The sequence below is a fragment of the Mytilus trossulus genome, chromosome 4, assembly GCF_036588685.1.
Source record: "Mytilus trossulus isolate FHL-02 chromosome 4, PNRI_Mtr1.1.1.hap1, whole genome shotgun sequence".
In the NCBI taxonomy this organism is placed as follows: domain Eukaryota; kingdom Metazoa; phylum Mollusca; class Bivalvia; order Mytilida; family Mytilidae; genus Mytilus; species Mytilus trossulus.
The window spans coordinates 45,091,451-45,222,870 of record NC_086376.1 but is presented as its reverse complement, the minus strand read 5'-3'; the positions used below and the strand labels follow the sequence as shown (position 1 = coordinate 45,222,870).

General features: G+C 31.8%; 6 protein-coding genes and 1 long non-coding RNA gene across 9 annotated transcripts; 3 read left to right on the top strand and 4 right to left on the bottom strand.

Moving 5' to 3' along the window:
- Positions 1-6,370: 6,370 nt before the first annotated feature.
- On the top strand, positions 6,371-24,460 carry LOC134715365 (uncharacterized). 2 transcript variants are annotated; one of them, XM_063577504.1, is made up of 4 exons: positions 6,371-6,503; positions 13,855-16,515; positions 20,286-20,835; positions 22,905-24,460. In XM_063577504.1, exons 2-4 carry the CDS (start codon positions 13,890-13,892, stop codon positions 24,037-24,039), a joined length of 4,311 nt encoding a protein of 1,436 aa, XP_063433574.1. In that variant the 5' UTR covers positions 6,371-6,503; positions 13,855-13,889; the 3' UTR covers positions 24,040-24,460. The 2 variants fall into 2 exon arrangements, with proteins under 2 accessions (XP_063433574.1, XP_063433575.1); XM_063577505.1 differs by lacking the exon at positions 6,371-6,503 and adding an exon at positions 12,419-12,553.
- A 35,391-nt stretch (positions 24,461-59,851) lies between these two features.
- Positions 59,852-68,831, top strand: LOC134713973 (leucine-rich repeat-containing protein 1-like). Of its 2 annotated transcripts, none has more exons than XM_063575236.1 (3): positions 59,852-59,942; positions 66,116-66,883; positions 68,674-68,831. In XM_063575236.1, exons 1-3 carry the CDS (start codon positions 59,886-59,888, stop codon positions 68,815-68,817), a joined length of 969 nt encoding a protein of 322 aa, XP_063431306.1. In that variant the 5' UTR covers positions 59,852-59,885; the 3' UTR covers positions 68,818-68,831. The 2 variants fall into 2 exon arrangements, with proteins under 2 accessions (XP_063431306.1, XP_063431307.1); XM_063575237.1 differs by having other exon boundaries at positions 59,854-59,881.
- Positions 68,832-72,067: 3,236 nt separating this feature from the next.
- LOC134715364 (PC-esterase domain-containing protein 1A-like) lies at positions 72,068-82,357 on the top strand. The gene is made up of 5 exons (XM_063577503.1): positions 72,068-72,177; positions 74,737-74,840; positions 75,717-75,796; positions 76,588-76,820; positions 80,037-82,357. Exons 2-5 carry the CDS (start codon positions 74,750-74,752, stop codon positions 80,764-80,766), a joined length of 1,134 nt encoding a protein of 377 aa, XP_063433573.1. The 5' UTR covers positions 72,068-72,177; positions 74,737-74,749; the 3' UTR covers positions 80,767-82,357.
- Positions 82,358-86,181: 3,824 nt separating this feature from the next.
- LOC134713972 (uncharacterized) lies at positions 86,182-87,632 on the bottom strand. The gene is made up of 3 exons (XM_063575235.1): positions 87,296-87,632; positions 86,855-86,932; positions 86,182-86,367 (listed from the first exon to the last, which is right to left on the bottom strand). Exons 1-3 carry the CDS (start codon positions 87,588-87,590, stop codon positions 86,297-86,299), a joined length of 444 nt encoding a protein of 147 aa, XP_063431305.1. The 5' UTR covers positions 87,591-87,632; the 3' UTR covers positions 86,182-86,296.
- Positions 87,633-91,685: 4,053 nt separating this feature from the next.
- Positions 91,686-97,524, bottom strand: LOC134713971 (uncharacterized). Its single transcript, XM_063575234.1, has 3 exons — positions 97,389-97,524; positions 94,756-95,637; positions 91,686-93,480 (listed from the first exon to the last, which is right to left on the bottom strand). The coding sequence occupies exons 2-3, from the start codon at positions 95,628-95,630 to the stop codon at positions 93,360-93,362; spliced, it is 996 nt and encodes a 331-aa protein (XP_063431304.1). The 5' UTR covers positions 95,631-95,637; positions 97,389-97,524; the 3' UTR covers positions 91,686-93,359.
- A 1,488-nt stretch (positions 97,525-99,012) lies between these two features.
- Positions 99,013-110,216, bottom strand: LOC134713970 (uncharacterized). Its single transcript, XR_010106449.1, has 3 exons — positions 110,008-110,216; positions 100,884-101,044; positions 99,013-99,136 (listed from the first exon to the last, which is right to left on the bottom strand). It is a non-coding gene; the product is annotated as an uncharacterized LOC134713970 (long non-coding RNA).
- Positions 110,217-123,736: 13,520 nt separating this feature from the next.
- LOC134715363 (proline-rich protein PRCC-like) lies at positions 123,737-129,688 on the bottom strand. The gene is made up of 7 exons (XM_063577502.1): positions 129,341-129,688; positions 128,642-128,799; positions 127,949-128,005; positions 126,649-127,353; positions 125,814-125,867; positions 124,993-125,193; positions 123,737-123,948 (listed from the first exon to the last, which is right to left on the bottom strand). Exons 1-7 carry the CDS (start codon positions 129,567-129,569, stop codon positions 123,862-123,864), a joined length of 1,491 nt encoding a protein of 496 aa, XP_063433572.1. The 5' UTR covers positions 129,570-129,688; the 3' UTR covers positions 123,737-123,861.
- Positions 129,689-131,420: the final 1,732 nt, after the last annotated feature.

Here is a 131,420-nt window from a genome sequence, read left to right as displayed (position 1 = left end):
GTGAGACAAAATTGACTTATGTGAGACAAAATTTGACAATATTGAATTTTGTCTCAATTTTGTGAGATATAATTCAATTTGGTCTCAGAAAGTCAATTTTGTTACTTTTGTCAAAATTGACAAAATTGAATTTTGTCTCAATTTTGTGAGACAAAATTGAATTTTGTCAATTTTGCCTCACAAAAGTCAATTTTGTGTAACAATTGTCGATTTTGTAGGCAAATTAGTTCACAGAATCCAAACTTAACTAATTTGCATATAAAATTGACTTTTGTCGCCCAAATTTCAAATTAGGTAACAAAAGTCAAGTCTGTGTAACAAAAATGAATTTTGTCATGAAGAAAGTGACTTTTGTCCACTGAAAGACAATTTTGTATGACAAAATTTTTAATTTGTAGTATGTTACAAAATTTGTTAAACTGAACTCATTTTTGTTGAACAAAAGTCACTTTTGTCCGTACAAAATTCAATTTCGAGTACAAAACCACAAGAGTCCCATTCGGCGCCCCGTAATAGCTGTTATACTTGACTACTTTCGGATGATTAGACCACTGAATATAAACAAAATTTTGAAATGCAAATATGATCACCGATGAGTCTTTTGTAGACGAAATGCGCGTCTGGCGCAACTTATGGTATAAGATTTCAATCTTGGTATCTATGATGAGTTTATTTATGCATTGCACCAGTTTTAATTATTGTCTCATATGTCTCTTTTTTTTGCTCTAGCTTGTTATTTTGCATCTTAGCTACAAACATGGTGGGTAAGTACTAAGCAGCCACTGTTCCTCTATAGCCACACCCTCGATCAGACGATCTTAGCTACAAACATGGTGTGTAAGCAGTCACTGTTCCTCTATAGTCACATCCTCGACCAGACGATCTTAGCTACAAACATGGTGTGTAAACAGTCACTGTTCCTCTATAGTCACATCCTCGATCAGACGATGTTAGCTACAAACATGGTGTGTAAGCAGTCACTGTTCCTCTATAGTCACACCCTCGATCAGACGATGTTAGCTACAAACATGGTGTGTTATAAGCAGTCACTGTTCCTCTATAGTCACACCCTCGATCAGACGATGTTAGCTACAAACATGCATGGTGTGTAAGCAGTCACTGTTCCTCTATAGTCACATCCTCGATCAGACGATCTTAGCTACAAACATGGTGTGTAAGCAGTCACTGTTCCTCTATAGTCACATCCTCGATCAGACGATGTTAGCTACAAACATGGTGTGTAAGCAGTCACTGTTCCTCTATAGTCACACCCTCGATCAGACGATGTTAGCTATAAACATGGTGTGTAAGCAGTCACTGTTCCTCTATAGTCACACCCTCGATCAGACGATGTTAGCTACAAACATGGTGTGTAAGCAGTCACTGTTCTTCTATAGCCACATCCTCGATCAGACGATGTTAGCTACAAACATGGTGTGTAAGCAGTCACTGTTCCTCTATAGTCACATCCTCGATCAGACGATGTTAGCTACAAACATGGTGTGTAAGCAGTCACTGTTCCTCTATAGTCACATCCTCGATCAGACGATGTTAGCTACAAACATGGTGTGTAAGCAGTAACTGTTCCTCTATAGTCACATCCTCGATCAGACGATCTTAGCTACAAACATGGTGTGTAAGCAGTCACTGTTCCTCTATAGTCACACCCTCGATCAGACGATGTTAGCTACAAACATGGTGTGTAAGCAGTCACTGTTCCTCTATAGTCACACCCTCGATCAGACGATGTTAGCTACAAACATGGTGTTTAAGCTGATCCTCTATAGTCACATCCTCGATCAGACGATGTTAGCTACAAACATGGTGTGTAAGCAGTCACTGTTCCTCTTAGTCACACCCGTCGACTTGCTTATTCCGAATCTTGAGTCAAATTTGATGACTTTTGATGTCATGAACGGTCAAATAGGCCGAGGACCGGACATGATATATGGTGGCCACATACTAAAATTAGATATTTATGGAATGTTTTGGCTTTTTTTTTTTTAAAGCTGAGGCATTATCGAAAATGTGGTTTTCATTTTAAGGTTCGAAGTGTGATTCCTTTTTTTGGCAATTTAATTTTACATGCCTTCGGTTATTGGCACTTCTTGGGGAAAACAAATCCCCTTTTCACACAAAAAGATCTCTGGAAATTGAGCTTTTCGCAAATACTCATTAAACCATATATATAGTGATTAGTCTTTATTTTGTTGCTCTTTGCTCAGTCTGCAGCACAAATGGAAGAGCTCAGTCAATTGTTAAAAAGAATAAAATGCTCAATATAACCACACATGTAGAGACGTTTTTCAATAACATAAATATATTCCGGAAAGGAATATTGACCCATCTATAAAGCGGAACGTGAAGTATAAGAATAAAACAAATGTTTATTTTTATTATCAGTCTCAATTGTCTCGTCAGCGTGTCCAACTATAGAGTGTTAAAAATTGTCGTATATGTTGGAGACTCTACTCAGATGTATATATACTTACGATTTTTTTCAAGACATTTCTAACAATTGTTATAATTTTATAAATTTATAAATAAATCTTCTAAATTTTTATGGCTTTTGACCCAAGAAAATGTTACTCTTATGGAAAAACTGGGCTGCTATATTTGTGACTGTTTTGAACTAAGAAGATCAGGTATGAACACTGACACTAAGTCAAGTAAAAAAATTGAGAATAAATACATATACATGTATAATGTAATTTTATTATTCTTTTATTCACAATATATATGTGTTTTTTAGCTTGATTCTGACCAATGCTTATATTCCAAATATATATGTATATGCCTCTATTACTGTTGTTGTTACCAATTATGTAAATCAATTGTATCTGATTTTATGCCCTTTATGGGCCCTGCAATTTGGGAAATAAAAATATTCTATTCTATTCTATTCTATTCTATTCTATTCTATTCTATTCTATTCTATTCTATAGTATCGGCAGTTAATATTCATGATATATCGATGATAAATGTATGCACCTATATGTCATTAACAAATGGCGATATCGGGTGCTGTCTTCTCAACATCGGTCGATATATATCGATGTAGAATTTAATCAGATAATGACAAGTTCAGAATTACTGTCACCATGAGAGTATTGTGATGTATATCCATTTTACTTCCATGGTGACACAAAATGTTATACCACAATTTAAGGTGGTGAGATGATAGGTGAATTATCATCAAATTGTCCATTATCTGTATGCAGTATTTATAAAAATGAAGATGTGGTATGATTGCCAATGAGACAACTGTCCACAAGAGACCAAAATGACACAGACATTAACAACTATAGGTCACCGTACGACCTTTAACAATGAGCAAAGCCCCGAAACCACATAGTAAGCTATAAAATGCCCCGATAAGACAATGTAAATCATTTGCTTGTTTCAGAAGACCAAAAACAGACTGGTATGGCCGTTTCGTTTTCATGTTCGATTCTGTGTAAAAACAGAGAACTCGAGTTCAGTCCAGTTTGTTATAGGAACCGATTAAGATCAAGTTACTTAGTAGTTACTGTCTAAACCTATATAGTGTTAATGTCGGATATCATATCGTTTATGCTATCAGTTTTCCAGACTTGTTTCACTCAATTTGCAAACTGATTAAAAGGAAAAAGGATTAATGATCATTAATCTGAGAATGATATATTTAATTATGACTCTCATTACACAATGAATAATCCCTATTATATTGCCATAGATCATTTAATCCGATATTGATATCATTCGGTCTAAAATTTGTATTTTTTTATGCATATATTTGAAACGATGTAAATTAAAAAAATAAGATCAACTATTGCAGCTTTTTCTGTTTATATCTTTTCAAAACGATACCACTCTGTGTCTATTAGACAGCGTATTTATTACCCAGACATTCCAGGGCGGACTTCCTTAATTGTTCCTGATTTCCCACAATATTTTTGGTACTTATTCTATTCAAACATTTATCTGCTCCCATTTATTGACATGGTATATATGGCAAATATCCGCTGTAAATGGGTTTTGGTAAGTGTCCGCAATCAATAGTTATACCCGGAAGCTGAAAATGGGAAATGCATTGCTTGTAATTTTATACCGAGATGTACAATAATAGGATGAGGTGACTTTAAAGGTAAAATCAAACAAGGAAATAAGTATTCCAGTTAGGATTTTATAAATTATTTCAAAACATTAAGTCTTCTTAATTTGTCATGATTTTGGTATTTTTCAGTAAACTTCGAAGAGCTAAAATATGAAAGTTTCCCGCGAGACACAATAAATTGGCTTACAAATACTTTTTTATACACGTAAGTTATTAAAATCAATTTGTCGTTCATCACGGTTACCATTAAGAAATTACTTATCATCAAAGAGTTATATTTACAATACATCCCAGAAGTCATGTTTTCTGAAGCTTTATAACAAATTTAGTAATAAATAAACACAATTTGGATGACTGTCCGAGTCCATGCATGTGTCCGTACGCGCGTCATCATGTTTTGTCGTTTGAGTTGTTGTCCTTTTGACATTTATATATGCCTCATCTCATGCATGATTTTGCACATAGACGATGGACTACATGTATATACTATCATATATGCCTATAAAGAGAACACACCATCGGTAAATAAAATAAAAACAAACGTAAAAGATAACTACTACAAGAAACAATCAGTATTATGAAGTCTATGAATACTGACAGATATCCTACATCATCAGGCATATAAAAAGAACCAACATGACTAAATGATTATTCAAAACAAGTCAAACGAGGAAACCCTTGGTGTTATTTACTGTACAATACATCAAATACAAACAAAATATCATAAGTGATCATGACCAACGGTAACCACTGGCACTAAATGATCACAGGCTCCAAACTTGGGCGGGACAGATAGCCCGCTCGCGGGTATAAAACATCTTTTTTTTTTTCATCATAAATTTTATTTAATACTTTATAAGTTGTAACTTTATCATATGGTTAAAAAATAATTCAAATAAATCAATTCGTGTTGGCCCCAGTCTTGATGACTTTTGAAATTTATGTATCACTAAAAAAGCTCCAAATTATCTCCCTTTGGCGAAATATGCCAATTTTTTTGCATTAAAATTCAAATATCATTTTTTAACTCATCGGTGACCTATATTTTTTATTATTGTTTTCATTTAAGCTGTACTTAAACTAAACTATAGTAAAATTTTAGCGATTTCTGTAATTTAGTTCTTTTTTTATTTCGATATTACCTCTCAAGTTTTTCTCCTATCAGTTCGACAGAAAAAAATAATCTTTTACAAAAATGTATGTTTCTTTCGAAGGCATATTTTGTGCGGTGACCCCATTTTTTATTTTATTTTTCTATTAAGCAAAAGATAAAGTATATTTGAGGGTGGTTAAGGGGGTGCTTGCACGAAAAAAACGTGAAATAAGACATAATTTCACGTTGAACATGAACTAATTTCTGTACTGAACACGGGGGGGGGGGGGGGGGGGGGTATCTTCCTATTATTGGGTAAACGGGGATGTGCAAAAAATATCGGTCATAATTTTGCGATATTTTATATAAAAATGACCCTGACCTCCTTTTTAATGTTAACCTATATTAAAATGCATTTACGTTTGATAACTGTTTATTGATTTGGGGTATGATGTACACACCAATATAACAATCCATGCGTATATATAACGATGTAATATATGTGCACCAAACGATGTCAATTCATACATAAAAACTTATGGGTAGCTGGTATATTTATGAATTATGAGTGATGATGAGTTAGCGCTTATATAAGCATGGGTCATACTTTTAAATATTGTATATAAGTATATATATAGGCCATTCTTTCTTAAATTTACATTTATATAACTATAGGTACTGAATTTCAGTGAATGTTATATTAAAATGGGTACATTTTTTTTAGGCAAAAATGGCACACCCGGCCTACCAAAAAAATATCGAAGCTTCTGGTATATATTAACCGTTTGTTTTACTTGATATTCCCGATTTAGTATACACATTTATGATATAATTAGTTTACGGCTTTTAAAAATTATTTCTTTACGACCCCTGCCAAGTGTTTGAATTTCATTTGAAAAATACCGAGCACGCGGCAAAATAAGACTTTGAAAACCACGATGCACGTAAAATTAAATAAGCAGAACACGTTGAACGAGACACCCGTCTTGCACGACAGAAAGTCAAATAAAAAAGTAAAAACACGTTGAACGTGAAATAAAAAACGGCGATCACGTTGCACGAAAATAACCCTTTACCTTTAAGTATTTGGTCATTGCACCTTCGCATAAATATTGTCGCCGAAAACTCTGTTAAATTCGTTTCGCTATAATCTTTTCGGTAAACTCAAATCTTATGACGAAGGTCAAACATTCACATTCTTTGTTGAAACGGAGTGTGACACACATTACTGTACGACTGTGTACTGTAAACAATCAAAAATAATGAATTCCTAGTAAAAGATTTATGGAAAATTAATCCTAAAGTGATGCTGCAGTAAGTGTAGTCCACTTAAAATACAGAAATATATTCTCTGTAATTGTTTAAAATAAAATTCGTCTGCCAATCGACCCAAGCCAATGGCGCGTTGGGAAGTTTAAGAATAAATTATTTGTTAGAAATGCTTACTGATAAAGAAGTTATTTCTTGTTCAAAGCTATTTTATATTTCTAAAGCAATTTTAATATTTTCTTTTCTTGCTATGTTGTAATTCTTGCATGTGAATATTTATGTACAAGACCACGGTTGAACAGGAAAATATTGACATGGCCATGGCCTGACCTCAAAAGCGTGTTCTATAAATAGATATTACTGCAATATATGAATAAGATACCCATTTAACTTGCATGATTTTTCTAAGTTTTAAAACAATTTGAAAAATGTGTATATTATAAATAATATTAAAGATACAACTTTTGTGTATTAAACTTTCAATTTTGCATCTACACCATGCTGTTGTTGGGGAGTTAATCTATGTACATTTTGTACATGTATATGTGCCTGCACTATGTAACAGTATTTATTACATGAACAGATGTATCTGCAAATGCATGCATTCATACAGAGACATATACATGTCTGATTTAAACATTGCTTGTTAACTGCTGAATGAATTCAGAAGACTGGTTAGGTTTTAAGGTTTACCAAATTGAAGCTATATACTTGTACATTTGTACATGTATTTGATGGATCATAACTAATATGTTTGTTAAAACTGATTGTATTTTTGTAATAAAAAACAAATGTTTCTGTATCTGTATCTGTATCTGTATAGTACTGGAAATGAACTCAAAATACTGAGTAAAACTTATCCAGGAAATGTGTGTGCGCCACTGATGTTATACCTGTAAACAACTAATTATCTTTCAGGAAAGGTGTTTTATTGTTGTCCTTATTAAACAATTAGTCAGACAACAACAATCTGCAAGCTTATATAATTATGGGTTGTACATGTAGTTGTAATCAATATATTTTTTTCATTCTTTGATTTTTTTTCATGCACTGCTGTTATTTAGAAATATGAAAGCTAAAAGTTAATTTAAAAAGCAACTCTGGACTTTATTATATTTTAGTAAGTAACTGAAACATGGTTTATACAAATGTAATTATTACTTGTTTCTTTGGCATCAAGTTTTCAGATCAAGATTTGGTATAATTTAGTTAGGTTAAAAAAAGATTACCAGGTCAGAAATGTGATGAATATATTTTGTATTTCCTATGAAGTTGCTTACTTGGCAATTATTTGAATCTCTCTGACAAACCTTTGAGTTAAACTATTTTCCACCATTGGAATAGATTACTGTTGCTATTTCATTCTTTGTTTAGCTGGGTTTTTTATTTTTCATTTGAACATGACATCACTACTGAGTATTGTGCAAATGTAGCTAAAATGTGTGTCTGGTGTACATGTATCTATCAGATAAGTGTTGTTTTTTTTAGATTGTAAACATTTACAGTTGGTAGGAAGATAAAGGATTAAAATTTCATAGGGAAATATATAGTGCTTACTTCAAAAGAGTAAACATATACAATTTAAATGAAAAACTTGAGTGAAACTTTCAAATCACAAAAAAAGGCTACATAGGGAATTTGAAACAAAATTTACAGACTTTTGCATAGATGCACAATATGTAGATCTCACTTAAACCTTAATATATATATAAATTTTTATAAACCATAATTATTTTTCTCAAAAGTTTAAAATTCTACCATTGGATTGGTAAGATCCTGCATGAACAATAAACAAGGAAATCATCAAATCAAAAGCACTTGAATATTGATTTTATTGCATTTTTATGCCCCACCTACGATAGTAGAGGGGCATTATGTTTTCTGGTCTGTCCGTTCGTCCGTCTGTCTCGCTTCAGGTTAAAGTTTTTGGTCAAGGTAATTTTTGATGAAGTTGAAGTCCAATCAACTTCAAACTTAGTACACATGTTCCCTATGATATGATCTTTCTAATTTTAATGCAAATTAGAGTTTTTATCCCAATGTCACGGTCCACTGAACATAGAAAATGATAGTGCGAGTGAGGCATTCATGTACTGAGGACACATTCTTGTTTTTAACTATTTAAATGAAAAGGGGTAATTATGTTTAGACTTTTCTCTCTGTTTACACAAACTGGCCTCAGATTTCAAACTCATTCAATAATATCTTGAGACCATACCCTGAAATCATGGAGTCCTACTTTAGATGATTGATTTGTAAAATAAAGGGTGGTAATTTTACATAAATTTTCATTGTGTTTATCACAAGAAAGGGGTTTCATTATATCTTTCAAGTTTACTGGTGCACTCTTTCTAGGGCATGTAAGTGATACTTTTCATCTGAATCCAGGCAGTACTATGAGTTATCAGTAACATTTGATAACAGGGTAAAAGTATTGGTTACTTACTGCCAATTGCGATCATTGTAATTTATTTAATTGTAAAATTTTGGAGCTGGAACAGGAACATTTTTTTATGAAATCAAACCAAATTCAAGTCTTTCTTTGTATCTGCCATTAATATCAAAATAAATGCAGAGTCAATTTGTATATATTTATGTGAGTTTTAAGCTTTCATTTTTTCCACTTTTTTTCAAAACAAGTGAAAATTATGAATCTTTTGGGTTTTCTAAAAAAACCAGTGAAAATCTGCAGTCTTGCATGAATAATTTTATAGTTTTTAGGCGCCTTCTTTTGGATGCCCTGCTTGAATATTGAAGTTGTTTATTCTAATACACCAACTTTTAGATGCCCTGCATGAGTAAGTTTATAATTCCGAGGCGTAATATTTAATAAACATGAGGTGAACTTGTCATCCTGTTTACTAAGATAACTCAATTTAAATCCCTTTCACACCTTTCACTTAATGCAATATATTGTTATTAACAGGAACTGTCTATTAATTCTTCACCTGGATGTCATGCCCACGTATTTACATTTGTATAATAATTATTTTTATATACTATAGTTAGTCATTTTAATATCATGATTGATTTTCATACTTTCTTTCATACATAATGCAGTGAAAATTGATGAACAGCAATGCAAGGTTAAAACATTTACAGGTGTATTAGATCAAAGAATTGAAAACTATAGATATCATATACATACATTTGATGTATTAACATTTTTAGTATGATCAACAAAGTAAATCTCCTGACCCCTAGATTCAAATAAATGCTCTATATTATATGTACATGTATATATAATTCGTCTAAACATCAGCCCAACAATGTTAGATCTGTAAATTTGCTTTCAAATTATACATGTATATATATATTTATTTACATATTTTAATGAGATATGTGAAATGATAGAATCTGTGGTTATTCAGTGAGCTTAGTTCATAAGAGTTTGAAAAGGAAATTTAATCAAGATTCAAGGCAATATTTATTTTCTACTTTCAATAGAGCATAATGACTTCAGTTGAAAAATGATACATAATGTCACTAAAAGATTGGAAAACTTTATTTGATTTTTTTAAATGCTTCATGTTGATAAATAAAAACTTTAGACTGTATTGAGAAACTCAGAGTGAAATAAGGAATTGGCAATTATTTGGAGGAAATATTTTTCAAATTCACTGCAGTGCATGTGCAGAAATGTACATATTTACATACATGTAACATCAAAACAAACAAACAATAGACCCTTAAGCTAGATAAGGTCAGTCTTCAAGCTAAACCACAGGCCCAGCCTTTCACGCCTGTAAAAACCAACAGGCCAACAGAATCATACTAAAATTTTCCATAAGTTCAGTTTCCGGCCTGTTGATTAAAAGTTTATCTTGAAGATTTGATAATGTAAGGATTCTTTATACTGTAAATAAAATTGAGAATGGAAATGGGGAATTTTTCAAAAAGACAACATCCTGACCAATGAGCATATATATATACATTGTAACAGCCGAAAGGTCATCAGTGCATTTTCGACAGGATGAGAAAATCCTGCACCCGTGAGAAAGTACCATTGGCATAACATTACTGCATAGACTTCTCAGATGTTATAAATTACCCAAGAGTTGAGGTTAAGTAACATCTTTGTGGCAAATAAGAAGAAATCAATATTGTTTTCATCATAGACAGTTTATTGCTGACTGATTCCTTCTTTAATCAGGTTGATACGACTTTGAGGAATAGTAAAGAGTGCAATAAATCTATATATTGTGTACTTTTGGTTTAATTTTTCTGTTTACCTGATGTTTCTTGGAACAACAAACTCCGGAAAACAGATCAATTTCAAAATACTTAGAAATCAATGTTTTAGAGATAAGAAAAAATAACTGAAGTAAATTAGTCACTGCAGAGGTTTGCTGTTTACATCTTTTTTAATTTTACTTATCTTGTATTCAGAAAATTAATTTCACTGAAAAAATAAATAAATTTAAAAATAAAAAAAAATAACACCAAAGGGAAAAATTAATTTTATTGAATAATTCGTAAATGATGTACATGTATGATCTTTTGGTAAATGTTCAAATGTATTTGGGGTTTCATTAGTCCTTGTCTGTTCATTGTCGGCCAAAGAATGGTTATGTATCATAAGCTGGAAGAATGTAGATTTATAACTTGAATTGGTTTACTGACAAGCCTGTTGGGCAAATGTAGTAAATGTGCAGTCATAAATAAAATTTATAAGGCCTGCATAAGAGTAAGACTTCTTGATCACAAGGAAATCTTCAACTGTCATTGGACTCTTACCATATGCAAAGTAATGTCTTATTTCTTTCCTTGTTTCCAGTTGTCATAAATGTTATATCTGTTTATCATGTTTATCATGTAGTGAGATCATTATATAGTTAAAGTCATTATTTTAAGATCACATGTAGAGATTGTTTGATTGATGTATGCTCGTTCAGTGACAAATATTACATGCATATAGGATTATAACATTAGTTTGATATATATATACATGTATACATGATCTATGAACATCTATCCAGTTTTGTTCTCAATAGAATGAAGTGTCGGCTCATAAGGTCTGCAGGAGCAGTTAGATGTAGCATCATTCCTTGACATATTATTCTGACTCAAAGCTGAACAGTCTTTTCTTTTCCTAGAGCTTAGCGGACAACTAAGCATCAGAATCTGATTTTAAAGTATGAGGTATCAAACCCATGACCTTCATCAGCACTCTGGACAAAAGCAAGACCATGAAAATGGTTGTAGAATTTAATTTCTTGTTTTACCAGTATTGACTATTGTGTACTATTTATAGATCTAAGGGCTTGATTTAAGAAGTTAATCATTTTTAGTTGCTGGTCATTCTTTTAGAGGTACACTCTGCTATACATATTTGGTATAGGGGAGCTAAGTTACCCCTGGCCTTTTGGGTGTAGTTATCTTTCTTGATGATGAGTGACTTGTATCCCCCTTTTTCTCTGTACTCCTTCATGCATGTATCAATAAGATTAAGAAGATTTTGTTGTAAAGGGGAAACACTAGTGTTATAATCAGGATCTTGTGTAAATAGACTTTTAGGTTTAAAGTGGATATTGAAAAGATTATGGTCACTCACACGAGGGAAAATAATTAATCTATTTACAACCTGTATTATGACCTGTCTCATGCTATAAATATATATACAGTGTAACCTGTATTATCCGACACACTTGGGGACTAGAAAAAAATGTTGGAATAAGCAGGGTGTCGGAATACTCATGTTTTTTTCTGCAAGGATAGTCATATTTTCAATTTTATGGCCCAAAAAAAGTGTCAGTTAATGGAGGATGTTGGAAACTCAGTTGTCAGTTTAGGCAGGTTGCACTGTATTTGTTAATATTTGGATATGTATGACTCAGCTTGTGTTCATGTAACCCTGGTGGAATATTACGAAATTCAATGTGACTTTTATAATTGTGCGTTATCCCTTTAAATTTATAATATTTCACATACAACTGTGGCTTTGACTTTTGTCTTTCGCATTCAGTGATTATTTATGGTAAAAGTAAGAAAGGGTAAATGTATTCATATAAATGCAGTATATATTATACTTCAAGTGAACTTTAGAGTCACAGTAGGATGTTATAGATTATATGCCTTAGGACTTCTATGTCTGGGTTAGTTCTACTTCTGATAGGTATTGATATTTTCCTGTAGCAAATATTAGCTTCAACTATGCAAAGATAGAATTCTATTTTTTTGACATTTGATATTGTACTAAATTTAATATCATTTAGACAGTGTATACGTATATGACTTTATCATAAGATTTTATTTCATATAACTACAGCAAAGCCTGAGCTCAACCTTGTAAATTTTGAGTATTTTTTTTTTCTCTTTTCAATTCCTTTCAATCGGAAACTGTTTCAATAAAAAAGAATTTAAACTGAATAATTTATTGTATATGGCCTAAATAACATGTTTAATACATTTCCATATTACCTTGAAGCCAGATAATATTGATCGTTTCATGCCAAGGATCACAGGTAAACAAATCATATACATGTATATTTCAAATATATTGACAATATACTGTTGAGTAATACATTCAATGGTCTATTGGTTTTAATTGTGAGAATATGGGTTTTAACTTCTCTTAAATGAAAAAAATGTTTATTTTTGGAATCGATCTTTTTGTATTGAAATAAAGAGGAATTGAAAAAATTAAAAACTGTTGTATGTTTGTTAAAAATGAAGGTAGTTTCTTTATTGATACCAAAAATAAATAGGTAAAATCCATAATAATTCATCTATTGATAAGACTGCAAACTGTTTTATGGTGACAGCATTAATAACTGATCAAGTTGTTTAGAATTAGTATTGATTTTGATGAATATAGTTTCAGTTTTTATCTGGGTAGACTTTTTCATATTTTAATAGCAGGATGAAACTTGTGTGTGGTGCAGTTTTTATTATAACTACATTATATCATGTTTTCAAACCTATTGTACATGTAAATGCATGTTTACAGTTACATGTTAACGTTGTATCAACAAAGTAATTAGCTATTAATACAACAGGAAATCAGATGATTTATTTCCCAATCGAACGATTAAGTATAAAGTGTATACATTTTAGTATTAGCTGAAACTTAATCTTATATTAGGTGAAAGTGGTATAGGATAGTATTTGTATATCATTTCTCAACCTTAACAACCAAATATTTATTAATCGCCAAAAAAATTTAGAACATTTATTATGAAATAATTATGTGATTATACCTGTATAAATAAAATTCACCACTACTTTCAATTTATTCTTTATATACATGTAGATATCCATACTTGAAACTAAATTATCTCAAATTCTGAAGATAATGATTTAAAAAAAAGTAATGATTTGTAATGTCAGTAACTGATTAAAATTACAAGAAGACATATGTACTTGTATGGCTTTAACAGATAACGTTTCTTTATAGGGATAGTATGCGGAGATGTCAGCTGATCACCCAGCATGCAGCATTGTAAACAGAGTGATTTTAATCCATTAGACATCTTAGCCACAGCTGCTGCATTGAAACAGACTGATAAACCTGAAACGAAACAAAAAATTGTTATTGTTAAACCAAAAGAAGGAGTCAAAATCATAAACCCTAAAGATCATGCAACGTCTTCATGTTCGACTAATGAGAAAAAGACCAATACAAAACCTATTGGATTGATTCGAACTACAAACTTCATTGAAGATGGTGTGAAAAAAGTCAAACTAACTATAAGTTCGGAGTTAGAGAAAATGCTCAATGAGCATAATTATGGAAGTATACAAAAAGTCAACTCAGGAAATAAAACTGTTCTAAAATTGCCAGATGTTTTGTCCTTAGGGAATGATAAGAAAGTTATTGTAAAACTTGTTGACAAATCAGGTGATCATGTGAACCGTGACCAGTTATTGGCAGGTGTAAATAGTACTGATAAAGATAGCCCCAAGGAAACTACTACATCAAATCAAGAGAGTGGGAATGATGGGCACAAAGAGAATAAATCTGACCAAGTATGTGATGGTCAAAATACACAGACATTGTCCGAAGATTTAGATACGAAATTGCAGTCTTTAGAAGAAAGTAATTTGCCAGTTGAAGATCTAAAAAGAGATTTAATCTTAGATCATGTAAATGGTGAATTAAAACATGTAGATTCAGTGGAGAGTTTGACTGAGAGCACTGGGAGAAAGGAATCCTGCTCCAGTTATACGGTACCAGACTGTAAACCAGTTCAAATTGAGGATTTTGATGTTTGTAATGAGAGGATAGACTCTGATATCAGGTCACCTGTTTATGAGGATATTGATTTTAATGAATCACATAAAACTCCACCCAATGATCAAACTACATTGGAATCTAATACAAACAGTGTTCAGATTCTAAATATAAAACAGGCGATTGAAGAAGAAGAAGAAAATCATGATCAAGACGAAGCATTATTGACGAATACAAAATATTCAATATCTACATGGTCAGATAAAGAGAATAAAGTATTGGAGAAAGATGGAAAAAATCAATATGGTGATAATGAGATACTACTACCTGGTAAAGTAGACACAGGTGCTAATAACATAGACAGATGTGACATGGGCAAGTCACAAGTTCTGGAGAAAGTTGAAACATATGCTGCTGTTCATGAAAAACAGACTAATATTGATGATACTTTAGAAGAAAGTCCATCCTTGGATAGTTATTCAAGCAGAGCCACATTTTCAATGCAAGATCATGAGTATGCTGAGAAATATTGTGATGACTCATCAGAAAAAAGAAATGACAAACTCCATGATTTACATCTAGTTAATGAATTTTCACAAGACAGTGGCTTTAGTGATTCAGGATTATCACCTGACGGTTTAGAATCAAGAACATATAGACGTGATAGTCCATCATTAATACCTGTCAAAACAGACATGTTACCTTCGTTTGATTTGAACGATGTCAATAAGGCAAGAGACGCAATTGTTGCTTTGGTAAATTCTAATGCGCTACCAGTTGTACCTCATGGGACTAATTCTCAATCTAGTTCAACTAAAACATCACCAAAAGTTGGTAAATTTTCTATCGGAACATTTGCTTCTGTTTGTAACTCCACTCTCGGTCTTCAATCACCAGAAAAGAGTCAAATCGCATTCGGGCAAAGGATTGCCACCTCTCTTCTATCAAACAATATTTGTCAACAGAACAAAAGTGAAAGTGCTGTAACGTGTGTTCAGAATAATTCAACTGAACATATTGAGCATGATCATGACTATAGTCTTCCATATCATGCCAGACCAAGTAACATACCATTCTCAGTTCAAAAGGTCAACAAGGAAATAGCTGGCAAGGGAAAAACAAAGGAGAAAAAGAGTGATGGAAATGAAAAAAGATCAAAGCGCTCTGTTAGTTCAGAGTCAAAAGAAGACAAATCATTTGATTTGATTACTGGGGAAAGTGAGAAAAAGAGCAACAAAAGTGAAAAACTGGCAGAATTCCTTAAGAATAGTACATCAGATTCTAAATTAAAAATTCAAGGAAGTTACAAAGATGATTTTGTTTATTTTCTTAATACAAATTTCCGTAGTCGAAGGAGAGCTAGTCAAGACATTCCACCGGCAGTACCATCAGATAAAATTATTGTGCCACTTCCTAAACCAGGGGATATCATTGTACCCCACTTGACAAATGAGGATTTAGAAGCCATAAGATTGGGTAAACATAGCACATTGTCAAATGGTCCCCACACTAATGGAAGTCTGTCATCAACAGTAACACAGCCGTCATTACCAGCCACTGTTTCTACCGCGCTGAGAAACCAAACTAATGGTGTTATGACAGATATTGAAAGTGGGATCATTAATACGATATTAAGTATGGAAACGGAACCATGTGCCGATACCACTGACCCTGTATTGTTTGGAAACGGAAATGAAAATTTTAATATCAATTTCTCCGATCAGTTGACACCTGAACAAATGGAAATTTTATATAGTGCTGTGGATCAAGTCCAGAGCATTGATGGCACATCAAGTGATAAAGAGAACGTTGGTGACACAATACAGGGCAAAGGCGTGACGTCTGACCTCAATGGGGAACCAGCTTGTGTGGAAATCAAAACAGGTATGTACAAGGCTAAAATTATAAATTCAATGAACCCATTCAACTATTAAAAGCTTTTAAGTATGTTTATGATAACCAGAAAAGGTTTGTACTATGGTTCACTGATAATAAATACCTTGGCCTTGGGGAAATTTATCTTGAAATTCAAATAATATATTATACAACAGAAACAACCTAATGAAAATACAACATCCTGTACATTTATCAGAAATTAATCATCTTGTCAGATTCAGTTCATTAAAAAGTGGAATAAAATTTTCAGAATTATAACAGTAACTTTAATCTGTTATATTCGTCTGGGACTTTAACTTAGTTTAAACTGAAGTGTTACTCTAGATCAGCAGTATATATATTCTGTAATTTAAAAATTCCTCAAAAATGTTTGGACAATATTGACAAAGTTAAATTAAATGGCTGGTTGAGCTAGTTTATTAAAAGCTATTTGGTGCACACTGCTTTAAGTACTAATAAAAATCAATTTACAAGTTTAATTGTAACAGGATCAGGATATTGGTCTTCATTAAAATATCCAATGTTCATGAAAATTGGCCCAGGTAGCACAAAAATGTTTAAACTACATGTATGTTTAATTTGCTTAAATTATATAGTCAGAAGATTTTTTTCTTTCAACTTTTAAAAATATAACTCCTATTCACCTGATTCACTGCATGGTTTAAAACAAAGTAAAATTTCCCTAAGCACATGTGTTGTTCCTTTATTTAATCAGTGTCTGAAATTAAAAGGGTAATTATATATTGATTTTAGGCCTTTAGCCAAACACAAAGTACATTGTTTTCTATGCTTTGGTTTTAATATTTTATATCACAGTTATGTAATACATTTACTAGAATCTATACATTTATTGTTCTGAATAGGCTCACATGTAATACTACTAAACTAACTACTAAACAGTGTCTGATCCAAAAGAGTGGGATTCCGGGGTCGAAACCCCCTTTTATTTTTGATGATCAATGCATTTGAATGGGGACATATGGTAATAGTTGGAACCCCCCCTTTTATATTGGGTTGGGACCCCCTTTTAAAAATGGCTAGATCTGCCCCTGCTAAATGACTTAGCTTTATACAAGTTCAACTGATTCACCTGAATGTAGTTATACATGTATATATTCATACACGAAAAATTAAATGTTTAGTATAAAATATATTTGTGATTATTAAAAAGTTAGGAATGAACTACCAATGGCTGAAGATATATGATATAAAAAAGTGTTTTCTTGCAGTAATTTTGGTAGCATTGTGCTTTAAACGTAACACATCTACACAAAGGATATTGTTGATTTTAATTACCATGTACTGTACATGTAGATGCTTAGGGGAAAGACTAACATAAAAGATTAATCGTGTGCTTCCTGTACATTCATATAAGTATATTCATACTGAATAAATGATTTTCTGTATTGCATGTTACATGGTGTATGTTCAATGAACTAATTGTTCTAAATGTCACATGGGATGTTATAGAATTACCCATGGAATGTGAAACGGTTTTCAGATACACTTCTTTTATCAAATGAATACAGTAACTAAATAAAGTCATCTAATTCAAAGTCAAATGTTAAATCTCAATGATTTAAAGTCATATTAAATGAATTGATATACATAATGTAAGCCTTTGACTTCAAATAGACCACTTTTTGTACGTAATCTAGGTCTTGGCACTTGGGACTTCTAGAGGTTTGGATGATTTTTAAGGCAGTTTGTGTTATCAAAGAAAAAAATTGAAGGAGTTATAATCTCTGGTGCAGATAAAACGTTGGAGGTTCAAATATAATCAGCTATATTTTGATATAACTACATTAATCTCAAGGTCTTGGTTTTTGTTCTGATGGGTACAGTTTGATTTTAAGGTTTTGGCATTCATTTATCCAGGAGTTTTTTCTGGGGAAGTATATTAATAAAGGTCCCTGCGATCACTAGATCTGCTCACCTTGTTCCAGTTTAAATGTTTGATGTTATTTTTTAAACATTATATAGTCCAAATAATTATGAATATGATAGACTTTCAAGATCTGAAAAGAATATTGTTTTTCTATTTTCTTTTTCAAAATTTTGTGGTGAATTATCTAGTGTTTCTAGCAATCTAGGTATTTTTAGATGTAAAGGCCAGCTGTCACATGATGTACAGTGTGTGTTGTACATGTGTATGCAACGTTTTTTCCTGATATTAAAGCCATGTATACAGTATATATAATTTTAACTTTTATCAACATGAATAGTCAATAGTTTTGGTTGGAAACATGATATTTTTAATGGGAAACTAGCAATTCATTGATATTTTAATAGGTTTCAAGTATGTTTTTGTTAACCACATATTTTGAACGTGATTTAGAATACATGTATAAGAGAACACCTTTAATTTTGCTGCTTCCCCAACTACTAGATTTAATTTATAAACTATGTGTCATGAACATGATGAAGATAGCATGTGCAGTATACAGTAGTTTGTTATCCTCAAGTTTGGATTATCTTATTTGAGAGCGTGGTGGTTTCTAGATTATCTTTATGAAAATAAATCGATTTCCAAATCCTCTGCATTTAAATAAATAAAAATAAAATCTACCCTGTACTCATAATTATGCCAAGTCATGTATTTCCATTTCCTATGTTAATACATGGTCAATAAAGAAATGAGTAAATGAACCAACACCATACCCACACAACAAGACACACAAGACACTAAAATCTAAATGAAACATGTACACGATTTAAAAAAAAAACCACTTGAACCAAAAACAACAACGTAAGAGAAGGTTCTAAATGAAATTAACATTGTTTGATACCACATGAATTCTAGCCAAAATTGATTTCATTACAAACTGAATGTAGCTATTGAACCTGACAAAAATAGATATAACTAGCTTCAAGCATTAAGTATAACTGTATGCTAATTTACATAAATTTATCAGTTGACAATTGTGAATTGTAATCATAAATATGATGATTTGCATGCCCAGAATTAAGAATTTCTTCTCTAAGTATTAATTTATTAAAGGTTTAATATCCTCTTCTATTAATCTGATATTGATTATACTAATATAATGAATTTTAAAGCACATAAGAAATGTAACATAGTTATCAGTTATATAATGTAGTTAACTGGACTACATCTGATGTTTGTCAGGTAAAAACATATACATTGTAAGTGCATGCATTTCACAACAAAGGTAAGAAAACAACAATCCTACAAAAACAAACATCCTTCTCACACATTCTCACAAGTCATATAATTGACAGGTGTGACTTTAAGATTAACACCCAAACATTTTAAAAACACTTATGGTTATTAGGTGCTCATTATATGACAGTCTTGTCCATGGAATTATAACTTTCTTGTATATATATATATATATATATATATTCAGTATCATGAAAAGATTAGGAAATATGTTAATAAGTTAGGAAAGACCATGCAGATAAATTTTACATAGTCATCAGAGAGGGCCCCACCTCACCATGAAATCCCAGTCCGTATGACCAGTATATATACATACAATGTTAGAAAGTATATAGGTTTCAACAATATAAAGCATAATCTAAACAGCATAGCAAGCTATATAAGGGGAAATGATAATTATTTGCAAGATTTGTAACTGTTGCTTCAGTAAGACTCAAATAAGGGTTTTAAATACAGTTTGGCAAGAACTAATTATGACCCAGGCTTGAAGACAACATTTTGTATTTCCTGTGATATTTTAAGAAAAATTCCATGGCAGATTTAATGTAGTAGCTCTTTATTTGATATTTTTCAGGGTCCCCAGAAACACCTACTCCAAAAGAGACGGCTGCAACAAGTGACAAAAGTTTACCAGGAAACTCAGATTCTTCTGAACAACTGGATTTGTTAAACGATGACTTGAAATTGTTTCCATCAACTCCAGATGTGTCCAAAAATAAATCTGAAGAGACTGATGCACCTTGGATTGTGACCGTCAGCATGTTTTGGAACGACTTGCCTGCAATTATGTTGGAAAAGTTACCCTATTTACGTTTAGTTGACATTCATAAACAAATCCTTCCTGCCAAAGACACGGGTATTTTGAAAAAACGATGCCAGCTTTTGGGAATTGTTGTTAAAAATTGTTCAGAAATGCAAAGATATTTCCTTGTTCAGTATGGAAGGGCATTTAGTTCCAAAAGTAATTTAATAATAAGTAAAGTAAATGCCGAGTTTTTAATTGGATATTATGTGAATCCAGTGACTAAATTACCAAGGTCATCATCAGAAGACCATCCACAGCCAAAAGTTAAGCCAACTAAAGTCTCCAGACCGAGGTCAAGGCCACCAAGTAGAACTGACAGGTAAACAGACAATATTCATATAAAAAAAGAAGATGTGGTATGATTGCCAATGAGACAAATCTCCACAAGAGACCAAAATGACACAGAAATTAACAACTATAGGTAGCACTTCACAGTTAGGTGTGTAGTTTCGCATTTGGCCCTTGTGGATTTTTCAAATATGAGAGCTAGTGTGCAATAAAATTCATTTTTGGATAGCTGAGTATTAAAATAGCCTTTGTATTGGGTTTATATGAACATCAAGGTTATGTAATGTATGTAATATAGGCTGTTTTCTGTATGACAGTCTGTATTTGCATGTCCCTTCCATACATTGGTCAGGCAATTATTGTAATGTTTTTTTTCCAACTTTTTATCGCACGAACTTTGTGATTGGATTTGACGAAAAAATGAGGCGAAAGACACCCATTTTTTATTTGATCATTAGGAAGATTTAGGAAAACAGTTTCTGAAAAGGTATCACTCAAAGGCATTGAAATTCTAGTTTGATCCAAATTTTGTGGGTAAATGTGACATGTTCACCCCCCTTTTTGCAATATTTAATGGGAAATAAATGCAGAATGTTGCCATGGATACACATAAAAGGAATTAATTTTCACCCTTTTAACTTTTGAAAATCCAATCTATGGAAGATACTGATTACATACATATGCACATGTACAACACAAACAGTTAGGTTAATGTATTAGAAATCCAGGAATAGGAGAGGATAAAACATTTTGTGGCTCATTTTTAATTTTATTTTCTAACTGTGGAGTGCTACCATAGGTCACTGTGTGGCCTTCCAACAATGAGCAAAGCCCATACAGCTTAGTAAGCTTTAAAAGGCCTGAAATGACAATGCAAAACCATTCAAACGAGAAAACTACCTTATTTATAAATGTAAAAAAATTGATTGAATTACTGAATTAGGACATGTTTTTTAATCTCCAATCATCATGATCATTATATATATTGGAAGGAGGAAGAAAAGATGCTTTATAATAACCATCAATTACTTATGAAAGTAACTCCTTTTGATTTGATGATTTTTTAACGCCTATCAACAAACTGATTTGCTTTGATATTTATTTGAATAAGTTATTCATGTTATAAATTAAAGGTAGGTCACAGACAAACCAGAGTATAGTAAGGTTAATATACTTGAAAAAAATCACACTAGTTTTGAGATTGATAGAAGTAGAATACTACCTATATATGTTTTTAAAAAGTTTTTAACATGAACCTACGATGTATCAATCCAGAGTTATGGTATTTTAACCATCAGGTTTGAGTCAATCTTTTATACTTGTCACAGGCAAACTCAAGTACATGTATAAAATATATACAGTTTTGCACAAAGTTAGTAGAACTAATATTTGGTTCTCCTGTACTTACATTAATAGAATTAATCATCATACAAATAAATATGTATTAGTCTATAATCTCCTGTCACCTTTACTTACACCTGGTTGTATATCATGTTTATATCTAATAGGAATACCAAGATGAATAACATTGATTGTCAATTTACTTATTATATAATAAATTGTAATTATATAATGAATTTTACGTCGTCTACGATTGGTTAATAAGAAGAATGGTTAAATTTATTTGCTTACAAACAAAAATTTTCTTATACATGGCAAAAGATTTATACCCATTAACAAAGCACATTTTGTAACTACATTTTTAAATTAGAATTATTAAATTTTGTGTGAAAAAAATTTAAAATGAAGGAAAAAAACATTGAAGTCCAATATCATTTCTAATGTTTTCAGGCTTGAGAGACGACTCAGACACATTCTGTTGTACATGTCTCAGTCTGCTTTATAAAAATAAGAAGATGTGGTATAATAGATTCCAATAGTGCCTTCCAAAGTGAGCTAAACCTATAACAAATAGTCAGCTGTAAAAAAAAAACTCCAATAAATATGACAAATGTAAAACAAGAAAACTAACAGCCTAATTTATGTACAAAATATCAATAATGAATGAAAAAAAAATAAGATACACAGAAATAAACAATAACCACTGAATTTACTTGTTTCTATCAACATTTATCTAGATCTTTTGGGGGTTTTTTTCAGTGAGAAGACAAAGACAGTTATTCCTCAGAAAAAACCTCCAGTTATAGCGGAGCCACCTCCTCCAGCCCCACTTGGCCGAACACGTCATAAGAAGATCAATTTTCTGGAATTACTAAAGGGGGATTCAAACAGCAACTCCACAGAAAATTCTGTAACAGAACATGTTGAAGAAAAGAAATCAGAAGGAAGCATATCTGTCGTAGTGGTACAACCCCCAGTTGGTTGGAAAAAATCTGATTCGACAGTTAAAAAAATTGAAGTAGGAAAGAAAACTGTTAAACGATTGCATTCGGGAAGTGAAATAAACAAAAAGAAATCAGAAGAATGTCAGACAATTGATTCTATGGGTGATGATGATATTGAGAATAGAAATTTAACATGGCTCTGTAAAAAAAGGCAAAAGATTCCATTGAAAGTGAATAATAAAAAGGTCAAGAAACCAGGTTCTCTTAAAGTAAAATGGACAATTTTTAACAAAGCAAGTAGGAAAAACTTGATTAAGAAAAAGAAACAGAGGGAGGTATTATCTGTTGTGCATAAAGATATTTTACCTAATAACAGTCAATTAAACAATATACAGCCAGGCAATGTGTTCATGGATTTATATAACAATGAAAAATCTTCGTGTGTTCGCTGTTGCACATGTAACAAGATATTTTCAATAGATGCTTTCCTCTCACATCAGCATGATAATGGGGGTGATGGAAAACTGATTTCCGTGGTTAATCCACAAAGTTTAAGTCTCAGGGATGCATCAGATTCACAAAAGAAAATATGGCGCAACTTTCAGCTTAAAAGGAAACGATTCAATAACAATAAAATAACAACAGTTCAAAATGGGTTACCAAAAATACAAATTGTAGAAAGACAAAATGATTTGGAGAAAAGAACTCTGATTGTTAAACCTCCGTCAAACAAATCATTGCGTATCAGTTCTAGGAAGCGTAAACAAAAACAATTGTATCCCATCGAAAACTATTCTTATAGTTCTGTTGTTAAACACGAAGGACAGGATACATCATCACCTTCACCCAACAAAATCATCAAAGTTTCCAATGCTCTAGCTGATAATGTCGTCACAGAGTCAAATGGACCAATATTAACAAGTTTCACTGCCTTAGAACATGATGTGTGATTGTGTACATGTACAGAATGTATGGATATTTAGATGTTTGTTATGAGTGATTTTTTTGTTCTGTTATGTCAGTTTTGTTTGTTTGTTTGTTAGAACCATCATGCCATAGATGGTCTTATTATATGTATATGTAGCAAAGAGTACACCAAAGCTAGATATTGAACATGTTCATGAAGTTTATGATTTAGAATATTGCAATCAAAATATTTGAAACTGACAGATACCATGCTAAATTCCTGATCTTTTTAAACATTATTAAATTTAAAGGTCAATTGATCTATAGTGTGAAGATATTCTGAAAGGTCTACTATCTTCAAACAGTGGAATTTTTCTTGTGCATTTTTATAAATGGAGATCATGTACTTTTATCATGTTTATCATTTTGTTAATTGTAAAATTAAAAGTATGTAACTTTTTTCTTTTTAAAGTCATAAGAAACCTCAAATCAAAAAAAATAATGCATATGTTTTTTATAACTCAATGGATAGTTTTCATTATAAAACTTATGTACATATACTTTTTTCTGAAGAAAATTCTTTAACTTATTCATATTTAGAAGAAGTTTACTTTATTTTAATAGCTTGCTTCCAGCAAACAATTCCCCCGACATATTTTCCGTATGCAAAGTGACCTCAGTGTGACCCATCTCGTAAAAATCCGGTGATCACAATACGCATGGATGTCCTTAAAATAAACTATTATCTGAATTTACATGTTGACCACGTGCTCTCTTTCCATGCTTTTTTGTTTATTTTTTGTCGATTGTTGACAAACAGGTGACCATCGTTAAACTTCGGCTTCAAAACACGGACTTTAATTACCTGCCATATTTTCACAACAACACTGACTGATTGAGAAAAAAAATTGACGATTATACGAAATTTACACGAAAAAAATGATAAATTCGTGCACAGAAGACTAAGTTTATGATGTTTGTATGCATTGGTTCAAGATTTGGAAGAACATAATTTTTCACCGGTCACTCGTTTCTTATGACTTTAATATAAACGGAAAACCAATAAAATTTTGTGTAAATATGATTGCTTGAAGTTGAAAAAAAAAAAATGTTATTATTTTTAAATGAATTCCAAGTTTAAAAGATTGAGCACAGTAAAATTCATGTGAATCGTGTGATAGGAAACACATTTTTTCTTGGTGTAAAACTGGTATAAAGGGGAAAAAAATTAAAATTTGATCAAATGCAAAAAGGTAAAATGAATATTCTAGAATAGATAACAGACTACATTTTGTAACACGTTAAAGATACTTGTACAAACATGAAACACATGTATTTAACAAAATCAATGATTCATCATTAAAATTTGAAACCTAGCTGACTTAGCATGTGATCACTGATGGCAAATCAATGATATTGATTATGAAAAGTTTATTAGTCTCAATATTGCTATTTCTTGGGATTAAGTACATACTCATACTGTTATGATATGAATTTATATTGATAACTAATGTTACTATGAAATTTATGGCTACATATATATATATATATATATGAATTTAGTCATTATCTTGGTTTGCAAGATTAGATGTACGTATTAAGATCACAGTAGAATTATTAACTACATGTATCAGCAAAAAATTATCAGTGAATAATGTTTTCTATAAATAGGATTGTTGCTTGAATACATACATGTACATGCATTGATTACTGTTCACAATATTTTTTTCCATGCTATGATTACAAGCTGTTTCAATAGTATTATGAAACATTCAATAATCGTTGAATTCAGTGTAAAAATTACCATTAGTTATATCAACATATAAGATATTAAAAAAATCACATATCTATTTAAAATCCTACATTTTTAGATCCGTGTTTTAAAAAAAATAAAAATAAAAAATCTTAAAAAGTTTTGCTTGTTGAGTTTCACATGGTTATGAGTGTAATAATAAGTGACTAAGGATTAAACATTTCTTTGTGTTCATTGTAAAAGATTGCTTGCTAATTAAACAAAACAGAGACATCAAACAGTCATATTGATCAATTGTGTGCACAAGTAGTACATGTACTGCTATTTTGCCCTTTGTCAGTCCACATGCAAGTTTATTAATAAATCAATGCTTTAATTTATTTAATTTTCTGACAATTTCAGTTAGCTTTTCATTTTATATGTATCTATTCTTTATTAGATTTTTAATTTGGGACATATTATTATAACATACAAGAAGTAGCTTAATTTACAAGAAATGCCATCTTTATGGGGTTTGATTAACACAAAATTAGCAAGAGTTACTTCCCTTTTGCCATCATGCTGCAAGTGTACCAACAGCCAAATTCAACTTTTTATACTGATGACACTGATGTCTTGACAACTATTGATTCTTTAAGCTTAATTCATCACTACCATTTATTAAGGATCTAATATCCAACTTAAAAGTGCATCCCATGTTTTAATTTGGTTAGTCAAATAGGAAAGTAAACATTCATTCCTTCAAATTACTGTCAAAGGGAAATAACTCAATTTATTTTGTGTACATCATTCAAAACTTATCTCTCGGGATCTATCAAAACAGATTACAGTGTCTTATCAAATTAATTGTTACCGGTAGTATTGATAAAAACTTATAGTTAGTATATATTGATACAGATGCCAGGTCAAAAATGACAAAATTCATCCCCAATCCAAAATGTATTGTAGAACTACAGATTCAATTGGCTAATGATGTACTGTTGCTCTATAAAATTGTGTTATATTTACATGATTAGTAAATTCTATGAGTAGATAATGTTGACTTATTGTCACCTGTCATCCTTTGTGTAGCTGTATATTTAACAACAACAATTAATAAACACAGAATAAGTCCAACTGAGAGTTATAGGTTAATACATGTGTATGCTGCAAAATTGTTGTTTATTTTGATATTAGTTAATCATAGAGGAAACATACTTGTAATGAATTATGTGACATATATTGGAATGAGTGGTCATTAATTTATGGTACCACAACAAACAGTTTACTTTAGTAATATTTTTGAAAGATCTAACTTATAATGGTTTGAGTTTTATCATGTTATTAAGCATTTAATATGAAGTATTTTGGAATTATACTGTCAATTTTTGCTTGGAATTATTGTAACTAAAAACATAATAGTTTTTAATGATTTTTTTTTAAATTTTAAAACACTTTGATGAATAGTAAAATTTGTTATTATAATTAATTAATTTGTGTTATTAACATTTGGTTTAGTTATGGAAAGCATTTAAATGTTGTTTATTTTCTTTTGTGCATCAGGAGTAATTAAAGTATGATATATATCAGAACATATAGAGTGAGTAAAAGGGAGATAACTTGTAAATAGTGTTATAATTGTGTATCATATTGTAATTAGAACCTGTCAAATACTTGTGTTGTATTGGATTAGTGCTGAATCATGTTCTTATTGTTTCTTTTTTTCTGTGAAAAAGTGGTAACATTTCAAATGGAATAAAGTTTTTTTCAACCAATATTTGATTTTATTATTGTTGAGCTTGCGACTTTTGTTGCAGAAAGCTCAACATAGGGATAGTGATCCTCCTGCAGTCACATTGTTAGCTTACTTCTTAAAAGCTTTATATTTTAGAAGGTGGAAGACTTGGATGCTTCATATTTTGTATATAGATGCCTCATGTGAAGAGGTTTCCGTCAGTCACTTGTCCAATGTCTTTGACCTCATTTTCATGGTTCACAGACTTCTTGAAAAAAAAGTTAAGATTTTTTTTCAATGTTAAATTCTCTCTTATTGTAAGTAACAGAATACCTATATTTGGTATGTGCTTACCTTTCAAGGTTCTCATGCCTGTTAGACAGTTTTCACTTGACCACGACCTCATTTCATGGAACAGTGAACAAGGTTTAGTTTTGATGGTAAAGTCCATATCTCAGAAACTATAAGAAATCTAGGTCTCCTATATTTGGTGTATGGAAGGAATGTAAGATGTACATGTCGAACTGGCAGGTGTCATAGTTATGTTTTGTGTTTTTGTCTGTTTTTATACGACCGCAAATTTTGAAAAAATTTTCGTCGTATATTGCTATCACGTTGGCGTCGTCGTCGTCCAAATACTTTTAGTTTTCGCACTCTAACTTTAGTAAAAGTGAATAGAAATCTATGAAATTTTAACACAAGGTTTATGACCATAAAAGGAAGGCTGGTATTGATTTTGGGAGTTTTGGTCCCAACATTTTAGGAATTAGGGGCCAAAAAGGGCCCAAATAAGCATTTTCTTGGTTTTCGCACTATAACTTTAGTTTAAGTTAATAGAAATCTATGAAATTTTGACACAAGGTTTATGACCACAAAAGAAAGGTTGGGATTGATTTTGGGAGTTTTGGTTTCAACAGTTTAGGAATTAGGGGCCAAAAAAGGGCCCAAATAAGCATTATTCTTGGTTTTCGCACAATAACTTTAGTTAAAGTAAATAGAAATCAATGAAATTTAAACATAATGTTTATGACCACAAAAGAAAGGTTGGTATTGATTTTGGAAGTTTCGGTCCGAACAGTTTAGGAATAAGGGGCCAAAAAGGGACCCAAATAAGCATTTTTCTTGGTTTTCGCACCATAGCGTTAGTATAAGTAAATAGAAATCTATGAAATTTAAACACAAGGTTTATGACTATAAAAGGAAGGTTGGTATTGATTTTGGGAGTTTTGGTCCCAACAGTTAAGGAAAAAGGGGCCCAAAGGGTCCAAAATTAAACTTTGTTTGATTTCATCAAAATTGAATAATTGGGGTTCTTTAATATGCCGAATCTAACTGTGTATGTTGATTCTTAATTTTTGGTCCCGTTTTCAAATTGGTCTACATTAAGGTCCAAAGGGTCCAAAATTAAACTTAGTTTGATTTTAACAAAAATTGAAACCTTGGGGTTCTTTGATATGCTGAATCTAACTGTGTATGTAAATTCTTAATTTTTGGTCCAGTTTTAAAATTGGTCTAAATTAAAGTGCAAAGGGTCCAAAATTAAACTAAGTTTGATTTTAACAAAAATTAAATTCTTGGGCCTCTTTGATATGCTGAATCTAAACATGTACTTAGATTTTTGATTATGGGCCCAGTTTTCAAGTTGGTCCAAATCAGGATCTAAAATTATTATATTAAGTATTGTGCAATAGCAAGTCTTTTCAATTGCAAAGTATTGTGCAATGGCAAGAAATATCTAATTTCACAATATTGTGAAATAGCAAATTTTTTTTTAATTAAGAGTTATCTTTCTTTGTCCAGTATAGTAAGCAAGAAATATCTGCATGAATTTTTTTTAATTGGAGTTATCTTTCTTTGTCCAGAATCAACTTAAATCTTTGTTATATACAATATACAATGTATATTCACTTTTTACTACCAACTGATAAATTTAAATAATCTTTACCATTCAGTGATAACAAGCAGTTTTTTTTACATCTTAATATTTTATGGTGTATTTAAATGAGTAGTAATTGTTGCAAACTCCATTAGAATATTTTAATTGAAATTAGTTTTGGAATAAGGGAAAGGGGGATGTGAATAAAAAATTGGGTTCAATTTTTCTCATTTGAAATTTCATAAATAAAAAGAAAATTTCTTCAAACATTTTTTGAGAGGATTAATATTCAACAGCATAGTGAATTGCTCTAAGAGAAAACAAAAATTTAAGTTCATTTGAATACATTCATTCTGTGTCAGAAACCTATGCTGTGTCAACTATTTAATCACAATCCAAATTTAGAGCAGAATCCAGCTTGAATGTTGTGTCCATACTTGCCCCAACCGTTCAGGGTTCAACCTCTGCGGTCGTATAAAGCTACGCCCTGCGGAGCATCTGGTTGTTATACTGCATGCAATAGGTCTACTTTATTTGGTGTAGGGAATGATTATAAGGTGTACATGTTTATCAAGTAGGTGTCGTCTGACCTTGACCCCATTATCATGGTTCAGTGGTTATAGTTATGTTTTTGTCTGTGTTATACTGCATGCAATAGGTCTACTTTATTTGGTGTAGGGAATGATTATAAGGTGTACATGTTTATCTAGTAGGTGTCGTCTGACCTTGACCTCATTTTCATGCTGCAGTGGTCAAAAGTTAATTTTTTTAGATTTAGTTTTTTTTCTAATACTATATACAATTGGTCAACTATATTTGGTGTATTGAAATATCTATATGTCAGTCGCACAGGTTTTATTTGACCTTGACCTCATTTTCACAATGAATCAGTTATTTTTTTGTGTTTTGGTCTGTTTTTCTTAAACTATAAGCAATAGGTCAACTATATTTGTTGTACATGTGTGGAAGAATTGTTAGCTGTACATGTCTGCCTGGCATGGTTCATCGGACCTTGACCTCATTTTCATGGTTAATCGGTCTAGTTTTCTTGGTTAATGTTAATTTTAGGTGACAGTTGTAATAAAGCTTTATATTAAGGACTATCAAAACATAATATCAATGATTAGTAAAGAAGGCGAGACATTTCAGTGTGTGCACTTTTGTGTTTTGGTCTTTTTTTTCTTGTACTGTGTACTATAGGTCTACTATATTTGGTGTATGGAATGATTGTTAGGTGTACATGTCTAGCTGGTAGGTGTCCTCTGACCTTGACCTCATTTTCACGGTTCATTGCTCAGTGTTCTGTTTTGTGTTTTGGTCTGTTTGTCCTAAACTTAAGCAATAAGTCAAATATACTTGTAGTATTGAAGAATTGTTTGCTATAAATGCCTGCCTGGCATGGTTCATCTGACCTTGACAACAGACATGGTTCATTAGTCAATGTTTTTGACACAAGGGTTTTGTCTTGCCTTTGACAGAAGTTGTAGTATGTGAGACATACAGATTTCATTATTAGGAAAGTATTGACAGCCTTAACAATTTATATAAATCTTTTTATCTCACAAGGTAGAAGACCTGGATGCTTCATTCCCTTTATTCAGATACCTCATTATCTTATAAAGTTTTAATTATTTGAAAATTAAGAAATGTGGTATGTAGTATGTTTGCTAATGAGACAACTCCACCAAAGTTCAAATGAAGTGGATGTAAGCAATTAAAGGCAATTGTAAAGCCTTCAACAATGAAAAAATACAGAATGTATAGTCTACTACTTGAGCTATAAAAGACCCCAATCTAATGGCCTAATTTGGTTCGACAAACCAACAACAGCTGTGTTCAGTATGACGTGAACTTTTTAACATTTGGTTTTGACCCAGATTTAGCTGTTATCCCAAAATGGTAATGTGACAGTAAGAGTGGAGCATCATGGTGTCCTATATACCATAGTACATATTCTTGGTATCAAATGTGTGGCACTCAAGCAAATCTAGTGTGTCTTACCAAAAGGGCCATGCCAGCAATTGCCTACACTTAATGCATTTAATTATCTGTCATTTCATAGTCCTTCATCCCTTAACTTTTCTTTAAAAAAATAACAATTTCCATTGAACTCAAATATTCTTATTGCATTATTATTGTATCTATACATGTGTAATGCAAAGCTGTCAGGTGTGCAATACAGGTTCATTGAAGCCTAGTTGGCAGTGATTGGCTTTTGTTTCTAAACTGCAAAAGCTAGGGTAAATGTGTTATTTGAAAAAATAACAACATGTCAAGTTTTATCTTCTATTGGCTATTGTTTCAACAAGTATATCTCAGCTAGGTGAAAATTTTAGGCTTTGTATCAATCAGCACTGAATTTTTTCTATTAAATCTTATGTATTTTTATACAACTGCAAACAAAAAATTGGGTTAGTATAATGGTATGATGTTGTTGTCTGCATCGTAATTCAAAGACATGTTTGGTTTCTGGACAATAACTTTAGTTTACATGAATGGATATCTTAGAAATTAAATAAGGTTTAATACCACAAAATGAATTTTGGGATGATGGTCCCAACTGCTTAGGAATTAATTAGAAGCCAAAAAGGGGATCAAAAGACACATTTTTCTACTTTCATGATAATAACTTGTATTAAGTCTTTTAATTGCTCTGAAATTGTACCACAATGTTAAATGCCACAAGCAGAAGGTTTTGATCCATCTTAGGGGTTATGGTGCCAACAGTGTAGTAATTCAGGGCCAAAAAGGGGCCAACAAAATAATTTTGTACTTTCTGGATAATAACTTGTGTGTAAGTAAATTTAGGAAGATGTTAGTGGGAATGAGACAACTCTCCATCCAAATAACAATTAATAAACGTAAACCATTATAGGTCAATAAGGAACCTTGGCTCACCTCAAACAACAAGCTATAAAGGGCCCCAAAATTACTAGTGTAAAACCATTCAAATGGGAAAACCAACAGTCTAATCTATATAAAATACGAGGAACGAGAAACATGTATAAATTACATAAACAAACGACAACTACTGTTGTGTATGTGTGTGGATCTCTATGACATTGTATTGCAAAGTTCAAAATCACGAAAGGAAAGCTTGGATTGAGTTAGGGGTTTGGTGTTGCAATCATGTGAGAATTAGGGGCCAAAACAAGCATTTTTTCTTATTTCCAGACAATCACTTGTGCTTAAGTGTATGGATCTCTCTGAAATTGTACTCATGACAAGGTTTCATACTACAAGGGAAATAATGAGTTCATAGTGTCAAGTGGCAAATATTTCATGTAGTTTCAGGGCGAGAAGAAATTAACAACAGGTACAACGGGTAGATTCTGTTATATATAGCCTTCCGCCTTGAGAGAGGTTGGGGGATTTGGAATTTGAACTGCCACGGGAAAATGAGGATATTTTGCATAGGGACAGAAATTAATTAACGTCCCCATTCTGACCACAGGAACTCGGTAAGCAGATTCAAATTTTGTTCATCAATGTTTTTTAATCTTTTTTCGTGTTTCCTGTCTATATTTGGTTTGCATTATTAACGTTTTCCAGATTTTACCAATATTTCTTTGTTTTCTAGTAATGTGCAGTTTTATAATATTAGCATTTTTTAGTCTACAAAACTAAGAATTAGTGATCATAATTTAAATATAGAAATAGGAAGACATTCTAATATTCCTAGAGAGCAGAGATTATGTTTTAAATGTAACATATTGGAAGATGAAAACATGTTTTATTAGATTGTATATTCAATAAGGAACTTAGAAACAATTTTTTTGAAAATTTGAAACTGAAGACTTGTCTGATAAAAAAGGTGATTTATATACGCAATCTCACTGCGAAACACTGAAAAATTTATAATTACTTGTAAACTGTATTTAAAATGAGATTAAATGAACATGTCTTAAAAAAATGTTGGAAACCTACTTAATACTTGCTTGGAAGAACTGTTTCAGGAGGCATACTTTGGTCTATGTGAATATTAAACAAAGGACGCAGACGGATTTATCACAAAATTGCGTTTTGATGATGGTGATGTGTTTGTACATCTTACTTTACTGAACCTTCTTGCTGCTTACAATTATCTCTATCTTTAATGAACTTGGCCCAGTAGTTTCAGTGGAAAATTGTTAAAAATTGACTGTAAAGGATAATAACTCCTTAGGGGGTCAATTGACCATTTCAGTCATTTGACTTATTTGTAGATCTTACTTTGCTGAACATTATTGCTGTTTACAGTTTATCTCTATCTATAATAATATTCTAGATAATAACCAAAAATAGCAAAATTTCCTTAAAATTAACAATTCAGGGGCAGCGACCCAACAACGGGTTGTCCGATTCATCTGAAAATTTCAAGGCAGATAGATTTTGACCTGATAAACAATTTTACCCCTGTCAAATTTGCTCTTAATGCTTAGGTTTTTGAGTTATAAGCCAAAAACTGCATTTTACCCCTATGTTCTATTTTTAGCCATGGCTAAATTGTAGACAGACGAACAAAGTGAAAACTGTAGGGCTCCCACATCCTCACAGGGGAGCCCTTATGATGTCAGTTTTGAGATATTGAATTTGTGATGATTTCTGTTTCTATCAAAGTAAAAGAGTATTTTATATCCAAACAAGTATGGACACACGCAAATTGTCAGTGGGGTTAAAGGTTGTTACTAATGCATTGAAAGCTAGACTGGAAATGTGTATTAACAAACTGAGTTGATGTGTACATGTCTTCATTCAAATGCATTGACTGATAAAAAAGGGGGCTTCAACTTCCAACCCCCTCTATGAATTAGTTGATTGAGTGTTTGAATATGGAGTTTGTTAATATATAGCTGTACTGTAAGCGCATGCTACGTCTTGATTCCTTTTAAGCTTGCTTAAAGGTTGAACTATTTTTATGTACATTTATTAGGCTATTTGTTTTCTCATTTCATTTGTTTTATATTTGTCATTTTAAGGTCTTTTATAGCTGACTGTGCTGTATGAGCTTTTGTCATTGTTGAAGGATATTTGGGGACCTGTAGTTGTTAATCTTGTTTTAATTTTTGAAATGTAGCTGAAGTCAACAGACATAGACAATTCACCAAAGTTTCATTAAATTTTGTGGAAGTGTTTATGTGAATAATTGAGATAGGAAATGAGGAAAGTGTCAAAGCTACAACAACCCAACCATAGAGCAGACAACAGGTGAAGGCCACCAATGGGTTATCAATGTAGCGAGAAACTCCTGCAACTATAGATGTCCAAAATCTATAAAATCCCTTCTTTTTTTTAGCATATATAAAAATTCATAACACAGAAATGTATAATCTGGAATTAATTACAATCAAAAGGGACCTTAGGTCACTAGTGTAAACAATTCACCAAAGTTTAATTAAAAATGATGGATGCATTTTTGTGTTATTGTCCAAAATTGGAAAATTCTCCCTTTTTTAAGGATAAAATCTGTCTTCATAACATGAAAATGAAAATTCTAAAATTTATAAAATCAATGTGGAGCTAATGTCAATAGATATAAACATTTCAACAAAGTTTCATGAAAGTAGGGGGAAGTGTTTTCTAGTAATTGTCTGAAGTGTGGATGATGGACGGATGGACAACAGTATACTATAATAAATTCAAATTCAAATATATTTTATTAATAAATTGCTAATCAAAGCACCCACAAGGAGCAGAACAATCAACATTAATTACATACAAATGATTACAAGTGATTCAATATGATTATAAAGACACAATGTTATAATTTTTTTTTTACAAAAATACAAAAACCAAAATATATTTATTAAGACAAGTACAAGAATACAACAAGCAGTGTTAAACAATATAAGGGGGGTCACTGGGCATTTCTATATCTATATATTATTTAAGGAAACTTTCCTATATGAGGATAAATTTTCCAATAATTCTCCGAGTTTCTGGAGTATGAAAGTATCTTCAGAGGACATTAGCCAAATAAATTGTGATTTAATATCTATGAAACCACTAAAATTTTTAAACCGTTGTTTTATTTCATTTAAAAAGTTGAAACGAATATTATAATATAATATGTTGTGTATGAGACAGTAGTATAATAAAATGGTTTTGAATGAATAATGATTAGAAACTGTTAATGCAGTTATTGATATAATACGTGTTTAAGGGCATTCATTAAACTATAGCTCAGACTATAGGTACTGTTTTATTATGCACTTTTAATGGGAAAATTATTGCAAGATGTAAATTATGTAGGTAGTAGTAAGGTTGTAAAAGATCAAAATCTGGAATGAATAGAAATTGGTAACAAATTATTGTAATATGGATGTGTGAATAGGACTCATCAGTAGGTGTTTCACACGTCAATATTATTAACAACAAAAAATTAAAACTCAATTGGTTGAAATCCAGAGAATGAGTTTCTGGCGACTGTGCAAATAAAAAAGATAAAAATTTGATCTCGAACTTTGAAAAGTGAGTACTGCCTATACCCCCAAGGCCAGGTTGACTTAAGTCTAAAATGTAGAAAAGTCTAAATAGTGAAAAATTGTTTTAGAGATAATTTTGAATATGTGATAAACATAAATTTTATTTATGAAATAATGAACAAAATATTTTAATGGAAAAATCAATTTAATGTGTCAGTTTGGCCTTGTGAGTTTCGTCCCTTTAGTACATCTTTTCAATTTACATTTGAATACTTTTATAGATTAGACATGTATTGATGGCTCATTCATTTAAATTTTTAGTTTCCCAAAACGTGTGTTTTTTTTACATAAAATATGGTTGAATAGTGGATTGTAGCTGTACTTATGGATGATTTAATAAGAGTTTATGTGAAACAAAATGAATGAATTATATGATTAGAAGAATTAATATTTTCTTTGAAGGAATAATACTGATAACTGATCAAAAGATAATAGACTCTATAAATATAATAAAGTTTCTGATTTTGTATGGTTAGTTTGTAATGTTTGATATAATAAGTTTGTTCCTAAGTACAATGTATTTCTAAGTATTAATTGATAGGATTGCCATAAGTTTTAGATTGTTGGTAGTTGGTTTTTTTTATATAAAATAAGCACAATTTTTTATACAGGGGATTTTTTTTTAATAATGACCATTCTTCTTTATTTCATTGAAAGGCATAGTTTTATCTTAACTGATTTTTATTGATTAAAACAATTTCTGAAAGATGCAAGTTACTTTAATTTTGGCATGGTTAACTATAATTTTTTTAGGGGAAGTGGTTATCATTTTTATTAATGCTGAAATGATGGAAAAAATAGAGATAAAATTTCAAAGAAGTTCTGTAGAAACTGAAACTTGATGGTACAAACTGTATATGATTTAATGTGTGATTATTGAGGTCAATGTGGGAGTTTGATAGTGGACTGGCATTTGTGTTGGTATGCATTCAGGGAAATTTATTTCCTTGGTTTTTCTTTCTCCAATATATGGATTGAATTATATAAATCTGCAAAATTGTTAACAATTAAAGTCTGAATATGTTGAATAATTTTAAACAAATGAAAGCAATTGGTGTTTGCTTTAAAGCAACAATAAAAAGATATTGTGAGAAATAATTTGATAAAATTATATTAAATCAATAAGAGAAAAGATGCTAGTTTGTTTACTTGCAAATAAAGGGACGAATTAAAAAAAAAAGGTACAAAATAAACATATGTACAGTAACATGTGTAATAAAATGACAAACATATCTTGTATTATGCATAAAAAAAACAAAATGTAATATGTCTATTGTAAAATTTAAAGCTATAATAGAAAATTTAGGAATGTTTTGAATATGATATGTTGAGGCTATATTGAAAAAAAACCCACTATAAATAAAAAATATTATCTTGTATATCCAAACAATAACTGAAATAGCAAATCTTTTCGAGTTGCTAGTAAACACACTACTTTTAATTGGCATAGAAAACTAGTGTATCTGTTTGGTTAAGGTTCAATAGTGTAAAGAAAAGAAATTCAAGCCTCAAAAGCCAACTTTCAGGAAATCCATTTTTAAATAAATAACCCGAAGACTGAAAATTTTTGTTTAAAAAGATAAACACAAGTGGGGTTTTGTAAAAGAAACAAAACTGGAATATCATCTCTACATATTTAGAGTATTTTGAGTTAAATGTGTGTAACAATTCTTTTGAATTATAATTCATTTTTATCTGTTTTCATTATTTTAGTAAAATAAAAACATCATTTTTTTATGTTTATATTATCTTATTTATAATATATCATTGGTGATTTCTTCAAATTGGCATCTTAATAACAGATTTTATACCGGATTTTAGTAAAAGAAAAAACATATCATCTTTGGCTGTGTATTCATCTTATTTAAAAACTTTCCATTGGTGATTTATTTAAATTGGCACAAATAATCTTGATACATTTTCAAACCTAATGTCATTTTTAAAAAAGGGGTCCATAAACTCATTTTCATGTTAAATCAGTCTGAATGATAAAAATTAGTCAAAAAATTAATCTTTTCCTAATATGTAACTATTTGAAATGGCCAAAAGTAACATTTGACATTAAAGACATCATTACCTCCCCTGTTACTGTATTATATGCCCTTGATAGCAAACTTATATCAGCCTCCCTATAGATCTTAATTAACCTTTGCTGTCAAAAAGTTACAGTAAGATGAATTATCATTTGAAGATGCATAAACTAAAATTATGCACCTTAATAATTGACTTTAAAAAATTTGGCCCTCAATTATAACAATACTAGTACTTGAGGATGTGCTGTAGTAAATTAAAAATTATCTACATGTTTCTGTTTCTAGTGCATCTTCATCAGGATATAAACCACAGGCAAGTACAAAATGGTGAAGTGATAATTTGCAGGTCACAATATCAACAAGGGGAGTAATTACAAATAGAAAATGAGAGTTGGTATGACATCAAACTTTGAAAAGAATGTTAAATAGAATTTGTTGAATATTGTTTAATCAAATTTTGCAGAGGTACATGCTTCCAATTGGCTTCCCTCAGAGTTACGTACTTCTAATTGGGACCTCTCTGTCAGGGGTACTACTTCTAATTAGCATTTGCAGACAGAGGTATATATGTACTGCTTCCAATCAGCTTCGCAACAAGACAGAGGGTGTGCTCCCAATTAGCTTCACTAAGAGGTACATACTTCCAATTGGCTTCGCTCAGACAACCATACTACTTCCTGTGATGTAATGGTATGGATTTGCAAGTCTGTACTATATCTATTGTTGAAATGGTACATAATTGCAATTAATTGTCGTCCAAATTTGCAAAAACATATTTTATTTTAACATTCTTGATCCAGTTTACTTTCATACCTACTTTAAAATAATATGGAAATTTTCATATCAAACTACTACTTATGCAGTCAGGATTCTAATTTCTACTATGTCAAAATTATCTCCCCTTTATAGCCTCTTATTTTTTCAATCATAAAAATGAAAGCCATTTTACTGACTTTTTTTCTGAAATAAAATCAGATAACCTTTGCATTTTAAAGAAAGTTTCCAGTATATCTAATCTGCATACTATAATTCTAGTACAAATATGTAAACAAGATGCAAAAAAATCATAAATCTGTGTTTGCATTTGTTAAAAGTAGTTCATGTGAATTCAAGTCACTGGGGAATTGTCAATAAAAGTACAAATTTACGCCATCTTTAATTAAAAAGCATTGTATTTTTGTAAGGAGAATAAAAAGAGAGTTCTGATGGTCAACAATATAGCAATCAAATACTCTGTTTAGTTTTGGCTTCAAGAAAGTGAGGAGAGAATATGACAATAATGTGTTGTAATATATAATGTTGTAGGGAATCTGGAAAACAGCAACCAAAGTACTTATAAAATTGGGGGGGGGGGGGGGTTGCTTATAACAAATTGTGATTTTTTTTCAACAGAATAAAATTTGTGAAGCAATTTTGCTATAAAAATTCTTTCTTATATTTCGATGTGCTTTAACTGGAATGAAAAGTTAAAAATAGAACACCACACAGTAATAACATGGTCCTAGGCCATGCAAGACTAAAAATAATTTGGGGTCAATTTAGGCCGTAACACATATTTACATATAAAATTGCTTATAGAAGCTATGGGAAAGAGAAATTTGTTTGGTAATTTCTATGCTAAATTGACATGATACAAAAAGCCTGAGTGCAACAAGACCCTTACATTGGACCTTTTTGGACAACAGTATCCTCATTTTTTATTGGAAAACTTGCATGTAATATTATTCTCAACAGGCATATATTTGAACCATTAACTATCCTATAGAAGGAGAAAAAAAGGTTTCATATGAAACCAAACAGATACACCAATCTTTGTAAAATGATTATTTTTACTGACTAAGTGAACTCTTTAAAATGGAATTCAACTAATTCAACTTTTATGTACAATTAGCTCCTTATCATGGAAATTACAGAATCTACATTTACTGATCAGGGATTTTGCAGAATCTGCATTTACTGGACTCTTAATTAGGCCCAAGAACAGTTATTTTAAAGTGCATTTCTTTTAGACAATAAACACAAATAAAAAAAAAACACATTTGTTATAACAGTTTTTTAAAGTGTAGTGCATGCACTACTTATGGGACAAATTATATCAAAATTATAGAAGTCTATCGACTCAAACTCAAAATATGGACAATTATATGTTAAGGTGGTCTATAATTCAATAATATACAAAATTTTACAATACATTAAGTACATATAGTACACAAATTATTGTTTTATAGAAACTACATTTTACATTCCCTGAAAGTAAGGACATTGTTTCGTCAATATTCTCCTATTTTTTGGACTTGTCAAAAATTCAGCCAAAGATGCTTAGCATAACTCAATGCATGAAAAGTTTAATGGGTGCTTTGTAAAACAGTTTCAGTACTCTTAGGTACTGCTCAAATTACAGAAGAGAATGTCTAAGTTATATTGGTAAACTGGGCACTTAAGAAACTTCTAGTATGAGGCATTAATCAGGTGCATTATCTCCCCTTGACCCTGTTAGACTTATGATCCATTACAACTGAGTCAAATACCTGTAGCAATAGGTTTGATATTTTAGTCAAGAAATGGCTGTGACTGGTAGTAAATAAGGATTACTTATATATTGCTACCTGTAATCTCTTGAATGTATCATTATACCAATTTTGACAATAATATTTTTGATTTCCAAATAAAACCATTGCTATACTAAAAATATTTACAATATTTTTGTTATTTTTAGATTCTCCATTCTTAACAAATGTAAATGTTAACTTAATAAGAACCATTTTATCTTTTGAGCCACAAGTTAAAAAAAAATCCATAGCATTTAATGGTAGAGAGAAAAAGAAAGTTGTGTGAAAATTCAAAACACAATAGACTAACCTCAATTAAAACTTCCACTCTTATTGAAAATGGAGAATCTTTACATTTGTTATTTTTGAATTCATCAACTACATTCTTTCTCTTGTTTATGCAAGATTTGTATGAAAGTGGAAACTGTTCCATAGAGTTAGAAAGACCCCAAAGGGAAATATGGTCACTCTTGGTCTTCTACAGACTGGCAGTAAAATCCTTGCAAATGTAAGGCGTCCGTTTGGTAGTGCAGGATATACAAATCAGCAGTCATGTCCAGTGACAGAATGAGGATGTTAAATCTGATGTCTTGTGAAGAGAGAGTCCCCATCTGTCAACATGTTAAGAACATTCACATAATCTTTAAGGAGTATGGAGAATTAATCACACAATTATATCCTTCAGCCACAGTATTGTTATCTGAAAAAGAAATACACTTTTCAATTTTCTGTCATATTTTAAGAAACTGAAATAGGCAAAAAATAGCAAACTGGGAATAACATGCAATTAAAGCAGAGAAACTTTTGAAAACAGTAATGTTTCCCTTCCTAAAACTTGACAGGTCATTCCAGAAAATCTTAAATTGTAAAAAGATTATAAAAATCACATGAGAATTTACATGATCTTAGATAGAAAATTTTGTAAACCTATAAAATAATTCTTTCATTACCTTTAAAAGTATACCCTAATAGCCAACATCAATCTGTAAGGACAAGCTGTAATGCTAACCTGAAAAATAAAATGCTTATTCATTCAAAATAGTAAAAAAGAAAACACTGTTGTTATACTGATGTACATTTTATAGAAATAGATATAAACATTTTAAGGTAAAAGAAGATTCAAAGAAAACATCAATGTGACAACATCCCAACAACACTAACAAATACAACATACTTTCCATCCTCATAAACCCCCAAAGAGTGAGAATCCCTCTCAGCCTTGACAGCTTAGGGGGAGATTTTGCGTTAATGACATTTTGAAGTTAAATATATGACCAGTACACTATAAACTTATCTACAAAACACCAATAAAACCACTCAAAGATCTCCATCTAGTTGGAGTTGGACCTTTTCAATAATCAGTACTAATAAATTAAACATTAAAACAACTGACCAAAAGTTTTAAAGCCAAGTGATAGCTGATTGTTTGTTTCTTTTTATTGACGGTATGATAAAATTTGTTTAAATAAAGGAATTATATACTTACTTGTATTTAAGGTATATTATACCACAAGTCTTACTCCCTTTCATGAAAACATTGGCACTGTTTTATCCTAAAAAGGAATTAAAATTGACACAAATTATATATTTTACAAATTTGTTAAATTGCCAGCCTAAATTTTTATTAATCTATTTTGTATTCTGATTGCGTAATAGTGAGTTATCTCCCACTGAAAGAGACATTCTTGCAGTTTATTGCACTAGTCTCCCTTGAAGTAAAAATTCTATCAGGATTTACCTTTCATGGTATTAAATTTTATTTGTGTACTGGAAATAAATTTAGCAAACTGATAAATATCTTTTTTTGTGTGTTGTAAATGTTCAAAATAACAAAACTGTGTGTTGTCTTATAGATAACCCTTATTATAAGACTTTATCACATTTTTCTTGATAATGTATAGAATTAATTGGCTTCAATATACTTGCATTATTTCTTTCATGACAAAGCCTCAGACTTGGTTGAAGATCAATGTAATAATTAATCTTCATTCCAGTTGCTATCCTTGCTGCTTGATTGCTTACATGGCAAAGCCTTGAACTTGGTTGAAGATCTAAGTAAACATCTTCCATGGAGTTGCTACTCATCTGCCATCTTGACTGACACTTGGTCCTTTCTTTAAGCTTCTTTTCAGATCTTTGTCATTGGCGCAATTTTCTGTGTCTTAATGCTCTTTTTGCCTATAATTCATTAACCATTTTCATTTGAAATCAATATTATGAAGACTGTTTAATGATAACATCATTATTTCTGAAATTATTGTATGCAGAAAATTATCAGAATGTGGTGGCTAACCAAAACAATCTGATGTATCAATTTTGAACAAACAATCTAAACAAAGTCATATTTTTCCAATTAAAATGTAAATAATTATGTAAATATCCAAATTGTCAATATTAAGAGTATATTTGTTGTAATAATTAACTCCGAAATAAATGTGATGCATGTTTTATTTCAAATCCTAAATTGGGGGATCAGTCTATTTACAATTACAATGATTTTTTTTTAAATAATATTTCATTTGCAAATAAATTTGAACAAGAAATTATAATGGACAATTTTGTAATAAAATTTCAAGTGGTATTTCAAAGGAAAAATTGGTTTTTATTACCTAATTTTTTTTTATAAAAAAAGTTTAAAACACAATTGTAAAGACCAAATACTTACATCATCATTATCTAGCAACTAAAATGAAACAATTTTCCTTCAGGTCTAGTACTGAACTTTCATCTGGGCTCCTCCATCTGTAATACAAACTTAAATCATCTTAATACAAGACAAACATGCAAACAATCTTATCTTAACATACCTGTCCTTCTGATCCTTGGGACGCCACCTAGAGGAAACTTGGACAAAAAGGCATACAAACAAAACACAATCTTATCTTAACAAACCTGTCCTTCTTGATCCTTGGGACTCCACCTAGAGGAAACTTGGACAAAAAGGCATACAAATATATACACAATCTTATCTTAACATACCTGTCCTTCTTGATCCTTGGGACGACACCTAGAGGAAACTTGGACAAAAAGGCATACAAACAAAACACAATCTTATCTTAACATACCTGTCCTTCTTGATCCTTGGGACGACACCTAGAGGAAACTTGGACAAAAAGGCATACAAACAGAACACAATCTTATCTTAACATACCTGTCCTTCTTGATCCTTGGGACTCCACCTAGAGGAAACTTGGACAAAAAGGCATACAAATATATACACAATCTTATCTTAACATACCTGTCCTTCTTGATCCTTGGGACTCCACCTAGAGGAAACTTGGACAAAAAGGCATACAAATATATACACAATCTTATCTTAACATACCTATCCTTCTTGATCCTTGGGACGCCACCTAGAGGAAATTTGGATGAAAAGGCATACAAATAATACACAATCTTATCTTAACATACCTGTCCTTCTTGATCCTTGGGACTCCACCTAGAGGAAACTTGGACAAAAAGTATACAAACAAAACACAATCTTATCTTAACATACCTGTACTTCTTGATCCTTGGTACGCCACCTAGAGGAAACTTGGACAAAAAGGCATACAAACAAAACACAATCTTATCTTAACATACCTGTCCTTCTTGATCCTTGGGACGCCACCTAGAGGAAACTTGGACAAAAAGGCATACAAACAAAACACAATCTTATCTTAACATACCTGTCCTTCTTGATCTTTGGGACGCCACCTAGAGGAAACTTGGATAAAAAGGCATACAAACAAAACACAATCTTATCTTAACATACCTGTCCTTCTTGATCCTTGGGACGCCACCTAGAGGAAACTTGGACAAAAAGGCATACAAACAAAACACAATCTTATCTTAACATACCTGTCCTTCTTGATCCTTGGGACTCCACCTAGAGGAAACTTGGACAAAAAGGCATACAAACAAAACACAATCTTATCTTAACATACCTGTCCTTCTTGATCCTTGGGACGCCACCTAGAGGAAACTTGGACAAAAAGGCATACAAACAAAACACAACCTTATCTTAACATACCTGTCCTTCTTGATCCTTGGGACTCCACCTAGAGGAAACTTGGACAAAAAGAAATACACAATCTTATCTTAACATACCTGTCCTTTTGATCCTTAGGACGCCACCTAGAGGAAACTTGGACAAAAAGGCATACAAACAAAACACAATCTTATCTTAACATACCTGTCCTTCTTGATCCTTGGTACGCCACCTAGAGGAAACTTGGACAAAAAGGCATACAAACAAAACACAATCTTATCTTAACATACCTGTCCTTTTGATCCTTGGGACTCCACCTAGAGGAAACTTGGACAAAAAGGCATACAAACAAAACACAATCTTATCTTAACATACCTGTCCTTCTTGATCCTTGGTACGCCACCTAGAGGAAACTTGGACAAAAAGGCATACAAACAAAACACAATCTTATCTTAACATACCTGTCCTTTTGATCCTTGGGACTCCACCTAAAGGAAACTTGGACAAAAAAGGCATACAAACAAAACAAACAAAACACAATCTTATCTTAACATACCTGTCCTTCTTAAATTGATCCTTGGGACGCCACCTAGAGGAAACTTGGACAAAAAGAAATACACAATCTTATCTTAACATACCTGTCCTTTTGATACTTGGGACGCCACCTAGAGGAAACTTGGACAAAAAGGCATACAAACAAAACACAATCTTATCTTAACATACCTGTCCTTCTTGATCAATTGGACGCCACCTAGAGGAAACTTGGACAAAAAGGCATACAAACAAAACACAATCTTATCTTAACATACCTGTCCTTCTGATCCTTGGGACTCCACCTAGAGGAAACTTGGACAAAAAGGCATACCAACATATACACAATCTTATCTTAACATACCTGTCCTTCTTGATCCTTGGGACGCCACCTAGAGGAAACTTGGACAAAAAGGCATACAAACAAAACACAATCTTATCTTAACATACCTGTCCTTCTTGATCCTTGGGACGCCACCTAGAGGAAACTTGGACAAAAAGGCATACAAACAAAACACAATCTTATCTTAACATACCTGTCCTTCTTGATCCTTGGGACGCCACCTAGAGGAAACTTGGACAAAAAGGCATACAAACAAAACACAATCTTATCTTAACATACCTGTCCTTCTTGATCCTTGGTACGCCACCTAGAGGAAACTTGGACAAAAAGGCATACAAACAAAACACAATCTTATCTTAACATACCTGTCCTTCTTGATCCTTGGTACGCCACCTAGAGGAAACTTGGACAAAAAGGCATACAAACAAAACACAATCTTATCTTAACATACCTGTCCTTCTTGATCCTTGGTACGCCACCTAGAGGAAACTTGGACAAAAAGAAATACACAATCTTATCTTAACATACCTGTCCTATTGATACTTGGGACGCCACCTAGAGGAAACTTGGACAAAAAGGCATACAAACAAAACACAATCTTATCTTAACATACCTGTCCTTCTGATCCTTGGGACTCCACCTAGAGGAAACTTGGACAAAAAGGCATACCAACATATACACAATCTTATCTTAACATACCTGTCCTTTTGATACTTGGGACGCCACCTAGAGGAAACTTGGACAAAAAGGCATACAAACAAAACACAATCTTATCTTAACATACCTGTCCTTCTGATCCTCGGGACTCCACCTAGAGGAAACTTGGACAAAAAGGCATACAAACAAAACACAATCTTATCTTAACATACCTGTCCTTCTTGATCCTTTGGACGCCACCTAGAGGAAACTTGGACAAAAAGGCATACAAACAAAACACAATCTTATCTTAACATACCTGTCCTTCTTGATCCTTGGTACGCCACCTAGAGGAAACTGGGACAAAAAGGCATACAAACAAAACACAATCTTATCTTAACATACCTGTCCTTCTTGATCCTTGGTACGCCACCTAGAGGAGACTTGGACAAAAAGGCATACAAACAAAACACAATCTTATCTTAACATACCTGTCCTTCTTGATCCTTGGTACGCCACCTAGAGGAAACTTGGACAAAAAGAAATACACAATCTTATCTTAACATACCTGTCCTTTTGATACTTGGGACGCCACCTAGAGGAAACTTGGACAAAAAGGCATACAAACAAAACACAATCTTATCTTAACATACCTGTCCTTCTGATCCTTGGGACTCCACCTAGAGGAAACTTGGACAAAAAGGCATACCAACATATACACAATCTTATCTTAACATACCTGTCCTTTTGATACTTGGGACGCCACCTAGAGGAAACTTGGACAAAAAGGCATACAAACAAAACACAATCTTATCTTAACATACCTGTCCTTCTGATCCTCGGGACTCCACCTAGAGGAAACTTGGACAAAAAGGCATACAAACAAAACACAATCTTATCTTAACATACCTGTCCTTCTTGATCCTTGGGACGCCACCTAGAGGAAACTTGGACAAAAAGGCATACAAACAAAACACAATCTTAGCTTAACATACCTGTCCTTCGTGATCCTTGGGACGCCACCTATAGGAAATTTGGATAATTTTAATATGAAAAAATTAAAATTTAATTACGAATGTTGATTCAAGCTAATTGTACCCCGATTCCAAAAATTTATGGTTTCTATACAAAAGAAATATGTAAAAAAAAGATTTGTTTTACTTTGAAAAATATCACTTTCGGTATTGTTTGATTGTTTACTTGACACTGATTTTAAAAATATATGGTTCTATATACTAGCTACTTCCAGTTTAGAAAAGGTCACTAAATCCGTTTATCAAGGTTAAATGGATTGCAACCTAATGCAAAAAGTCCCATGACTTTATTATGTATACACATGAGTTATTAAAAGCAAAGGGCCTCAAATCAAAAGACCCTATATTTTAATTATATATGATAAATGAGTTATAAAACCATACCTGTAATTTTAGATATTACAAGGGGAAAAAACTCTCATTAAGTGACTCTACCCTTTCAACTCAAATTTATGTATTAGGACATGTCGCAACTAATAATTCTTAAAAATGTTTTCTTGATATTACTAAGATTTTTTAAAGTTTGTAATATATAAACAAGCAAAAATCATAACTTCTGAACATGTCCTTGACCTCAAATTCATTTTTATAGATCAAGGATCTCAAATCAAATGATCCTAGGCCTTTCCAGTTACAAAAACATTTCACTTATATCAAATACAAAATGGGAAATAACTCTCATATAGAATCTTTATACGGCTTTGGTCAAAATTAAACGAAAACATCCTAAGGATATAAAGAGCAAATTGGAAAAAAAAGTTTGTTGGTTTCTTATACAGCAATCTTATTAAAAAAAGTTCTCATCACTTGCATCTCGATTTTTCATATGTTGCCGTGTGAGGCAACATATAAAAAATCGAGGAGCAAGTGATGAGAGCTTATTTTTATAAGATTGCTTATACAGTTGCGATGTTTTCGAAATAACAATAGAAACAGTGTTTGGGGAGATAACTCTTACATGGAAAAGTATTTGGTTACGCAGTAGTAGTTACAAAAGTGTACAAACTGTACGATATCTAAGCAACATCTTGCGAAACAACACAACAGCTAACGAAAAAAATAGGCAGAAGAAAACAAAATAAAAAATAATCAGAAGATAACCTATAGGTCTTTCCACACAACCATACACATGAAAACATATAAAGCAAAATAGATAAACCAACCTCCATATCAATTATTTGAAAATACCTATAGAATAGAAAGGAAAAAAAACAACCATACACATGAAAAACATATAAAAGGAAATAGATAAACATTATTATTAATTACCTGGTGCTGGAATCTGAAATAAAAACAAAATAAGTTTAAGAATATCAAACAAAATATAAAACTTTTAGCTTCCTTAGCTTTTTTTTTCTTCAAAATACATTAAAAAAAAATTGTAAGGGCACGGAACATGGTGTCTAGCCTAATTTTTCTATAAATCGAAGGCTAAACAAAAATGAGGGAATTTTTTTGTAAAAATATTCCTCTCATACTATCTTTTGATTACAAAAAGCTTCTGTCTAAGTTTGGTAAAAATCCAGGATATTTAGTGAATCCAAAAAAAGTTTTAAAAAAACACTTTATCTGCAGACTGTATGTAATGTTGGATAAAGTCCATTTATAAGTAAAATGCGGAAAACAAAAATTTACTTCTGGATACTATCTTATGATCATAAACAAGCTTCTGTCCAAGTTTGGTAGAAATCCAGGATAGTTTAAGAAAGTTATTAAAATTTCAACAAGTGTGCACAGCCTGCAATGTCTTGCCTTCTTTACTAATCATTTATATTATGTTGACCTTGCTAAATATACAGCTTTATTACAACTGTCACATAAACTTAACTTTAAACAAGAAAACTAAATATTGTCCAATGAACCATGAAAATGAGGTCAAGGTCAGATGAACAATGACAGGCAGGCATGTACTGCTAACAATTCTTCCATACAAAAAATATAATTGACCTATTACTTATAGTTAAAGAAAAACAGGCTAAAACACAAAAACTTTAAAATGAGCAGTAAACTGTGAACATGAGGTCAAGGTCAAATCAAATCTGCGCGACTGACATATTGATCATAAAATATTTCCATACACCAAATATAGTTTACCAACAGGAAAAGAAAAACAGACTAAAACACAAAAACTTATCTATAACCACTGAACCATGAAAATGAGGTCAAGGTCAGATGACACCTGCCAGTTGGACATGTACACCTTACAGTCCTTCCAATCACTGAATATACTAGACGTATAATTGCTTATTGTATCTGAGATATGGACTTGACCAGTAAAACTTAACCTTGTTCACTGTTCCATGAAATGAGGTCAAGGTCAAGAGAAAACTGTGTGACTAGCATGAGGACCTTGCAAGGTAAGAACATACCAAATATAGTTACCGTTATCTCATTAATTATAAGGGAAAATTTACAAAAAGTTGTCACTGAACCATGAAAATGGGGTCAAGGACATTGGACATGTGACTGACAGAAACTTCATAACATGAGGCATCCATAATACAAAGTATGAAACATCCAGGTCTTCCCTTTCTAAAATAAAAAGCTTTTAAGAAGTTTATAGCTAAGCTAACGCTGCAGCCACCAGATCACTATCCCTATGTCACATGCTCGACAAAAACTTTAACCACAGAGTGAATGTTTATGAATGACGCCATGAACAAGGGAATGCAGGATTGCTATGTTTCACTTTTTCAACAAAAGTCGTAGGCTTAACAAAAAGAAGTGGCTTTAAATCAGCTACAACATTGGTCAATTGCCTTTTTGTTTACTTATCATTGACTATTTTCATTTTAAATATATATTTCAATCAGATGATATAATCAGTATTTTAAAATTAATGTGCATGTCAAATTATCAGAAGTTAGTGGCTAACCAAAACAATCTGATATATACATTTTGATAAAAAATGATTCAAGACTTGAATCAACTGAATTTCAAACAATCTTTACTAAATCAAATCATATTTTTCAAATTACTTTAAAAAACATATTGACAATCAGAAACTTTACTTGCATTCAGACAATTTCAGTAAGACTAAGAGAATAGCTAGGTTTCAAAATTGTCATTGTTAAGAGACTATTTGCTGTTGAAATTAATTTAGAAATCAATGTGAAAGCATGGTTTATGTCATTACTTAATTCTAGGACAAGTTGTTTATTAATAATACAATTACATTACATTCTTATTATTCTTTATTAAACAAACTGACAGACCCATTAACTGCGCTACAGGACAGCATCAATTATACGTAGTACATTATAATTACAGATGACAAGTGAAACAGTGAGCTACTGGTCTGACTGATGATACCCCCGCCGTAAAAATATGTATGTAAGTGTTCGTTAAATAGGAAATTGTTGAGTGATAAATCTGAAAACTTATCACACAGTATAGTTGACTTGTATTAACCCTGAAACCAAATTTCAGTAATTTTTGTATTGTAGTTCCTTAGAAAAAAGTGACGAATATTTTCAACTTGGCTATCGGGTGTAAAATGATACACATATTCGGTAAACAGGAAGTTGCTGGGTGATGAATCTGAAAACGCATCACACTGTATAGTTGATATTTATAAACCCCGATTTTTTTTCTTCAGAAATCCCAGGTATTGTAGTTCATAAGAAAAATGTGACGAAAAAATGTTCATGGGACGAACTGATGGATAGACAGACAGAGGTAAAATAGTACATTGTGTATTACCTATCCCCGCCCACTTTTTCAAAGCAGGGGTATTATAATGAGTAAAAATTATCTCAAAAGATATATTAAAAAGATTTCAAGTTATCAGAACATATATTATAGACATTAAGTAATTACAAAGAATTGTATTACTGTATGTATTTTATATAAATCATAAAATATATTTCATTCAACAATAAATTTGAAAAAGATTTTTTTTGACTATTAATTTGTAATGATTTTTCAAGCTGTTTCTCCAACTAATTTTTAATATCTAACAAATGTTAACATAGTTTCAAATAACAATTGTAATGACCATATCTTATCTGGCAACTAAAATGAAACTGTCTCTCTTCAGGTGTAGAACTGAACTTTCATCTCAGGGCTCATCCATCTGTAATACAAAATAAAATTATTCTTATATTTATGAGACAACATGCAGTTAGACTCATTGCGGTATTATTCTAATGCATTGCACTGCAATCATTGGGATTATCTCTTCATCCATGTTATATTGTGTTAAGACATTGAAAAATCTTCCAAATTATGTGGAGGCGTCAGTGCTTAATATGGTGCCAAATTGTGGTCTTCCATGAGGCACTTAAAAACATATTGCATTATCAGTCCAGTGGCAGATCCAGAAAATTTAAGTTGGGGCCCACTGGCTGCCTAAGAGGGGGCCCGATCTCGTCACGTTTCAGCGATTCCCTATATAAGCCACCAATATTTTTTCTCAAAAGGCCCCCCCCCCTAAATCTGCCTCTGAAGTCTGATTAAAATTTTGGTTTTATAAATTTTAAGACACAAGTTTCTTTTATAAAAAAAAAGTACTTTTTTTTTCTGCACAGAAACTCCAGTTGTGTAAACTTCAGGTGGTTTATATTATCAGACAAAAAGAATTTCTTTCAGGAAAGTGTTTACTTTACTTTTGTGAAATATAAAATAATTTGAGTTTCAATAAGGCAAGGATTTTTTATTTATTGGTTTATTGAAAGACTTAATTCTTTGAAATTTTCATGCAGAAATTTCATTTTTTTCCCCCAGTGTGGATTAGGTGAGGTAAAAGATGAAATACACTTGGTCTTTCATTGCACCAAATTTAACAAGGAAAATGTGTAAAACTTTCTCTCATGAAGTCATGTAAAATAAACTTATCTAGTGCACCTTAAAAGTTATTTTTGTTGATGGCCTGTGCCTTCACATTTTAGTAATTTGTTCCTATTCAAAAGGTTAAATTTATAATTTTATAACTATAGCTTCCTTGGCATTATTACAGAGAGACCATGCATACAAGGGGAAAAACATGCCAAGTTTATTAATTCAAAATAACTCTTAGCTTTCTTCACATATTGTGCATGAAGCACATTTCCATAGTGACCATAAAATATGATTTTGTTGTATCATTCATGTTTTGGCAGGACCTACACAAATGTATATACAGGTTGCCACCTTAGGTGGAGATATCCCTTAAATTAGGGACTGTCCATCAGTCAATGAAGTGACATTTTACTGTTGTAGAATAAATAAAGATTTTTTAACTTAAAAGGGGAAAAATTCTTGGACATGTTTTGACCATCTACATCTACAAAATACTTCTTAACTTCAATATGTTGAAGATTACAAGAAGGCACATACTAAGGAAACAAATTAAAACTAAACATATTTACAATAATTTCAAGAAAAAAAACTTTTTTTTTTTTAATTTTGTATATGATAAAAACATGGTTTGATTTAGCAATACATATGTGGTTTTGCACCAGACTTAAAAGCTTCTAAGTCTGGGCTACAGGCTACTTGGTATGTTAGGGAATTCCACAACCTTATTGTTCTAGGAAAAAATGAATATAAATGATAGTTTGTGGGAGAGAATGGCTGTATAAATTTATGTTCTTTGGATGGTATTTGGTATGTATTTACTGGGATGGAGACTAATTGGTGTTGAATTTTATATAGCATGGTGACGGATGCAAGATTTCTTCTTTGTTGTAATGTTGGCCATCTTAGATGTTCAAGCATGGCTGTTACACTGCTTTGATAGCTGTATTGGTTGAGTGTATACCTGGCAGCTCTTCTCTGTACCATTTCAATTTTATGTATTTGTTGTTTCTGCCAGGGGTCCCAGACGACACTACAGTATTCAATTTTTGGTCTTACGTATGTTTTGTCAGCCAGTTCTTTTGTTTTTATGCTGTTAGTTTTGACGTTTCTTTTAATAAATCTCAGTGATGCATTTGCTTTGTTCGTGATGTCATTTATATGAGAATTCCATGTCAGATCGTTTGTGATGGAAACGCCAAGATATTTTGCTTTGTTTGTTGATTTTAAAATATGATTATGTAATGTGTATTTAGAGATGATTGGTTTATGTTTTCTTGTTATGTGGATGATTTCACATTTGTCTGGGTTAAAGGACATAAGCCATTCTTGCTCCCATTGTTCCAGTTTATGTAGGTCTGATTGAAGGGTGTGACAGTCATCTAATGATGAGATTGTTAGATACACAATAGTGTCATCTGCAAAGAGGCGAACATTACTTTTGAGGTTGTCTGGCATGTCATTAATGTAAATTAAGAACAGACATGGCCCGAGAACAGAGCCTTGGGGAACGCCTGACAATACAGGACAACTATTTGATGTGTGACTGTCAACCACCACTTTTTGTGATCTATGTGATAACCATGCCTCTATCCAATTTGTTGTTTTGTTATTTATGACCATGATATAATACCAGAGAGTTCTCAGTGGCGGATCTGGAACTTTTCATAAGGGGAGACCCACTGACTGTCCTAAGGGGGCCCTGCCCCAGTCTTGCTTCAGTGATTCCCTAAATAATCAACCAAATTTTTCTAAAGAAAGGGAAGGCTCGAGTCCCCCCTTGGATCAGCCTATGGTTCTTTGGGTAAAGTTTCTTCAAATAATATAAATATGTGCTCATTTGTTCTAAGTGGTTTTTACAAAAACATTTTTTATATCACTTGAAGTGTACCCATCTTAATAGGGATAGTCATTATATTACATTGAGAGGTTACCCCTCATTTGAGGGGTTGTTCCCAAGCTGAAAAGATTAGGTTATTTCAACAAGAAAAACTGAAATGCATGCCGTGCGGGTCGAGTAGACCCGCCAGAGAAAATATAATAGTGTTTACAACAAATTCAAAGCAGATTACTGAATTGTTAAATTTGAATGTTAAATCTTCTTTCTGGATTGTCTTTTTAGAAACTCGTTTTCGACAGCCACCATGTTATCATTAAAGAAAGAATAAAACCTACCTAATGCAATAGACTTTCCAACCAAAGTGATATCCTAAGTGAACAGCCTGTTTAGTGTAACTAGTAATTCGAAATGAATTCCCTCTCTTTTCAGTGATAAAGTGTTCACAAATTAGAACAAAAGAACTAAATCATAGTGCCCAATAAATAGCCGTGAGGTATTTTGTCTAATGAACCATGAAGCCTACATACAGTATTGTAAAATATGTTCAAGTTCAAAACACAGGTTTAACCTTTCTAAAGCGGTATGAAAAAGATACGCCAACTTCTGTTGGGTTTTATTGATGATTTTTAGGTGCAAAATCAATTATTTTTCTAGTTTGCAACCAGAAGACTGTATAACGATCTATTACTATTATAAGGCTTTTAAATTGAAAAAAAAAAAAAAAAAAAAAAAAAGCTCTTTTGAATTCTGAAATGCTCAAGTAGGCTCGGTGTTGATCCTGTTCCACAGAGAAGCAGCTGCAAATTTAAAACTTTTCTTACCAAACTGTGTAGTTCTTACATGTGTTATATCCAGTGTATTATTATGTATGAAAGAATATTTACAATCTTTTACATTTTATAAATCATGTAAACAGATAGGTGACGCAACGTAAGATATGGCTACTAGTTGTCTACCGCGAAAATTAGCGTTAAGTAAATATTTGACTGGATTTTTTTTATAGAAATGCTGAAATAAATATCTAAAACAATACATGAAAATAACGATTGATTCTGAATTTTTCACATTATTATGAATTACAATATTCATAGGCTTAGGAAGACAGAGATTATCCTGATAAACGTTTATTTAGCGTTGTCCCATGTAACAAGCTCGAAACACATAACTCGAACAAATCGCGAAATGTTAAAGCAACTCTTCGAAATTTTGCATGAACATTCTATGAAGTGATATATTTCAGTATTGGTTAACATGGCTGTCTCCATTTAAAATTTGCATACATATTTTCAAAAGAATATGATGTACGGAAATGGCCCATCGGAAATTTAATTTGGAAACTTGAAACATTTCAGTTCAGAAATAAAATTTTAACAGATAATTCATTAAATTGTAAGCACGATCGCTTTGTACTAAGTGTTAGCTCCCAAAATTCGAATTGAAAAAGTAAAAAAATAGAGATACATATTCAATTCAAAACAATAGATTTGCAATGTCTTGCGGAAATGTCCGAGTTAAACTTTCATGCCTTTACCTTCACAAAATTTTACGGCCAAAAAACAGAGATTTGATTTCGTGAAGATTACTTTTCGTCTTTAATAACTACACCATTAAAAAGTACTTTTAAAGTTGAAGTTGGTACACCAAATAGCATTGAGATTACAGGGTTAACTATAAAAAAATACGGATTAATGGAAATGTCTTGCAAGTTTGTCCGTTATCATAATTTGACGTCGCCACAAGCGTAAAAGAGGGACCAAAGATACCAAAGGGACAGTCAAACTCGTAAATTTAAAACAAACTGACAACGCCATGGCTAAAAATGAAAAAGACAAACAGAAAAACAATAGTACACATGACACAACATAGAAAACTAAAGAATCAACAACACGAACCCCACCAAAAACTAGGGGTGATCTCAGGTGCTCCGGAAGGGTAAGCAGATCTTGCTCCACATGCGGCACCCGTCGTGTTGCTTATGTGATTACAAATCCGGTAAAAAGTCTAATTCGGTAGGTCAAATTCATGAAAGGGAAGGGGATTGTAGTTACGACGTAAGGAACATATCCGATATCATTTGTGAAACGGTTATTCCATAACGGTCAACCAACTCGTGATGGCGTCCGTAAAATTTACGAAGGGATGATTTCAACTTCACCATTTGGAACTCTTGGTTTATTAGCTTCCTTGTGAGCAGTAACTCTCTATCAAGAAAATCATGATAGGAAATGCAAGCACGGGAATATCGTGTCAATTGGGAGATATATACCCCGTATGCAGGTGCTGCTGGAATGTTGCTTCTTAGAAATGGAAAGTTCACAATTGGAAAGCTGAAATCATCTCTTTTGTCGTAAAGTTTTGTCTTCAACCGACCCTCATTGTCAATTTCTAGATGTAAGTCAAGATATGAAGCCGACTTAACTGTATCTGTAGTATCCTTTATCTCCAATTCGATGGGATAGATGCGATCCACATAGTCACCAAATTTTGAATTGTTTAGTGAAAGAACGTCATACATCTATATAGCGGAAAGAAGAGTTAAAGGATATTGCTAACTTCTTATCTTTCTTCCTAAGAACGTAATATGCTAGGGACGACATGAACTGCATTTGCGTGTTCCTTCCTCCACTAAATATGAATGTCCTGCTTTCAACAAAAAAACGAAATGATGCACACATTACAAAAAAATACACATCTATAAGACGATTAAAAAGTAAGAAAACTTCAGTATCATATGTATAAGCTATTATATATCACTGCTTGAATAAAATCATAGTCTGGTTGAATGTATAATGCAGAAACATTCCTCCAAAAACACATAATTACTAGCAGTAAAATTGAATATCCTATGTTAATTATAAAATCAAATTAAATTGGATTCTCACGGCATTTATACTTGTGTGTTATAATTTGCATTTACACAAAAGGGAAAGTAGGAAGAATTTTTCTGTTGGACGTTGCGTCAGTTGCTAATTTACTAACTATATTAAAAGTTTCCATTACCATTAATCTTTAAGTTTCAATATACAGTGAAGGCATCTTAGCCTTTTCAAGCAACTGTTGATATGAGGTTGAATGGTGTTCGTACACAAACCTCAGTTCTCTTTCTTGCACTCTTTATTGGAATTTTTATCGTTACAGAATTGCCAAGCCAAAGGATAGAATCCTGGGGAACCCTTATTATGAATGTAAGCATAACTGCTAAGAATACTATAATATATAGCTTCATCTCCTGAACATAGTTTTAATCACTACATCTGTTATCTGCACCGTTTTGTATAAATAACTTTAATATTAACTAATTCTAAATAAATAGGCCACGGATCCACCAGTTATTAATCATCTTTATTTAAATGGAAAACTGGAAAACTTTTAGAAGAAGAAGAAGGATGAAAAATATTTTCTAAAAAAATACCAAGTTAAATACATTGGAGTCCTACATCAAATAGTCATTAGAACTGGAATACTTACTGTAATTAAATGATTGTGCATATATATTATTATGTGAATTTTAGTTATATTATCTTCTTATTTTGTATTTGTCTTCATGTGGGTATAGTTTATATGGCAATAAATCTCTTCCATATATGAACGTCACTTGAATGTCGGCAGTCAACAGAAATTAACGTATCATGTAATTTTTATCCTGTTTCATTATTGAAAATAATAAACCACCTTGAATGAAAAGTAGGTTTAAAAGAATAGGTACCAGCTACAGGTAGGCAAGGCAAAGACTGAAAGGTTATTGAAACCTAGCCACATTATGCCATATATGATTTGTGCATACATTACTGTAACAGTGTTCTAGTCAGGATTTGAAAAGTGCAGGGTGCTAGTTGGAAAAAGGACAATTTAACGCGCAAATGTCATTGAAAAAAGGGCAATTATTTAAGCCACACAATTTATTTGCTCATAAAATAGGCACTATGACTATTGGGTATAATCAAGTTTTAATTACATGTATAATTGAGTTATAGAATTCAAAAGCATTTTTGACGCATACATCTCAAACATGCATAACCACATTATATTTTAAACTGAATTTGAGTGTAAGGGAACAGAACCCATCAATTTTTAAATATATTTTTTTTTACATATTTACATACTGTCACCATGAGACATCCCTCATTGGTGAGAAGTTTTCTATACACAGAGTTGTTAGTAGTTATCCTCCTACATTAGTTAAAACAAAACAAATCTAGATGATACACGTTTAAAAGTTCAAAAATATATAGCATATATGTCCCTATTTTTTTTATGGTGGTTCATTTTACAAAAATTGACGGTGGACAAATTCAAGTTATATATTGAAAGCGAGACAACTCCAAAAATATTTTCAAAAGTCAAACACACCTAGGTGCAATCGATAATTTTACATTGGAATGTGATCTTTTGTTCTAACAACCAATCAAATTGAAGTAACTGTCTAGACAAACAAAACTATGTTCTTCTTCTTTAGTAACAGAAAACCATCAACATTTTAAAGATTACATTCTGGCGCATGCCTGATTGAGGTTGCTTTTTAAAATTAATTTCAATTTTTCTTCATTTTTAAGCTTTACGATTTTTTTTGAACTTTTAATTTTAGATTTTTTTATTTTTTTTTAAATTAAGATAAACACAATAGGAACATTTAGTTTACGCGAGAAGTTTTAAGGAGTACTTCATGGGTAAGTGCATCCTTAAAGTTGTCTGTAGAAGTTTTGTTTGAAATTTCAGGTGGTAGTTTATTCCAGTCCAGTCTTTGATTGTTTGGCTGAAGAATGAGAATTCAAAACTCGGTCTTTATTGCATTGAAGCTGTCTGAATGTTAATTGATGAGTAGATCTTGTTTTGGACTGGCTTTTTATCATAATATCTTGAGATGGTATTTATTTATTACTTTGTTGAACATTTGTAATCTGGTTTTAAGCCTTCGTTCTTGTAAGGTTTGCCATTTCAGATTTTGAAGCATATCAGATACACTGCTGGTGTTGTGAAATCTGTTGCATGTATATCGTGCAGTTCTTCTTTGCATTTGCTCCAGTCTGTATATATTTTCTGATGTGTATGGGTCCCAAACGGTACAACAGTATTCGAGTTTTGGTCTTACTATAGGTTGATATGCTCTTTCCTTCACTAATTTTGAACTAATTTTTAGATTGCGTCTGACGAAAGATAAAGATTGATTTGCTTTTGCTGCTGATTCTTGTTTATGTTTGTTCCATTTTGAATATCCAATAAAGTGTTATTGCGTAAAAAAATACTTCTAGAATTATTGTCTTTGTTGTTTTTATAATACATGTATGCGTATTCAATGTACTTTTTAATTGTGTACTTGAATAGACGAAGTGCACCTATTTCTTTGTCATGAAAAGCTTATAAATTCCGTGTTTTGAATATGCAAAGTCGGGCTACCATTAGGAAAAAGTTTAGAAAATAAGTATTTAACTTGTGAACGTTTAAAAAAAGCAAGTAAAAATAACTGTTCATATCATTCGGGTAATAATTTCAGACATATTACACGGAAATATTTTTTATCAATTAGTAATTGATAAAAAAAAAAGTTGTATTACATGTCTTTCAGGTATCATGAAGTGGTTTGAACTTATGACAATGTACAAACAGGTGATAGTTTCAATAAAAAAAATGTTTTTCATATCGTCTGATTTAAAACCTGAAAGAAAGACCGGCAAAATAGGCTAGCGCAAATGATCGCGGTCAATATATCAGAATAGGGTTTGTATAGTGAGACAGGGACTAGAAAGTTCCTGAGCAAGCTATACAAATCCTTGATCAGATATATCTAGTATTTTCGCTTCCTGATTGCATTATCCATTCAAGCAGGGACTTTCTATATACTATCTCTTCAGTATAGAAACAAAGGGGCGGAAACAAAGTCCCTGATTCAAGGTAACAATGAGATGTAGGGGATCAATTAACGTGAGGATATTAGCTACTGACTTATATGGCCAGCTGACTTTACAACCCAAATTGAAACATGATTTTATTTTTTATCGAAACATGAATATATCGCTTAATTTTCAAGCGGTTTATATTAACCTAACTTGCTCAGTAAAAAAAATGAAATTATGCAGCTAACGCTTGCCTCCAATCATACACAAACACAACTGAAATTATTTTTCTGTGTATATATGCATTTTGATTAACTAACTAGTACTTTTTAACCGATATATGCAGAGATATAATTACTATTACCAGAGACATATAATACAATGTATTATATGTCTCTGCTATTACACAAGTATTGTATGTCTCTGATTGGCGGCGTACACCCCTGAACAATTTAATCCCGGAAAAGATATCCGATATGGGTTTATATTTAATCTTTTATCGGGCACTTCCTGTTAGCTTTAGAAACGGAAAAAAAGTATATGAACAGTAATGAATGTGTCGATGATCTAAGTTGTAACTTTCTAAGTGATCTATTGGTCAGTAGTCTAGGTCAATTGTGTTTATTTAAATGTATTATTGAAACCTCTTACTTCTTTTTCGCATGACATCAGTCTTTGTAGTTCTACTGTTTAAGGGTTTGTCTGAATCCAAGAAAAAATATTTTGACATTTCTTACAATACATCATGTATCAATATCTTAACCCTCTTGCTGCTAGAGGGACACATATGTCCATTGTCAAACGTATGCAAGCTTCTCATCATTGCTGAATCTCTTTCAATTAAAAGACTGAAGATTAAACAGTCATGTTTTTTCTCCAATGGGTCCCAAATGTAATGGTCATTATGTCGTGATGTCATATACATGTATCATTGATGTTTGGCATGTTACATCACCGACGCCGAGCTGCCATTTTCAGGCATATTAAATGCAACCTTAAAAAACAGTCCACAGCAAAAGGGTTTAACGTCTAGTTGCCTTGAGCATGCCATGTTGAGCAAACCCGGGTCCGTCCACCCTAATTCTGGTTTGCCCTAGTTTCTGTTCGCCCTTATACCTGTTTGCCCCGAGGCCGTTCGCCCTGATTTTATTTTTTAGTATAGTGTTGCGTTGTGTGTATATAAATGAATGTGTTGAAGTCAATCGACAATTTCAACGAATATTTACAATGTTTCATGTTAACTTGTCTCAAGCTAAATGTTATACTAGGTTATAAGTTTCCGTACATTTCAGGACTACAAGATATTGTGACTTCAAGGCATTGAGGACTAAGTTTGTATCTGTATGTAATTACGTTACTAGGAAATATAAGTTTCTGTGAATTTCAGCACTACATTGTGTTTTTAAATGTAAAACTAAACAACTGAAGACTACAGTACACACAGAGAGGATGTAATCTCATACTCCCAACACTGATTCTGGTGTTACACAGTGTAACACTGTGAAACACAGATTTTCCCTCCCAAAAAACACCAAGTAATTACTCCCATCTGGGAGGGTTTTATGACCTGTTGATTGCAGGTAAAAGTAATAAAAATCAAAGCATGACTGCATGATCTGACAGTGACATATAATTACATGTCAACTATTCTCTCACTTCTTAATATTTCAATCATTTCCAATTTAGTTTTATTTATGAAAGCTATAAAAAAAAGTTTGATGAAATGATTTTTAAAAATTATACACAAAAAGCATTTTTAGATTGAAAAATTATTTACATTCATATAATCTCATAACTAAAAAGGCAACTTGATATGTACAATTAGTTGTATTTATAGTCAGTTTAAACATATAGATATTAATTAGTATATACATGGTTTAAAAAATAATAGTACTGATACAAAAAAATAATGAATAAGATAAAAAATGTAGATAAATCATACATATTAGATTTATATAATCTTCATTTATTATTTGAATTTATATAAAAGAAAATATTGAATAAATTCAATTAAAATATATGTCTTTATTTTCTGTAAGTTACCATGCTAACAGGTGATGTTTTGTTTGTTTTAATTATGTTTCTTAGGTATGAAAAACCAACACTGTCAGAACAAATGCTGAATATATTTTTAATAAATAAAGTTGTTCAGAATTTTTTAATAAAATCAAGATTATAATCATTGATAGTAGATAATATATCTCTGATTAAATTTAATAAATCTCATACTTTTCATAATTTTTGTAACAGTCATTTAATTTAATGACAGGAAACACAAGAAATGTTTATTATAATCATCAACTACTGGCACACTTCAAAGGTAAATATAGCAATAAAAATCATGGTGTAGGGAGAAACTACACCAAGGTAATAAACAATTCAGGAGTTTTAGGGAGGAATTACTCCAAGTTTCTCCCAATTTCCTCCCAAAATTTGGAGAGAGTTGCTGGAGTTTCCTGGTGTGACACCAAATTTTTACACAGTGTAGGGAGTATGAGATTACATCCTCTCTGTGTGTACTGTAAGTTGTTGTCTTGCTGCTACGATCATTAGTTTCTGTGAATTCAAAGACTACAAAGTATTTGACATATAACAACTAATTACAAGACTTACATGACTAAGTTATTTATTATTTAATTTTATTGATACATTTTAACAATTTAAAACTATTCAGTAACAGTTATAACAAGATCAATTCCGAACCCTACTTCGCACACATTTATTTCCTAAACGAATATTTAAAAGCACTAAACAGAATTACTATTAGTGAAACAAATACCAAAAACACAGTCACACTGCTGTACATTGATCACTTGTCATCAGTGTTTTTACCCATCCAAGCTGACTATTTTATTTAAGAAAAAGGTTATTCTCATTACTAATGAAGTTATCCATCAAAGACAATTTATATAACAATCAGTGATATCAAAGGTTTCAAATGACACCTAATCAGCATTCAAAATTCAATCAACAGTAAATAAAAGTATTAATATTCTGTATTCAACTTTTAATAAATATACATAAATAATTTTAATATATATATTTCGTTCATTAATGTAACATATACATATCATAAATGAATATAGGGCGAACGAACCCAGGGCGAACAAACTCAGTGCGAACAAACCTAGGGCGAACATGTAATCAGGGCGAACGATCCCGATACCATGTTGAGCGGAACAATTAATCTTAAAAACGTTTTGTTTGTCAGACAGAGGTTGGGATACACTGTCATAACTGTACAATCAAAATTTAATTAATTTAGAAATGGCAGGGGACACCAGACTGATCCTTGGGATAGAGGATTAGTTGCAAAGAGATTCAAATAAAACAAATCATAGATGATCCTAGATGGTCTTTTTGTAGACAGTTCATGTTCCTGACTTGTGGCTGTGCAAGTGATTTATTCATCAGTATAATTATGTTTCTTTGCTTGTTTTGACAAAATTGAACCAAATTGGCTGCAAAAGCGAATTATTAAGGTATTAAGGAATTTTCTCTATGTGAGGAAAGACTTTATTGTTTATTTTTTTTTCTTCCAACATTTTTTTATATGCCCTCCCCCCATTTCTTTTGAAGTAATCAAAACCAAATATATACATGTTAACCATCGACAGACCTCATCATGAAGTATTACCAGATGAGGCTGCGTAGGATTTCATCATCCCCCTTGGGAGTTATATCCCCTTGAAGCAATTTCTATAAGTTGCGTTTTCTTAAAAAGTAAAAGAGATAGAATTGAATTGAAAATGGCAACAAATATAAGAACAGATGGCAATGTTAACAAACATAAACAATTATTAGTATGTTATCAGCCCTTACAAGGAGTTATTTCCCTTGAAAATTTATACTCATTCAAAAAATATATACAATTTTAGATCTGGAAGTCAAGGAAACTAATTAGGAGTAAGGACCTTCACCAATAATCTTTAATTCATGTGACCATCAATTTGCACCCAAGGTCAAAGGATGCTGAGTGTTAAAAAAAAAGTTTGATGCATACATTGTACATACTGTGTATAAAATGTTTCTCTCGACAAGCTCTACATTTTATACATTAAGCCTAAAAATTGTCTGACCATCTTTTCAAAAGTTACATCAAGATTATTCTTATACATGTAGTATAGTATTACAAGTGTGTTTATCTTTTAAAAGGAACATCTCCCTATTATAAACTACAAAAATGATCAGTCAGGTCATGATAGAATTTTACCTTGACCTTGAAAGTGTATTTTGACTTGGTGGTCAAGGTAGTTTTTGATGAAGTTGAAGTCCAAATATGTTCCTTTTGATATGATCTTTCTAATGTAAATGCCAAATAAGAGTTTTGACCCCAATTTCACGGTCCACTGAACATAGAAAATGATAGTGCGAGTGGGGCATCCATGTACTGGGGACACATTCTTTTTTTTTTCTTCTAAAATAAGGTTGCTGTGACAAATGAAGGTCATGAGGTGTACTTTTTAGAAAATGGCATTGTTGTATATCAAATGAATTTTAATCAAGTCAACATTACAAATATATTATACTTTGGATCTCAAACAATTGAGATACAAGTTATTTCATGATTTCATCTTTTAAGTTTTTAAATTTTGAACAAAAAAATAAACTATAACAATTTTTTCAGATCTCTTAACCAATGTCGCTTTTTATAATCAATTAGTAATCACATAATAAAATTCTAAAAATAGAAAATCATTGGAAAACTGGAAATATTTTTTATGACCCTCCGCTATGGTTTCAAACTTTGTCTGTACATACATAAGTATGTACGTGTGTACATTCCAAAGTTGGTCTCCAATCTATAACTTGAGTTTGCAGCAACTAATGTTATGATGCTTATATACGATGCTTATAACCTCAAAACCCAGATCACTTTGAATTTTTGTTGCATCACTTTAATTGTTCTTGAGTTATGTCTGTTTACAAATGGAAATACTGCCGATTTTTTGGTTTCTGTTCTCTTACTTTAGTTAATTAGTTAGCCTCAATCAATGTTATGAAACTTATACACAATGTCAATACTTATTACCACAAAACTTAGATTTTGAATTTTGGGGGAGTCACTTTAACCAATCTAGAGTTAGGCCATAGTTAATATATTTTTAGTTTTACGAAATATTTTGACAAAACCAATGGGTAGGAGGACGGAAAAAAAAACAAAAAAAAACTGCTGCTGCTGCTGATTTTTTTTTAATACCAACCGTCAATATCAAAAAAATTTTTTTTTTTTTCACCAGGAGATTTTCTTCTAGTGTAACAACTAATTTTTTTTTCTTGACAAGGTTTGAATTGAAAATCAATGTGCAACAGCTTACTAAATCACCAAGAGCATAAATTTAGATTCTTTCATGAAGTTATGAACTAAAATTTTTTTGCATGAAAAACACTGGGTCGGAGGAGAAAAAAAAATAAAAATCAACATTTTTAATTTTATTTTTTTTCCTATTTGGCAAAAATTAGGGTAGGAGGGTTCGTAAAACTAAAAATAAAAAAACTATGGCCTTATGGCCCTTTACAAATGTAACAATTACTGAATATTTTGTGTGTGTTATCTTAAGTAAGCCTCAAGCAAATATAAATTTATTCACAATGCTTATTACCACAAAACTTAGATGAAATTTTAATTTTGGGGGCGTCACTTTAACCAATTTAGAGTTATGCACCTTTACAAATGTAAAGATTGCTGAATTTTTCATTTCAATTCTTTAACTTTAGTTTTCCTCAACCAAATGGTATGAAACTTATACATATACAATTCTTATTACCACAAACACAAATTAAGGTTGTATTTTTGGTTAGTTTGCATAGACTTTGGAGGTTCATATCATTTACATAGACTTTGGAGGTTCATATCATTTACATAGACTTTGGAGGTTCATATCATTTACATAGACTTTGGAGGTTCATATCATTTACATAGACTTTGGAGGTTCATATCATTTACATAGACTTTGGAGGTTCATATCATTTACATAGACTTTGGAGGTTCATATCATTTACATTTAATGTTCTTAATCAATTTTTTTACTATCAATTTTAAACCCGTGTAAATTAACTGGACTTTTTTTTTACTATCAACATTGGTAGTAAAAATAAAATCTGTTTAACATTGATAATAAAAAAAAATCTGATAAAAATGTTGAATGTAAATGATATGAACTTCCATAAGGCCAAATAAAAATATATGGGTGGTTCCAGTAACCCTACCTTCCCTACTTTTTCTCCTTGAAAATAGCCTACTCTAAAGATTGTATTGTCATTTTTAATTAAAGTCAGAATGATGCTCCCATCTATAGACTCAATGTAAAAAAAAACATAAAATAAAAAAAATCCTACCTACCTACCCTGACTTTTTTTCAGATGTTACTGGAACCACACATACCTTTTATTTGGCCTAATCTTATATCATAGGACAAAGCTATACCATGAAATCATTATAAGAAATTATTATGTATACTTCCCTCCTTTAAGATTAAAAGAGACTAACTAGTCTGACATATGAAAAATCATTATTTCATAAGAACAAGACTATACTCCAAAAGGGGGGTAGTATGATTAACCCTATAATGCTTTCATTGTTCATGCTAAAAAGCAAGCTTGCCAAAGATATTACCCTTATTTACACACTTACATGAAGGCAATTTGCTGTAATATTACGATCTACAAAGTTTCATGAAATTCTTTTGTGCGGTTTCAGAGTTTAGTGAAGAAGAAAGATGAAAAAAAAATGTAGAAACTTTTATAATAAATTTTTATTTCTTTTACAGGTTTTCTTAATCAATTTTCCTAAAAAAACAATGGCCATGGATGTGATGGCAGTGGAGAATATCATTCAAAAAGCTATTGGAAGCAAATCAGAAGTTGTGAATTTAAGTCACCGCAATATAAAAGTTCTGTCAAACAATGTTAGTCAACTAACACATGTCATTAGACTTTTACTGAATGATAATGAGATTTTAATGCCTCCAACTGAAATAACACAGCTCTTACAATTACAGGAGCTGGTATTGAATAACAACAAATTGACAATGTTGCCACATGGTGTTGGCAAGCTTCAGAATTTGACTTATTTGAATTTATGTGGAAATCCACTAGGATTTCTACCTGATGAGTTCTGTGATCTTATAAACTTGCATCAGCTATGGTTAGTTAACTGTCAGCTGAAATCATTACCTAATGACATTGGAAACCTGAAATCACTTGAGAAGTTTAGTGTTCGTGAAAATGCACTTAGATCACTACCAAAATCTTTTTATAATTTAATATCATTACATTGGCTTTGCTTGGCAGAAAATATGTTTGAAGAATTATCATCAGAATTTAAAGACTTTAAACAGCTAACATATTTGAATTTAAACTACAATTGTCTCGCAGAAGTGCCCAGTTGTGTTCTTGAGATGTCAGAATTAGTTACATTACTTTTAAAAAATAATGTTATCAAAACTGTTAGTGATGATACTATTCTTGGACTTGCAAAGTTAACAAAGTTTGATTTAAGAGATAATATGATTGATATAAAACCGGATCATTGGAAGGTAAGTAAGTTAGTTTTTATACAACGGCTAAAAAAAATTTGGGATAATACAATGGTATGATGTTGGAGCGTCTGCGTTGTCGTCTGAAACACATTGGTTTCTGGACAACAAATTTAGTTTAGCAAATGGATATCTATGAAATTTTTGAAGAAGGTTCAATACCACAAAAGAAAGGTTGGGATTGATTTTGGGGGTGATGGTCCCAACCATTTATTTGTTTTTGGTTAAGTAATTGCAGATATCATTGACATTAACAAATTCTAGAATATTTGATCTCAATTGATTGTTTAATTTGTTGAGTCTGCAACTTTAATCAGAAAGCTTCACATAGGGATTATTAGTGATCCTGTGGGGGTGTTAGTTAACTTCTTAAAAGCTTTTATCTTTAAGAAGGTCAGAGACCTGGATGCTTCATATTTTTTATATAGATGCCTTAATCATGTTACAAAGTTTCCCTCTGTCATATGTCCATTGTCCTAGACCCTATTTTCATGGTTCAGTGACTACTTGAAAAAAAAAAACATTTTTTGTAATGTTAATTTATCTCTTTATTATGAGTATAAGAATAATTATATAGGAATGTGCGTACCTTGCAAGGTCCCCATGTCTGTCAGATAGTTTAACTTGACTTTGACCCCTTTTTTCAATGTTCAGTGGTTAAAGTTATTTTTTATGCTCCTGCTGAGGCGGAGGAGTCATAAAGTTATACCCTTGTCCGTCTGTACGTCCCAAAGTTGGTTTCTGTTCTCCAACTTTAGTTTGCTAAAAACCAAATGTTATGAAACTTATACACAATGCTTATTACCAATAAATACAGATCAGGTTTGAATTTTGGTCAGGTGGTGTCACTTTTACCATCTATAGTTATGCCCCTTTACAAATCAGTGGCGTAGCTAGACTATTTTTAAGTGTACGCCCTAACCTCAGCGAGTGGTTTGAGGGCCTCAATCGGATCCAGGTTATAATACCTACGAGAAGTGGGTTCGAGGGGGAGGTGGATTTCTGTCATTAAAAACTAATCAATAGCAAGTTGAACATAGAGACTATTTTTCAAAAATCTTTTATGTTTAATTTATTTATCATTTTGATCATTTTGGAATCTTATGTCCCCATTGGTTTTAAAGAGAATATCCCAACCAATTACTTTAAAATGTGTTTAAGCAGAACCATGGGATAAAGCAATTACTTAACCAAAACCCCTTTTTGTGCAAATATTTTTTTTTACCAAAATTCAAGTGTACACCCAGGAGTTTTGACGTAAATGTAGCTACGTGCCTGCAAAAGGAAAAACTTCACATTTTTTGTTTCCACTCTCTCACTTAAGTTTGCCATATAAACCAAATGTTATGTAACTTATACACATTGCTTATTACTAGACTTATAGATCAAGTATGAATATTGGTGTCGTCACTTTTACTGTTCTAGAGTTATTTCCTTTACAAATGGAAAAATTGCTGAAAAAAATATTAATCAAGTAAATTTTCTTAATTGGAGTTATCTTCCTTTGTCCATAATTATAGTACTTTGCATCAACTAAAATCATCTTCTTTGAAAATTGGAGTTATCTACCTTTGTCTAGAATGATAGTTGAATCAAATAAAACCAATGCTTTATCATGTTTATAGTTATACATGTACTATGCAATATTCAATTTATACTTCCAACTAACAAATTAAAGCAATCTTTACCATTCAGTGCTTACAAGCACTTTGATAACCATTCTAAGATTACATGTAGATATATTATTTATTCAGAGAAAATGTAAATCAGAGTGTTTATTTTTCTTTCAGGGTTTAGATTACATTTTAATGGGTAAAAGTGGATTAGATGAAGATGTTAGTGTGGATGATGATGTGGAGGAAGATGATGATGAAGATGAAGAAGAAGAAGATGATGACAGTGAAAATAATGAAACTGATGAAACAAAAAAATAAAAATGTTCCCTTTTGTTACGTAAATTTTCTTTGTGTCTAATAGTTTCTTTATATATAAAGCTTCAAAAATGAGGCAATCAGGAGATCCGAAATACATGTACCTTATAATAAGGCAGAATTAAAACTCTGACATAAGTCAAAGAAAGACTATAGCTATAAACAAAATAATGGCAAACATTAGAAAAAAATCCCACAAAAACAGACAGCAATCTACAAATCACCACATGAAATACATCAACTAAACTACATGAACCCATTTTTTTTTTTACCTTATATGAAGAGGTAATGTGGACTTCAACCCCAAAACACAAGAAAAAAGTTTTCAAATTTGTTTGTGCACACTTAAAAGTGGTTTAAACCTGCCATATCATATGTTGACATATAATATTGTGTCTGTGCTAAGTCAGACTATGTAGAATTTAATGAGTTTTTTTCTGCCATTAAAGAGGTGTTGCGTTTCCTTAGTTGATTTTTACCTCTATTTTTTTTAATGGAGTCAGGTGTTGTTAGGTTAGGTGTACTCAATGTAATTTGTTTTATTCTATTTTTTGTTGTTTTATTCACATAGATATAGGAAGATGTGGTGTGAGTGCCAATGAGACAACTCTCCATCCAAATAACAATTTTTAAAAAGTAAACTATTATATTTATTTTCATGCTTTTCTTCATAATTTTGATTTACTTCATACAAAAAATTAAGCTGTTCTACAATTTTTCTGATTGGTTGATGAATTATTGTTTTGTTAAAAATCAGTTAACAAGTAGTTCTTCAATCAAATAAAGTCAGTAATCACACTATAACTGGTATATATCATCTATTAAGAACTAAATTAAATTTGTCCAGATTCGTCTCCTATGGGTCAATCTTTTCAAATTTTTGGAAGTTCTATTGTCCCACTGAATCCCTATATAGATACAATAGCTATTGTTCTTCATGAAACCTTTAGATATCTTCTTAGAGAATTCTATTATTCATTGATTCATTTATCCGAGTGAAAAAAAAAAATCTTCTCAAAGATGAAAATTCATGTTTTACACATACAAATGTGGATGTGGATGTGATTTGTATTTATTCAATATCAATAGAATATTTCCAATCTGTTGAATGGATGCAGTGATTCAAACATTAATAAAAGTTGCTTTCGGACAAAATTTTCAACATTGATTTTTTTGTTGTGCTTTACAGATAAAAACTTGAAAATTATGATGTTTAAATTCAGGCCATCTTAAATGGGTTTTACTTCTAAAACTATATTAGAACCAAAAATGTGGATTTCAATTGGGTAAATTAATTAAAAAGTAGGACCAATAGAGGAGTTGAATCTGTGGGGAAATTTTATTAGGTTACATGCTAAATTATTTAATTGAAATATATATGCTTAAGCATATGGTCTTATTTTCATCATTTATGGATAATATTGGGACAGTGGTGGAATCCAAAATTAGAACAAACGACAATAAGGAATGTATTATGAAGACTAACCCAACTAAATAGGCATGGCTAAGGTTAATTTTACTTTCGCTATCATTTCAATATGAACTAACTAACCCCCTTTAAATAGGCATGACAGATGGCTAATCATATTTATTTGGGTTAGTTTTCATCAAAATTTTCTCATCAGTTTGTCATAATTCAAGATTATTCCAGATTCAAAACCTTGTTTTTAGTTAGGAGATAGCTAGAGGACTTAAAGCAGGCACCAGTTTCTCATTTTAAACAACAATACTTCTTTGGAAACAACACAGGCTCCAGTTTCTATGGAACCCATGTATCTTTTTAAATACTAGATTCCTACTTTAAGAGCTAGGAGTCATATCATTTGAGCCTGAGGCCTACATTTTTATTTAAAATGGAACATGGCCAATCCCAAAAACATGGCTTTAATCATGAACATATTTATTGTTAGATATACTGTTCCCACCAAGAATGAGTCCCAAACCGAAAATTGACTTAGAGCTGAATGGATTCCAAGCATGCCACCGATGTGTTATTTAACTCTTTCAAGGCTGGAACCAAAGAAGAGGGGTACCCTTCTCCCTTCTCCCACCCCTCTTCTCCTTTCTCCTACCCCCGTTCTCCTTTCTCCCATTAGAATAAAACATCTCCTTTTGAGATATTTTTTCTTGAAATATTAGATCATTTTTTAAAAGGAGAGATATTTTATTTTTTCTCCTTTCTCCAACTTTTTCTCCCTTCTCCCACCCCTCTTCTCCTTTCTCATACCCCCTTTCTCCTTTGTCCCACCCCTTTCTCCTTTCTCCTACCCCCTTTCTCCCTGTCTCCCTTACCCCTGTCCTCCCCCTCAAAGAAGTTCTTTGCTGTGAATGAGAAGTCATCATCTGGCATATTTTTTTAATTTTATTTTATACATGTCATAATTTGGCTGTTTCTTTGAAATATTTTTCTTTCTTTTATCCTGGGCTTTTCAGATTATGATAATACAGGGGCTGATACCACAGGGGGGGGGGGGGGGGGGGTTAACTTCGATATTATTTTGGAAGGGTGTGCCATTTTTGCCTCAAAAAACGTACCCATTTTAATATAACATTCACTGAAATTCAGTACCTATAGTTAAATAAATATTTAAGAAAGAACGACCTATACTTATATACAATATTTAAAATATGAGCTATGCTTATATAAGCACTAACTCATGACATCAGCACTGATAATTCATAAATATAACAGCTGCCCTTAAGTTTTTATATATGAATTGACATCGTTTAGTGCACATATATTTTATCGTTATATATACGCATGGATTGTGATATTGGTTATCAAACGTAAATGCATTTTAATATAGGATGTCATTAAAAAGGAAGGTCATTTCAATATAAAATCTCGCAAAATTATGACCCATATTTTTGGCACATCCCTGTATACCCAATAATAGGAAGTTACCCCCACCCCAGTGGCTGATACAAAAAAAAAAAAAATTTTACCCAGGACAAAGATGGGATGTGGTTCCAACTATATATTCCCATTCAAATGCATTGATCGTTAAAAAAGTGAGGTTCAAACCCTCGGAACCCTACCACTAAATCCACGACTAATATGTATGGCTTCAATACCCCCCCCCCCCCCCCTTTTTTTAATAAAAAAAACCCAACAACTATAAGTCCGGCAGCAGAAAAACAAAGCCGAAAAATATAAATCAAAACAGAAGCTAAAGAAAGAAAAAAAAAACACTTCATACAATGAAAAAAATCTGCGGGGAAAAAAACAAAAAAACAATCTTGAGACGACCCCTCACCGCACGGTTTCCCGCGATTATTTACCGGAAGTCCTAAATTTTCGACAACCACAAGTTGACAAACAAACATATTGCCTGCTACAGCCTACAGCCTGAAGATAAAAAGGTGATACATTAGTTTTCCCGTATCATAAGAAATGCAATTACAAAAGAGGGACGAAAGATACCAGAGGGACAGTCAAACTCGTAAATCGAAAATAATTGACAACGCCTGGCTAAAAAAAAAGAAATAGACAAACACTGAAACAGACAAACAAATTTATAAATTATAGAACACATGACACAACATAGAAAACTAAAGAATAATCAACAAAATTTCTCTCTGACATAGAACAGTTACTGTAGAGTTTTATACTTTTAAATCTTCATGCACAGGAACTTGTTTCTTTCCATTTATATGGATTGTCGACCTTTAATTATTATAATTTAATATCATGGATTTATAAACAAGTGCCTGAGAGTCTGACTTTGTCTTCTGGTCAATGATGTTCATTTTTCCTGAAATTGAGAAGGAGCAGCCTAGAAGCCAATCTTGAAAAAAAATATTTAAATAGCCTTGCCAACAAGACTTCATCATATTTTTTGGACCAGGGATGACCAACAAATGGTATTTGATTTTGCATACTTTGGAAATAGGGTTATTTTTGTGCTACATGTTTTGCCATTTTTAATTCACATGCAGATGTGAAAAAGGTTCGTTAGTTATACTCTGTGTTTCATGAAATCATTAAAAAGATCGACCTGCAAGGAATTTTTAGTTCATCATGATATGGCAATTATATTTCACGTTCTTCTTCCTTGATCTCATTTCCATGGTTCATTGACTACTTGAAAACAAAAAAGTAATATTTATTTCTCTCTTATTATAAGTAATACATGTAGGATAACTATATTTGGTATGTGCATATCTTGCAATGACCTCATGCCCGTCAGACAGTTTTCACTTGACCTCAACCTCATTTCAGGGATCAGTGAACCAAGTTAAGTTTTGATAGTCAAGTCATTATCTCAGATACTATAAGCAATATGTCTAGTATATATGGTGTATGGAATGATTGTGAGGTGTACGTGTCTAGTTGGCAGGTGTCATCTGACCCTGACCTCATTTTCATGATTCAGTGGTTAAATTTAAGTTTTTGAGTTGTGGTCTTTTTTTCTAATATTATATGCAATAGCTATATAGGTCAACTACATTTTGTGTATGGAAATATTTTATGATCTATATGTTAGTTGTACAGGTTTTATTTGACTGACCACATTTTCACTGTTCATTGCTGTGTGTGAGGTTTTTTTGTACTGGTCTGTTCCTAAAACATAAATAATAGGTCAATAAAATTGAGAATCGAACTATATTTGTTGTATGGAAGAATTGTTAGCTGTCAAGCAGGCATGGTACATCTGACCTTGACACACTTTAATGGTTTATTGGTGAATGTTTAGTTTTTTTTGGTTAATGTTAAGTTTATGTGACAGTTTTAAGGAAGTTTTATATTTTTTTGGACTATCAGCTGGTTGAAGCTCAAATTTCAGGGAAAATGTAAAATCAAATTTAGACAGCTGGTCCCCACTGCAAAAATTATTATGAAATTATTAAAATAAATATGAATAATTCAAAGGATAAGGGATTTTTTTTTTTACCTAATTTCAGTCATCATGGTCATTTTGAATTAACTTAAATGTTATGGGCCCAAAGGCCTTTTTTTTTAAAACTTTGGTCAAAATCATGTTGATGAGTATGCTCATACTCTTAGCTTAAACAAACTTGTTAAACTGTTGCATTGCATTTACTTCTGACCTGAATTTTCCTACCATTTTCCTAAATTTGTTCAAGAGCAACTAATTGAAGGCAACAGTTTGAAATTGAAATGATTTTAATGGCTCAAAACAACAAATTTCTCAAACATCGCTACATGTAAAATTTACTGAGATTTTGAAGACAAAGTCTTGCTAAATACTAAAATGTTAACAAGCAATTATGGACTCATTTCCAGGATTAGTTTTGTTTATCAAATTCACAGGAAATCGACGGCTTTTTAATTTGACCACATTTATTTTGTGTCAGAAACCTATAATGTCCAAAGATTTATCACATTCTTAATTTAGACAGTATCAAGCTTGAACATTGTGTCCAAATTTGTCCCAACTGATCAGGGTTTCGACAAATGCAGTCATATCAGGCTGTGCTCAGCAAAGCATTTTATTGTGGTGTATAGATTGTTTAAACAAGGTAGATACTGAACAAATATAATTTACAGATTCAAACAATACCAAATTTTCACATTATTTTTCTTAATCAATGGTCACAAAGCCACAAATATGCATGCCATTTCTTAAATGAAAAATGCACAAAAAAAAACATACAGATAAATGATACATATGTATGCTGAATCTAGCAATGTACTAGATTTTGGATATTTGACCATGCTAGGTAAATGTTTTATTTTGTGTTATGATCACAAACCTATGCTGTATCAAATATTCAATCTCAATCCAAATTCAGAGCTGTTTAAGCTTAAATGTTGTGTCCATACTTGCTCTGACAACTGTTCAGGGTTTGACATCTGCAGCCTCTTGTTGTCATAAGATTCCATACAAGTGTTCTCTAGAGATGTCTTATAGATATAAACATTTAAGTATATTATTTACAAATGTTTTGTTTCAACAGATATTCTATAGAGATGGTGAAGACTTCTAATACGCACATATTTCTACAGGATGATGCTAACAAGTTACTACATAACAAATTCATTGTTATCATCGGGGATTCAAGTAAGTACAAGAATCAGTCTTCACTCCATTAACAAGGTTTTTTAGTCAGAAATATGGTTATTAAAACATAGGCCCTTATTTCTGAATTTAAAAAAAAAGGTATTTACCTTTTTCTTATATGTAAGTTCCTAACTCATATCTAAAATGTATGTTTATGAATTTGTTAGATCACAAACTTCCATTATATTCTGATTCTGTGATTGAAGGTAAACTGAAACTTGTTATGTTGTAAATCTACATTAAATTATCTACATTGTGGAATCCTTTTTAAGAGGCCTTCCAAGTACAAATGTAGGTCAACTTTAAATTATTTTGCCTAATCACATCCAAATGGAAATGCAAATTAAAATCTCAGTTCATGATTATTTACAATTTTCTCCGTCTCTTGATATAAAACTTTGTTTTGAAAATAGATTTATCAGCATTTTTTGCATTTTTTTAAAGTCTAAACGCTAGTTCTTTTAAAGTGATCAAAATACTTTGCTTACAGTCCTTATATATTTAAATGGAAGTTAGAGTTCCAATTTTATAGCTTTAGTGTCTTATATATACTTTGAAAACAGTTTATTTTAATTTGGTATAAGAATATTAAATACATGTGTACATGTATACCAAACTTGAAAGGATATGAAAAGCTAAACTAAGTTCACAATAATGCACAAAGGAAGAGAGTTGACTGAATATGTGTTTTGTTTGTTATACTATATAATTTTTAATTTTCAAGCAATCTTCCAGGCAAACTGAAATCAATCTTTACAAACTGTCTGTTTTCATGAGCACTTTGATATTTTAACATAAAAGGTAAATAAAAAATGAAGATACTTCTTACATGATTTTTTACATTGCTGACCATGTTGACAAACTTATATATTTCAGTCCAGAGAGGTATTTATAAGGACCTGGTTTTATTGCTACAGAAAAACAAGTACTTGAGGGAAACTGACTTAAGGAAGAAGGTATTTAATAGTTTTTTTTGTAAAATAAGCAGAACTAATTTCTGTTCGAGTATTAAATAATATATTTGTGATCCTTATACACTTTGAAAGAAGTTGCTTTATACACATGGCCCTTAAAACAAAAACACCTTATAAATGAAAATAATTGTACAAAGCATTAAATGGTCATTGAAAATATATTAAGTTTTTATATGAAACTTGAGGCCAGTGTTTAAAAATGTCGACAACAAGCTCCTAATAATTGGTAAATATTTTATTTTTATTTTTCTGTATAAAAATTGTTTTGCATTTTGCAAGTCACCTTCCAAATAAGCTATTTTTAAAACAACAAAAGTATTCTAGAAGATTGCAAGCAAGAAATTATTTAATAGCTCTTGCAAAACAAAAATATTTGTGAGAACAAACATAGAGTAACTCTTCTTATGAAAAAGTAAACAAATTGATAGTAAAACAATGACAGTGATGAAACTATGTAAAAGTTTTGATTATGCACACTTTTATTTAGTATGTCAGAAGAGAAGCGCATCTTTGGTCAATGCTTGTAAACATGAATAGAATTTCAAAAAGAAAATTCATTTCTTGATAAAATGACATTCATAATTGAAAATCGAGCATACTTTTACACTTTTAGCATATTGAGATCTATGCATCAAGTTATAAGTAACAATCGTATGAATCCCTGCTATTTATGAATACTAAACTGATTTAATTTAAACAAAACTGATAAGTATTTCTGTAGACATTAAACAAGTACTGAAATGTGTTTTTCTTTACCTCTTCTTTTCTTTTAGGGAGAATTTTCCTTCATTGGTGACCAATTAATTGAGGGTGGACAGAAAGGTGTAATGACAAATGGGAAGAACTACAGAGAGATCAGACAATACCAGACAGATTATAACCTGATCAGATTCTACTTTGTCACACGTTGTTACAACACCTATATTGAATCCATTCTTTCAGATCTGTCTGAAGACCCAAAACCTGATGTTGTCATTATGAACTCTTGTCTGTGGGATATCACAAGGTCATTGTTATTTTCTTATAAATTTTGTTAGTTTTAATTATAAGAAGGAGACAGTAAATTTGTAGGATACTTATACAAGTCTATTTTATTTACAGGTAAATTATTCTTTTGCCTAGTTATGTTCCTTATCTTCTTTTCCTGATTTCTTAGAACTTCTTTGTTTAAAGAATTGACTGTCCTTTACAGATGTCTTAACGTATAGTTTAAGCGTAATTTCTTGGACAGTGAAAATCTCATTTGTCTGTTATCTTCAGAAAACTGCTCATTTACAAGCCCCCAAGGAGCAATTTTTGAAGGCCATGTGCAAATACTTAAGATCGCTGTGCAATCAGTTTTTTTGTTGAATTAATGAGATTCTTATAAAAAATTATGAGCTAACCTGAGAAAAATGGGAATCTGCATGATTTTACATCTCAAAACTTGAGAATTTTGTGAAATTGAAAAAAGAATTTAAAAAGTAAATTTTTGAGAAAATTAAGGGGAGATTATTCAAACATTAAAATTAATTTATACATTTTATGTATAAGTATATTTTGTTTACTTCTTCAAGTAAATAAAGATTACTTGTACAAGTAGTAGGTCCGAGTACACAGTTATTTCGTAGTGCATTTCTTTTAGACAATAAATGTAAATAAAAAAAATCTCACCTGCGCTTTCTCAATAACATTTTTACAGCGTGTTGTACTACTTTTGGGACAAATTATATCAAAATTATAGAAAACTTCATCAGCTCTAACTCAAAATATGGACAATTTTGTGTTAAGGGGGTCTTGAAATCTTTTGACAGCTTCCGAAGTGCTAATTTTTGACCTTTTTCAGCTGGACCTAATCACTACTTTACCTAAATATTTATGACCCAAATTTTTTTACAGTGTCATTTCACCCCCCAACTTGCTATATGAGGCATAAAACATGGAGAATTAAATTTGGAAGGGGTATAACATAAATTGGCAAGTAACACACTGTCCACATTAAGGACTATATTTGTGGACAACGAAAATCAAAGGACGATAACTGTGTACTCGGACCTAATAGGATAGAAAAAATTGCCCAATCTTTATAAAACTTGGTATGACAAAAGCTTAATATATTATAAGACTGCTTACAAAGTTTCATAGCAATAGGATATATATTATAAACACTATGATTAATTCTATATTCAACTTTACGTGTTAAATTTGGACGTTAAAATTGAGAAATTTCAACTATCAACATTTGGGGCTTTTAAAATTAAAATATTGCAAAAAAATACTTTTAAAATGCCTTAATATATAATACATCATGTATTTAAAGCAATACAGTACTCATTTTATATATCAGACTTAGCATAATTTTTCAAAAGTCAAATTTATATGAGCCTGTGCCTAAAAATGGAGGTTTTCCAATGAAGGGGAGCCTTACATTAAGATGTAATATTTTCCAGCAATTTTAAATTTGTGAAGCTTTTTGATTATAAATAATCCTTACATATGTACTTAATGTACTTTAAATGGAAAGAAAACTAACAAATAACATTTCATATTAGTTTAAAAGGGTCTTAGGCCAAGTATGACTAAAAATAATTTAGGGTCAATTTAGGCCGTAGCACATATTTACATTTAAAAATGCATATTGAAGCTATAGGAAATAAAAATTTGTGTCTTTTCTATCATTTCTATACTCAGGTGACATGATACAATAAATCTGAGCACAAAAAGCCTATTACATTCAACTTTTTGAGCAGACAGTATGGTCTGATACAAAGATTTTACACTTTTTAGTGAAATACTTGCATCAATTTTAGTCTCAACAGGCTTATATATGAACCCCATGGTATCCTACAGAGGTAAAGAAAGATATTATGTGAAATGAAACAGGTACAAAAGACATTGTTAAATGCTTTTTATACAATTTTAGTGAGGTCTTTATTATGGACTTCAACTTTTATGTACCATGCTCCTCACATTTAACTTGATCTAAACAGGGCGTTAGATGAGGGTCATTTATACAACACACTTTGCTCATATTGTCTGAGATAATCTTCTTTTCTGTAGATTCAGAGTTCACAAATGAGTAATACAACTGGATTAAAGCATAGAAACACAAAAATTGACACATGAAAACATGTCAGATAGAAAGTCAAAATGCCACTTATGCATCAAAATTGAAAAAGCTATGAAATGCTTATTTTGACCATATAATGCCAAAATTGGTCATTTTTGCAGAAATTCTATCAAATAAAAGTTTAAATCCTTTAGTTTTATGCTATTTGACAAATTGACACCATCAGATCATTCAGGGAAGTTGCCAAAGTACAGATTCTATATTTCCTGATTTCACCTGTTAGGTCCGAGTACACAGTTATTTCGTAGTGCATTTCTTTTAGACAATAAATGTAAATAAAAAAAATCTCACCTGCGCTTTCTCAATAACATTTTTACAGCGTGTTGTACTACTTTTGGGACAAATTATATCAAAATTATAGAAAACTTCATCAGCTCTAACTCAAAATATGGACAATTTTGTGTTAAGGGGGTCTTGAAATCTTTTGACAGCTTCCGAAGTGCTAATTTTTGACCTTTTTCAGCTGGACCTAATCACTACTTTACCTAAATATTTATGACCCAAATTTTTTTACAGTGTCATTTCACCCCCCAACTTGCTATATGAGGCATAAAACATGGAGAATTAAATTTGGAAGGGGTATAACATAAATTGGCAAGTAACACACTGTCCACATTAAGGACTATATTTGTGGACAACGAAAATCAAAGGACGATAACTGTGTACTCGGACCAGTACCCCTGACTGAAAGTATTACACTATCAAAACCTTTAGATTAGAATGCTAATTTAAAGTAAAGAACCTTTTTTTTTCTTCCAAAAGGAGACTTATAAAACTAAAGTTGATAAATAATTTGGGTCATGGGTTGCTGAAGTGTCTTTCATTCTGTTCTGTAAATTTTCCTTGTTATACAGACACACATCAGTTGTAACCATATTTTATTATTAAAGAAAGAGGGAACTTCATAGTTTATTTAAGAAACTCTGTATACAATACTGTGGGATTTTTTTAATGTTTTGAATTACATGTTAAAAGAAGCACAAAACTGAATACAAAAAGGTTAAAAATGGATCTGCAGTATAAGTTTCAAGAAAAATATGAACCAGAAAATATAATTTTACCTGTAGTTTACATTTATGCTTGCATCATTTAAAACTTTTATTTCATTTTCAGATATGGTAAAGCAAGTGTTGAAATGTACAAGGAAAACTTAGATAAACTATATCAGAGATTCAAAGAATGTCTTCCAGAAGAATGTTTAGTATTATGGAATGCTACTTTACCTATAAGTAAAGATGCTAGAGGAGGCTTCATTATTCCAGAGATTGAATTTATGAACTCGACATTAAGACTGGACATTTTAGAGGCTAATTTTTATGCTCGACAGATAATATCTTCTAATGGATATGACTTTTTAGATCTTCATTACTATCTCCGTGGTCAGCTTCAACGCAGAGTTGGGGACGGTATCCACTGGGACATGACAGCTCATCGTAGAATCACAAATCTCATCCTGACTCATTTAGCAGATGCATGGGGAGAGAATGCACCAGAATCCGTTAAAAGAATGTTACCTCTGTTACCCCCTCCTGTAAACAGATTCAACCATTCCATGGGAGATAATCTCAGCAGACGGCCACCTGTTGCTGCTGTCTCCCCAATAAACTTTGGTGTATCGAGGACATTGATCAATGAGAGTTGTAGACAGAGACCTATTAGGGACTTTAATATTACTAGATCTGTCATAAACAACAACAATACCTCAGGTTACCAATGGCAACCATATGCAAATGATGACTTTCATCCAACAAATGGTATGAACAGGAACCGATCACGATTACGAGATCAACCATACCACACTCCATTTGAATGTTTTCAACAACCTTTCATGTTTAACCGTTAAGCTTGAAAGTTGTCAAGATACATGTTGTGTGTGTCAGTGTCTAAACTAATGATTATTTGTTAATGTTGTTAGTTTGATTGAGTATGTTGTATATAGTGCTTGTGTTTTGGGATAAGAATATTTAGTGCTGTGTAAAACTTTCTCTTATTAAAAAAAAAACCTTAAAAATTTAAGACTCCAGATCCAGATTAAGTGAAATCTTTTTGAAATAACATCAATACAAACGAAAACAATTATAGTTCTTAATTAACAGCCCTTTAAACCCACAATATACAGTGCTCATATTTAGATATAGACTGTAGATAGTAGATTTAGATTCTAAAATGATGAGTGACAAATTTCTATTAGATTTCTAAAGATAAGTAGAAGTTAGAAATCAATGTTGTTTCTAAATATATATTTGTATACCCAACATTCTCAATCATCTATTTAATTTGAGCATGTTTTCATCATGTTTTTTACTTCCGTCAAGTGTTGTTATAAATGCTTTCATTGAAAGCATCCCTTGCAAATGATGTTTTCATTGGTATTGAAAATATAACAGATCCTACTTGATATGCATTATTAATTTGAATTGAGTGTTCTGATATAAACCATTGCTCTATTTTTTTAACCATTGCTCTCTATTTTTTTTTATCCAATACAATATGTTACTGTTTTCCTGTTTTATTTTTATACATACTTTATGTAAGTTTAATTTTTGTATAAAATTTCAAAATTATTATGGAAATTTCGATTTTGACAAAAATATAATATAGGTTTTTTATCCAAATGTGTTGATACATTACCTTGAAAAGGAGCTAATTTTATGATGGTGCTATCATTTATCCATTTTTAACATGTTTAACATATATATTTAAAGAATCAAGAAGCAAAATTGTGTAATTGAAGTTGTTGTTTTTATTTTTATGTAAATTACAAACAAGATTAAATTATCAGATACTAAATACACCTTTTTTTGAATGAAAAAATTAAGTCATGTGACATCAGAACATTTTTAAAGAATTTCAGTGTCCTTGGACTTATTTGGAAAACGCTAAAAACATCAAAACATTGCATTTACAGAAACATGTATAATAATTCTTTTCTATTGTGTGGAATGTTTTAGCAAATTATATTTTCATTAAGTTTTTCTGATGATTTTCACTTGTAAAACTTCGGGGTCAACCATTTTCCAAAGTGTACAAATTATACACTTTTTCAGACCCACCACCCTTTTCAGATTTTAAGATTAATCATTCTTCTAAAGTCTATTAAAGTTGATACAGAAATTTGCATTGAAAATAACATGAATTACATCTGACTATTTACTTGATGACATCAATGTGTGAACCCTGTGAAAATGAAAAAAATTGAAAAAAGAAAAAAAAAGCGTACTGTAAAAATGTTGATTTTTTACCCCTCTCCCTTTAAGTGTGTTTTGTACACTTCGAAAATGGTTGACAATTATTGATGACCCCTTACTTGAAATTCATTTGTAACAGTAAAGGTAAGTAAGTGGCCAGTTTGATCATTTGTTGTTCACTTCTTATTATGTTATAGTTACAATTGTACATATATTTGTTTTCTTATATAAAGCTAACTAAAGTTACTTGTTGAATATTTACTTAAAATTATGGCTAGCTATTTATCTTTTTACCATTAGATTCCACTGAGTTAGCCTTCAGTCTTGATATCCTAGCTCACCTGACCGAGCTTTTGTCATCACTTGGCCTCTGCATCCATTGTCATTGTCTGACATCGTCTTTTACAAAAATATTTTCTAAAATTACAAGGCCAAATTCCACCGAACATAATCACAACCTTCATTATGGTATCTAGTTATTAAATATGTCTGATGACCCCATTTGCCAACAAACATGACTGACATGGGTGAAAAAAGACCATAAGCGAAAATGCAGGTTTGGCTATTTTTTTTTTGAAAAGTGCTATGAATGGAGAAATCTGTTTGTAGAAAAAAATGTTCAAAATGATTTGATCACATCGTCTATCTATTTCAAAACTGTCAGACAACTTCTTACATGAGTTATTGCCCTTGAGACATATAACCAACCTTTTTTTGGTCATGTTTGCTCAATATCTGAAAAACTATAATAAAAAGATAGAAACTTAATAAACCAAAAATGATCAACTAGACAAGATCTAAAAACAAATCCAATGAATTGAAATATGTAGATAATTGGAGTTATTGCCTGTTTATGATGTTTTTTAGTGATGTGGCAGCGCTGTTAGCTTACTTCTTAAAATTTAGAAGGTGGAAGACCTGGATGATTCATTCTTTGTATATTGATGCCTCATATTACAAAGTTTCTGTCAGTCATATGTCCAAGGTCCTTGACCTAATTTTCATGGTTCAGGGTCTACTTGAAAAAAAAAAAAAATTTGTAATGTTAAATTTCTCCTATTATAAGATATTATAGGATAACTATAGTTGGTATGTGCATACCTTGCAAGATCCTCATGCCTGCCAGACAGTTTTCACTTAACCTCGACCTCATTATATAGTGTACAAGGTAAAGTTTTGGTCAAGTCCATATCTCAGCTACTAAAATTATAGACTAAGCAATAAGTCTAGTATATTCAGTGTATGGAAGGACTTTTAGGTGTACATGTCCAACTGAAAGATGTCATCTGACCTTCACCTAGTTTTCATGGTTCAGTGGTCAAGTTGAGTTTGTGTTTTGGTCTTATTCTTATACTGTATGCAATAGGTCTACTATATTTGGATTATGAAATGATTGCAATGTGTATATGTCCAGCTGGCAGGTGTCATCTGACCTTGACCTCAGTTTCATGGTTCAGTAGACAGAGTTCTGTTTTTGAGTTTGTTCTTTTTTTCAAAAACTATATGCAATTATAGGTAAATTATATTTGGTTTGTGGAAATATTTTATGATCTATATGTTAGTTTTGCAGGTTTTATTTGACCTTGACCTCATTTTCACAGTTCATTGCTTAGTGTTAAGTTTTGTTTTGTTTTGGCCAGTTTCTTAAACCATAAGCAATACATGTAGGTCAACTAAATTTGTTGTATGGAAGAATTGTTAGCTGTACATGTCTGCCTGGCATGGTTCATATGTTAATGTTTAACTTTCTTGGTTAATATTAAGTTTACATGACTATAGTGTAATAAAGCTTTATATTTAGGACTATCAACTAAATATCAATGATAAGTAAAGAAGGTGTTACATTTCAGAGTATGCACTCTTGTTATCATTTTTTTTGCAGATGCAGATTTGGAGGGGGCACATGGGGCCTGTACTCCTCTTTTCTGGGAAAAATTGGGTTGCTTATATAAGAAATCACTGAAACATGACCGGACTTGGCCACCACTTATGCAGTCAGTGGGCCCCACTTGTGGAAATTTCTGGATGCCACTGTTTTGCGTTTTTGCCTAATTTTTGAAAAACTACTGGTAGTATAGACAGATACATATTCAAAGACAATATCTACAAATAAGTTACCATTCTTGAAATCCTCTGATGGCCCCTTTTTGGAGTTATTGCCCTTTGATAATGAAGTCTACATTTTTGACTAATATCTAAATAGACTGGAAAACGGAAAACAGAAATAAGAGAAAATTTCTGCAAGACTTGACCAACTTGTTATAGTATTTTGGGCAAAACCTTATGAAAATAGAAAGAAACTGAACATAAAAACAGATTTTGGTCATGAGTTCTATTCTTAGCCTTAACATTGGAGAGAGTCTTTTATTGGAGATGATCATAGACATAGTTATATAGGTTAGAGACCTGGTTCTTTACGGACTCTAGTTTTGGGATAAAGATTGCATGAAAAGCAATCAAACCTATGGTACTGATTTGATATCTAAATCTTCTATGCATGGTTTTACTTTATCACTACCATTGGTATATACAAAGTATAATGCATTAATCACAACATTCTATACATCCTTTACATGGACATTTGCAGAAATTTATTAATGAAATATATTCAGATATTCAAGTTACAAAATGATGTTATACTTGTTGAGAAAATTACATAACTTCTGCGAGATCAGGAATCTAATATATGTTCTGAAAATATCAACGATGTCCTTAAAAAAATTGTGAGTTATTCTCCTTTGTCCAGAACTTTAGTTTATAGTGCAATATTTTACTTCCACTGATGAATTAAAGAAATCCCCAACCCGGCTTCAGTTCATACAAGCACTTTGTTTTTGGCTTGCCAGCGAGACATAGAGATTGCTTTTCTGGCAGGGACTGGGCAGAGGCATCAACAATTGTTAAGTTTTGTGTTGAATTAGTTTGTTAGGAACTACTTGCAATAGATCATTACTGATATTTGACATGAAGTTGCATTTCTATTAATAAACATCAGTTAAACGACCATTTTGATGTCCTGTCCCCCATAGTCGTGGTCTAAAGTAACTTTGAATTAATGAACAATTTCCAATGTTAAGTTTTCTGCCTAAGTTGGTTTAATTATAGGCACTACTTGACTGTGATAAATCAATGAACTTTTGTTTCAAGTTATCAGTAAATATCAGTCTGATGACTGTTTTGGTGCCATAACCCCTATGACATGGTCGAATGACTTTGAATGACAATATTCAATGTTGATTGGAGTTAGTGTGATCGGACCTACTTGTGATAGAACAATGAGTTTGATTGGGTTTTGGTATTGTAACACCACTTTTAATCACCGCTTTTGGGATATTTAGTGGCGGCCAGTTATTTTTCGTGGAGGAAGCCGTAGTGCCATGATAGAATAATGATAATGTGTATAAAGTTGCATTACTGTAATACTATTTGAGTACATCTTAGTTTTTCTACTATTTCTAGGCCCAGCGGTTAATGTTTCATGGTAACGTCACACAAAGCAATCCCGACGTTTAGAGGGGAATATGAAGTTTTGTTCGATCCCAAGTGGGATAGTTTCAACCAATCAAATGTTGATTTCGTCTTTTCATTGTAGGACGCTACCTGATGTAATATATTGTATAGTTTTACTGTGCGTGTATTGCTGTGTGTTTGTTTTTTCTACTTTTGGCTAGAGGTAGGGGCAGTATAGATCTTTGAAAAACACATGTTAAACCATGCTCATATTTGCCCCTGTCCTAAATCAGGAGCTTTTGACATACTAGTACTAGGTACACATTTTTGTTTTGGGGCCAGCTTAAGCACACCTCCTGGAGCGGAAGTTTTAGATGATTGGTGACCTTCGACTGTTTTCTGCTCTTTGGTCGGGTTGGTGTCTTTTTGAAAAATTCTCCATCTCCATTATCATATTCAAAGTAAAACAAACACAAACCATTTCCAAAATAAAAAATAAAACATGTTAAGTTTGAAAGTAAAAATAAATTTATTCGTTGAAATTAAGAAATACAATATAAATAAGTATTCGCATTAAAAAATATTCGTTAATTCTTTTTTAAATTATTTTATATCGTAAAGTTTATACGGAAACGATAGGTTTGGCAGGTTTTCTTCTCTTTTCTCTTTTAGTCTGAGAGATAGCTAGTTCTACTCTATTTCCTGTCTTTAATTTATTTTCGTTTTTTCTGATTTTTATATATTTCGATTATCCCTTCTTTCTTTTGCTGCCTGCCTTCTTCTTTCCGACTTTTTCGCCATTTTTCCTAAATACAACAAAAGACAAATTGTATATTGTATTGTTTTGTAAAAACATGATAAAGAGAGTTTATCTATTCGAACAAAATAGCAGTTAAAGTTCCAAATCCGTATATTTAACTAAATCCCTAGTCGTTTGATTGTACCGATTGTACGGGTTGCTGTTGTTCGAATTTGTATATGTTTGTTTGTTGTATGTTTTTATCTAACAATTTAAAAAAGAAGAAGATGTGGTAAGATTTCCAACGAGACAACATTTCACCACAAGAAACCAAATGACACAGAAATTTGAAATTAAATATAAATAACCGTACAGCCTTCAACAATGAGCAAAGCAAATTGGTTTATGTGCTCCATCTAATTTTGAATATATTTGGCTTCCATAACTCGGCCTCAATACCACATACGTTAATAAAAATGATATCAATCTTTAAAGTCACCGAATTAACTATGATGTGTACATTAAAATGATTTTGCGAATCAGTTAAGAATTACCTTTATCAGCCAAGGTTTCCATGCGTCGAATCTCGACCATAAGTTCCTTATCTGCATTATCATATATACTACCGATTTCTAAACGAGAAAAAAAACATAATGCTGTTAAAAAATCGTTTTTTACATAAATGCAATATACCGACATTTGCTGTTCCCTTTAAAGTCCTGAATAAGAAAGCAGTAATATATTGAAAGAATAAAAATACAGTAGATTTTATATAATTATCTACGATTAAACTATGAAAATTTCTTATTCGTGTCTTCATGAACATAGCCGCATGTGTGATGCATAGTATGCTTCACAACTCAAATTCAATCTTCCAGTTAATTCCCAAATTCACATTCCATTCATTTCTCAATATCAGCTTCGGAGTTCTCAATAGTTCTCGATAGTTCTCAAATTCAACTTTCAAGTTATTTTTTCTTAATCTGAAAGATTACCTTTTGACGTACTAGCCCTGGATTTGTCAGCGAGTCTTCTTGGTGACACTTTAGATACAGATATAGCTGGAAGTCTCCTTGGTTTTATCATCTCATTTTCTGTTAATGTCTCGACAATAAAGCTCATACCACCTGAACGTTCAGAAATAATTCCAACACTCTGTAACTCCTGCAATATTTCTGGAGATGGTCGAGTTTCGGTTCTTTTTATTATTTCGATCGAACTTTGAACAATGCCTATTTTGTTATTGCGTATTTTTCCACAGCAATTGAGCTTAGCAAATGATGCTCCCATTTTTTTCTTTTGGTTTTGTTTTACTCTGATCCCGAACTAAGGTTTCCAAGTCGTAATTGTGACGTTTTAGATCATTGTTTGTGATTTAACGTCATGTGTCAATTCGTTGCAATGCAGTACAGTGCATACAAAATATATGACAATTTCATATCTGAGAAACCAGCAATATATACCCCCTTTCAAGTTTCATTCATACATTTTTTTATTTAAATTTATAAGCCCAAAGATGGTTTACAAGGATCAGTCATTTGCCATTTATTTGAAAACTAAATTACTAATGTATGAGGATAATTACCGCTATACAGGGTAGAACCCATTCTTGAGGATTACGTGTAGCTTGATTACAAATATTCATTTTCAAACTCCTGTCTATTGCATTATTGAGAAAAGCTTGTAATTCGTGTAATAAAAAATATATATATAAATGTAAGGTTAATTTAAGAATTCAGAGAACCTGGTTTGCTATCAATTAAACATGTTAAAAAAAATGTTTAGCTCATCCTTGCGCAACGGACTTTTGTAAATTATTTCCGACACACTTCGTCTTTCTTTTGTTAGCGTTTTAGATGCATGCTCTTTTTCGCTGAAGTAACTAAGGAAATTGGTACTGACAATCATCTTTTTGGGTATTTAGTATAAGACATTTGAAGATTTTGATCACCATGACTTAATATGAACGCAGGGGTAAAATGCAGGCAAATCATCAAAAATCGTGAACCCATCTAGGCGACGTATAGAACTTCAATGTCACTATCTACCTAACATCAATTTAGCCTCCAAAAAGATGGCCCATATTTGCGATATAATTCTTTAAATACTTATTGCCCATAAAGAATGAATTTTCACCGATTTTAGTATATTTGCTTGAAAAATAATAGTTGGACAGAAAACTCGTAAATTGATACTGTAAAGAATTGCTTGAAATTATTTTTGATAGTATGAAAATATAGTAGATGGACAGAAAATGTAATAAAAAAAAAAGATCTACAAAAGGAAAACTACAAATATGTAAAATTAAAGTTTACTCCTAACAGGAATTATTGACCCTAAATGACTATATTTGACTATTTATAGAGATTTAACTGGAATCTGGAAAATTAGTATAGATAAAACCTTAAAAAAACTTAAATATTCTGCAAATAAGTCTTGTGGTCTCTTGTGGAGAGTTGTCTCATTAACAATCATACCACATATTCTTTTTTATACTTATTTTAACTGTCAGTTGGTTCATTTCAGGGATTAATGGCAATCATACAATTTGTTTCTTCTGGTTTTAGTTTATTATCTTTAAAAGAGGGAGAAGATCGGCCCAGTGGTTGAAAATAAACTCATTATAGATGCCAGGATTAAATTTTGTATTTACGTCAATATATATATATATATACATTAAAGATTGGATGAGCAACACATGTAAAAATCAGGGTAATCTCTGGTGCTCTTTTAAAAATGTTAAGCAGTTCCAACTCTCCTATAGCCAATGTCACCAACTGTGCTACCAATCCTCAGATAGTAGGATAAAATAGATGGACAGAAACTACGAACAATAGAAAATGATCAGTAATCCGAAGGTAGAAATATGTCATATGATTGAGTTCATTCATCGCCACTTCATAGAAATCATTGATAATAAACGACAATTGAACCCATTGCTGTCTCGCCCTCAACCACTGTCGATGTATGCGAGACATATGTATCACTATGTGGCGATGGCATAAACTATTGGTATAAAGCATTATATTTTAGATAGTAGAAGACATGGATGCTTCAAATCTTGTATGCAGATACATTATGTTACAAAGTGTCCGCCAATCTATTGTTCTTGACCTCATTTTCACGACCTTGACCTCATTGTCCTTGTTTGAGGTTCATGAACTCATTTTCATGGTTCAGCGACATTGGAATTTTCTCACTTATGAGTAATAGGATAACTATATTTGGTGTATGGGTTCCTTGCAAATTGGAAACCTTCTAAAGTTTACATATCCGTCAGAAAGAGTTCACCTGACCTCGACCTCATTTCATGGATTTGTGATGAATGTTAAAATTACGTGATTATGTCCTTTTATCAAATACTATAGCAGTAGGTGAACTTGTATGTTGTATGGTAAGATTGTTATGGGTTCATTTCTGTCTGGCTGGTATAATCTTACCTTAATTTGATTATCAATGTTCATTTGAAAATGTTAAGTTTCTGTCTCTTTTCAATTACTATAAGGAATCGGTCTATATTTGATGTATGGAATGATAATAAGGTGTACTGTCTGTCTAGTATCATCTGAGCTTTATTTCATTTTCAAGGTTCCCTGTTCAATTTTAAGCTTTTGTCTATTTGTGTCTGTGTTTTCAAGTACTGTAAGCAATACTAGCTCAACTATATTTCGTGTATGAAATGATTGTACGGTATACGTAATCTAGCCTTGGACTCATTTTCATGGTTTAATTGTTGTAAGGTCTCAATGTCTATCTGACACGGTTTATTTGTCATTGACATATTGTCATATAACATTAAAATGTTTAGCGTTTGTAAAGCTTTCAGTAAAACCTTGAATGCATTAAGATTTTCAACAATGGTCAGTAATTTAACAAGGCGAAACATTTCAGCGTATGTACTCTTGTTTGTTTTTTGTTGTAACCTTCAAAACTATTTTAGCTTAAAAAGAAACTGTAAAGACAAAATATGTCAGTTCTTAATTACCTCCTACAGTTTTCATCCCAAATCCACAAATCTGCACACGAAGATTACACACATGTCAAAGTGCGTCTGCGGTTTTTGAATTATTTTTCCTTCCAATATCCAGACTTGGAAACCAATTATTTTGCCAATTTTCGATACAATGTACAAATTCTGCATACAGTAATCAATAACTACAACCAAAGATTTGCAACCTTGAAACAAAGATTTCATGCGTACTGGAGTTTTATGCAAACGATTCTGACGAACCAATATATGCTGACCAGCGTGAAATAGATCAACTTGTCGCATGGGTTTCATGTCACGAGTTTAATGATTGGTGTAATATTCGAATTCATGGTGGAAATTTATTCTTGAGGTATAATTGTACCCTGTAATTAGTATAGGACGGACACGCTAATTCAGAAATTTACCGTGCTAGCTGACACAGCAGCCATCATATATCATCCTACTCAGACACGCTATTTTGATCATTCTTTGTTCTTACTTATGAATAAACGCATCATGGATACACAGATTGAAATTTTGTATTTGCGCAACTCGCTTTTCGTCTACAAAAGACTCATCAGTGATGCTCGTATCAACAAAAGTTAAGATGACAAATATTAAGTACGAAGTTGAATAGCATTAAGAACTCAGAAAAGTTTAGCTAAATACAACAACAGTAATATATTACTGAGGTAGACAGCTTGAAATTTTGTATTTGCGCAACTCGCTTTTCGTCTACAAAAGACTCATCAGTGATGCTCGTATCAACAAAAGTTAAAATGGCAAATGTTAAGTACGAAGTTGAATAGCATTGAGAACTGAAAAGTTTAGCTAAATACAGCAAAGGTAATATATTCATGAGGTAGAAAGGCATTAGCATTTCAAAATTCGAAGTTTTGTAAACAGTTAAGTCAGTATATACTTAGTATTGAATGCAAGTAAAGTAGAATAATTGCAATTTCAGAATCGACAGTATCGTGGTTGAAATACTTTGTTCAAAAACCAAATTCTTGATGCGCGTCGTTTACCATGTTTACCAGGACAGCCAGACGATGTATGTTTATGGAGTAACTTCTTTTCCAAATTCAGAGTTTGGACGATATGGACGTCTGTACTACATAACAGGCATACGGTATCAACATATTATATTAGTTCGAATACATTGCAACTCGGCTAACCAGAACCCATAACACGAGGAAAGCATAATACCATGTGATTAGTGAGTACCCATAGATCATACGTTTCCATATCATTTGTCTTTACATACACGTAAAATAAATAAAGCAATATGATTTAAAAATACATTTTAATGAAAATGATTAATTCAAAACAATATAATTATGAAAATTTACAGATGAATACTACAAATATTTTGAAAGATCATGATACAGTAATCCTTGATGCTGAGACTTTTTTTTACTAATATTAGTCTTAGCTTGATGGATACACACACAACCGATAATATGCAAGTTCGGTTACCATGGTTACAGCATCTGTTTACATTTCATGCTTCTGTCACATACAAAACGATTATTGTTTTTAAAGTTTGAACTGACCTAATTTATTTGCTAAGTATTGAATTTTGATTCAATGATAACGCGCTGAATGATATTCTAGCATAATTTTATAATCGATTTTCATAAACATAAAATACAAATGCAATTTGAATAAAATAAATAATTCAACCAGAATCGTTAAAATCGCCAGCGACATATTAAAGTATAAAGGTTCTGATTTTTTACTATCGAAAAAATATACAAGCGCAATGTACAGCATCATAAAAAATACTTAAAAATCTACTTTTAAAAAAGTCATACAGAAATTGCTACCGTTTCACAATGCTGACTACTGAAAGATGCGGAAGCCGATCAGGCCAATCGCAAACAGCAAAATGTCGTTTATTTGACTCTGTTGTAATGATACGGCTAATATGTGCATGACCAAAATTTGAATAAATAAATGAAAACACACATTCTAAAAATGTACGCACGGTCAACGCATTTACAACCCTATAAAGTTACAAAAAGAAGCATTCAATACTTATAATTACATTTTTTTAGCTAGGATCATGAAAACACGATTTTTATCCAGTTTTATTTAATTCACCTGTGCACTTTATTGTGGGATCTCGTGTCATCATGCATGATAAATGTTATTGTCTCATGCAATTGTTTACGGAATAACATGTGATGTGCTGTTAGCCAATCAGGATAACGCATTATAATGAAACATACATCCAATGTAATTATTCAAATATAAATGACAGTATACATTATCGCAAATATATTATTGACCTTCAATTGTTTGTTTTTAAATATTCCTCTTTTAATCCCCTTGTAAATGTGAGATTTTTGAGGTCATTAAAGGTTACTAGTATAATGAATCTGATGCGTGTTTTGATGAGGACATCGGATACTTTTTTCCCACCGATAAACTCATAACTTCAAAATGGTATTCTCTCATGAGATAAATATAATGCTATATTAATTTAAAAACAAACAGGGTGTAAAATTCATGTGAAAACAATTAAAAATGTCTATAAAAAAATTATATATATTTTCAAAGTTAATAGCAGAGTTTAGAGTGAATTCTGATTTCATCATAGTAATATGAGCAGCAAAAAATTCTATGGTAGATTCTCATTTATCTTGTACTTGCTTTTCAAAATGTTTCCAATAGTATTAAAAAACTAGTTATATATTTGTAATGAACTGTTTCTACAGAAATTGCTTACATTCTATAATTGAGTTGTTTGTCGAACTTTTCCCTTATTTGAAGGTTTTTGTCTGGTGTCATGTATGCAAAGAAAGTATAAGTTATTCTGTTTAGCCTGCTTAATGAATTATAATTATATTTCATAAAATATTTTTTATTGTTTAAAAATTGATAGTTACATTATTTTCATTTTTATTGGTTTGATATTTGTATTTGAAAAACACCATTAGCCCAACTTTAAACTTTACTCCCAAATTTTTGACCTTATGATATAATGGTCACACTAGTGCCCTCGCAATCTCAGTGCTAATTGTGTACCTCAGCACAGAAACATATCACAGTTGATAAGAAAGTGTTTTGTTCTTCTTTCATCCTCAAACTTGTTCAGTTTCCAATGCTATTTCTGATTTTCCAGATGTGCCATTCTCCTCTGGAGGTTCAAGCACCCATCTTTTCGGGTTCACATTGTATATATCATTATTTCTTTTATTCATTCTACAAAAAAACATATTTTACTTTTAATGAATATAAAAATGAAAAGAGGTTGGCAATCTTTAGAAAAGAACAAAAATTAAAGACACTGTGATCGTGTGGTTAGGGTATCTAAGTGTACACAAGTGTCGCCTGATATACTAGGCAGGTCTGGTTAACAGCGACGGTCATTCATAGGTTTTTTAATTGCCTGTTGTCTGCTCTATGGTAAGGTTGTTGTCGCTTTGCCACATTCCCCATTTCCATTCTCAATGTTATCACTAACATACTACTTACTTGAGTCCTCATTTACATTGGGTATTTCCTGTGTATTACTGAAAATATTATATCGTACCAGTGGAGTGACTGTTGAAAGTATGGGTACTAGTATGCAGTATGTTATAGTGTAATGTCATGTACCAATTCAGGAATGTAATAGTTGTTATCACACATGTCACATACATGTAGTTCGTTTGTTTTAATAACAGTCCAGATTTTCTGTTATTTCGTTGTTTTTTCTCTGAAAGTTAATGTGTGTCCTTCGGTTTTGGTTTGCGACTCGGATTTAATTTATCTTAATCGACTTATGACATTTGAAAAGCGGTATACTACTGGTGCCTTTATCTATATATCTGTCATTAGTCAAGTATTGTCTATCTGTAAGTAACGAACAACCAGACAATTATGCACTGTTTTCGTTTTCGACTAACGAAAGCTACAGTTTATTGAGTAGTTCGAGAAATAGTTTATGGCGCTCGACACAGTGGATGTGGTGTTGCCACGATGTCATAGAAGCAGGGGTTCGAACAATTTCGGTCGATGTATATAGTTATCAAAGATACCAGGATTATAATTTAGTACCCAGACGCGCGTTTCGTCTACACATGACTCATCAGTGACGTTTATATCAAAATATTTATAAAGCCAAACAAGTACAAAGTTGAAGATCATTGAGGATTCAAAATTACAAAAAGTTGTTCCAAATACGGCTAAGGTAATCTATGCCTGGGATAAGAAAATCCTTAGTTTTTCGAAACATTCAAAGTTTTGTAAACAGGAAATTTATAAAAACAGATTAACATATATATTTTTTAATCAACCAATATAGTTTTTTAGGCTATTTTATAAAAAAAATAATCTTCTATCATAAACATTTTTTTATGTTTCCTCATTTCGGCTTAGTACTGTCTAAAATATATAGATGCCAAGTTTCGATACAAATACTTCAATATTTCCAACCAAGGAAAATCTTTACATAACAGATACACGTGATCATCATTTTCTCCACATTTTACTCACCTTCTTCTTCTACTGTATATTATGTAAGAAACTACAGCAACCACTACACAAGCTCCTAAAACTCCCCCAACTATACCAGGCCAGTATTTCATTGGTCCACTATTTGTTTCTTTTATCGTTGTATTAATATCTGGTATGTCGGTAGAATGCGTTGGAGGACTGCTTACTACACCTGGACCACTTGGTATTCCAGTTTTATTCATATCTTTTGTAGAAACAAGAATTGTCAACGAGTTTGTCGGCGTTGATGACATAAATGTTTTTATTGACTCAGTAGTTGATTTACTGGTACTTTCTGAAATTTGTTTTGTCGATGGTAAGTTTGTAGATGACTTAAAAGACGTGTGTTTTTCATTTGTCGTTACACTGTTAACTGACGTATGATGTTTCACAATATCACTCGTTACTTTTGAATTTGAATTTTGTGAAGTTATAGAGATGTCTGTATGTGTAGTTTCTGGGATTACTGAAGAAGTTTCTTTGGTAGGTATATCTGTTGTAATTGTTGAGCTTTTCTCATCGGTTGGTTTTGTTGTCGTTACCGAGTCTGTTTGTTTATCTAAATGTGTTGTAATTTCATTTGACAAGGTTGTTTCTTCAATGTTCATTTGCGTAGTTATCTCTTGTGTTACTTGTTCTGTTGTATCGGTCATTTGACTTGTGCAATTCAGAAACTCTCCGATATTTGGAACTTCAAAACGCTCACATTCGTAAGGGCTTGGTGTTGTTTGTAACACAATATCAGTTGTGTTATCTTGATTGTTTGGTTGCAGGATATCAAGGCATTCCGTTTCGTTTTGGTGTAATACACAGTCCCTACTAAAGCATCCATTGTCATTTTCCTTTGGCTTCAAACATTCATAACGAAATATCATACTCAATCTAGAAAAGAGAAAAAAAATCAAAACACAAATATCTATGACTTGCCATCCAATTTTACATAAAATTGAGAATGGAAATAGAGAATGTGTCAAAGAGACAACAACCCGACCAAAGAGCCACCAATAGGTCTTCAATACAACGGGAAAAAATCCTGCACCCACAAGCGAGCTTCAGCTGGCCCTTAAACCAAACTGTGTACTAGTTCAGTGATAAATAAACTCAACATAGATACCAGGACTAAATTTTGTATATACGCCAGACGCGCGTTTTGTCTACAAAAGACATCAGTGACGCTCGAATCCAACAAAAAGATAAAAAAGGCCAAATAAAGTACGAAGTTGAAAAGCTTTGAGGACCAAAATGGACGTCATACTAAACTCCGAAATATATTAAAAAAACTAAAATTAAAAATCATACAAGATTTACAAAGGCTCCTGACTTGCGGGGTTAAACATGTTTTTTGGAGATCTCAACCATCATCCAACAAAAACAAACGCACAGTAAAGCACACAGTAAAACTCAGTTTAAAAGAAGTCCGAGTCCGATGCCAGAATAGGTAACAAAAAAACATAAAACCCCAAAATGACAATAATACATACATTAACAAAGGACAACTAGCAGTCACTGACATTCTACCTTTAGACCTCAATTAAACTGATTGAAAGATTATGTCTAAATCATATAAATATCAAGCAGCACAATCCCTCCCATGAAGGGTTGAGTATCATACCATCATAAAATATATGAGAAGAACATAAACCGTATCATGCCAACAACTGGTTTTAGAATAAATGTGTTTATTTTTTTTAATCCAAAGACCTTATAAGTGAATTCTTTAACAACTTGCATAGGTTCGAGGTTAGTTAAGGAAGCTTACTCCTTTTAGAGCTTCCATAAATGAAATCCATATATTTGAACTATATATGTTTTTTCTTTCTAAAATCCATAACACATCTTATATTTATATTGTTTCGTGTTATGCTATTGCCTTATCTGTGGTTACCTCTTATTAATTGTAGAAAATGAGACAGTTAGCTTTGCTTACGTGTGTATGTTGCATTTTTATATGATTAACCAATATTTCTTGTTCTCTTTTAGAACTCACAAAGTTTTATATCACTCTTAACTTCACTATGACTGCTTTGATATAATTTGTTTGTCAATTTTCTCTAAAACACAGACACACAACTTCGATTTAAAGATTAGTTAATTTTTTTGAATTGATAAACTGCGCCTTTTTTGAAGGTGCAATGTTTCATTATTTGTCAGTTGCCCAAAACAAATTGCTCTAACTGTTTACCAGTTATTAGTATTCCGTCTGTATTGTTTGACCCACACATGCTTATTGACCGCTGATATAATATGAGAATATTTTAGTAATCCGTTTGTGCAAGAATAAGATAAGTTTTTGTTCCTTTGTGGAACTGGGATATTCTTTTTGTGAAATATATCAAATAGTTATCAAAGGTACCAGGATTATAAAACTCAAAACTCGAATAGACCTGGTGCCATTATAACTAGACAAACGGTGTTGATGTTTGTCAATAACTGAAGTCATTTGTTGACTTCTGCAGGTTAAATTTGATGGTTTCTTAAAGTTTGATTACATTTAGCCTACGTATTTTCAATGCTTTATTCATTTGTGAAAGAAATCTTTTAAGAGTCTTTTGAAGGTGGTTATGAATGTGCCTTATTTATCATTTCTTTCAAATAAATTTACCAATGTGATACTCTAACGGAAAAGTACTTACAAAGAAAATGAATGAGATCTAGTTCCAGTAGCGTTTTTATGATGATACTGCCAAGATGGGTTTTGAATATTTAAGGCAACTGTAAATTTGTCAACAATTTTTTGTCCTCCATCGCCGTTGTCGTCATGAAAAACTGTGATCGTTATATTCACCTCATACTGTTGAAAATAAAGTATATAGGAGATAACAAAAATAATGATATAGATTGTGATAGATATTCAACAATAGTATTTTTCTATAAAGCTCACGTCGCCGTATATGACAAGGTAAGCTGGATTTTGTTTTTAGCAACCCAAGTCTAGAGGCTAACGTGAAAGATCATTGGATCAGTCAGGTTCTTACACGTCTACTTTTGCATAGGTACTATTTCTGTACTAAAAATCTGTAGTACTGGAAATGTACTTTTGATTATTGTAATATTTAGGAACCTGTATTTTACAGTACTTATTAATAATAATTTGTACTTGAAATTTAGGTACTGCATATTTTTGGTTACTTCCGTTACATTTTCAGCATTTTGAAAGTTTTCTATTTCAAATCTCTTAAAATTATAATTTTCAAACATGGAATATTGTATTATTTCTGTACCAAAACATTTAGTACAAATCAAGTACTGTAAAATACAAGTACCTAAATATTACAATAATTTTAAAGTAAAGAAATAGAACTAAATATTAAAAGTAAATTTCCAGTACTACATATTTTTAGTACAGCAAAAAGTACCTATGTAATAGTAGCTGCGTATACTTAATATCAAAAAATCAAATGTGAAAAACGTCCGAAACACTCATTTTTTTTACCACGATTCATAGATGCCCTAGCCGCATTCGACACAATCTGTTGGGTCTTTATTGTTATGATATCCTTTAACTTTGAAACTATTGTGTCTGTATCTGTTTGGATTAGAGAATAACTTATGAGTCATCTGAAGACGAAACACTATTTCCATAACTGAATTATAATAAGCCTGGTATCCTATGCGATTTTTTTCGACAACTGGGTCGATACGCCGAAACTATTGCCGGTTGAATTTTCATCCCAATGAATGTCTTGTCAGATTAGAAATCTGGTGCAGACATAAAAGTATAATCGATTAAGAATTCATAGAATATTGAAACCATTAGAAACACTATAATGTTTTTTTTTACGGCAACTTATTTGGTCTTCCAGCGATTTGGATGTATACGCTACTGAATAGTGTTGGGTTGTTTTTTCAGATGACACGCGCGTTTGTCGATTTATAACATAAGTTAGGTGTCTTTGAAGATATGTGTTGGTCATTCCTTTTGTACTGTTAGTCCCAGAGGGTTTCAACAGTCCAGTAACCAGTACTTCGGTACTGGAATGAAATACGGACTTTTTTGTTATAAATTTTGCTGTTACAAAATGTTAGAAAATATTTTTAATTGAGGAATTGTCTCCTTCATGCAGCAGTGGCGGATCCAGAGGGGGGGTTCCGGGGGTGCGCACCCCCCCCCTTTATTTTTGCCGATCATTGCATTTGTATCGGGACATATGTTTTGCACCCCCCCTTTGCCCTGGGTTAGCACCCCCCTTTCGAAAATTCCTGCATCCGCCCCTGTGCAGTGTTCTGATTCCTGGTTATATGTTAATTTCAACTCACCGGCCACGTACCAAACGTGAACATAAGCGGGTTAATAATTTCAGGGTCTGTGTTACTCAACTGAAAATGCTCAGCGGCACTGCTTTCTATTGGTTTTGCGGAGAGTTTACGGCTTTGCTGTTCACTGATAAAATAAAACGTTGGTTAATATATTTTCTATTGATAAGCTAGTACAAATCTTTATGGTCAATGAATATGATAATGTGATCTTTTAAATTACTCTTTGAATTAAAATGTCCTGCTTAGGAAAAATCTCGACAAACGGTTTGAAAATTAAACATAATCATTTATGACAATCATCTGGCAGGTCACTCTGCAGTAGAACTTTAATCATTTATACAAAAAGCATCACCACAAACAATGAAAATATTCAAATGACCAAAGCAGTATATATGGACTTAACTATACTATATGGATAAAAACAAGTTATGCATAGTTATCAATAAAAATCTACATATACTGAAAATAAATTAGGAAGAAGTTGAAAAGTTGCTAAAAAAAATAAATACATTAATGGCATCAGGACCAGACGGCGCACCAAACATTATATCAAAAATATTCTTAAAACAAGTATCACCTGGACTTGCATTGATATTCCAATAATCCATAAATACTGGTACACTATCAAGTGACTGGCTCAATGCAAACATCTCAAGTGTCTTAAAAAGAGAGAAAAACACGCACCAGAACACTACAGACCAGTATCCTTAACATCTGTACCATGTAGGCTGACAGAACAAATTATATGTAGACATATGCTTAAAAAAGTAGTGAACCTCAGGGTATTTAAAACATCACTAAAACATGGTTTCACTTTACTACTCTATGAAATCCTAAACACAGCAGCGAAACAAACTGATGTAGCTGTCAGTGACTTCTCCAAAGCAATAAACACCATGCCACCAACAAACTGCCAGTTGGTTGCGATGTTACACAATGTTCTCTTCCTTTGCCACATTAACGACCTACCAGATGCAGTTAAATCATCAGTCAGACTTTTTGTATATGGTATTAGGAACATAAAAATATAACATGACCACACACCTAAGAATATGGGCTAAAAACTGGGACATGCGCCTAAATGCAAAAGTGCTATATTCCGAGCATTAAGAACAACAACCAGAACATATACAGCATTTAAGAACACATACTACAAAAGGTTCAGCATAATCCATATAGGCTTGCAAAGGATGGGCATAAGATACCAGGAAACATTGCAAATATCAGAAGACCTGGACTACACACATCTCAAATGTAGCCAAAAAAGCCAAATCAACAATGTTTTTTTAAAAGAAGAAATATACGTTTGTGCTATAAAGATTGCAAAAAGAATACATGTATCGTTTGTAAGAAATGTATGGAAAGAATGTAGCCAGGTTCATAACAGGCGATAACAGGTCTAAAGAAGAGGGTTACTAAAATACTAGCCGAGTTAGAGCTGAACAATCTACAGTCAACGGATGATATTTCTGTACAAAGTGGTTAAAAATTTGACCCCGACTTTTAATCCTAATGATTGTCTTGTTAAAAGTAAACATAAGAGTAAAATCAAACCGACAAAATTTGATAACCTTGAAAGTGCCAATATAGCGAAAAACTCAGTTCTGAACACTGAACAGTACGAAGGCAATATACACTATTCCATACAACACGGATCCATATAATTATTCTTTCTTTGTCACGAGCATGCACATGTATATAGGAACCAACTGGAAGACAGAATTGGTCGCGTAAATAAAGTTGAGAACTTCAAGGCAGCTCTACAACACCGTCAAGAGGTGTCACTCTCTCCTGTTGAATGAAAGCCAAAGCTGGTGCAGATACAGATACATTTTTAAATAAATATTCTGAACTTAAAAAGAAGTTCTTACATTGATTTACCCTGCACCGTGACGTTAAATATTAGGTGACATAAGGCATTACATGGTGGTTTCGTGCCATCACAACAATTTCCGCTTATGTCGGTGTTGTTTGGATTCAAATATCCCAGAAACCCGATATATAATTTGCTGTCGGAGGAAGCAATAGTTATCTGAAAAAGAGAAATTCACCAATTAATGATAATTATGAGTGCGAAGTATAATATTTACAAAAACAAGTAAAAACGGTCTATTAAATCAGGTAAGCCAACACGTTTTAAGAGATGATCGAAAAAAACAAAAATGACAAATTTAAATATGCATTCAAGACTATCAAGAAAATTCTAAATAAACATTTTGTCTGTCTAGTATCGACAGCTTTGATTACGAACTTCACGAAAATTGTTTTCCCACGAATTATAATGAATCCACAGTATATAATTCAGTTTTTATTCAACGATAAATTAAGAACTTTACATCATTTAAAAACGTATTTAATCTGTTTAAAACAAAACCCCTTAACCTACAGCTGCAAATGAGGGTTAATGTACACAACTGTTTTTTTATTGTTATTTATGAATTTCATTTTTTCTTCAACTGTAAAATAAATAAAAATAAAAGAGAAATCTTTCTAAAATATTATAAACAAAAATATGTAAATTTTAATACACTTAATTTTACTGATAAACTCGTGATAATACTTAATCCATCAACACCAAATGATGTAAAAGCAGTTGTTTCTTTTATTAATGTAGCACAATACAAAGATTTTTTTACTTTTAATCACTAACCTTTGAAATGCTGTAACTTTCTTATGAATGCATAGAAATTAATAAAAGAGGTATATATAGATAGATAAAAGTTTAATCTTTTAAATGAATGCAATATTTTTATTATGCAATCATTTAGTAATTAATTATTACGTAATTAGTGGCAAAATCTAGGTAAGTTCACTTGAATGAATTTAGCTCTATCGTCTCTTATACTATACAGAAAATTTTAACGAAATCTTAATCAACACATCATGGGCTTCAAAAGGGTGTCTCAGATTGTCTCTATGGTATTCCATTCTCTCATAAATCTCTAGTTAGTGTAAACATCCTAACCATATAAAAGAAGATAATGTTTAATTAGGTGTAAAATTTGTTCTATACATTCTATCTGAAATCTGAGACACCCTTTTGTAGATAATGGCCATAGGAACAACATGTAATAAAATCAACCCTCTAGGGAAACCTATGAAGAAGCTAAATTCATTTGAAAGTGGAAATTTGGGGGAAAATATTTTAGACACTGTTAAAATTATAATTGGTTACATAATTGTTTTCATAATACTAACATTGCATTAATTTGAAAGAGTAATCTGTTATAGCTATCCAAAACTATAATTTATATAATTTTGCAAGCATTATTAAGAAAGTTACAACATTTTAAAACGTGGGAGTTGGAGTTATAAAATCTTTGTATTGTGCTACCTTAAAGAGTCATTAGAACAGAGGAAAGGAGAACAGTAACTGTTTTTATCATATTTCTTATAATATTGTCGAGTTTTCATTATGTTTCATTATGTTTGTTTGTCAATGTATTTGCCACAACCAAATTTGTTTTTTGTATGTTTTGCAAATAAAGATATATAATAATTTATTTACATTATTGATAATAAATCTGAAACGTTTCTTGTCGACTAATATTCAATATAGTGTCTCAAGGAGAAATTCCAAACATTGATGAGTTCTATTTTGTCACCAGTTTATCAAGTGCAGTATGTTTGTAATGTTTTGTTTGATTTTAAACGTACAAAATTAATGTAGAAGACATCATCCTGTTTTAATTTCCTTGTTAATCTTCTCGTAAAAGGAAGAGGGAGAAAGAAATGAGTCAATGTCTGTAACGTTATATTTAAATTAATTATCGTGTGAAAGAATAATTCAAAAGATCTAAATTAAAAATGTCTCATATATTTATTCTTATTATTAAACAATTTTATCAGATCATGTGTATGGTTATCTAAAGATGAAACGAAAGGAAAGTTTAAATAACACTGACATGTACTCGTTGTTCGGGTAATCAGTATGCTTCAACTCTACTTGGACGACCCTTCAGTTTAGATAATCATTGTACATTTTCATTGACTTGTCAGTTATATATGTACATGTCAAGTGTATGCAAAAAGGGACAATTAGAACTTGATTGAACATTATAAAAAATGAAATTTAGAGAAAAAAAAATGCTTCTTTTTCAGAGTAGCTATGTTTTGGTTACTAGTATGACAATTATCATTTTAGTGATTTTTTCCTTGAGTAAACGGTTGGTGAAACTGCTGGTAAAGTAACCGTCCCAAATGGAAACACCAGCGCAGCGGCACAGTAGTAAACACTTCAAGAGCTGGGATGAGGTCATTTGTTATAAATAATCTGCGCACAAAATGTTAAAATTAGTTATCACTAAGGTTTTCCCAATGCATAAATGATTATTTTTTAATTTCTTTCTTTTCAACCGTAAAACTTGTTTAAGTTTAGAAATTCCAACTGTTTTGGTACGAGCGCAGATTATTAGGCTTATATACAGACGAAGATCACTTCTGGTGAGCTTTTAGTTAGAGATGATTTTTATTTATCAAACCTAAAACTAATCCCATTATTATTCAGATTATAAAAAAATGAAGCAATGTTTGGCCCTCGTTTGGCCAACGTTTTTAATGTCTGTCCAAATTATCAGCTCTGTAACATGACTGGACAACTGAGTAAACTCATCATAAATACTAGGATTGACATTTTGCATTTACTCTAGATGAGGGTTTCGACTACAAAAGACTCATCAGTGACGCTCTAATAAAAAAAGGTTAAAATGGCCAAACATAGTACGAAATGGAGAGCATTGAGGACCAAATGTTCTTAAAGTTTTGCCAAAAGTTTTCACAGCTAAGATAATCTACAACTGTTGTAGAAAATCATTAGCATTTCAAAAATCCAAATTTTGTAAACAGTTGATTTATAAATATGACCATATCAATGTTAGTTAATGTGAACACAGAAGTGTCGACTACTGGGTTGGTGATATCCTCGGGGAATAAAAACCTCATCAGCAGTGGCATCGACTCAGTACCTGTAAATAAATTCATCATAGTTTCCAGGATTGAAATTTTAGTATTGTTTTCACTCCAGATGCGCGTTTCGTCTACAAAAGACTCGTCATTTTATATTAAATACCACGAAAAGTATGAAGATGCATGATATATATTCACAGTCGGTGCAATATATTCTTGCAAATGTGCAAATGTTCCTATACTTGCCAGTCCCTTTTTTCGTTATAATAGCTGTCCGACCTCTTGTACATTCGATCTTAAACCAAAGTGCTAACCTATATTCATCCCTCCCTGGTGATATCAATGTGATACAATACAACCACCAAAAACACCCACGTTAATATTTACATTTTCTGTATGTTTAGAATAGTTATCATCTAGTAATATTTTCAAATCCGAGAACAAATTGAAAATATTGATATGAAAATGTTTGAATTGAAGGCCATTGTTTAGATGAAAATTAGTGTCTTAAGTGAATATACACCTCGAACCAACAAACAACGCGAAAAAAAGTACTTGTTTTGATTTGGAACTACTCAATAGAAACAAAACTTATGCAAGAGTTGTTTATTTTACAGCTTATTAATTTCAAAACAAAAGTGGGCATTTCTGATATTTTTTTTATCGTCATTCCAGAACTGTAACATACATAATTATTCAAACAATAAAGCAATTCAAATTTCAAAAGAGTCTGAACGGCAAAAAAACCTTCATATATTGTTTTGTATAACTAAAATGAAAAAAGTTTGATGAAAAGGTGATCGAAAATGAAAATTTAGTTTTTGTTTATGTTCAGAACATGGATCTTTATAAAGACTAAAAGTGTAGCAACATAACATTTTGAAACAATACATTGCAATTAATCATTTATTCAGTAGTTATAAAATTGTGTCATTGTCATTGAAGTAAAATTTATAGATACCGTTGCTAAATAGAAACAGAAGCTTTTGTTTCTTGTTAGTACAAACAGAGGCATGGTATAGTATAGGGACATTACATATGTCTCTGGTACAAATCATATCTATATCTAAATACGAAGTATGTGAAATTAATAAAGACTTCATATACTTGTACTAATCTTGAAAAGAAACGGGTTGCGAGTTCATCATAGGGGGGTAGGCTGTGTTTGATTATATGTATGGCATTTTATTTACCATTGCGTGTATGTTTGTTTGTGTTGTCTTGATATTACAGTATGACATAAGAAGATTGATGATGGTGTTACTATTGTCAATAAAACAACAATATATGCGCCATAGTCCAAATGACGTGAAATTTTGTGAGAGGGCGATTAGACTATTATCCATACCCTAGCTCGGGTTCAAATGACGTGCATTTTGTTAGAGGGCGATTAGACCACTATCCATAACCTAGCTAGAGTCCAAATGACGTAGATTTTGTTAGAGGGCGATTAGACAAATATCCATACCCTGGCTAGAGTCCAAATGACGTGAATTTTGTTAGAGGGCGATTAGACAACTATCCATACCATAGCTAGAGTCCAAATGACGTGAATTTTGTTAGAGGGCGATTAGACAACTATCCATACCCTAGCTAGAGTCCAAATGACGTGAATTTGGGAGAGGGCGATTAGACCACTATCAATGCGCTATAGTCCAAATGACATGACTTTTGTTAGAGGGTGATTAAACAGCTATCCATACCCTAGCTAGAATCCAAAATGACGAGGATTTTGTTAGAGGGCGATTAGACTATTATCCATACCCTAGCTAGAGTCCAAATGACGTGGATTTTGTTAGAGGGCGATTAGACAACTATCCATTCCCTAGCTAGAGTCCAAATGACGTGGATTTTGTAAGAGGGTGTTAAGACAACTATCCATGCGCTATAGTCCAAATGACGTGAATTCTGTTAGAGGGTGGTTAGACAACAATTCATACCCTAGCTAGAGTCCAAATGACGAAGATTTGGTTAGACGAATATTAAACAACCATCCATATCCTAGCTAGAGTCCAAATGATTTGGATTTTGTTAGAGGAAGATTAGACAACCATCCATATCCTAGCTAGATTCCAAAAGACGTGGATTTTGTGAGAGAGCGATTAGACAACAATCCATACCCTAGCTAGTGTCCAAATGAAGTTGATTTTGTTAGAGGAAAATTGCAAACCATCCATACCTTAGCCAGAGTTTCAAATGACGTGGGTTTTGTTATATGTTGTTAAGGCAACAATCTACACCCTAGAGCTAGAGTCCAAATGACGTGGATTTTGTGTGAGAGGGCGATTAGAAAACTTTCCATACCCTAGCTAGAGTCCAAATGACGTGGATTTTGTAAGAGGGTGTTAGACAACTATCCATTCCCTAGCTAGAGTCCAAATGACGTGAATTTTGTAAGAGGGTGTAAGACAACTATCCATTCCCTAGCTAGAGTCCAAAATGACGTGAATTTTGTTAGAGGGTGTTAGACAACTATCCATTCCCTAGCTAGAGTCCAAATGACGTGGGTTTTGTTAAAGGGCGATTAGACAACTATCCATACCCTCGCTAGAGTCAAAATGACGCGGATTTTGTTAGAGGGCAAGTAGACAATTATCCATATCCTCGCTAGAATCTAAATGACATGAATTTTGTTAGACGGCGACAGCTATCCATATCCTAGCTAAAGACCAAGTGACGTGGTTTTGTAAGAGGGCGTATAGAAAACTATCCATATCATAGCTACAGTCCAAATGACGCGGATTTTGTTAGAGGGCAAGTAAACAACTATATATATCATACTTCGAGTCCAAATGACGCAGATTTTGTTAGACGGCGATTAAACAGCTATCTATATCCTAGCTAAAGTCCAAATGACATGGATTTTGTAAGAGGGCGTTTAGACAACTATCCATATCATAGCTATATTTCAAATGACACAGATTTGGTTAGAGGGCACGTAGATAACTATCCATATCGTCGCTACATTCTAAATGACATGAATTTATGTCATATGGCGATTAAACAGCTATCCATATCCTAACTATGTCCAAATGAAGTGGATTTTGAAAGAGAGCGATTAGAAAATCATCCATACCCTAGCTATAGTTTAAATGACGTATATTTTTTAAGAGGGCGATTAGACAACTATCCATACCCTAGCTAGAGTCCACATGACGTGGATTTTGTAAGAAGGCGATATGATTATTTTTAAGTGTTGCTTTATTTAAAAAAATCACATTGCTATTTTTTGAAGAAAGAAAAAGAAAAAAAAAAGACTTGATTGTAGAGGTTTTCTATAGAAGGGTATAAAAAAATAAAAAAATCTCAACTTCAATTGAAGCTACAACTTTTAGCAAAAAGGATGACATGTCAATGCTTTGCGTTGATAAAATAATTTGCAGCTAAGAGTAATAAGTTTACCATCATATCTTATCTGTTTGTAATTATGCTATGAAGACGTCTTTAAAGACTTACTATAAAACCGTAAAGTGCATTTTAAGTCTTCAATCATTCTATTTAGTAATAGCACAGTCATTTATTACACATATCCCATTCGGACGCAAATTAAACCTGCTTACTTTGAATTCCTTTTACAGACAGTCGACTTTATTTACTTACTTTATACCTAATTAATCTCTATATTTATGAAGTTTTGAGTAACTGAAAAAGAAGTTTATCCGAAAATAAATACAGATAAATCGACTGACATACATAAGATATATAAGATAATGGGCGTCGCAATATCAAGGCTTACATTTTGGGTATTTTTTTCTCGTCATTTAATTTTGTAGGAATTTTAATCCTAATTTTTTGTTGTTCTGTATATCTTACGTAATTGCCTGTCCCTTCTTATTATTATTAACTGAAAATCAAGAAAAATGCATTTTACATTCCGTGTGTATGCATGTACGGTTACCTATAATTGCTTACAACCACTTCATTTTAATTTATGTAGATCGTTGTCTCATTGGTAGTCATACTACAATTCCATGCTTTTACAAAGGGAATTTTCACTGATTAGTCATTTTTGGTCATAATGCTCTTCAAATGATACACCATTGGCTTGTCCGGCTTTGAGCGTTCTGCTGGAACTAAATTCAGAAAAGCGCATCAGACGAATTCGAATGGCTTTTTATAAAATGTTGTTTTCAGTTTTTATTTGAGCTAAAGAAAAAAACGAAATTTATGCATTTCAAAGACTCTGATAACGCGTAGCAAAAGATATAAGAAAAAAATCCACTACGTACACAAATAACAGACGACGATAAAAATAAGTGAGAACATTTGTATTCATTTCAAAACAATTAAATCATATCTAAAATTAATGAAAAGAAAAAGAAAAAAAACCATATTAAGCATTTAATAATAATAATAATAATAATAATAATAATAATAATAATAATAATAATAATAATAATAATAATAATCGTTTATGATATCTTAACACAAAGAAATTTTGAGCACCTGTTATAAACATTCTTCAATTCTGTCTGAACAATTATAGTTTAAATTAAGTCTTTGTAAAATAAATGGTCATGTATTTCAGATTTCAGTTTTTAGAAATCAAGTCAAAGTTGTTTTTTCAAATCAATTGAAAGATTCAAATCATATAAGAGAAAATGAAAATCTTGAGGGGAATTTGCTTTAATTTGTTGGATAAAAACAAGAGCAAACTCCGTGAATACTTCCTTGAATGAAGTAGTTTGTGCATTTTGTCCCTGTTAAAGAATAAAAGCAATAACAAACATGATCATGGGTAAATTTAGTGTTTTATCTCATGATAACCATAAGATTAATTATCTTGTTTGTTTATCATTGAGATATTCGGGAAAAAAGACGGAAGAAGGTCGGTGTAAGGTGGAAGGGAGGGTGAAGTCTATATCTGATTAGACAAAACTTAATTACATTTTGGTCGAACACAATAACCGTTACAAAAATGTTTATTGAACATTCTTAGTTTTCAGGTCATTATAGTGAAGAATAAAAAAAAAACAGTCAACATAAGATGGTTCACTTATTCTTGAACCTTTAAGAGTTCGAAAATTTTGATCTTTTACAAAAAAAGATTTAAATAAAAACTAAAATCTGATTTGAGCCATGAGCACGGTCAATTTTCCTTGATTTCTTTTACAATCACAAGCTACAAATTTAAAGCACTTTTAATGTGATATGTATAACGGTCTTAAAATATGTCCCGATATATCTGTGTAAGTTTTTTGTGAAATTTGAAATATATTTATTCAATTATTAAGAAAATAACCAACTTTATACAAATATTTGGAGTTTGAACATAATTGATCATAAGTGTGTTATTTTCTTACACTGAACAGTTCTTTGTGGGACATTATTCATACTAATGTTTCTGATAATGCAAGAGCTACACAACACCTAATACATAATGTATTTCATTCGCTTGATTTCAGTCTCAACGTGAAAGGAGGCTATGTTTTATTATAAACCGGCCATTGGTTTCCAGTTTGTTTTGTGTTTCAGCTTTCCAATTCGAGCTTAATCAAGAAAAGTGCGTCAGACGCAAAACAATTATATGGTATTATTTTCCTTGATGTACATGCTATACAATTACACAAAGCACTAGCGTACAATTATAATATAAAAAAGAAGATGTGGTATGATTGCCAATGAGACAACTATCCACACAAGACCAAAATGACACAAACATTGACAACTAAAGGTCACCGTACGGCCTTCAACAATGAGCAAATCCCATACCGCATAGTCAGCTATAAAAGGCCCCGATAAGACAATGTAAAACAATTAAAACGAGAAATAATACATTTCAAATGAGCAGCACTTGCATTGTTTTAATACAATGGAGCTCAAGATACAATTAGAAGTTGCAGGCTGTATCAGTACTGTAGTCATTATTAGTTTATAAAGCCGATTGAAGACATGTTCAAGGTCAAAATGTTTGCTTGACAGGAATATACAAAATATATCTAATAAGAACCAAGTTTGTTTAAATAAACAATAATATTCTACAGATAAGCGTTTTAACTTTCTTAATTCTAGAAAATCGCAAAACTTTAAAATTAACAATAATTGGTGCGTTGGCATATATATGTGCAAAATACGTTAAAATATACTTACCAATGGAATTGTGAAAAATAAAATTCTCAATACTGTTTTAATTATCATTGTGTGTTTTTAAATCAAAAGTAAACTCTTTCGTCCACAGCTTTGACCGATGTTAAAACAACAAACTTGATGCACAAATATTTATATAACATATGAAAGGTAAGAGAAATTTTGAATCAATGTATCATACCAAGATGAATGTCCTTCCCTGGGAACTCTGGTATTTGTTTGTAGCCACTGGTTGCTTATCAGGTCGATATCGTCCTCAGCTTGAGAAACTTTCTATATCAACAATGACCTTTGGTATTTATCAAGTTTTAAGTTAATTAAATGTGTAAATTGTTTAAAAACAGAATTATTAAAATGACTTGTGTTACTAATCCTAGAAGATAAAATGACGATTTGGCTCATGTTGCTTTGTTACTATTGGACAAGTAATGCGTTATTTCAGTAAATTATTTGAAATGTAAATTTCTTAATGGAGTGCTTTGTTGTACATTTCACGAGTATCTACGCCGAAGTTTACATTATTATTTTATCACAGGGCTTGAAGTTAAAGTTTCCTAATAACAAAAACATTTGAAGTACACTGTGACATTATCGAACTTAAAGCCTTACACTTGTGGAGAATACTTTAGAAAGTTGTATATTTTTCAAGGAGACACATGAGAATTAAAAAGTAAAAAATAAACAACTTTTTCAATATCCTTGTTTTTCCATGACATTTACTTGCGAACAATGCATTTTACATTATGAAAAGGAGATTGATTGGTTATTATTGCCAAAACGACAACTTTCCACCCAATACCAAAAGTAAAGTTATTTTAGCAACACCATAGCGTACGACTTTCAACCATGAGCAAAATTAATCAGTCCCATTCCGTAAAATAAGATATAAAGGACACAGAAGTGTCAAAAAGAAAACAAAATTGCTTTATTTGTAAAAGTTTTGGACTAAATATGACTAGAATGACTGACAGCACTTCGTTGTTGACATGATTACCAATTATATGGTCACTTTTAGAAATTTACTGTTTGCAAAAGTTTGAATTATTCGAAATACTATAGGATTTTCTTATTCCAGGCTTATATTACCTTAGCCGTATTTGGCACAACCTTTTGGAATTTTGGGTCCTCAAATCTCTTCAACTTTATGCTTTCTAACAATTTTGATCTGAGCGTCACTTATGAGTCTTATGTAGACGAAACACGCGTCTAGTGTATCAAATGATAAGACTGGTACATTTGATAACTAGTATGACTTAAATCATTTTTTTGTTTCAATGAAAGCTATTTAAATTAACATATTCCAGTAATCAGCATAATTCTTATATATTCATTTTAAAATATTGTCGGCAAATTATCATTCCACCAAAATCAAATTGTCAAAATTTCTGTAATTGTGTGTAACATTACTTTCATATAAATATAAGAATGAGAAGGTTGCCAATGAAACAACACTCCACCAGAAGCCATATGTCATGAAAGTTAACAACTAAGTATTCGCAAAGGTGTTAATTTTCTACTTGAAGCTTTACAGCAAAACAAATAAAGTAACACATATACCACTCTCGTGTTGGTCAAAACTTTCTTTTACACATTTCGAGCAATACAAAGGACATTACAGTCATTTTTGTTTTGTTTTGACCAATAAGAAAAATGTTGGAATATTGGTCTTGGGACTAGTAGTTGAAAAAGTTTTTGGTGCAGACTGTTAATATTATTCCGAGATTAACAAATGTGCAAAAATATTCAATTAGAAAAAAAAGATATGGATTTCATGTGCTCCACTAGCTCGGATTCCTTTACAAAAATTCTATACATGATGGTGTTCTTGATTTCATTTATCCTTGCATTTTAATTATTTGTATTCCAGCAGCGCATGCATAAGGAGCAATTATATCTTTATCCCAGTTGATACGATATATCAGGGCTTGCGTTTCCTAACACGATTTCATTATATATCTTTATTCTTTATCCTTGGTAGAGGGTTGCTGCTCACAAAAGCAATTGAACCAAGAGTTCAAAGTGGTGACGTTGAAATCATCCCTTCGTAAATTGCACGGTGGGTATGGTTGTCCTGCGAGAGAACGTACTGTGCTGGTGATTTGGTCCTGACGGGTGCTGGTGATCAATGAAAAAATGTAAACAAAGACGAAAATGATGATTTTTGACGTTTTCACTCATAAAAAATGGAAGAAAACAGTTGAGATTTTTCCATTTCGTTTCTTAGGGGTTCATATATAAACCATTTAAAAAATGACCCTCTAAACTGTTTCAGTAAGCGTAACACAAAAATGCTCATTTTCAGAAAATCTCGAACTGAAAAAATAAAACAAAAATGCTCATAGAGTCCGCTTTCTATACCGCAATCCACACGATAAAACAATTTTGTGAAAAAACATTGCAATTTATCAAAATTTAGCATTTTCTCAATTTATTCATGTCCTGATACTGTGCTGGTGGGTCCTGTCATTGTGCTGGTGGGTCCTGATACGGTGCTGGTGATTTTGGATAAGAAGTTGGTCATATTTGAAACAAATGTTACAAAATCAATAAAATTAGCCAGATAATTGTTGCCAACAGGATCTATGACTCCTATTTTAGCTCTTGTGCATCCATTTGGCTGTTTAATATGTGTTTTCAAATTATCTTAACTTGTATTACATAATAACATAAAAGGGCAACATCTTTCGTTCAATATCAGATAACAATTTATATATAGTATCTAAAATACGTACTTCAGCCCGGTTCTAAAATAAGTTAAAAATTCCACAATACTATATAATTCATTTTATGTGTCAATTTGTTCGAAAAAAGTCGAAAAGAAGAGACTTTTTTAATGTCATGATTATATTTCGCTTTCTAGATCTATACTTAGCATTTATTTCAGATGACATGGACTCCTCACCCTGATGACCCTGCTGCCTTACTTAACTTTATCCGTATACATATATTAATAGATAAACAAAAGGCTGCATGCAACACGTATTTTTTTGTATTGAAAATGATTCGTTGTAACGAGAATATTTGTGGTGAATGGAAACTGTGAGGGTCACAATCTTAAATTGCTTATAAATGTTGCTGGAACCAGTTCCGTTATCTGATCTGAATTTTCTGAAATGTGCAAGGTAGATAGACATTTTGATTTTTTTTACCGTCGGTAATAAACCATTGTGTTGATCCCATGCTAAACATAACAAAAATCTCTGTACAAAGGTCTGGAAATTTTCTACAAAAATAGTGATTTTTTTTCCACTTAATTCTCTTTTTCTACTAAATACAATAATGAACTATAAATAATAATGCTTTGCAAGAAGTTTCCCCTTGATATATGTACAAAATTATATCTCTATTATTCATTGTCTGTGCTGTTTTGATACTATTGCAGTTTGCACATTTCGGAATTGACAGGCCACAGGAGGGGTCATAAACCGTACACGAAAAGATAAAATATTGATATAAGTACTTAATTTGCATCTTTGAACCCCCACCCGGCTTGTTTTTTTAGGAGCCTGGGGTGTCTAAAAATGGTCGATTACAGACAGCCGAGTACGCATTTTACTTTCCAGGCGTGTTATTGTTGATTGTTAAAGTCCTGAAAACGGATAGATGGAAACACAAATGTTTGATATATCTGGCTTTAGATTCTGTTTTTTTTTAAATATAAATTAAGGCTACATTTTAATATAATAATTCTATAAATTCAAAATATAAAAAAATGCAGAAAAAAAATGAATGAAGTGAAACATCTTAGTAAGGAGTCATTACTACAGAGATGGTGTGTTTGACACACAAAACTTTTACTTAGTGATATTACCAATATTAAAATAAAAGTGTATTTTAGTTGGGTATTTTTTCCATTTACTCATTTTCAATTATAATCAAGGCACATTTTATTTTTATTCATGAAAAATATTTATATATAGAAAAGAAGGACACATTGTTCACTTCCTCCCCCGTAATTCTTAATCAAAAAAAAATTATTTTGAAATGAAAAAAGCTAAGAAATCTTAATTTTATTAGTGTTCTCTAGGTTATCTCGTCTTCATTCTCTGACATATTCTAGCCTGCCCTTTCATGAAATAGTGTTTTTTTTAGTGTTCTATCGAACTTTCGAAAAAAAAAATACCTGATAACCGTTTAGACAACAAAAAAATGTGTTGGAAAATTCTTACAGCAAGTGATTCTTAATAGCTATAAGATACATTTTTCTTTTACAATACAACTTTTAAATCTTACGGGAAACTATTCCAAGCTTTCACTGTAATTTCGCTATAACTTACCCCCCCCCCCCCCTTTTCCAAAAAAAAAAACAACCCACAAAACAAACAAACCTGCAATACTATTGTCATTCTTATAGTCAGCACTCAATTGTTCACAAACAAATGTGTTTTAAGCTGCTAAAGACGCTCAGAAAGTCCTTTGTTCTATATTTTTGCTTTCCATTTTTATTTTATGGGTTATTGTTGAAGGTCGTACGATGACGTATGGTTGTTCACACATACTTCCTTTGGTTTCTTATGGAGATTTGTCCATTGACAACAAACATACCACATCATCTACTTTATATAAGTATTGTATAAATTACCACGTATTTTGGTGATCTTGCAAAATGATAGTAATCCCGAAAATCGTAAACATATTTTCTTATCTTAAAAGGGGGCAAGAAGGGTCCCATTAACAGGCCAATAAATAAGATTAAAGTTAGTTTTAAAAAATAAAATAAAAATAGGGGTATTTTTTCTCTCATAATAACAGTAAACAGATTCACAACAATGTCAATTTCAAGAAAGCAGACAACAGCTAATAAGTCAATAACAGTACAGCATCAATGATCTTGAATATATGTCACTTTTAACTAAATATAAAAGCACAGAACCAGGACATAGGAGCACAGAACCAGGACCTTTTTTCTTATCACCAGCACAGCGTCAGGACAATTCCGTTTAACGAACTTGCACGACTTTTACAATATAATATTATTGTAATATACTTTGCATGGTACTTATGACACATCAGAGAACAATTAAGCAACAAAACAGTCGTTTTATTGCCGTTCTGATACAATGTAAACAAACCCACCAGCACAGAATCAGGACCCACCAGCACCCGTCAGGACCAAATCACCAGCACAGTACGTTCTCTCGCAGGACAACCATACCCACCGTGAATTGTATGGATGCCATTACGAGTTGGTTGACCGTTACAGAATATCCGTTTCAAAGATGATAGCAGCCAAATATGTTCTAATTGTAATATTAACATCAATATCGTCTCTTCTTTTTTTATACAGAATTTGAATTATATTAAGTCAATTAGAGTTTGTACTAACATGAGCAACACGACGGGTGCCACGTGCGGAACAGGACCTGGTCACCCTTCCGTAGCAACCCTAGTGTTTGGTTGGGTTTGTGTTGTTAAGTCGTTAGTCTTCTATGTTGTGTTTTTTTAGCTGTTGTTTGTCGGTTTGTCTTTTTTTTAATTAGCGTTTTAAGTTTATTTTCGACTTAAGAGTTTGACAATCCCTTTGGTATCTTTCTCCTCTATTTGGTAATCCCAAAAGAAAAAAAATATTGAAAGACAAAGACACGTATTATATAATTAACTTAAGGGAGCAACCATTTAACTTTATGGGGTCCAATCTAATTAAAATATTGATCTCTGATTACGTTCTACTACATGCCAACATCGTACAGAAGTGCTTACGCTAAGTTTAGGTGTGGAGTAGCGCCAATTCGCGTCGAGACCGGGAGATACGAGAACCTAAGATTGCTAGAACGAACTTGCTTTTGCTGTCCTGACTCCATTGAAAACGAAGAACATGTACTTTTATTTTGCCCACTGTATGATGATATTAGGGACAGTTGTTTTAATACTTTAAATATTGATGGTTTTGATAATTTTTCTAGTCAAGATAAGCTATCTGTGATTCTATGTGGTGTTAACAATATACGTTTGTGTGCCAAAACCTGCAGAGACATTTTAGATAGGAGACGTAGATTTTTATATACATGTAGATAGTTTTGTATTTGCTTGTTTTTTAATTTTTAATTTTTTTATATTTTTAAATTATTTTTTTTAGTATATATATATTTGATGTTTTAAGCGGTGTGAAATTTGTTTCGAATTTGTAAATAATCGTCTCTCATAATTCTATATGAATGGCTTTTACATATGTGTAATTTGTTTTAATCAAAGTGTTATGTATTGCTTTGTAAAAGGTGAGACGTTAATAAAATATTGTATTGTATTGTATTGTACATATGAAGTAGAACGTAATCAGAGTAAATAAAAAAAAACCCCACACATACAAGACTAACACTTGAAAGGAAGGAGGCTCCGGACTTGGGATAGGCACAAAAATGCGGCGGGGTTTAACATGTTTAGTGAGATCTCAACCCGGTCCCCCTTTTATACTTCAAGTCAATGAGGATAAACAATCATGTTTGTTAAAAGCTAATTAGAGCTTATTTTTGTCTATGTTTGTATACCTTGCCGACTCTAAATAAAGCTTATTTATTATCACACAGCAATACGCACAGTAAAACTCAGTTTAATTAAAAGAAGTCCGAGTCCAATGCCAGTAAACGCAACAAAAAAAACTAAGCAAAGTGACAATGATACATACATTAACAAAGGCTTACTAGCTGTTACGTCAGTTACTGACACGCAAGCCTCACACCTCAATTACACTGATTGAAAAATTATGTCTTCATCATGTGCATATCGAGCACAATCATTTATGTTAGGGGTTTAGTATCATACTATCATAAAATATGAGAGAACTGTCACAAAACCGTGCCATGTCAACAACTGGTTTTATAATAAATGTGTTGATTTCCCGCGATGCAAAGACCCTATGTGTAAACCAATATTAATTCCAAAAATATGCCATCTTTAATGATTAGAATAAATGTGCTTAGTTTAGAAGAAAAGTCCCTATTAGTAAATCAATATAATTAATAATAAAAAAAAGGCCATCTTTAATGATTTATTTAGAATAGATGTGTTTATTTCCGATGCAAGGGTACTATTAGTAAATCAATATTAATTCAAAATATGCCATCTTTCATATATCGTTGAATATATTTAAACACCTCAATCATTGCTAATGCGGTACAGCAGCCAGGAATCTATCTTCCGACCATGCCCGTTAATTTGCGAATGAAAAGAGAAATAGCTAAGAAATTTTTAAATGGTTTGAAAGGGCAGAATAACCACCCTGTGACAGAGGGCCGAATATGGAAATATTTATGACCCTCGACTTTTATTTTAATGTGTCATCCTGTCGATTATCGAACCGTCGGACAATCGAACTGTCATACTTACTATTGAACCGTCGGACTAAATTGGACCAACTTTGCCTATACCAAGGAAATTATACAACCTCCTTGCTTATACTGTTATACATAACATTCATTGTAAAACAATATTATATGTTAACAAGTGTGGACACAGATCAGTTTATTTTTATTCATGAAAAATATTTATATATAGAAAAGAAGGACACATTGTTCACTTCCTCCCCCGTAATTCTTAATCAAAAAAAAATTATTTTGAAATGAAAAAAGCTAAGAAATCTTAATTTTATTAGTGTTCTCTAGGTTATCTCGTCTTCATTCTCTGACATATTCTAGCCTGCCCTTTCATGAAATAGTGTTTTTTTTAGTGTTCTATCGAACTTTCGAAAAAAAAAATACCTGATAACCGTTTAGACAACAAAAAAATGTGTTGGAAAATTCTTACAGCAAGTGATTCTTAATAGCTATAAGATACATTTTTCTTTTACAATACAACTTTTAAATCTTACGGGAAACTATTCCAAGCTTTCACTGTAATTTCGCTATAACTTACCCCCCCCCCCCTTTTCCAAAAAAAAAAACAACCCACAAAACAAACAAACCTGCAATACTATTGTCATTCTTATAGTCAGCACTCAATTGTTCACAAACAAATGTGTTTTAAGCTGCTAAAGACGCTCAGAAAGTCCTTTGTTCTATATTTTTGCTTTCCATTTTTATTTTATGGGTTATTGTTGAAGGTCGTACGATGACGTATGGTTGTTCACACATACTTCCTTTGGTTTCTTATGGAGATTTGTCCATTGACAACAAACATACCACATCATCTACTTTATATAAGTATTGTATAAATTACCACGTATTTTGGTGATCTTGCAAAATGATAGTAATCCCGAAAATCGTAAACATATTTTCTTATCTTAAAAGGGGGCAAGAAGGGTCCCATTAACAGGCCAATAAATAAGATTAAAGTTAGTTTTAAAAAATAAAATAAAAATAGGGGTATTTTTTCTCTCATAATAACAGTAAACAGATTCACAACAATGTCAATTTCAAGAAAGCAGACAACAGCTAATAAGTCAATAACAGTACAGCATCAATGATCTTGAATATATGTCACTTTTAACTAAATATAAAAGCACAGAACCAGGACATAGGAGCACAGAACCAGGACCTTTTTTCTTATCACCAGCACAGCGTCAGGACAATTCCGTTTAACGAACTTGCACGACTTTTACAATATAATATTATTGTAATATACTTTGCATGGTACTTATGACACATCAGAGAACAATTAAGCAACAAAACAGTCGTTTTATTGCCGTTCTGATACAATGTAAACAAACCCACCAGCACAGAATCAGGACCCACCAGCACCCGTCAGGACCAAATCACCAGCACAGTACGTTCTCTCGCAGGACAACCATACCCACCGTGAATTGTATGGATGCCATTACGAGTTGGTTGACCGTTACAGAATATCCGTTTCAAAGATGATAGCAGCCAAATATGTTCTAATTGTAATATTAACATCAATATCGTCTCTTCTTTTTTTATACAGAATTTGAATTATATTAAGTCAATTAGAGTTTGTACTAACATGAGCAACACGACGGGTGCCACGTGCGGAACAGGACCTGGTCACCCTTCCGTAGCAACCCTAGTGTTTGGTTGGGTTTGTGTTGTTAAGTCGTTAGTCTTCTATGTTGTGTTTTTTTAGCTGTTGTTTGTCGGTTTGTCTTTTTTTTAATTAGCGTTTTAAGTTTATTTTCGACTTAAGAGTTTGACAATCCCTTTGGTATCTTTCTCCTCTATTTGGTAATCCCAAAAGAAAAAAAATATTGAAAGACAAAGACACGTATTATATAATTAACTTAAGGGAGCAACCATTTAACTTTATGGGGTCCAATCTAATTAAAATATTGATCTCTGATTACGTTCTACTACATGCCAACATCGTACAGAAGTGCTTACGCTAAGTTTAGGTGTGGAGTAGCGCCAATTCGCGTCGAGACCGGGAGATACGAGAACCTAAGATTGCTAGAACGAACTTGCTTTTGCTGTCCTGACTCCATTGAAAACGAAGAACATGTACTTTTATTTTGCCCACTGTATGATGATATTAGGGACAGTTGTTTTAATACTTTAAATATTGATGGTTTTGATAATTTTTCTAGTCAAGATAAGCTATCTGTGATTCTATGTGGTGTTAACAATATACGTTTGTGTGCCAAAACCTGCAGAGACATTTTAGATAGGAGACGTAGATTTTTATATACATGTAGATAGTTTTGTATTTGCTTGTTTTTTAATTTTTAATTTTTTTATATTTTTAAATTATTTTTTTTAGTATATATATATTTGATGTTTTAAGCGGTGTGAAATTTGTTTCGAATTTGTAAATAATCGTCTCTCATAATTCTATATGAATGGCTTTTACATATGTGTAATTTGTTTTAATCAAAGTGTTATGTATTGCTTTGTAAAAGGTGAGACGTTAATAAAATATTGTATTGTATTGTATTGTACATATGAAGTAGAACGTAATCAGAGTAAATAAAAAAAAACCCCACACATACAAGACTAACACTTGAAAGGAAGGAGGCTCCGGACTTGGGATAGGCACAAAAATGCGGCGGGGTTTAACATGTTTAGTGAGATCTCAACCCGGTCCCCCTTTTATACTTCAAGTCAATGAGGATAAACAATCATGTTTGTTAAAAGCTAATTAGAGCTTATTTTTGTCTATGTTTGTATACCTTGCCGACTCTAAATAAAGCTTATTTATTATCACACAGCAATACGCACAGTAAAACTCAGTTTAATTAAAAGAAGTCCGAGTCCAATGCCAGTAAACGCAACAAAAAAAACTAAGCAAAGTGACAATGATACATACATTAACAAAGGCTTACTAGCTGTTACGTCAGTTACTGACACGCAAGCCTCACACCTCAATTACACTGATTGAAAAATTATGTCTTCATCATGTGCATATCGAGCACAATCATTTATGTTAGGGGTTTAGTATCATACTATCATAAAATATGAGAGAACTGTCACAAAACCGTGCCATGTCAACAACTGGTTTTATAATAAATGTGTTGATTTCCCGCGATGCAAAGACCCTATGTGTAAACCAATATTAATTCCAAAAATATGCCATCTTTAATGATTAGAATAAATGTGCTTAGTTTAGAAGAAAAGTCCCTATTAGTAAATCAATATAATTAATAATAAAAAAAAGGCCATCTTTAATGATTTATTTAGAATAGATGTGTTTATTTCCGATGCAAGGGTACTATTAGTAAATCAATATTAATTCAAAATATGCCATCTTTCATATATCGTTGAATATATTTAAACACCTCAATCATTGCTAATGCGGTACAGCAGCCAGGAATCTATCTTCCGACCATGCCCGTTAATTTGCGAATGAAAAGAGAAATAGCTAAGAAATTTTTAAATGGTTTGAAAGGGCAGAATAACCACCCTGTGACAGAGGGCCGAATATGGAAATATTTATGACCCTCGACTTTTATTTTAATGTGTCATCCTGTCGATTATCGAACCGTCGGACAATCGAACTGTCATACTTACTATTGAACCGTCGGACTAAATTGGACCAACTTTGCCTATACCAAGGAAATTATACAACCTCCTTGCTTATACTGTTATACATAACATTCATTGTAAAACAATATTATATGTTAACAAGTGTGGACACAGATCAGTGTGGATAGTATGACTTGTAAATGTTTGACAGTGTGTTCTGACAAAAAGAGTTCCCTGTTTTTTCCCATAGGGTTTCATGTTAAACACATTCCCCATTTCCATCCTCAATTTTATTTTACCCCGTGTTCCATTTTAGTCCAAGTGGCTATGTTTCTTGATGTACAAGGAAATGAAATACAAAATTTTTACTAGATATTCTGAAATTGATTCAGCAGTTATAGAGCAAGCAAACTAGATGAACAAATTAAGAAAAAAATCTGTTTAAAGGGCAGCAACTCCTTAAGGGGTGGATTGACAATTTAGATCATATCAACATATTTGTAGATCCTACTTTGCTGAACATTTTTGCTGTTAAAGTTTATCTTTAACATTAGTAATTTTTATTAACTAAAAACTTCAAAATTTCCTTAAAATTACTAATTTAGGGGCAGCAACCCAACAATGGCTTGATAGATTCATCTGAAAATTTCATGGCAGATAGAACTTGACCTAATTATGATTTTTTTTTAATTCATATCAGATTTGCTATAAATACTTCAGCCAAAAACTGCATTTTACCCCCATGTTCTATTTTAGCCATGGCGGCCATGTTTTTGACAAAACAGAAAATAAAACACAAACTTTATTCTAGATACCCTCAGGATTTTTTATTATATACTTCTATTCCACTGGATTTAGTACAACATTGTTTTTAGGAGCCAGGTGATGACCACCCATGCGTGATGGATTTTGTCGCTGCATTAAAGACCCATTGGTGGCCTTCAGCTGTTGTCTGTACTTTGGTCAAGGTTATTGTCTCTTTGACAAATTCCCCATTGCCATTCTCAATTTTATTATGTCTAGGATGGGTACTGTACATCCTGCCATTGTGTTATTGTGCTATGGTCAATTTTGAGTTCTTGTCGTTTGTTTTTGCTAATGTACTTTGTAGATATGTGTTTTCTTTTACATTGTTGGTATATTTGTCTGTTTCTATAGTGATTAATATAACAACATAATTTTGACTGCTGTACCCCTAGTTTTAACATTTTTACTTATTATGTCTGTTTGTTTTGTTCACACATTGTTGTCAATATAAAGGAATTTTATATGACTGTCATAGAAGGGATAAGTTTAGCTAGCTTTAAAACCAGGTTCAATCTGTCATTTCCTACATAAGAAAATGTCTGTTCCAAGTCATGAATATAACAGTTGTTATGCATCGGTTTGATGTTTCTGAACTTTTGATTTTGCCATTTGATTAGGACTTTCTGTTTTGAATTTTCCTATGAGTTCTAACTTTTGTTATTTTACATTTTACAGCCTGGTATTGGCAGTCATTATATGAAAATAAACTGCTTCCTGATTTTCAAAATCAATATTTCTTATTTCTGAATTTAAAAGGCCAAAACAAAAATTTTATAAATCATACTTTCCTTCAATTACCCTCAAAGATTAAATACCAATGAAATTTCTTAAATCATTACTAATAATAAAAATCAAAGAATAATACTAAATGGTTTCATTCTTTGAACCATGAAAAAGAAACATTTCAAATGAGCCTTTATACAAAGTAATCTTGTTAGAAATGGACCATTTGTTTATTTTCTCCATGATTTGAAACCAGGTTATCCTCTTAAGACAGTGTTTCTTAACAACAAGCAACCAATTAGATAAAACAACACAAGATTCTCCTATTTTCCATTTAATAAAGAAACATAACTCTGGAAAGACAAGTGTGAAATTGGTCAATTAAAAGTGGACCTGTGTTGAGTAGTTCCTTACTATTATTTTTTTTTAAATTTCACATGATTTATCAGAGGTTAACCAAAGTAAACAGTCACATATGTCCAAATTCAGAACTTTGTGCTCTTATTTATTTGATCACCCAATGTTAACATGACATGTGCTACTTGTGGAGTTTAAAATGCTTACTCTTTAAAAACAAATCAGTCCTACCTTAGTTCTTGGTGGTGTTCCCATCGCTCATATTTTTTAATTTATTTTGATATGCTCAACCAATAGTGTGTTTTGTGGACTTTTTGTGTTTTTACTTTTTTTTTTTGCCATGGTTGTCCTTTTTTTAACTTTCATTTCTGATTGGCCCTTCCTTTCCTTTTTTTTTCAAACAACTGTTTTGGCAAAATCTTAATTGGGCAAATATCTACCTGAAAAGCTAGTTTCCTTAAAACAGTTTTATTGTATTGGGTAGCTTTTGACAAACTTTGTTATGGAGTAAGGTTGTTAGTTGATAATTTATTGTTGTTTATAAGAATTACTTAATTGAAGGCATTCTAGTTTTTTTTTTTTTAATCTTTTCCATAAAATACAAGAATTCTGCAAATCCTTATATTTAAAAGTTTTCATCATAATTTTGTACTTTAGTTTTAAGTTAATGTGACCACAACTTCATGCAGGGTTTCTTTTTTTCTACATTTTTCACAAAGGATGTTCCCCCACAATATGAATACATGTATTTCATTGCTTAAAATAAACAATATCCAAATGTTTTTCATTGATTTTTGTTTTATAAATTTCTCTATAATCTAGAAATGCAAATAATGAAGTGTTAATTAAGAGTAGTAAATTTAGATAATGAAATAAGAGATAATCTAGAAACCATGTTCAAATGACACATGCACATTAGAATGGAAGACAGGATGTTAACATAACATCACTGGCCTAGTCTTTGCTACAGGGCTGGGTATAGATAAATTGTCAGAACATCTTTTTTAATGACACATACTTTTATTTTTACATCCTTTATGTGTACAACATGTTCCACTTTGTACACATTTATAATTTAAGCTGACACACGTGTATTGTAATTGTTCTATATTTACACATACTATTAGAAACCATATTTTGCTTGTGTTTGTCTTTTGGACATCGCATTCTGCGACCAAGCATTTTTCAGCTCAATCTCTCTTTCTTTAGCCTGAAATTAAAATATATATATTTTTTTAAAGAATTTTTGTCACACTAAATACAAATTGATATAATATAATGGAAAAAGAAGGCATTTTTAATTATTTTGTCAACGTGTGAATTTTGTACTGCTTGGAAATCTTTATAGTTCTCTGAAAGATTTATTCACAACTACATGTATTCTAGACTTGAGACAATTCAGAGCTTGACATATTTGTGAAAAAGGATAGTTTGTTGATATTGATAGTTTTTATCAGTATACACTTGGGTTATTTAATAAGTCTATTTTCTAGACTACAAACACAGTTTGGGGAAAAATTAACTTTTTGCCAGTAGTTTTTCTTATGTGTAGTAAACAAAACAAGAATGTGTCAATAGTACACGGATACCCACTCCCATTATCATTTTCTGTTTAGTGGACCGTGAAATTGGGATAAAAATATAATTCTAAATTAGAAAGATCATAACCTAAGGAACATGTGTACACAGTTTCAAGTTAATTGGACTTCAACTAAATCAAAAACTACATTGACCAAAAACTTAAACCTGAAACTTGCACTATCATTTTCTATGTTCAGTGGACCCTGAATTTGAGTTAAAAGTCTAATTTGGCAATTAAATTAGAAAGATCATATCATAGGGAACATGTATACTAAGAATGAAGTTGATTGGACTTCAACTTCATCAAAAACTAACTTGACTTAAAACTTAAACCTGAACGAATGGATGGAAGGACAGAGGGTAAGAAGGACGGACAGACGGACGCACAGACCAGAAAACATAATGCCCCTCTACTATCGTAGGTGGGGCATAAAAATTATGCTTCATTTAAATTACACCGATTGTAAGCTTGATTTTACTTCATTTAGTTGCTCTTACTTGACAAAGAACCAGAATATACCACCAAATAGAAGGTAGCCTGACAAAAATTTACATACTTCAGGGTCAAAAGTTGGTAATTTGAAAAAAATCTATTATCTGTACATGTATTAACTTTCCTGATATTTTGTTCTTCAATAGTAATGTCAAATGTTTAAAAATAATGATACTTTACCTGGTGAGCTAGATAAGTGATGTGATGTTTTTTTTTCTGTTGTGAAGAAGGTCCCTCTCCCTTTTTATGAGAAGGTCTGTATTCTGTCTCTTCAGTCAGGGCTATTTGGTATGCAGCTGTACTAATAAAATCATCAGCATTGACATCTACAAATTGTATAGGTTCTTTACCTCGTGAGTGTTTACCTTGTAACCTAAGAAACTACAAAATAACAAAAAACAAACAATCAACATATGATCACTGCTTTTTACTGTACAAATGTTTTCTCCTTAAATACTACTTTTTTACTAAGTTGAGAATATTTGTATTCAATTGATTTATCATAATAAAACCTTATAAATTATAATTCAATTTCAATTCACTGTTTTTTTTCACTAAAAAACTTGTTTTTCAAGTCAACTTAAAATGTTCAAATCATTCAAGTATTTTTTATTGTAAGTTTTTTTTTAGTGAAAAGTTTCAAAGGAATCTTGAACAATTGATGATGCATTATTGTGATATTCTCCAATTCATTAAGTTTTACATAATAATTTCAAAATTTGATTATATTCAATTAATTTCATTCATATTAATTTGTAGTACAAAAATGTAAATTACATGTATATATAGTAGATATAAAAGAAAAGCAATTCCTTCTTTTAACCAAATTTGACTTACACAAGTGTGACAAAAATTAAAACACAGGCTTTAATTATCAGATATTAATTTTGTTCTAGTCTTTGCAATTAAATTTAACATAAGTTTCAGTTTTACCAGTAAATATAAGCATAAAATGGGAAGGTTGCAAATTTCTTTTATAGCCTCAATTTGAAAATACATACCTCTTCATCTTGCTGTAATACATTGATGTCATCTACATTAGAATAGCCTTCAACCTAAAATAAAAAGATACAGCACATGGTAATATCTAGTGGCAATCATCTTTCTTTCATATACATGCAGGTAATGCTAAAATAAACACAGTAAGAGATGTGATGTTACCCTTTCTCTTGTGAAGGACGTCCATCTTTCTTTTTTATGTAAAGGTCTTATACATTTATTTCATCTCGTTACCAAGAGATTTTTGGTATTCAACTTTACTAATGAAATCATCAGCATTGATGTTTAAAAATTGTTTGTAAAAGCACTTAAATATATATGAGAGGAGATTCCAACAAAACTTTCAAGATCTATAATTTTCTCAATGGACATTTTCCAACCCTGAGTAAAGGTACATGTAATTAAAACAGAAAAAAAGAGTGAAAATAAACTACCTGGTGATGTGTTTACATAAAACATTGTTTTCCTTCAAATAAAATACAATCAGTCTACAGCCAGGTTCAATGCTTTTACTTTGTTTCGATGAACAAGAATATAAATTGGTTCTGTCTTTTAATTTCTTTACTTATAAATGAAAGATTGAAGTTACATCATCCTAACCAAAAATATAAAATTATTGATAAAGAAAGGGACTGTTACAACTCCAGAATGAATCGATTGTAGTTTTTGGCAGGCAGACAAAGCAAAGCAAAAAAGAGACGCAACTTCCTCACCAAAGTCAAATGAACTCTACTGGGTCAAATTTATTAAATCTGTTTCCCCATTCATCTGAAGCACTATGAAATTAAAATGTACTTGCCCAACATGAAAATAACTCTGACCAAAATAAACCATTACCTCAGCGTTCTGTTCACAGATAGTAGGACCTACTGTGTCTGTTTCATAATTTCCTGGTTGGTAAGAACTTTCTGGAGTATGAAAACTTTGAAAATTTCTATAAGGTCTTTTCATTGTAGATTTAAAAGACAATGGTGCATTTTCCATGGTAGAGCTCATATTTGATGGCTTGTCTTGATTTTTAGAACTTTCCCCAATAGAGGAATCATTCCCAGTAATACCTCTCTTCAAACTTGTATGTTGTGTCGATAGATCTGATTGGTTAGTCTCTATTGTCACTTTTGTTTCAACAGATTTAATTGGAGGAGGAAGATTTAAATTTACTTTAGGTAAAGTTGAATGCATAGTTGGTTGCACACCAGATCTTATGGGCTGAATTTGAGTATCTAATGAGAAAAAATTTGATGATTCAGCAGGTTTAACTGTCTGTTCAACTGAACCTAGAGAAAAGAAATTTGATGAGTCATCTTCATTTCCACTATCATCACTTTCACTACCATACGTGGCAATATTTAAAGTCTTAGATGATGTAGTATCAGGTTTAGAAACAGTCGATGATTTCACACTGTTGTTAGTACTGTTTTTCACTGGCTTAGAGTCTGTTTGTTTCTTCTTCGTGAATACATAGGGTAATAATGTTCTACCAGATTCTTTTCTTGAAGAATGAATAGGAGGAGGTAAGCTTGCTGTCAATCCTGTTTTGCCCTGTAATGATATTAATTATGTGATTAAATAGATATCACCAAATCAATATAAATTTAACAAGGTTATTAAAATTTACTGTTGGATCTCTTATACATGTGTAAAAACACATAAAAAGTTGGTAACACATGCCCCAACCAGCATTTGACAAAACTAAAATGAACTTCATCAACATTTATTGATTACCTCAATTGAAAACTGTAGTGATAAGAGATTGTAATCCTTAAACTTAACTGCTTTTCATGGTATGTAAAAATGTCGTCAAGTCATGAAATCCTTCTCCACAGCAAATGAGATTATCATCTGCAAATATGTTTACCGTGAATGAACATTTTCTTAGTAAAGTTTTTTTTTAAAGATGTATATATATATATAAAAATAGTTACCAAATGAACATTTATGATTTGAATAGTTATGTCACAGTATTCTTTTAATGAAATTTTTTTGTAATGCAAAAAGTTAAATTGGTACTTTTTCTACATTCAAACAGAATTTGTCTCCCTCAGCCAGACAAAGTCTATTGATTTCATGTTTGCATAGTTTGGTTACTGTCGTCCCCTTGACACGACCTCTCTTTCATAGTAAATCAATAACCTACTGTCTGAGGACCTATTTTCTGTTTCTTTTTTCTTGGTTCCTTTTCATCATCTGAATCCTGAAAATTAAAAAATACATACATGTATCTTTTTGCTGATTTTAGCACACTTAATTAATAAACACCTGACAAATTCATGAGAATCATATTCAAATGTCTACTATATGAGCCCTTAAACAAAATTGATAAATAAGTACAAATGTAAATGGCAAAAAAGAAGAATTTGAACATGAAAATTCCATACAATATGACTAAAAATCAAACTTTATGTAAGAAGTTTGTGTAATTTAGAGCTTGATTACCCGTATGGGCATATGTCTATTGTTGCATACCATGCATATGTTGATCTGTAGATGCCTTTATGCTTCTTTTTTATTGTTTGGTTGCTTACTCATAATAAATATCACATATCTTAATCTAATGTATCTGACTATTTTTAACATGCTCCCTTGGTTAAGACAAAATGCATGTTGGATGCACATGTAAATGTCCGCTTGAAAGAAAGAAATATAAATTATGACACCCAATTGTTCTGACTTTATAAAAAATTGAAATCATCCATCACTATTTCATGTATTTACAGATTGAAAAATTTCTTCATAGAAAACTGCCAAACTCACTAAGTGACTTCCCTTTAAGAGTTTTACAATCATGCATATTCCAAACTTAAATTGAAATATAAAGAAATAATCTTACCGAATCAATGGTAGGGATAGATATTTTCACCGGCTTTCTAGTTTTTGATGGAGGTTTCGGTGCATCTGCTATCTGTGATGGTTTTGCTTTGACTGCATCTTCAAGATAATCATCTTGTTTTCTATCAGATTGTGTCACTGTTTTTGGTGCAGGTAAATCTGTTAATGTTAAAGAAGGAAGTACGATTAATCATAATATAGTATGGGTTCATTCACTGATGTGAATACCAATTTTTGTGGATTAAGGAAAATCATATTTTCATGGTTATTTGACTTGTAGTTTTGTCAAAGTTTGCAATCAGTGCATACAAGTCTGTAATTTTTTTTATCATATCGTAACAGATATCACCCTAAGGGCAATTGCCTCTATAGTCCGACTTAAAGGTATGTGATTTTAGGCGATACAATTTTTATGATCACAAGCAGTATACAAACATGTAGATCAAAATTTAAAATATGAACATTGGTTTTAACTTTTATGGAAATGTATTATGTACAAATGTTTAGTACTGTAGTAACATGAAAGGAAAAATTCCATCCTCAAAACAATTATAGCATAACGGAATTATTTATTGCATCACAGGAAAAATACATAATTTGCTTCATGGTACCGTGATGATAAAACAGCCTTGGGAGAACACTGAATTATTTGAAGAAATTATGAGAAAAAAAAAATAATGAAGTAGACACATGGACATACTTTTTAAGAGGGAATTAACAGAATCATCAACATCATGTATCAAACTTTGAAACTCTTGGGTCTTGTGTGGCCTTTCATTTTCAGATTTCGTCGTTTTTTCTAAGGAAACATTTGTTGTTGTTTGTACTACAGATTCCCCATTGCCATTGGTGCTGTTTTTATGGTGTTTGACATCCGTCTCGTCTTCACTGTCATTGTCACTAGAAGTATAGTATGCGACGAGAGACATTTAATGCCCAAAATGGATCTCCTTTAAATGAAATTACAATCTCTTTAGAAATATTTCCAAAGCAAAGAAGATTGTGATATTTTTTGACGGAAGTGAACCACACATAGTAATATTAAAATCAAAAACGGAACTGCAGCGGTAGCTTAAAACCGAAAACTGAAGGTGTAAAATTAGAACGAGAAAGATCTAAAATGGCAAAAGGTACATGACCACATTAATTGTAAAACATAAATGTTTGTGAATTCTATTATTATGTAAAAGGTGAACAGTAAACAATGGCCTTTAACATATATTGGACCACCTTGTTCTGGGTTAGGAACCCCCTTTTAAAATGAATGGACCCGCCCCTGAAACTTGAACTAGGTTGATTATGTTTTCATTACTGTTATTGTAAATGATTTGAAAGCTATCATGCCAAGAAATCATCGCTAAAAATTCTCGTCGACCTCCTACGGCACCCATTAGTATTTGAAGATTTGATTTCATTCAACAAATTAATGTCTGACCTTCATATATACGTGTCGCTTAGAACACATCCATATGCCAAATGGTCATGATACTTATCATCCATGTAATTTGCTCTATGGTGTGTTTCAAGTCAGAATTTCAACGGAGGCAATTTCTTGGCATGCTGAGGACCAAAAAATTTCAACAAGTTTTGCCGAATACTATCAAGCCTTGTCATGCTGTGGTTTACATCAAACTATAGACATCAGATATAGGTCGGTCCTATATGACACATACACATACATAAACAGTAATACAACGTGATTCGGAAACAAGTTTTCCCGTACATTTACCAATAACAAGTTGTTTTTTTAATCACATCTGGTGAATTAAAAGTAATCATCAGTTGAGAGTTTTATAGACGCCATAATGAGTTTATTGACCTTGGGAACTACTACCCCTAGTATACTAAAAATATGTATATATATGTTATAGAGAATTTGTATAATCAGTCATTATGTAGAAACTTTATTTTCCCAGAATTCTGATAAAATAATTCGTAAAATTTTATATATAATCCCTAAAAATTACTAGTGAGTTTTAGAATTTTTCATTGTCACTGAAATTTTAAGATTTAATCAGTTACAAATTTCCTGATATTTTTTTCAGGAATTATAGAGTATTTTTTATATTCAATTCAGATTTATTCTAAAGAGTCCACATTGCAAATAAAAAATGCCATACCTGGCTAGTTTAAACCATAACTGTGTTAATTCTATGGCAACGTAACTTTCTTGATTGTTATATCCAATTATGAAAATTTCCAAATTATTAAGTTGTATAAGCCAAGGCTCCTTGTTGAAGACCGTACTTTAACCTATAATGGTTTACTTTTTAAATTGTTATTTGGATGGAGAATTGTCTCATTGGCACTCACACCACATCTTCCTATATCTATATATATGTTTCTTTTAAATAATATAATTAACGTTTACCAAGATCCATCGGAAAAACAAATAAAGATATTGATGCTAATTTGATCATAATTTATCAAAAAATTGTAAATAATTAATTTGTTTTACCTTGAGTGTAAATTTGAGAGACAGAATTATAGGAAATTTAAGCGCAAGCTTAAGGCGAGGCCTTCGCCTTTATTATCTAATAAAGTCAAAGAATCTGAGAAAAGATATAAAAAGGTCATGGACAAGGCTATTAAAAAACATAAAAAAGATATGGCTCGAAAATTAAAAAATCTTAGATCTCAAAACACCAAAGAGTATTGGAAAATTTTGAACCAACGCGAACATTCAAAACAACCGAATATTGATTTTGAGGATTTACTCAACTTTTTCAAAGAGCTAAACTCAGGTAACTCAGATCCAATTGACTTGCCAACAAATGATA

Coding starts and splice junctions, on each gene's coding strand:
- LOC134713971 (XM_063575234.1), bottom strand. CDS start 95,630: ATGATATTTCGTTATGAATGTTTGAAGCCAAAGGAAAATGACAATGGA. Junction 93,481..94,755: donor ATATACAGTAGAAGAAGAAG/GTGAGTAAAATG, acceptor GTTTTTTTGTAG/AATGAATAAAAGAAATAATG.
- LOC134715364 (XM_063577503.1), top strand. CDS start 74,750: ATGGTGAAGACTTCTAATACGCACATATTTCTACAGGATGATGCTAAC. Junction 74,841..75,716: donor TGTTATCATCGGGGATTCAA/GTAAGTACAAGA, acceptor TATATATTTCAG/TCCAGAGAGGTATTTATAAG. Junction 75,797..76,587: donor AAACTGACTTAAGGAAGAAG/GTATTTAATAGT, acceptor CTTTTCTTTTAG/GGAGAATTTTCCTTCATTGG.
- LOC134715365 (XM_063577504.1), top strand. CDS start 13,890: ATGCAGCATTGTAAACAGAGTGATTTTAATCCATTAGACATCTTAGCC. Junction 16,516..20,285: donor TTGTGTGGAAATCAAAACAG/GTATGTACAAGG, acceptor GATATTTTTCAG/GGTCCCCAGAAACACCTACT. Junction 20,836..22,904: donor CCACCAAGTAGAACTGACAG/GTAAACAGACAA, acceptor GGTTTTTTTCAG/TGAGAAGACAAAGACAGTTA.
- LOC134713972 (XM_063575235.1), bottom strand. CDS start 87,590: ATGGGAGCATCATTTGCTAAGCTCAATTGCTGTGGAAAAATACGCAAT. Junction 86,933..87,295: donor CAGGGCTAGTACGTCAAAAG/GTAATCTTTCAG, acceptor TTTCTCGTTTAG/AAATCGGTAGTATATATGAT. Junction 86,368..86,854: donor GGAAACCTTGGCTGATAAAG/GTAATTCTTAAC, acceptor TGTTGTATTTAG/GAAAAATGGCGAAAAAGTCG.
- LOC134715363 (XM_063577502.1), bottom strand. CDS start 129,569: ATGTCTCTCGTCGCATACTATACTTCTAGTGACAATGACAGTGAAGAC. Junction 125,868..126,648: donor TCTGTGAACAGAACGCTGAG/GTAATGGTTTAT, acceptor TTTTTATTTTAG/GTTGAAGGCTATTCTAATGT. Junction 123,949..124,992: donor TCACTTATCTAGCTCACCAG/GTAAAGTATCAT, acceptor TTTTAATTTCAG/GCTAAAGAAAGAGAGATTGA.
- LOC134713973 (XM_063575236.1), top strand. CDS start 59,886: ATGAACAGTAATGAATGTGTCGATGATCTAAGTTGTAACTTTCTAAGT. Junction 59,943..66,115: donor ACTTTCTAAGTGATCTATTG/GTCAGTAGTCTA, acceptor TTTCTTTTACAG/GTTTTCTTAATCAATTTTCC. Junction 66,884..68,673: donor TAAAACCGGATCATTGGAAG/GTAAGTAAGTTA, acceptor TTTTTCTTTCAG/GGTTTAGATTACATTTTAAT.